Source organism: Grampus griseus (assembly GCF_964374135.1).
Source record: "Grampus griseus genome assembly, chromosome: 21".
Lineage (NCBI taxonomy): Eukaryota > Metazoa > Chordata > Mammalia > Artiodactyla > Delphinidae > Grampus > Grampus griseus.
Genome location: NC_139015.1, coordinates 32154551 through 32295415, shown reverse-complemented (window position 1 = coordinate 32295415; position 140865 = coordinate 32154551). Strand labels below are relative to the sequence as shown.

At 53.8% G+C, this 140865-nt stretch overlaps 2 protein-coding genes across 11 annotated transcripts; both read left to right on the top strand.

Moving 5' to 3' along the window:
- Window positions 1-26940: 26940 nt before the first annotated feature.
- Window positions 26941-125714, top strand: ANK1 (ankyrin 1). 10 transcript variants are annotated; one of them, XM_082680170.1, is made up of 44 exons: window positions 26941-27071; window positions 32748-32849; window positions 52418-52516; window positions 56427-56525; window positions 57069-57167; window positions 58182-58367; window positions 59419-59517; window positions 60022-60120; window positions 60396-60494; window positions 62719-62916; window positions 64328-64426; window positions 64861-64959; window positions 65486-65584; window positions 66998-67195; window positions 67738-67836; window positions 68613-68711; window positions 72542-72739; window positions 75128-75226; window positions 77024-77122; window positions 77342-77440; window positions 78427-78519; window positions 78989-79061; window positions 79811-79834; window positions 80686-80782; window positions 81985-82063; window positions 83424-83521; window positions 83603-83827; window positions 84788-84942; window positions 85254-85465; window positions 85962-86166; window positions 86454-86550; window positions 86761-86992; window positions 89260-89385; window positions 89512-89631; window positions 90653-90731; window positions 90993-91067; window positions 92927-93058; window positions 94339-94485; window positions 108066-108624; window positions 111575-111833; window positions 115984-116067; window positions 117012-117077; window positions 117383-117520; window positions 123379-125714. In XM_082680170.1, exons 1-43 carry the CDS (start codon window positions 27033-27035, stop codon window positions 117482-117484), a joined length of 5646 nt encoding a protein of 1881 aa, XP_082536296.1. In that variant the 5' UTR covers window positions 26941-27032; the 3' UTR covers window positions 117485-117520; window positions 123379-125714. The 10 variants fall into 10 exon arrangements, 9 of the variants coding, with proteins under 9 accessions (XP_082536296.1, XP_082536293.1, XP_082536298.1 ...); XM_082680167.1 differs by having other exon boundaries at window positions 117012-117152; XR_014298394.1 differs by lacking the exons at window positions 117383-117520; window positions 123379-125714 and having other exon boundaries at window positions 108066-108462; window positions 108552-108624; window positions 117012-117051.
- Window positions 125715-128239: 2525 nt separating this feature from the next.
- Window positions 128240-132337, top strand: NKX6-3 (NK6 homeobox 3; the record flags this gene model as incomplete). The annotated part of the gene is made up of 3 exons (XM_082680554.1): window positions 128240-128621; window positions 130424-130593; window positions 132116-132337. The coding sequence occupies 3 exons, from the start codon at window positions 128240-128242 to the stop codon at window positions 132335-132337; spliced, it is 774 nt and encodes a 257-aa protein (XP_082536680.1).
- Between the last annotated feature and the right edge of the window lie 8528 nt (window positions 132338-140865).

Below are 140865 nucleotides of genomic sequence, written 5' to 3'. Positions count from 1 at the left end.
TGTGCCACAACTACCGAGCCTGCGCTCTAGAGCTCGCGAGCCACAACTACTGAGCCCGTGCACCTAGAGCCCGTGCTCTGCAACAAGAGAAGCCACCGCAGTGAGAAGCCCACACATGACAATGAAGAGTAGCCCCTGCTCACTGCAACTAGAGAAAAGCCCTCACGCAGCAATAAAGACCCAATGCAGCCATAAATAAATAAATATTTTAAAAAATAAAATGACAGATGCCAAGGCCCTGTGGCAGGCATGACTGGAGCAAGAGGAAGGTGGAGTAAGAGGCAGTGGGGTTACAGCGGTGGCAGAAGGGAAGGATGGGGTAGAGGCAGGGGCAGTGGTACAGAATGCGTGAGGCCTCGTGCACCATCAGAAGGACATTACTTCTACCCTGAGCAAGATAAGAGATGTTAGACAGTCTTGGGATTAGACAGATGGTGTGATCCAACTTATCCCTTGACCCATAACCTTCTGACGCCTTTGAAACCAAACTCCGAGGGACGGAGTTATCTCTGACCTCTCGTGCAATTGTTCTCAGCCTTTCTTTTTCCTCTGGGATGCACAAGGCTGACTGCTGACATAGTTGTGGATGATCGATTTCAAGGCCACCCCCCGGGTATTGATAACCCCCTCTCCCTTACACTTTGCGATTTAATGAGAAAATAAATAGTGCCACAGATGCTCTTTACTTAAAAACTTGCCATGGGTAAAATTAAAAAGGAAACAGAAGCCACTATAAAATCACAATTCACACGCAGTACAGCAAGTTGCCATTCCTGCTGCTGGTCCTTCGTTGTTTTCTCTGGACCTCCGTGTGGATGGAGCAGACTGAGGTTCTGGAGCTCTGGCTGCCCAGAAGGCTTACTGGGTAAGCGTGAGGAAGCAGAGTTGCCAGAGGGGGAAGCTTGAATTTGCTCTAAGTTTTGAAAAGTAGTAATGGTCTACTTCTTATAGAAGGCCTTGCTCCCCGGGATCCATTCTTCTTCTTCTTTTTTTTAATAAATTAAGTTATTGATTTATTTTTGGCTGCATTGGGTCTTTGTTGCTGCACGCAGGCTTCTCATTGCGGTGGCTCTCTTGTTGCAGAGCACGGGCTCTAGGCGTGGGCTTCAGTAGTTGTGGCTCGCTGGCTTCACTAGTTGTGGCGCACGGGCTTAGTTGCTCCACGGCATGTGGGATCTTCCCAGACCAGGGATCGAACCCGTGTCTCCTGCATTGGCAGGTGGATTCTTAACCACTGCGCCACCAGGGAAACCCCCGGGATCCGTTCTTTCCACACAACCAAGGTGATTCTGTAGCGAGCCCATCCCACCCTGTCACTGCCCTGCTGCGAATCTTCTATGGCTTCACCTTGTTCTTAGGATGGAGTCCAAACTCCTTCCTGGGACCCCTCCCGCCCTGCCTGCCCATCTTTGCCCTCCCTGCTTCCTACTCTGTGTTTCCAGACCTGTCAGCTCCTCCAAACTTGGAAACTGTTCTGTTGCATCTGTAAACTTCACACGTGGGGTCTTGTGCTTGCTTTGTTCACTGTTGTTTCCTCGGCACACAGCACAGTGCCCAGCACAGAGCAGGTGCTCATGAAATACCGTTGCATGTGTGAATGAACAAAAAGTTACTTGCAAAAAGCACCTCACGACTGATTGCTGCTCACTAGTTTGGTCACAAACCTGCAGTCCGAGCTCTAGTGGTTTGTGTGTGTGACTTTTTAGATACTCTGCTCTTGAGACTTTTTTTTTCAACCCACAAGATAGTTTCTCCTTCCTCTGAAGCCTCCTTGTGTTTTATTGGAACCTCCCTTGAGGCACTTGTCATTTTCCACGTCTTTCATTTATTTACACGGGTATCATCTCCCACAGGCCAGGGCGGCAGGAGGAGGGAACAGCCCAGCTGACTCATGTCTGAGTCACTTTATGTTCCCCGGCACCAACCCAGGTCTTGAACGTGGGGCTGAAAAAAAACATATTTGTTCAATGAAGTCGTTTAAAACCAATGAATGAGCCTGAACTCTTGCTTCTCCTTCACTTACCCACACTGTGAGCCCTGACTGAGTGTTAGGAATATATCGGGGCGTTTATTTGGAAAATCAATCTCCTGCAGACCCCATGCAGAAGCCGCAGTCACAGCCCGGTGCCCAGCTGGCCATACAGCCTGGTTTCTCTGAGATGCCCGGCGTGGATGGAGGTCCACGTGAGTTGGCCCAGGGCAGGCTCGAAGTTTGTCATCATTTCCCGACAGGCAGTGACAACCAATTAGAGCTCCAGTGAGAAACTGAATTGTTTTCTCCCTTGCCTCCCACTCACCTCTGACCACCACCATCCCTCTGCGGCTTGCTCTCCGAGTCCAGGCTGATTTATCTCCTGAATTTACTGTCACGGCCCGGGAAGGAAGGCGCATTCAGGGAGGAAGCGGCCCCACGGCTCATGGGCCTGAGCGGCCTGCTGCTGAAATCTGTCAGCCGGCAAGGGAAGGCGGCGGGATGCAGGCTGCCTGGATGGCTCGACGGGAAACTCGCTTATGGAGAGATGAGCGAAAACAAAACAAGCAAACAACCCCCTGCCCCCAGCCCTTCTCTCCTGCCCAGGGGCGGTGGCTGGAACTCGGTTCCGTCCTAAGGAAACTGCAGGCACCAGAGTTGCCAGGATACAGAGCGCGCAGCGGGAAGCCTGTCTTGGCCCCCTCCCCAAGAGCGTATTGGTCAGAATGCCGCTCTGCCTTTCCAGGACGGATGGATTGTGAAGCCGCATAATTTGTAAGGAAGAGCTCCTGGTTTCAGTTCCCTTTGGAAAACTCATGCCTATAAAAGCTGAAAAGAAGCTGGCTTTGGTCCAGCCATTGATGGAAGGGGATGATGATTTGCAAACATCAGAACAAATCCCAGTTGCTCTGAAAACCCATTCTGGGCTCCACTCCCTTTTCCACTGTGGCAACCTCCCCGGTGGGCTGGGTCATGGTGTGTACCTGTGGTTTTCTTTTTCTCTAAAGGAAGGGAATGGCTCGGGGCGGGGGGTGTCATCTGTATGTCACCCCCCGGGGCTGGCTGACATGTCTGTCTAAGTGCTGTGATTTAAAGGTACCGTTTGGGGCTTCCCTGGTGACGCAGTGGTTGAGAGTCCGCCTGCCGATGCAGGGGACACGGGTTTGTGCTCCGGTCCGGGAAGATCCCACATGCCGCGGAGCGGCTGGGCCCGTGAGCCATGGCCGCTGAGCCTGCGCGTCCGGAGGCTGTGCTCCGCACCGGGAGAGGCCACAACACCCGCGTACCGCAAAAAATAAATAAATAAAAATAAAGGTAGCCTTCAGCTGTGAAGCCCGAAGTTCCACCATTAGAAAGCGTCCCGTAGGTTCTTAAAGGGATTTTCGTCTCTGAAAGTCTTCTGTTCATTGCATACACTTACGTCTTTCCAATAGGATCTCGAGCAAGGACCTAACTCTTATCTTGTGGGATTAGCCGAGGATTAGGCAAAAGCGGGGAGTGGGATTTAGGGCAGGTTCCTGGAATGGGACGGAGAGGGATGAGGGGAGGATAGAGGGGCTAAAGGGAGGAAAAGTTCACCCCTCGCTTAGGACAGTGCCTGGGCCCATGGCTCCTTCCTAGGTACTCACACGTCCTAGGATGTGGGTTCCAGGAGGTCTGGGTTCCTGTCACAGTGTGGAGTTTGATAAATGATGTTGGACTGAAAGTGGAAGTAGGGACCAGTGGTGGAGTTACGTGGAGTTTGAATCCCCTCCTCATGCACATGCCATCCAGGTGGCTGTGCTGTCAGCCCAGGAGTCGGCTGGGCTTCTCAGCCCCGGTGCCCAGGGTTTTCTCTCTTGCCCTCCACTAGACTTTCAAACGCTGTGCGGAATCATGTAGTTTTGCATTATTACATTAATCTACGTAGAGTAATGTAGCACTTGCTTTGCATACTTCATCTGAATGTGATCTTGAGACCACCCCATGAGGTGGGTATTATTATCCCCACTTTCCAGATGAGGAAGCAGAGGCTGAGCGGTCCTCTGTGTCCCACAGCCAGGTTCCCGGCTCTTGTCTGTTTCCTAACACCCTATAGACGATGCTCATGGGTGCGAACCTTCCTCATCTCACGTACTGGCCATGCTGAAATCATTATTTTATGTGCCCGTCTCCCCACTGGTCTGCACCCCAATGCCCAAGCTGTGCGGGGCAAGGGGTCTCACACGAGCATCACTAAAGGCTGACGTTGTGACCGCCGTGGTCCAGCCTCTGAACTCTGCCGCCTGATCACCTGGGTTAGAATTCCTGCTCTGCCACTTTCTAGGTGGCGCCCTGAACTAGTTCACTTCAGATGTCTCCTTGACAGATTGGATGCCTCTCAGATAAATAGCAGTCAGAACATGGCTCATCTGATTACGGCTCAATGGAAGAAGAAAAAGACAGAGATAAGAAAAAGGAAAAACAAGATGGCCAGAAATGGCTGCTATGACCCTCCCACTAACACCCCAACCCTCCCCCACCTTGCGCCCAGAAGGCGCTGCTAATTTATCACACGCGCTTTCCCGCGAGCCTCGTAGCGGCTCCAGAATCCTCAGCACAGCACCCCAGGCGGCTGCTACCAACCGGATGGGCGTTGACACAGGCAACGAGACCCGTTTTCTGTTCCGGTGTTGCTCAACCAGCAATTTGGTGAAAAAACCAAATTGTTTATATACCCAAATTGCTATAAACCCTCCCCGTACCTCTATATTCTCCTCTGTAAACTGGAGACAACGGTGGTTGTCCTGGAGTTGTACATGAGATCGGAGGCTGGCGTACCAGGAAATGTTGGTTATTACGATTTTGGGGGAATCACACGTTCGGCTCTGGACTCCTAACTTCCAACATGCCAAGATCTTTGGGAATTAAAAAAAAAAATAAATCTTTCTACCTTCAGTGTATCTTCAATTCAGGTCAACAGAGTCTGCTGAGTAGGAAACAAGATTAAAAAATCCTCAAGAAGTGGTAAGTGAGCCATTACTGGGGGACTGGGATGAGGCAGAATTAGGTCCGCTTGTCGGGAGAACAAGGGAGTCGATCAGGGAAGCGCCGCAGAGGAAGAGGACTTTGCACGGGCCTGGCAGAACCAGTAGAACTTCACAGAGGTTGGGAAGGCGCGGGCATCGGAGGAAGCATGGGCATGAGCGTGGCCAGGGCAGGAGGCCGGTGCTCAGGGATGGGCAGGTGGTGGACCGTGGTACCGGATGAGGATGCAGAGGATGCTGGAGGCTGGAGTGTGCATGTTTCTGAGCGGCAGCTTCAGACTCTGGACTTTCTTCTACAGCTGCTGGGGAGTCAGCAAAGGGCTTTGGGTAGGACAGTGTCACGACTGGAACGCTGGCTCTGGCCAGGAGAGGAAGAGGGGCCATCAGAGTGGTGGGGAGTGGAAACCAGTTAGGAAAATGTCGCCCTCTCCGGGAGAGACTGGATGAGGTCCTAATTAAGAGGATGACGGACGGCTGACATTATTGAGGGTACCAGCCACCACGCTGTGCGAGTCACACACCTCAGCTCATGCAGTGCTCACAGCAGTCCCACCAGGAATCACTACCCGCATTACCGACGAGGAAACCGGGTCTTGCTGCAGCCGGGAAGGGCGAGGAAATAAGGTTGCTGTCTGGGGCATCATAAGGGTGCCCCTGTGGTCTGGGATCCAATCCTCAGCTTGCAGTCTCAGCAACTTGATTTGGAGGCACAACCAGAGGACAAGCAGCTTTGGGAAGTGACTTAATGCTAATTCAACCCACAGGAGTCTGGTGTGGGCACTGGCTCACCAACTTCACAAGGAGAAGGATGGCTTTTCTGGTCCTCTGGTGTCCTGCTGTCTTGTGTTCTCTGGTCAGTGCGTTCGTCCCTTTAAGAGAATCTAGATGGCCAGTCAGTTATAGCAGTGTCTGGTGAGCGCGCAGTCAGAGGAACGGGGCGAAATCATCTTGAACACGTCATCGAGACCGTGGTGAGGCCTGATGATCTTCTCTTGCCCCACAGCCGAGAGCATCACACTCGTTACACGTTGTGAAACAACACTGCAGTAGCAAATGGGTCTCGTGGCCTGTGTCAACGCCGATCCGGTTGGTAGCAGCCGCCTGGGGTGCTGTGCTGAGGATTCTGGAGCCGCTATGAGGCTCGTGGGGAAGCGCGTGTGATAAATTAGCAGCGTCTTCCGGGGCACCAGGTGGGGGAGGGCTGGGGTGTTGATAGCAGCCATTTCTGGCCATCGCTGTTTTTTTCTTCCCTCTGCTTTTCTTCTTTGTTTGAGGCGTATTCAGGTGAGCCATGTTCTGACTGCTATTTATTTGAGAGACATCCAATCTGTCAAGCAGACGTCTGAAGCGAACCAGTGCTGTGCATTGGGTTTGATTTTGCTGGTTAACTCTCAGAGGGTGAGATTATAGCACATGTCTTTCCTGGCTGCCACTGTCAGGTTCAGGGGTTAAATTCAGGTCAGAGAGCCAGGAAGTGGCAGGGTCCACGCGCAGACCCCAGTCTGTGGGAACATGGAGCCCCCTGCCCCCCGGCACTGAAGTGATGGCAGTGGAGGCTGCCTCATCGCCACACGTGTGTGAGTTGCCACGCACATCCCTGTTAGAATGGAGCTTTCCAGCCCAACTTCCCCAACCAAAGTTTTAATAGAATCACCAACAAATCAGGACTGTTGGCCTCTGGGCCGGGCCTGTCTCCACCCCCATCTCTCTGTGCCCATCCAAATGCCACCCTCCTCTGGGCCGGAGAGGGTCCCACGGTCCCCCCTCGCCAGCTCCCATGACCCTGCCGCCCTCCTGTCCTCCCCAGGCTGTGTCCTCATCTAGCAGGCAATGCACCTCTGCACTGGGATGGCTCTGGACCAAATAAATAAATATTTACGATGTGAAAAAAGTGAATAACCATTGAACACCACCTCTGACCTCTGTGTGTGTGTGTGTGTGTGTGTGTGTGTGTGTGTGTGTGTGGAGTTTGTTGCACTGAATGACAAGTCAGTGGCGCGTGTTCCACCGCTGCCTTTGTTCTTCTCCTTATGGACCCCTCCCTCGTTGAAACAGCCTTTAAGGAGAATTGCAGCCTTTCTCAGATTTGGTTAAAAAACATTTGCAGATGGAGTGGTGAACTGACAAGCTGGGAGGTTTGGGTTTTCAGTCGCCATCTAAACTCTCTTCCTGTAGTGTTTTGAAAAATCACTTCATTTTGAAAGTGCTTGTTTCTCCATCTGAAAACATGCACTTGGTACCGAGGACCATGAAGGAGTTTCGTGTCAGGCACTGAGTTCATGTTAGTAGGTTGTCCTGCACGTCTCGGGCACACAGCAATGCTCAGAGAGATGCTCTGGGATTAGGATCCCTGTCCGTGCCCTTTCTCCGTACCCCATTCATCACCAAAGTGGCCACTGGGAACTTTGTCCCCAGCTGTTGAATAAATGGGATATATTTGGAGTGTGTAGTGCATAGAGCAGCCTTAAGGTTTCTGTTTTTTTTTAATTGAAGTATAGTTGATTTACGATCAATTGTACAGCAAAGTGATTCAGTTCTACATGTAATATATACACTCTTTTTTATATTCTTTTCCACTATGATTATTTACAGTATACTGAATATTGTTCCCTGTGCTATACAGTAGGACCTTGTTGTTTATCCACTCTCTATGAAATAGCTTACATCTGCTCACCCCAACCTCCCACTCCATCCCTCCCCCAAACCCCTCCCCCATGGCAACCACCAGTCTGTTCTCTATGTCCGTGAGTCTGTTTCTGTTTTGGAGATGGGTTCATTTGTGTCATATTTTAGAGTCCACATATAAGTGATATCATATGGTATTTGTCTTTCTCTTGCTGACTTACTTCACTTAGTATGATAATCTTTAGGTCCCTCCATGTTGCTGTAAATGGCATGATTTCATTCTTTTTTATGGCTGAGTAATATTCCATTGTATATATGTACCACATCTTCTTTATCCATTCATCAATGTCAATGGACATTTAGGTTGTTTCCATGTCTTCAGCCTCAAGTTGTTGATTGAAAGTCAACAAAGGCTTTGTTTGTTGGTGTCTAATTTTGTTTGCGTAACAATGCAGGTGTGCCCTGCTTAGAGAAATTGCTGATGGCTGAGCTGGGGAGTCTGTCTCTGGGGTCCCCCATGATCTAGTGGGTCTCCTCTTGAGGCAGCTGTGCCTGGGCCCAGGGTGGCATGCAGAGCTGCCTGAAGACTCCCTTCCATCATGCCTTTCCCACATGGAGACCTTGCTCTGAAATTTCCTCCTTCCCTCATCCCCAGCAGGCCTTGCCCTCGCTCCTGTTCCTTCAGAGTCTTATTCTGGATCATTTCCCAAGCTGGTGAGTGATTACTGAGCTCCTGAGATGGGGAAAGTCCTGGGGAGCTGCAGACATTAAGCCTGGGGTGGCCACTCTTAAAGCACTTGCAGGAGCTTCCCTGGTGGTGCAGTGGTTAAGAATCTGCCTGCCAATGCAAGGGACACTGGTTCGAACTCTGGTACGGGAAGATCTCACATGCCACGGAGCAACTAAGCCCGTGCACCACAACTACTGAGCCAGAGCTCTAGAGCCCGCAAGCCACAACTACTGAGCCCACGTGCCACAACTACTGAAGGCTGCACACCTAGAGCCCGTGCTCTGCAACAAGAGAAGCCTGCACACTGCAACGGAAGAGTAGCCCCCGCTTGCCGCAACTACAGGAAGCCTGTGCACAGCAGCGAAGACCTGATGCAGCCAAAAATAAATAAATTTATTTAAAAAAAAAAAAAAAAAAAGCACTTGCAGCCGGGAAGGGGAGAGGAGGCGGGTACAGAAACCACAAGATTCTAAAGAAGGAAGGAACCTGCCACGAGGGATAAAAGGCTTTGGAAATTCAGAAGAGAGAGAATCCTTCGAGCAGAGCAAATCAAGGGAAGTTCCACAGAGATAGTACAAGTTGGCTGTAAGGGACAGGTTTGGTGCAGACAGTCGAGGGTGGAGGGAGAGGAGAGCATGGAAGGGTGTCCCAAGGGAGGGAACAGAGTGTGTGGACAGCCCTGAGTGGTCAGCTCATCTTCAGTCGGTTCGGGGCAGGACAGGAACGGAGGTATGAGGTCAGGTTGGAAGCTTAGCTGGAAAGGGGACCAGGAAGGGCCTGGGGATGACCTACAGGCTCTATTCTCAGGATACACAGGATCCCAGCCACGGCTCTGTGAGGTCATTGCGTGTGACGCTGAGGACACAGAGGCACAGAGAGATGAATCTGCCCACGGCTGCAACAGCAAGTATGCAGTGGGAGTAGGATAAGTGGCCAGGAAAGCTGGCCCCAGGGCCTGGCTTCTGAGCCAGTACCTTATTCTGCTTTCATGCGAGCTGCCGAAGCAGAAGGCTCAAAAGGAGAGGCAGGGGCTGGGGACGGCTGGCATCCATCTTGCCGGGTCCTGTGGTGGCATTTCATGGGGAGCTGTCGAGCCCATTGGCTGAGTGCTTGACTCCAGGGTGCCAGTGTGTGGCTCTGTGGCGGGATCCTGCAGGCCTGGCTTTTGGACCCTTCGCATCACCCCCTCTACTCACTCCTTTAGCCCAGGCTTATTGGGCCCCCTGTGCTCTATAAACCAAAGCAGGACCACCTCAGTAAGCGGGTGCCCATCTGAACTCAAAAACCAGGTGTGTGGCAGGATGTTTACCTAATTTGCAAAAGCCTCGCTGTGGGACTTCTTTAAGTAGCTAGCTCCCAAGTGCATAGGAAAATTATAATATATAAAAACTTCCATGGAAGGCAAAAAAAAAAAGGAAATAAAAAGCTTTAACTGAATAGACTCGGATATATTGTACATGCTGAAAGTACCTAAAAATGTTTCCAATTTTCTCCTTACCTTTCATACTTGTCAGTGAATTTAATGACAAACACCAATCACCTAAAAAAAGTATCCATGTGGTAGCACTGAATCGTTTCACAGGTCTTACTGAAGAACTGAAGATGTAATCCCGTTCACGTGTCCCAGACAGGAGAATTATGGAATTGATTAATTACATCCCCAAGGGATGTTCTGCCTTAGGAAGGAATCCACTAAATATAGTTTGCTATTGCAGTTCTTGTTTTTATGTTATTAGTTCATGGGGGCCGAGGAGACGGGGGTCAAGCGGGGAGGCTAGGGCGACAGAGCAATGAAGTGTTATAAGGCTTAACTAGCTGGACATCAGTCAGAGTGAAATGACCAGCCTTTCCTCACGTGGGCGAAAATAAATAGAGTCAAATGCCATGGGGGAACATGGGCTTAAACACCCCTGATCAGGGTTCCCCAAGAAGACTCAGAGCCTTAATATGCTCCATTGTTTTTGAATCTCTAAGGATAAAGTTTGCATTTCCCACGCTTACCTGGCCAGCGCACCCTTGGGGTGCAGTGGGTGACATTGCACAAGACTGGTGTTCCTGGGAACACACTTTGGGAAATGGAGTCTCAGTTTCCATGGAGAGGATGGTGTTCAGATTTTCATTTCAGGGCAGACATCGATCGCTGGAGTACATATGTAGGGTCCAAATTTTGAATGGGAAAGAACTTTCCAACGGTTAGAACTCTCCAAAGAGGGAAGGATTTGATCAGAGGCCTGTCGAGAAGGTCAGGAAGAGGAGCTAGGTGGACCGGGGGGAGGACTTAGATGACCTTAGATGACCTTGGAAATGATAGCCCTGAATGACGTGATGATAAGATACATGACTCAGCCCGGAAGCAGGGTTCGGTTAACAAACACTCCATGTGCTGCGTTCACTTCCGTGCACAGTTACTTTGTTAGGGGGTTGACTTATCTAAACGTCCTCTAATTTCTTTCTCCTGCTGGGTCTGTGGGGCCTTGATACTTGCGTGGCTGGTTTAACAGCTCTCTGCGGAAATGAGAAAATCATTCAATCAGGGGAAATGGATTTGGGATGAGCAAAGGAGCTTTTTCCAGTGTGGGTATTTTAGGAATGCCTCTACCATTTAGTATATACGGCACTTAAAAATCTTGGGACGTTCTGATTAGCTGGTGTCTAATGATCAAGTCGATGAAATCCTTGAAATTTTATAAGCTGAATAGGATGGAATTCTTTCATCTAATTTGGGATCCAGAGTTACATTTTTTTTTTTTTTTTTTTTTTTTTTTTTTTGCGGTACGCGGGCCTCTCACTGTTGTGGCCTCTCCCGCTGCGGAGCACAGGCTCCGGACGCACAGGCCCAGCGGCCATGGCCCACGGGCCCAGCCGCTCCGTGGCATGTGGGATCTTCCCAGACCAGGGCACGAACCCGAGTCCCCTGCGTCGGCAGGCGGGCTCTCAACCACTGCGCCACCAGGGAAGTCCCAGGGTTACATCTTATTTACTTAGATTTGCATAGGTCATTAGAGATAGAGAGGTCCTAGTTCCAAACATGTAAGATGAAATAAAAATTAATTTATGTGATGTGCTATCTTTTGATTCAGATAAAATGCTCAGATTTTGATTCACTAAGGATCCAAGAGATGCCCCCTGAGATCTTCTCAGCAGGCAGCACCTTTCCCCCATTGGCGTTAGGAAGTACCTGGGGGGTGGGAGGGCGGTACGGATATTTAGGGACAGACCTGCAGGACGCAGAAGTGACTCACTCGGTATGCCACTCCCGCTGGGAAATAAGGTCTCATGTCGCGGAGGTGGAGACAGAGCGGAATGGTTGGGTGACTTGCTTGCCGGCAAACAGATCCAGGGAGACATGCAGGGGTGATATTAGGAAGCCTGAAGGATGGCAGCTTTTTGCTCTCCCAGTTTGAAATACCCACCAGGGAACGCCAGGCACATCCTCATCAACACCGATGTGCGTTTCTACAACATACTCTATTTTTTCTGGCTCTGTATTTGGGCTTGAGAGTGTGCATGTTCAGTTTAACAGCCCTGCAGGAAATATTCCTCCTTCCATCAGGCAGCCTCAGAGCAGGGGTAGACTCTCCCGGAACTGGGGTGGGCTGGGGGGTGACTTCCTGTCGGGGATGAGGGCGTGGCAGGCACATCCCTGTGCCGGAGGGCTCCTGGCGCCCTGAGGCTGGTGCCAGGTACAAGAAGCTGGTATCTGGCATATGAAGGGTCTACCGTCTCCAAACCAAGGACTCAGCATATGCTGGCTGAGCTCCTGTTTTGTACCAATGATTTACATCCTTGGGTTGCTTAGCTCCATTCCCCATTTGGCCAGAGCTGTCTCTGACTGCTCTGTCCTTGGCCTTCATTTAGGGGGGCCTCCCCAGCTGCTCATGCAGGTGAGCTGGGAACAGCCATGGGCCCCCAGCCCCCGCTCAATCTGCTCCTTACTCCCAGCACTTGCTCTCACCTGCCAAGCCCTGGACTCTGGGATGGGACCTGAACTTGGCCCTGTGGGCCTTGGGGACCTTGTGCCTCCCCTCCCCTGCTCCCCTCTCCTGAGCACACTCCCACCCAGGAATGGCAGGGAGAAGGGGTGTGGCCATCCAGGGGTGTGGAAGGTACTGGACCAGAGGACGGATGACTTGGTTTCTGGTCCTACTTCCACCGCGACCTGTGACCTGGAGCCCATCCCTTCATCTTTCCAGACCCAGAGTTGAAGGGTTGTTCCCGGGTCCCAAGATCTGTGCCTTTCCATCTGCACCCAGAGCGTGCGACTCCGAATTTGCTTTTTGATTTCCACTCTGGTTGAGATTAGGAACGACTGCAGGCTGACTCCTCTGCAGAAGGCAAGAGCGGTGTGTGTGGTGGAAGTAAAAAGAGGGCGGGGAGGGAAGGTGGCGAGAGCAGAGCCTGAGCACCAGGGTCAGGGAACCTGGGAAGGTGGTCTTGCTGGGATCCCTGGGGTGTGGCCCCCAAGCAGAAGGCAGGCGGCACCCCTGCTGGGAGGGGATGCTTCCTGTGGTACCCGGCCTGAAGGGGATCTCTCGGATCACACAAAAATTAGGGGGATTCCAAAGCAATTAGGGAAGCACCCCTAATTGTTTGTGGACGATCCAAAGATTGCTGACCGTCTAGGAAAACTGCAGAGGGCAGGGAAGGTGGAGGTGCCGACGAGGCTCGGGGCGAGGGGCACACATGAACCTCACTCCCCTCACAACTTCCAATGACTTTCTTCTCCTCTCTCGAGCCTCCCAAACGGAGTCCCCCCAGTTAAAACATAAAAGGATGACTTTTTTTTTTTTTCCCCCAGAGAGGGAGACTTCCCACCAATGTAGAAGCACAGGGCAGAGACGTTTCTCCTGAGCATCGCTGGTTAGGGATTCCACCCGTTTTCTAGTGTCTCTTGAGCACTGCTGGTTAGGGATTCCACCCGTTTTCTAGTGTCTCTTGAGCACTGCTGGTTAGGGATTCCACCCGTTTTCTAGTGAGGCATGGTGAGACGTTAAATGCCGAAAACACTCCGCCCTACACGTGGTGTGGCCTCCTCCCCAGCCCACCTGCCTTTACCCGCTTCCAGTAACCTCTCTAGTAAAACTGCAACACATCCACCCACAGAAAAGACGGTGAACCCAGTAGGCCACTGCCCTCCTTGGCACCCTCCCCCACCCAGCCCCCAGCCCCGGAGCCTAACGCCCTCTGACCCACTGCTTGTCTCCACGTCTGAGGTTGCCCCGACAGTGACGGTCCACACGCACTCACACACAGTCACACACACACGCGCACGTGCACGCGTGCATACACATGCACACAGATGCACACCCATTCCCTGGGCAAGGATTGGAGCCACTGCGGCCTTGGAGTCTAGGAAAACCACCCCCTGTGGCCCGAGAAGCTTCAATCACGTGGGTGGGAAGAATCTAGTAACACAGAGGAGTCTGCTCCCCCCCTCCTGCCGCCGGCGTGGGGTGTTGGGATGTAGGAGGATGTGTCATCCCATCCCGGGGAGGAGAAGAAGCTGGATGCTTTCACAATGAGTCACGCAGGTTAACTCAACAAACTCCTACAGACACTTGAAAAATGTTCATGCTATTTATGGACTCAGAGTCCAAGAGGAAATCATGGAAAGATACTGGTTCAAAATGAAGAGGAGGTGAACTTGGGCCTCCGAGCTGGTCTGATTAGCCGGCTGCGTTCCAGGTGAGGTCCCGGGAAGACCCAGGAAGGTCTGTGACTGCAGCCTCCCTGATGGGCTCTGGGACAGAGTTGGCACTTAGCAAATGAGAGGTGATCACTAGAGCAAGTGCCTGCAATCTGCATGGCCATAGAACACACCAAGCTGCCCTTAGAGAGCAGAGACCTTCCCAGGCTTTCTCTCCTCTCTTTCCCAGCCAGACCTGCCATCTCTTGTTTATTGCTTTCTCCAAGTTCCCCAGGGTTTCTATGCTTCTAGTCTCATCATCCCCTAGAGCACAATGCTTACAGCAGTGGGCTTGGCTCCAGATTGCAGAGTTCAAATCCTGACTCTACCCCATATGTGCTGTGTGACTTTGGGCAAGTTTCTTAACCTCTCTGTGCCCCCGTTTTCCGCTCAGAAAATAAGGACAATTAGAGCATCTACCTTCCGATGTTGCTGTGAGGATTGAATGAGTTCACACTTGTAAAATGCTTAGAACAGTGCCTAGCATGCAGTAAGCACCCCCAAAATGTTACTTCTTTTTCTTTCTTTTGGTTTCTCTACCAGTACCTCTTCTGGTCTCATGGGCATCAAAAGACGCATAGGATCTGTGGGTGTAGGGGAGGGCATTCCAGACCCGGCAAGAGGTGTATCCTGTGATGGGAGAGGGGTGGGGCGGGCGTTAGAGCGTTTCTTGACTGCATCAAGCTTACCTCTCACGGACTTTGCATTTCCAGACACACAGTGTCCATCCCTGCCTGCAGTCAGACCTCTGCTCCAGGGTCACCGCCTCAGAGAGGCCATGTGTGTCTAGGGCTGCATCCCACATGGCTCTCCATCCCTTTCCTTGCTTGGCAATTATCACTTCCCCATAGGAGACGTGTACCTGTGTCTTACTTACGGCCCTAACCACTTCCCTTCTCCCATCAGAAGGCAAGCTCTGTGAGAGCAGGTTTTCTCTCTGTCTGTGGAAATGCTGGGTCCTCAACAGTCCCAACACCTAACAGGCACACAAATATTTTTTAAGGAAAGAATTGAATCTAACAACTATCATCTCATCTTCCTCTTTGCATAACCATCTTTGTGAGGAATGGAAACTCCCTTCAACCTCATGATGGCAGACATTTCAAACTTTAAAGGCTGTACTATCGTTAGAAATAAATTATTCTTGTACGTAATTTTCACACCATTTCCTAGAGTAGGCGTATTTATTTTGTTGACTAACATACATATTTTTAATTGACAAGTGTTTGTTTCTGGATCCCCGCCTTCTGTTGGAAGAATGCATTCCCTTTATCTTCTAGAACCAAACACCTGGAACACAGGGGACTCCAAATAAGCATTGAAATTGATCCCGGTGACTCCCTAAAAACTGGCAGCCCTTAAGGCTTGGTTCAAATCTCACTGCTCAATAAAAGATTTCCTCCGAGCGCCATATTCCCCTCCGATCTCAACCTTTCCTTTGAATTCCTGGAACTTCTTGTTCGAAACTCTCATTTCCTTTTTTTAAAGAATTTTACTGGAGGCTAGTTGATTTACAATGTTGTGTTAGTTTCAGATGTACAGCAAAGTGATTCAGTTATACATGTACATATATCTACGCTTTTTCAGATTCTTTTCTCATATAGGCTGTTATCACAACATATTGAGTAGAGTTCCCTGTGCTATACAGTAGGTCCTTGTTGGTTATCTATTTTATATATAGTAGTGTGTATATGTTAACCTCAAGCTCCTGATTTATCCCTCCCCCTGACCTTTCCCCTTTGGTAACCATAAGTTTGTTTTAGATATCTGTTAAGTCTGTTTCTGTAAGTTCATTTGTATCATTTTAAAAATTAGATTCCACATATGAGTGAAATCATATGATATTTGTCTTTCTTTGTCTGACTTATTTCACTTAGTATGATAATCTCTAGGTCCATCCATGTTGCTACAAATGGCATTATTTCCTTCTTTTTTAAGGCTGAGTAATATTCCATTGTACATATGTACCTCATCTTCTTTACCCATTCCTCTGTCGATGGACATTCTCATTTCCTCCTTTTTTATTAATTAATTAATTAATTTTTATTTTTGGCTGCACTGGGTCTTCGCTGCTGTGTGCGGGCTTTCTCTAGTTGCAGCGAGAGGGGGCTACTCTTCGTTGCGGTGCACAGACTTCTCATTGCGGTGGCTTCTTATGTTGCAGAGCACGGTCTCTGGGCGCGTGGGCTTCAGTAGTTGCGGTATGCGGGCTCAGTAATTGTGGCACACGGGCTTAGTTTCTCTGTGGCACGTGGGATCTTCCCGGACCAGGGCTTGAACCCCTGTCCCCTGCATTGGCAGGTGGATTCTTAACCACTGAACCACCAGGGAAGTCCCTCATTTCCTTTTAATCATACACTCAAGAGATCATACACTCATCTCTTGAGCTATTGTGTTACTGAATCTTTAGCCCATTTATTGTTCTATGTATTTTCCATATAACTACATCTTTCACCTCTACTAGTTTGCAATCTTCCCAAGGCTAGGAACCACAGAATATGCTTATACGTTCTCGGATTGCGCGTGGCAATTCGGCAGTTTGACTGGAAGGGTAAATGAATGAGGAGAAGCAGACTTATCAGTACCACTAAGTCCCGCAGTGCCGATAATTGACCTCCGCTACCGCCACCCTAAAAGCGCTTGTGGAACTAAAGGTCGATGCGGATATTGACAATGACTTTCCCCTGGAAATGTTGATTGGCCTCTAGGTATCTGATTTCAGAAATCCTGGAAATGTCTTTCTCTGAAGGCTAAGGACTAGCTCAGTCATTACAGAAACAATAATGGTTGTATTAGTGATAATTGATTCACTGCCCGTTTCTCACTTTCTTTCTCTAATACTTATCCTTCCTTTATTTAGGAGTTCAAAGTCAGGGTGCTAAGAAAAGTCTTGTTGAAAGGTAGCTCATGGAAGTGGTTGTCAAGCGTGATTTTAGAGTAAAAATGAGGTCTTCATAAAGTCATAACATTTTGGAGATGGAAAGAACATCAATACATCTATAACATTTTATTTCTTTCAAAAGATATGAAGCCAAGATTTCAGAGAGGGAACATCTAGTCATGCTTCATCATTGTCTAGATTTGAAATGTCCAAATGAGAAACATACCTCAGGATTCACCTGTGGTAGGTGGGGTTTTCTGCAGATGAAGCAGGACGTAGAGAAATGTAGATCAGGCTGATGACTTATAGCTTATTTCCTCACCTTTTTTCATTTAAATAATTATAAAAGGGGTGATAAATATACTGCATGAAAAGATATTCGAAAGAGAAGCCAGCCAGAATTCACGAGAGGATTAACTAGAAAGATAATGGTCTCTATTCAATTATTAAGAACACTATGATGAGCCTGTGTGAGATACTACGTGTGGCATCTGCCCTGTTGCCTTGGTCGTAAAGAGAAAATAGGACCAAGAATTAGAAGGCAGATGCCAAGGTGCTTTTCTGTGGTAGCCACTAAGTACCCTGCTGAAAGGAGCTTAAGAGCATCTCGAAGGAATGCTTGCCTTCCTGTCCTCGAGCCTGCCTTCCTGTCGTCAAGTTGTGAAAAATGGCAAACTTCAGGGGGCTGTAGGTAGGCTGGGTGGTAGCTTAATTGGGTTTGGTTGCCTTGAAATGTCTTCGCTCCGGGAAGAGAGAGGAAACCTCTTCAGTCAGCAGTTGGCCACCTGGGTCCACCCTTGACCATTGAGGCCCGAATGAAAGGGGAGAGAAGTTGGTTCCACTGCAGAGGGTCCCTAAGGGTTCCACTGCCTCGGGGCTGAGCACCCATGGCAGCTGGGCAGGCTTAGCTCCTGCTTCTTGAACCTTCCCTCGCCCGGTTCAGAAGGGGTTGGTATTGAAGTCACGGTTATGATTCTAGAGAACTCAACTGGGGTAGCCTGGGATTAAGGTCAACCTTATAGTTTCAAGACTCTCCATTTTCCCAACCCTCTGGGAAGGACAGTTTCAACCATCTCTAATTAAACCTTTAATATAACAAAAGAGAAACAGACACAGATACAGAGAACAATCTAGTGGTTACCAGTAGGGGTAGGGAATTAAGAGACACAAACTACTATGTATAAAATAAATACAAGGATATATTGTACAGCACAGGGAAACATGGCTAAATGTCATAATAACTCTCAATGGAGTGTAATCTATAAAAATATTCAATCACTACATTATACACCTGAAACTAATATAATACAGTAAATCAACTATATTTCAGTTAAAAACAAAACAAAACAAATAACACTTTAGGGCCTGGGTTCATAGAAACAGTGGTCTAACATTTCTGCATTGAACATGCCTTGGAGCAGTGGCTGGGGTCTTTTCTGACCAGAGAGAATGGCCAAATTAATAGAGAGGCCCTCGTTGCACTCAAATTTCCAAGGCTGAGCAATTCTTTCTGGAGAACATTGAACTTCACGTTTCTCACATACCCTAAAAATACCTTAGGCTCATGGAATCAAGCAAAAGCCAGGGCAACCACCTTCACTCTGCTCCACACAGCACCCCAAGCATCCTAGGACTCTCTGGTGACTTTGGGTAAATTATTTAATGTCTTTGTGCCTTCACTCTTTCTTCTGTAAAATGGGGACAATAAGCTACCTCATAGGGTGGTTGTTGAGGATTAAAGGTGTTAAGACATCTAAATTGCTTAGAATGGTGCCTGGCTTGTACATTTCAGCTATTATTATTTTCAAATCGTTTCCTTCTTCTGCCCTTTCATCTGTATTGCATTGTCACTACAGTAAAGTATTATGGGCCACAGGGCATGGAAGGGGTCACCCAGCATCATCTTCCCAGGCCCCAGTTCCTAGTGGATGTCCCAAGGCCACCTCTGCCAATCTGGGAAAGCCTTGCTACACAGGCTGGACAAACTTGGGGCCCCTCTGGAACTCTTCAGGAAAGTCTCCAGGTGGCTGGCAGTGGGCCACCACCCATCCTGGCTCTGTCCCTTTAGGGAGAACTGTTCAAATAAAGGATCTACTGGGTGGCCATGCAGGGCTGTCTGAATGGACACTTGAGCATCCTTCAGAAACTCTGGAACCATGGGTTTCATTGCCAATACGCAAGCCCACTGGGCAATCTGAAAGAAAAAAAGGGGTTTCCATCTTAGCATGTGCAAGTGAGAGGTGAGTGTAGTTGTGCATTTTCTCCAGTTATCACACTCTTCTCCCCATGCCAGCAGGCTACAGGGGCAGGTTCCGTGAGGTGTGGAAGCACTGGGCGGGCATAGTTCAGTCAACGGGACCATCCCGGCAGCGCATAGCGTCTCACACACGTTTTCCAAAATGTGTGTAATTTCCGCCCCGTGTCTGGGCTCCGTAATCAGCAGTGAGGCAACATGTTCTGAAGCGTCAGTTCTGAACGTAGCCAGCGCCTCACACTGTGGGGAAAGCGAAGCATGATGGTCCGACGTGGACCAGTGCACCTGACGACGGGGGATGCTCTTGGCAGGATACTGATGCCTCTCATGAAAGCTCACCACCTTCCCAGCCTCCGCAGAGAGGTATGAACTCCTGCAGACCTGTCTGCCCCGTTGTCCCGGGAGTGAGGAGACGGAGCTGCTCTGTGGGGCCTGGGCTGGCAGCTCATGGAGGCTGTGGGTGAGAGCTGGGAGGTGCGGGCTGCGGTCTGGGATCCTTGCCTGCAGCCCAGTCCACCTAGGATCGTAACCTCCCCACCTAGGAAACGACAGTGGTTCCAAGGCTATATCCGCAGGGACCATCATGGCTTATGGGGAAATGAACAGTCTGTCAAACAGCCCTGGACATCTGATCTTTTTTTCACTGATGTGACAGTTACAAATCGGAATCAATCAGTTCAGATTGCAATTTGGCTAACGTTTACTGAGCCTCTGGTGTGTGGCCAGGATCGTGCTAACACTCGTTTTGACCCGGCCTGGCTGCAGCTCCCATTCAGTTGAGACACTTACTGAGAGTGGCTTCTGTGCTGGGCATGGGGAGTCTGAGATGCACAGGAGAAGACGCCTCATCGCATCCTAACTGCCCTGTCTGGCGGTCCCGGGTGGTCCCAGAACTGCTCAGCAGAAGCAGGTTCTTGTTCTCAGGGCAGTTTGTGCCTTAGGAATTCCAGGTCTACTTCTTATCCAAAAAGAGGAATGGATACTGAAGCTGAAACCTGTTAGTGTACATAAAACATTGTGTTCCCTTCATCTGGTTATTTGATGAGAAACTGAAGTTTGGTGCCTGTTGGCTTCTCACTATTGGGAGAATAATCCCGTGCCCTGCAGACTCGCCCCTCGAGCCCCCTTCCCACCCTTCTCTTCAGCACAGGGACGAGATTTCCAGGGCGGGGGGTGGGCACAGAGACCCCTGCAGAGGTCAGGCTTTGCTTGCATCGGCAAACTTGACTGTGGGCGTGCAGTGCTGGGGGGCGGGCGGAATGTGCGGGTTTCTGTTCCTGATTTGAAAATCAAAAGAGAGATGACAGACACATAAAAAGGCATGTTGATTTTTCACAGGGCGGGGGGTATATTTTTAAAATCTCAATACTGAAACATAGTGCCAGCGAGTAGCTCAAGCGTTCATGGTCAAGAGTCAAATTCCACAAGGTCACGTCCAAGAGGGGCCTGCAACTAAAGAGGTCCTTTCGATGGACCGTCAGTATCTGTCTGGTCCCAGGGCTAAGGGGAAGCCCTGTGTGTACGTGAGCAGAAAATCCGAGATCCAGCTGCACTCTCCCCGTCTCCCCGTTGTGATCTCGGGTTTAACGCTGGCCCTCCGTGGAATCCATGTAGCACCTTCTCATAGGTTTAAAAATAGATTTCGGGCCTGCGAACCCTCTTAAGAGGAACACGACAGAGCCCAGTGCCAGCACCGTGGCACCCGATACCCGGCTGCGATCACTTCCCTAAATAGGCGCCGCTCTCGGGATCCTTGCGCCAGCTGAACTGGCGCGGAGCTCACCACACAGCGTTAAACGGAGAAACAAGCCAGGCTCTCTTCCCTCGCCTCTCTCTCCTCTCTCACTACCAAAGGTCTGGAGGAGTCACACCGGATTTCTTGGTTCATTCAACACGCCAGCTGGAGCATCTATCCTGTGAAGTTCCTTCCTAATTAACTGCGGAGGGGGTTAGGGCAGGAGGGTGCCATAGGGCACACACGACGAAAGACATTTCCCCGGCCCCGCCCGGCGATGCTCTAGGTGGTTCGCAGACTCCCCGGGTGGTTAACCGCTGCCCCAGGTGGTGATAAGCCAGCCAGCCTTTCTGTGGAAAGGGCGGGGCTCCTGGCGCGCGCCCTTATCGGCCTCGTACAGAGACTCGGGGGGCCGGGGCAACTCCCTGAGCGCGCGCGGGGCGACGCAGATAGAATGGCGGGGGGCAAAGCGAGCCTTGTCAGCAGGGGAGGAGCTGTGGCCCCGGGCTGGGCTCGGGAGCAAGGCTTCAGCTGTACACGCACCCTGAGAATTGGTTCTCCACTGCAGAGACAATGGAAATTGAAAATGATGCAGTGAAAGAAAGCCCAAGAGGTCCAGTGGCTCCAGCAGCGTGCTGGGGGTGCCTGGGGGCCTGCATCCCGCCGTGAGTGTTCCGACCTTGCAGAAGCGGTGACGGGGCCCTAATTTTCCAGCGTAGAAGCAAAATCAGTCACACCCCCTACCTCGGAGCGGGAGGCGGGAGTTAACCTTTGACCCAAGCTTTGGTGAAGGAAGGGAGGGGCGGAGGACAAAAGAGCATCCCTGTCGTTTACTGAGGACCTACTACGCGCCCGCAGTGGTGCTGGGCATTTTTACATAATCCTCACAATACCTGGGGGTGGGGGACAGGAGAAGGTTATTTTCATGTCACTGATGAGGAAGCCCATGCTCAGAAAAGTTACTTCCCTTTATCAGAAGTTACACAGCTCGACTGTTGGCGGCCCGCTAATTGTGAGTATTTTAAGGATGCCCGGAAAAGCAAATGATGACGTTGCAATTCAGTGAGGCCCAAGTCTGACTTGATTGCAGAGGATTAAAATGAGAGAAGCAGGAGGCCCTCTGCCCTCCAGTGACCTGCAGGGGGAGAGAAGTGGTCACTGCTCGGGGCATGAGGTGCCAGGTGGCCCGTCTCTGGAATCCCGGGTCTGCCCTGAATCTCAGCTTTGACGTCGCTGTAGAGAGGAGCCAGCCTGCGTGCAGGCTGGCTGCCGCCTGAAGCTCTGTTCCCCCAAAGCATCCTGGGGTTCATCTGAGAGCCCCGCACACCTGGGATCCTTTGCTTCAGGCTTTTGAGCAAGAAGCATCATCCTCCCAGTTTCTGGAAGAGCCAGAAATTCACGGGGGAGTTCGTGGCAGGGGGGCCCCGGAGCCGTGCCAGGCTCCCACTCCATCCGGGGGTTCTGCATGCTGCATCCCTTTCTTCTCCCCACACTGTCTCCTCCTGATGTAGCTGATATAGCCTGGAGGAAAGAACTCCACGGCCATAGCCTCCAGCACCTCATTACGCTTGTCTGTGAGGAACTGCAGAGACAGCTGGTAAAATATTTAGCACGATGGAAAAAAACTGCACACGCCATGAACCTGGAAGATAGAACAAGGGGTCCTTACCAAGCACCCCTCGTCTTTTTCTTTAGCCCATCAATTCCTTTCTGGTCCTTTGCCTTGGTTGTTTGCTTTGGTTTCAGTGATTCTCACAGGCAATCTCCCGGGTACACTAAATACCTGTAATAAAAGTGCAGCCCTAAGGTACGAAAAAAATTAGGAAACAGGCAAGGAGCAGTTGTCGAAGGGTATGGGAGTGATGGAGGGTTGAGGAGGGACAGTCAATTAATGGTAAAAAAAAAAAATAAGGGCTTATCTTTCTGAATCCCTAGAGCCCAAAGAAACCCTTCCAAGTCATCTAGTTTATCCTGCGCTTCTCTACACCATATCAAATGATGAGTTACGTTTCTCTGCTACCCCGAAGATCCCCAGCAAAAATTCAGCTCTTTCTGAATAATGAGTTCTGTTAAGTCACATCCCTTACCACTGGAAAAAATTCTTTCTTTCTGATCTAAACCTTCTCCACATCAATGTAACCCCATGATTTACAGTTTCCTTATGACCTGAGGAAATGTTCATACAGCAGTCAGCACCACTGCCCAGGTCTGTGCTAGTCACATAGGGGAGCAGGTGGGAAAAGTGAAGCAGAGGGACTGGGAATACAGGACACGTGAACCAAGCTGCCTCTACCTGTAGGAAGCTTATAATTGAATCATGGTGGTTATGGCACCTGGAAAGGGGTACCATAGAAGTAGTCCCAATCTGAGACCCAGACTCTAGTGCTGGAGGGGTTTACATCTTAAGGGCTATCTCCTTGAGCCTTCTCTTCTTTAATGTCGATCTCCCCAGGTCCTTTAACCTCAGGCCTTACTGGGTAACGTGCCTGAAGTTGTTTCCTTCTTCTCCTCTTGGGCTTTGTCCGACTCTGCGTATCTAAGTTGCAAAACCTCAACCCTACTGAGTTCACAGCCAGAGTCAAGAATTCTTGGCAGTCCTTGCGGAGCAACTGAGCCCTTGCACCACAACTAGTGAGCCTGCACTATAGAGCCTGCGAGCCACAACTACTGAGCCCACGTGTCACAACTACTGAAGCCCGCTTGCCTAGAGCTCGTGCTCCGCAACAAGAGAAACCACTGCAATGAGAAGCCCGCGCACCGCAACGAAGAGTAGCCCCCACTCGCCGCAACTAGAGAAAACCCGCGCGCAGCAACCAAGACCCAATGCGGCCAAAAAAAAACAAACGGAATTTTTGGCAGTCCTGAGTACTCAAGTCCTCTGATAATACCTCAGTCCCTCTCCCATTCTCTCAGCAGTACCATGGGTTGTATTCAGCTTCTGGTCCACTATGACTAGTTCATCCTTTTTCTTTGTGATTGTATATAAGCCATAGCAATTATGGTATAAAGAACCCGGGGCTTAGGAGTTATACTACCTGGGTATCAGAATTGGGCTGGGAATTTTTGCTATTTAACTTTGAACATTTCCCTTTACGTGTAAGATCTCAGTTCATCTCACCTTTAAAATAGATGTGCTGTCTAGAAAGAACCCTCAAAATTCAGTAATCAGAAAACAAACAACCCAATTTAAAAATCGGCAAAAGATTTGAACAGATACATCACCAAAGAAGTTATGTGGATGGCAAGTCGGCCCCTGAAAAGATGTTCAGCCTCATTAGTTATGAGGCACTGCAAATCAAAACGACAATGAAATACTCCTACACATCTATTAGAATGTCTAAATTAAGGCTAACTGTACCAAGTGCTGGCAAGGGTAGGGACCAACGGGAGGGGCTACAAAGGGGCAGAAGGAAACTTTTGGAGGTGATTTTGGAGGTACATTGTCTTGATTGTAGAGATGTTTATATATATATATATATATATATATATATAAACTTACTAAATGGTACATTTTAAATATGCAGTTTACAGTGTGTTGGTTACACTTCAACACGGCTGTTAAAAATGGTCTATTTTTCAGTCCATCGTGTGAGTCAATTGAATTAGTGCTTTTGAAACTGTTATATTGTTCATATTGTTCATCTGCCATTTGAGTAGGGCATTTCTCTCTCTCTAAATATTAATGTTGGAACAGTGCTTTGGAATCCCTTGAGATCCTGCACTGGGCTATGATCAGGGCCGTTCCAGTAACCATAATTTATTAATTGAAGCTCTCTATGTGGAGGCTTTTAGCAAATCTGAGAAGCAGTTTTAAGAAGCACAGAGCAAGAGACCTGGAGGGTGACCCGTGTCTTTAAAATGTGTGCATTTTTGTGCTCGGAGAAGGGGCCGTGGTGACTCCCCCAGCCAGACACCTGCCTTTGGTACAGGGGTGTGGCGTTTTCCACCTTGCAGAGGTTGCCTGTCCTCTGATGGTGTTGAGGGTCTCAGGCCTGGAAAATTCTGATGCCGCTGTCTTCAAATTCCAGTGTTTTCATCCACATGGGAGAGGTTAGTTGCATTATACACTTCAGATCACTCTTTTTCGGCAACATCCTGTCCTTCTCTCTTGATCTTTATTTATTCCATTTATTTGGGACGTTCCCCTAATTGTCGAATGGATTTGAAGAGCACCTTACTTTTTTTCTTTTACTTGAAGTAGAGATAGTTTATAATATTATATTAGTTTTTAGTTTCAGGTGTACAGCATAGTGATTTAATATTTTTATAGATTATACTCCATTTAAAGTTATTATAAAATATCGGCTATATTCCCTGTGCTGTACATTACAACCTCATATCTTATTTATATTATACCCAGTAGTTTGTACCTCTTAATTCCCTTCCCCTATCTTGCCCTTCCCTCACCCCTCTCCCCACTGGTAAGCACTAGTTTTCTGTATCTGTAAATCTATTTCTGTTCTGTTAATATTCATTTGTTTTACGGTTCCGTTTCCACATATAAGTGAAAAAGCATAGTGTTTGTCCTTCTCTGTCTGACTCAGTTTCACTAAACATAATACCCTCCAGGTCCATCCATGTTGTTGCCAATGGTAAAATTTCATTCTTTTTCATGGCTGAGTAATATTCCATTGTATCTATGTACCACATCTTCTGTATCCATTCCTCTGTTGATGGACACTTAGGTTGCTTCCACGTCTTGGCTATTGTAAATAGTGCTGCTATGAACACTGAGGTGCATGCAAATTGGTGTTTTTGTTTTTTTGGATAAACAGCCAGGAGTGAAATTGCTGGATCATATGGTAGTCCTATTTTTAGTTTTCTGAGGAACCTCCATACTGTTTTCCACAGTGGCTCCACCAATTTACAAGAGCACCTTACCGTGGAAAACACTCCGTTTTTTCTAACCTCAGGGTATCCCGCGCGTTGTCCCCTCCTGGCACTGGGCACACTTGCGCTGGGGATCTTGTCAGTGTTGCTAATGGAAGGGCTTTGGGTCAGCTGGCCCCTCTGTTTACTGGTAGTAACCTTGGTCCTGACCTTAACCTCCCTGGGCTCAGCTTCTCCATCCACACAACTACAATAGCATCTTCTACCTCAAGAGGCGCCTGCGACGGTTAAATGAGGTAACGCAATATGTCCTTCACCTAATAGGTACTCAGTGGGTTAATTCTTCCCAAACACACAGCTGTCCGGTGCCCCCCATGCTTCGGGGCAGGAGGGGTGGGAAAAGAGCATTTGGTGCCGTGTCTAAACTGCTATTTGAAGAGAGCATGAAGCTGGGCTCATGATACAGAACATCCAGGTTGGGACAAGCAGTATCGCCAGCGGCTGTGACAATCTCTGTCACTGCTTCTGCTGGCCATTGCTCATCACTCAGCGTAATCCCTGGTGTCACCGCCCCCCCCCCCCAACACACACATGCTCTTGACATCTGTCCCCGAAATGACCACACGAAAAGGTGAGGGTGGTCCCGGAGCAGAATCTGGGAGCTTCCTCCGGCCTTGGGTGACATTCCCTAAAACAGCGTCAGACTGGGGGGATGAGGGAGACGTAGTAACAGATCCGCGTCTCAGCTTCACTCCGCCTCGCGGCTCCCGGCAGCAGCTGGAAGAGGCTGATGAGCTGGCATCTCAGGACACGCTGCAAGAGCTGGAAACATGCAGATCGGTGATGGGGCATAAATAGCCTCTGCTGAGCTCGTCCTGGCCGTCTCCGCCGGCCCCGGGGCCCACTCACCCGGGCGGTCGGGGAGACAAGAGGCAGGGCGGGAGCGCCATGCAGCGTGGAGCTCCTCACCTCGCCTGGACGTGTGCGCCTCCCGCCTGCCGCCGCAGAACGCGGCCCTCCACGCGCCCGCGCCGCGGGGCTCGGCCGCAGGGGCCTCGTCTCCGGAGATCGCTCCGCGTTACCTTTCGCGTCAGACGCGAGGATGAGGAGGAAATGAAGAGGCCCCACTAGCGGCTGGCGGGCGGGCGGGCGCCAGGGTACGCGCGCCGGAGCCCAGCCGAGCCGAGGCGAGCGGCGGGCGCCTGTATTTTTAGCCTGATGCCGCTTAACTTGCTGGCGCTCCGCGCGCAGCCGAGCAGATAACGGGGGAGGGGAGCCGGCCGCGGCCTCGGATTTCCGCGCCGGCGCCGGACGATGGCAGCGCGACCGCGCAGGTCGGGTCCAGACGCCGCGGTGAGTGCCAGGCCGGCCCGCGCCGGGCGGGGTCCCTGCCGCCGCGCCCCCTGCCGCGGGCTCGTCGGGCGCCGGCCACCAACTTTCCCGGCGCGGGCGCGGGCGAGGACGCGCGCCAGCCGCCCTACTGTTGCCTCACGTCCGCGGGCGCCGAGGCTTCTAGCGGGATCCAGAGGAAAATTCCTCTGGCCTGGAGGCCGCCGCCGCGGAGGAGCTGGTGCCGGGAGGCGGCCGGACCCGTGGCCGGGCGGCCGGGCGGGCGCGCGGAGGTGCCTGGAGGACAGTCCCGCGGGGCTGACTCTGCGGTGCGGGGCGACCGGCCGCCCCTCGCGGGGACCAACTCGGACCTGCGGGGATGCCCCGGCCTTGGCCTTGGCCGGAGAAGGGCCGCCTCGGGCGCCCGCGGCACGCCTGAGCCCTAGACCTTAGAAACACGAGCGCCCAGAGGTCCAGAGTCAGCGGGAAATGAATGGGGGTGAGAGGGAGCCGGGGGACCCCCCGGCGAGCTGTGCACCGTCCCCATTTTATTAATGGAATTGAGGTCTGGGAACTTGTGCGAGGCACAGCATCAAGTGGCGGAGCGGGGCTTCACGCCAGGTCTGTCCAACGTCAGGGTCCACTGTGGCTTTTCTCACATCCTGCATCACCCAGCCTCCCAGCATGAGGCTGGAAGAGCGCAGGAACGGACGGGGTTTTCCCCAAGGCCTTGTACTTGTGCGGAGAGGTCATAAGAGGACCTGGGAGTCTGGCTTACGCATCTCGTTTCCTCAGTGACACCTTTAATAGCACAACTTTCTGGAAAGAAAAATGAAAGAAACCTTATGAAAGCGCACACTGGGGCCCAGGGTTCACTTCTGTTTCTCTGTCGTCAGTAGCCTAATGCAGGGGCCACACAGGTGTGTGCGGGCGGGCACTGCCTGTTCTTTCTTGGAGGCCCGGCCTGGGCTCCAAGGAGCACCCGGGCGCTGAGTATGAAGACACTCTCAGATGTGAAGGGCACCTCCCATATACAGGCCAAACGCCGCCTGCTGTACTTGGTCTTCCGGATGTGCTGCAGCCCCTCAGGAAAAGGTCCAGAACCTCTACTGGGAGTTCTGACAGTGACTCTGCCTTTTGCCCAAGCAAGACCCTTTGGGAAGGAGATACTGTCTTATCACTGTTTACAGAAATTAATGAGAGCTCAGTTTCCATTCATCTTTTGAGATGAGATTTTGCACTGGGAGACCTTGAAAAAGTCAGTCATGATTTGTTCTGGGAAAACTGAGGCCATCTCAAGCCCCAGAGAAGGCGTGAGGAGGCCCTGGGTTCTCCCACCTGGTCTAAACCTAGACTCCACCTGGCTCCGGTGTTTCGGCAGCCTCCCCTGCCCCTGGGTGCAGACTTGCTGACATTTAGCTCCCTGCTTCCGGCGCTCCCTCCCCGGACACTGGAGTCCCCTCTGCTACTTATCTATTGCTATATTCGTATCTGCCCCACTCAGGAAGTGCAAGTTTAATAATAGTCGGGCATCTCAGGTAACCAAGGGTTCACCTCCCTTTTCTGACGAGCAGCCCTGATGAGAACTTGAGTCCCAAGAGGAATTCCATTCCCTTCCTTTCCCCTCTGCTTCCTTCCTCCTGAAGCGAGGGCTGAAGTGGGCACAGCCTCTGAGTGCTGAGAGGCGGAAGGCTCTCTCCGGCCAGAGCTGAACTGGAGTGGAATCTCTGGGCACTAGAACATGGCTAGTGAGGAAGCACTACTTAGATTCCTGCCCAGCCAGGATTCGCTGTGTGACCTCGGACAAGATGCTTAACGTCTCTGTGACCCATTTACCTCATCTGTGAAGAGGAGACAATGAAAGTACCTGCCTCTGCGGATTATTGGGAGGAGCCAGTGAAGTCGTTGGTGCAGAGGGCTTAACACACAGGAAGGGCTTTATAAAGGTGACTTGTTTCATTGTGAAAAGAAGTTCGGGGACATCACGTGGGTTAATCTGTAGGGATGTGGGCGGGGTATGCAATGAGATGTGTGCGACCCCCTCCTCCCCTCAGTGCCGGCAGTTTCCTCAAGGGGAAAATTAGGTTAAAATAAAGCTCAAGATGAGGAAGGGGCAAAGGCGCAAGTGGGCAGCCTTGGTGTGGGTGCTCAGAGGGGTGACAGCTCTCGGTGGTGGTACAGGGTTCAGGGCCATCGTGGACTGATTTTTCTGGACGCAACGAGCGGCTTTCTTTAGCTCCTCTGGTCTCTCCACACAGAGAGGCCTCTCTGAGGCTGCCCTGCAGGGACGGGGCGCTCAGGGAGGGCCGGGGACTCTGGTCCAATTTATCCTAGCGCTGAGATAGTCTGGTTCGTATTTTGTCATTATTGTTGTTTTTCTGGTTGGTATTTACTCAGGTAAATATTCTGAATGGAGCATATTGGATTCTTTTGACTCTCTTTCTGCCCTACTGGGTTACAGGCTGTTCCTAGACGCACCAGGAAACGGCACCTAGGACAGGTCATTAAGTTGCAGGAAACTGAGTTAGAGATTCAGCAGAACAAGATGGCAAGAGTGGGTCTCATATTCCAAAGAGGGCCATTTGCTCTGCAGCTGAAGTATTCTCTGGCACCCAGGAGGTGCCCACTGCATGCCTGTGGAATAGATCACTTTCTAACTCTATCACTTTGCTTGTCAAGTCACGAGGGCAGAGACCTATATTCAGGATTTTTACTCTCTCTCTTTGCCCTAGCAGGATTCTGGACTTGAAACAGGACCTCAGGAAATAAGTTGTAGAATTAAAACTGGGGGGTACACAGTGGAATGACACCATTATTACCTATAATCCACCTGTAAGATACCCTGAGGATCCTACCTGGGTCCTGACGACTCTATGCCCAGAGAAGACTGAAAAGAAAATGAAAAAGCCTTAGCAATTGAACTTCACCTCTAACTATCTAGGTGACCTTAGCCGGTCACTTTATTTTTACCATCAGTTTTATCATCAGGGAAGGGAAGGCCTGGGACTGGATGATTCCTTCCTAGAGGCCTGTCTTGGCCTCAACGCAGCAGGTCAGGGTCAGAGCCGGGACCTGCCAGGGACCCTTTCTCTGCCATAGATTCACTGTTTAATTGGGAAAGGCATGGGGGCCCTCCCAGCCCCTACACCTGTCATGGGTTTCCGGTCACCCTCAGGTTTGAAATCGCTGAGAATGCACCTCGGGGTCAAGGGCAGTAGGCAGGTTTTGGCTTGATTCAGGGAGTCCTGGGCTGAATCCCTGCGTGTTAACTAACACAGAACTTGGGCGTGTTATTAACCTCTCCAGACCTCAGTTTTGTCACCTCTAAAATGGACATAATAATTACACCTGCCTCACGGGTTGTGATCAGGATTGAAAGATAGAACTGATTGATATTAGTATTATAATTTCATGGTTCAATTAGACACAACAGAAACTATTGAGCCTTCTTCACCTCATCCAGATTGGGCTTCCCCAGCCCTCCGTGTATCTGCTTGTCTGTCTGTCATAAATATTCTCCTTTGCTTCCTAGATTCAATGCTTTGAATAGTGACAGTGTCCTTAGTTGGTGTTACCTCTATTTGTATCCACCATGCTTAGGTTTTCATCCCACATCCTATGATTGTGGTTTGGACAAGTGGGAGATGTGTCTCTCTCTAATACTCTCATTTTGGGGAAATAATGTACTATATTTTTTTCCAGACAGCTGAGTCCAGACAGGCTTTCTGAACCAGCAGGCACAGACAGACATTTTCAGAGGGACTGAACCTTGAGCCTGATTTTTCTGGGAATCCAGCTCATGAGGAACCAACAGATTAATCCTCGCCTGAGGTGGCAGGGACGGGGGCACGGGGCAGCCCTCCGGTGTGAAGATCTGTAAAGCTGGAGAATCTTTCCTGCCCTGGATTAACTGTTTAATTGGTGAAGGTGTGCAGGCCTGCTTTGGTTTCATTGTAGGACGCTGAGATTGTCGGCTGTAGACTTTGAATCTAACATGTTTAGGGACCGTCATCCCTGTGACTGCTCTAACAGGGTACCACAAACCTGGTGGCTTAAAACGGGAGAAGTATCTTCTCTCACAGTCCGGAGGCCAGAGGTCTGAGTCAGGGTGTTAGCAGAGCCACGCTCCCTCCGGAGGCTCCAGGGCAGACTGCTCTTGACCGCTTCTAGCTTCTAGCTTCTGCTGCTTGCCAGCTTCCTTGGCTCGTGGCCGCTTCACTCCGACCTCTCGTGTGTGTGTGTGTATGTGTGTGTGTGTGTGTGTGCGCGTGTGTGTGTGTGTGTGTGTGTGACTGTGTTCTTCTGTCTTTTGTAAGGACACTTACCACTGGATTTAGGGCCAACCTAGGTAATCTAGGACAATCTCATCTCAAGACCCATAACATAATTACATCTGCGAAGACGCTTTTTGCAAGTAAGGTCACATTCAGAGGCTCCAGGGGTTAGGGTGCAGGCGTATCTTGGGGGGCCACGGTTCAGCCCACTACAGCACGTTCTTGGAGGAGGGGAGCTTGGAAGGAGACAGAGCACCCCTGGATGGATCTTCTGGAGGAACGGCATAAGCCCCCCAACCCCAACCTCCCCCCACTTCACACGTGGCTTGTCACCTGACAGTTCTCACCTGTTAAACTCACCCAGAGTGCACACCGTGTGCGAGCACCGTGCTCCGCGCTTGTGCTGATGTAATAATTATAGTCATGTATAATATTTCCTCTCAGCTTCACAGCCAGGCCTTGTCCCCCTCCCTCCCTGGCTTACAGATAAGAACACAGGAGCAGAGGTACCTGCAGACTGTAGGGCCCCCCTAGACGCAGGGGAGCTGCTCGGAGCCCCTGCAGTTGTCTTCCATTCCCCCAGCTCTCATTCATCTCTAATACAAACCAATGTCCTGGGCAGGGTCTGGATGTGCCTGTAGGTGTCTGAGCCTCAGCATACAGACCCCAAGTGCTTTACTGTCATTCAGGAAAACTGGCGAGGGGCACCTGCCGGCTCAGGTGGCAGAGCCAGACCGCCTGCTGTGCCTCTTCCCTGCTGTGTGAACCTGCACAAGTCACTTGGGCTCTCTGGGCCTCCGTTCCCTCATCTGTAAAATAGGGACGGCAATAGTACTTACCTCTTGGGGATATTTTAAATGACGAAATGCATCTCTGTGTGTGTGTGTTGATACGTATTATATGCCAAGTGCCGATAATGGTTCTGGGCACGTAGTAAGGGCTACGCGCTGTTTACTTAAAAACAAAACCACAGAATAGCACCGAAGAGCTTGCGTGTGGTGCCTGTGGTCCCTCCAGCTGTGACTCAGTGGGTGGGGCCGGGCAGTGCGCTTTGGGCTCCTCAGGAGGAGGGCGGAGCCCGTGGAGGCATCGAGGCAGTGAGACGCCAGGCCTGCTGAGCGGTCACTGGTGGAATGGGAACCCTCTCGAAGGCCGGCCCCTCCCGGGTCCTAGCCAAGATCGCTTGCTCATAAAAACACCAACAGGAAGGGAGGCTGAGCTCTAAAGGCTGCCCCGCACGTGGGTGGAGAGCGGTCTGTCCAGGGGCTCCAGGCCCGTACGCGCCTGGGGACCATGGTGGGCACCTGAACAGGAGGGTGTGCTGGCTGCCGCCGTGACCTTGGCCCTTTTTCACAGCTCTGGGCTTGAATGGATCGTGAGATCTGTGTCACACAGACCCACTCACAGCTTCTCTTTCTCCTCACAGGCCGATGCTGCTACCAGCTTTCTGAGGGCAGCAAGATCAGGTAACTTGGACAAAGCTTTGGACCACCTGCGGAATGGGGTAGACATTAACACCTGTAATCAGGTAAGTGAGATGCAGGGTGCAGGCAGGCATGTGGTCTCTGAAGAGCGGCTCTTGCCTGGTGCCCTTTCCTGAAGGCTTGAATCTGCCTCTGTTCACCTTTTCCCAGTGGCCTCAAACATCCCTCGGGGCTCCCGCCCTGCTGAAGGCCCTAACCTTCAGCAGGGCGGGAGTTTGTGGCCCTGCAGCGGCCCAGGGCCCCATAGAGAAGCGCTGGTGCCCGAACAGTGTGGGCTGCACCCGGCTCCATCCCCTGCGGCCTCTCCCCTTAGAAGTCTCTGGCTGGTCCCTGCTCAGTCTTAAAATTTGTGGCCTTTGAAAGTGGGCTGGAGGAAGGGCCTTTGAAGGATGCTGTGTCAGTGGTGACATTCATCTCCTTTGTCCACCAGCGGGCTTTGTGGGTGTGCTGCTGGGCTGAGAAGGAAACAGTGCTGAGGACTTGCTCTGTCCTATGCTGACAGAGACTGAGAACTAGTGCGGCTGAAAGGGCTTCTCTGGATGTTTCTGGTGCTGAGTGACAGGGCTTGGTTTGGAGAGGGGGAGGGGACTGAAAGTGTGCGGGATGGATCGGAAGACAGAGAGTCAGGTTTGGGGCCAGAAATCTAGGCACTGACTGAATAGAGAGCATCTTACTCCCAAGGAGGAGGACAGGGGTGTGGCTAGGGCCGTGGATGGATGACTTTTGTTGTGTTTGTTTGTTTCTGCCAGTTGTTCACGTACACAGCTGATTCCGTTTCTGATTGAGAAGAAAGTTACCAATTGTGACTTCTTAAAAAATCATCTTAACCATTAAAAAAATTGTTCTTAATTGTGGTGAAAAGCACATAACATAGAATCGACCATCTTAAGCGTTTGTAAGTGTACAGTTCAGTGGCCTTAAGTACATCCATGGATGTCACCACACTCCATCCCCAGGGCTCTTTTCATCTCATAAAACTGAGACTCTGCACCCATTAAACAGCAGCTCGCCCTTCCCTCCTCTCCAGCCCCTGGAGACCACCAACCTCCTGTCTGCCTCTAGGAATCTGATTGCTCCAGGTACCTCACGCATAACAGTGGACTCATGCAGTGTATGTCTTTTGTAACTGGCTTATTTCACGGAGCACGGTGTCCTCAGGGTCCATCCGTGTTGTGCTGGACTGGATGACCTTTACAAGCCAGCAGGGGAAATACCAGGAATGCAGCTTAACTTTTCCGCTGGCGGCGTGCCTCTGGCCCCGGCCCCTCAGCCTCACTTTCCTGGCCCTCATCCTACTTAAGGTGTACAATACCCTGTGCCAAGACTCCTTTTGGATCCAGTTGGTCTTCTGTGGTCTAAATCCACAGCTGGAAGATCAGAGAGGATGGGGCGGGGGTGGTGGTGTGATGGGGAACAAGTAGGTGTGTGATACGAAGGAGCAGCCATGGCCGTGAACTTCAGAGGGGAGACAGGCGTGTGGACAGACTTGGGGGTGCAAACTAGATGAGGAGAAGCAAAGCCCCCTTCTGTCATCCCTCCACCCAAATATCCCAGCCTGCGCGCGTCCACAGGCCTGAGGACATTCGAGGTGATTCTAAGTAAACGTACAGCCCTAAAGGTCGCCTTTGGAGAGGTTGACACTCTGGACCCGTTGCTTTCATGGGGAGAGACAGTAGGAGCGAAGTCTGGGGGCCACGGGAGTGTCCTGAGGTCAGAGGGCTCAGGAGAGGGGCTGTGTGAGTTGTCCTTGCGGTGTCGCCAACCACCCCCCAGCCCCGTGGGGACACCCGCGGATGCATCTCTGGGCGGCAGGGATGCGAGTTCTGGCTTCCTTTGTTCAGGCCCAGAAACCCAGCTGAGTGTCCACAGCGCGCCCACTTGAGACGCACCAGCCCCTCAGAGGCCTTCCAAGGGTTAAGACGCCAGCTCTCAAAGGAGCCACTTAGCAGAAGTGGGGGCAACTGCATGTCCCTAAGCGCTGAGCCAGAGCTGATTTTCCGTGTGAAATTGGAAGATTCTGATGACACCGGGAGGGGCTCGGTCCTGATCGGGCTGCTGGTGGTGAGGCCCCGGCGTGTGGGTGGCCTGTCCCTCTGCCGTTGCTCCTCTAAGGCACCTCCTCGGTTCATCTCAGGCTCCACGAGCATGAGGCAATATTTGCACTTCATGGACACGCTTTACGATGGGCTTAGCGCCAGAGGAAACTGCTAACTGCTGCAGGCGAGGAAATGATGTGGGGGGCGGGTGTGCGAAAGGAGGGCTCCCCGTGGTGCACAGCCCCTCCTACTGGTTTAGCCCCGCGGCTCCTTCACGCCCTCCCCCAGATCTGGGCCCCGCTGCTCTTTGTCTTGTGCTGCCGCAGGGGCAGAGCTGCAGACCCGCCCAGGAGTGCCAGCATCGCTGGAACCTCCTTCTGTTGTTGACGGGTGATTCGGCTTTTGCTCTGAGTGGAGTGTGTTGGGCGGGGGAGGGGGGAGAGGACTGAACGGTGGGGCGCAGCGGGGCCAGAACTTGAACCTCGGTGAACCTCAGCACACCATCCAGGCAACGCCCTTGCCCTGTGATGCGCACAGACCCGTCCTCCTTATGGGATGAGAGCTTCTTCTTTTTAAAGCGCGCGTTCACTGTTTTGAGAAGATAAAAACAGGCTCTTGTCCTGGGGTCGTGGCTCGAGAATTTGCTTTTGCTTGACTCTTTGGAGCCAGTGGACCATGATAGCAGTAATATGGCAAATGCTGATGCTTATATAAGCAACACGCTTTCAAAGAGTGTGTCTCGTGGAAAGAATGGGAATTGTTTGCCATCCTCAGAAATAATAACGCTAAGCAGTGTGAAAAGAGGCTTATTTAAGAGACATCTGAATATTCAGGGCAGCTTTCTTATTGCATAGATTATGTCTACTGATTTTGATCACCATGATTATAGTTATAGAAAAGAACAAGTCCACACGCAAGGACACATGTCTACATGTGCCTACGCCAGTATCTTTCCATGAATACCCGCGTCTTTCATTGATCCAAGCATTTTTCCGCCTTCAGACCCGGGTAGCCAGTGTCTCCCTGGATACCTCCTCACGTGTAGAGCTGGGCTTTAGGAAATTAGTGGTTAAAAGAAGAAAAAAGCCATCATCCTCATCGTCTCTGAACTATAGTCTACTGGCTGTGAGAGCCGTTAAATCAAATAATCACGCAAATGGGTCTGCAGACCAAACTATGTTAGGAGCCATGAGGAAAGGCAGGGGGTGTTAGGAGAATGTGTAAGAAAGATGTGGGGGGGAAAAAAAAAAAAAAGAAAGATGTGGGGTAGGGCTGGAGGTCAGAGAAGACTCCTAGAACAGGAGATACTGAGCTGAGGGGTGAGATGGGGTTAATGAGGGAGGGGAGGGAAGAACATTCCAGAGGCAGAGAAAAGCCTGGAGAGTTTAGTGGCAGCCAGAACGGCTGCAGGCGGAGAGAACAGGGACCCGATGAGGCCGGAGAGGTGACCTCAGGGCTGTGCTGGACCCGAGAGGCAGGGGCAATGGTCAACAGCGGCCAACAACTGGATCAGCGTGCCCCAGGGCCCGAGCCCTGTGTGTGTGCATCACGAGTGTGGGCACGTGTGCGCCACCGTTTCCTGCCGAGCCCCACGTTGACCCTCTGGTTGCCGAGTGAGGAGAAGGGTCTTGGGGAGGGACAAGAACGGCAGGAGTGGGGGACTGACCGAGAAGGATGGAGGGATTTCAGCCTTTGCACGCCGGCACAGCTGCATCCGTGTGTCCTGGTAGAGCATCTGGTTAAGGATTCTGCTCTTTATCCTAAGAGCCGAGGGGAGCGACCACAGATTCAAGCACAGGAGTGACAAGGCCGCAGGTGGCCACTGTGAGCACGACAGGTGGACGGGCCCACAGGTGGATACAGGGAAGCCAGTTATAACAGCGGTCCCCAACCTTTTTGGCACCAGGGACCGGTTTCGTGGAAGACAGTTTTTCCACGGATGGCGGTTCAGGTGGTAATGCGAGCGACAGGGAGCGTATGTGCAACCAGTAGTGCTCCGCGCCCGGGGGTGGGGGACCCCTGGGTTATAAGATGACAGCAGTAGTGCAGGAGAGACACGTCGGGGGCCTGGGTCAGGGTCGTGGCCATGGGGATGGGTGAGTTGGAAGGGGCTGGGAGAGGGGAAGGAGGCTTCCAGGGACCCTGCTGAAGGGTGTCTGGTTTGTGCGGGCCGTGGAGGCTGGCACTGCTCACGGACAGAAGAAGCGGGAGCAGCCTCGGTGTGTGCAGGGCTGGGCGGGCATCCTCTTAGGGAGTCTTTGAGGAATCCAGTGAAATATGCAGTAAGCAATTGCTGTATTTGAGCCTGGGACTCAGATAAGAGGTCCAACCCAGAGAGATATTTGGAAGCCACTCAGCACTCATGGAAGCGGGCGTCGGCGCATGGGAACAGGGCCGAGAGGTGTGTTGAATCTAATCCCCCAGTGTCGTCGTGGGGCTCATTTCACACGTATTTATTAAACACCTTGTTTGTGCCAGGTATCAGGCACTGAGCAAGATAGGCAAAAGAGACAAAGTCTGTGCCCTCGCGACATTTATCGCTGGTGAAGGAGACAGAGAGTTAGCAAGAAAAGGAACATACATAACATCAGCTAATGAGACATCCCATGAAGGAGGGAGGGAAAGGGGCCTCATCTAGAGGGTAGTTAAGGCAGACCTCTCTAAGGGGATGATTTAAAAAGAAGTAAGGGAGAACCATGTGCTTTCTGGAGGTGAGTGTTCCTGGAGGAGGGGATGTGCTAAGGTCCTGGGGCAGGGGTGAGCTTGGTTTGTTTGGGGAAGAACAAGAACAGTGTGGCTGCAGTGGAAGGATGGAAGGGAGGCATGGTAGGCGGGGAGGTGGGAGAAATTGCCGGCACGGAATCTTGAAGGGCTTTCGGGCCTCGGTGAGGATTTGGATTTTGCTTCAAGGGTGATGGGACGCCTCTGGAAGGTACTCCATCTAACTTAGGTATTTAAGAGATCGCCCTGGCTGCTGTGTGGAGAATCGACTTGGGGCACAGGGACAGAAGCGGGGAGACTTGGGGGGGAAGCTGAGGCAGGGGACCAGGCAGAATCCCGAGGGGGCTCTGAATAAGGGGGGAGAAGGTTGGGAGCGAAGCCCAGGGACTTGCCCCCGCCAGGCTCACAGGGTTGTCACCCTGACTGTGGTGGTCTCAGCACACACGGCACAGGGCATCTAGGGGCCAGGGGCCCTGACTCAGCCTGGGACCGTGTCATTCTCGCACATGGCGGTGGGCTGGTTGGGTCATGTCTCAGCTCGAAAGCCATTGTGAAGACACAGTTGTCCCCAGGGCCTGAAGCAATGTCCGCTGTCGTCACCCCGATCCCCTCACAGCTCAGCCGTGTCCGACCGTAGAGCATAGCAGAGTCGTCTTATCTGTCGTAGTAGATGCTAAGCGACCTGTGGCGAAGCCCATGGCTGCCTCTGCCCCTCAACACCCAGCACACGACGTGTCATATGGTCGATACTGGCTTGAATAAATGGCTCCGTAATTAGACACACACTAACAGCAGCCTCGTGTGTCCAATTTCCAGAATTATTGCTAGATTACTTACATCAAATTAAAATATTTTATTATGGCGGCCATAGCAAGAAAAAAACATACTTTCTGGGATGCACTCATCGACCTTACGTGCTTAGCAGTTAGCCCAATAAAAAGAGAACGAGGGGCCCGCAAGTCAAGAGCCTCTGTTCTCCCGAATTCCTAGAATTGCCCGATCTACATGGGGCTCCACTGGGAACGGCCAGCTCTAACTCCAGGGGCGAAAAGCCTCACTACTTTAGGTTTCTGCTGTTCTTATGACGCTCACAAACCCTGGCTCATTGGCCTTCCTGATAGGAATAAAGGAAATTTCACTCCTACAGGAGAAGCCTTGTCTGCAGTGCTGGCATAAGGCAAAGAGTTAGAAGAAGGGTTTTCTGGAGCATCCCAGGCAGCCTCCATCCCCTTAGCCTGTCTTATTCTTCTCCATGGTACTTACTGTTGCCTGACTTGCTATGCGTCTGTGTCTTACTGTCTGTCTTCCCTGCTACAGTGGAGGCACCTCGAAGGGAGAGGACTTTGCTTTATTCAGCACTCCTTGTCAGGATTCTGCCTTGCACGTAGTAGGTGCTCATAAAATCAGTCAGTAGCTCTCCAGTCTGCTGTAACCACTAATGATGAAGCCTTATTTATTTGACGCTTAGCCCATGTAGGAACTCCATCTAAGCACTGCCACTTTTTCTTTTTGAGTTTTAAAAATTTATTTATAAGTTTTTATTGAAATATAGTTGATTTACAATGTTGTGTTTGTTTCAGGTGTACAGCAAAGTGATTTAGTTATACATATATATATTCTTTTTTTACACTCTCTCCCATGATAGTTTATTATAAGATATTGAGTATAGTTCCCTGTGCTATACAGTAGGTCCTTGGTGGTTAGCTCTTTTGTATACAGTAGTGTGTATATTTTAATCCCAAACTCCTAATTTATCCCTCCCTCCCTTCTACTTTGGTAACCATAAGTTTGTCTTCTATATCTGTGAGCCTATTTCTATTTTGTAAGTGAGTTCATTTGTATCTTTTTTTTTTTTTAGATTCCACATATAAGTGATATCATATGGTATTTGTCTTTCTCTGTCTGGCTTACTTCACTTAGTATGAGAATCTCTAGGTCCATCCACGTCGTCGTAAGCAGTGCCACTTCTAAGAGCAGCGTGAAATAGTCCCTCTTAGGATAATGACTCTCCTGCATGATGGTGCTTCTGGCACCAGCCACACTCATCAAATACATGGCAGTGTTTGCTGCCGTATCCAGAAGCTCGACCATCTGAGCAATCACAAAAACATAAACAATTTCCGACACAGCCCACGAGAGCATGTGAAACCATGCTAGTTCCATTGATGTTCCCTAAATTTCCACATGTGCCTTCCACATGCACCCAGCATTGCTGGGTACTTGTTTATCTTGAAGGTGAAGGGTTTTCAGCATTTCAAATAAATGGTGCACCTGAACAAGAGCTACAGAATAATCTCTTCTACAGCAGCCAAATGCCAAGTCTTTTGATCAGGATTTGTGATAATTGCTACCTTTCCAAATTATAGTCTTAGAACTTAGAGGAGATCTTGGCATTCAACTCTGTGTCACTTTATAGCTCAGAGAGCTGAGGTCTAGAGGTTACTTCTGAATATCTTCTGAGCTTTATAACTTTGGATTTGGAGAGATGGGCTGGCAAAGACCCCCTGAAGTTTCTCTGCTCGTTCAGGTACTCAACAAACATGTATGTTTACATTTTTCTTTTAATTCATTTTTTTCCTTTTTCAAAATGCATTTTATTTTCTTGAAGCAGAGTTGGTTTACAATGTTCTGTTAATTTCTGCCGTCCAGCCAAGTGACTCAGTTATACACATATATATATTCTTTTTCAGATTCGTTTCCATTCTGGTTCATCACAGGATATTGAATAGAGTTCCCTGTGCTACACAGCAGGACCTTGTTGCTTACCTGTTCTCTATACCATAGTTCTATAAACATGTATTGAGCACTTAGAACACCCCCAGGACCTTGGGAAACACTAAATTCAACCATGCCCTGCTCTCAAAGAACTTGGAGGCCAGTGAAGAAGTCCAGCTTGTAAACAGAGGGTTACAGATCCAGCGCCATCCAGAATGAGGCTGTCCTCGTTCACTTATTCATCACTCAACACATTTCTTGAGCTGCTCTACTAAGCCACGTGCGAGCCACTCACAGTGAGTGCTCCGCTATCACTTCTAGTCTGGGGGTGGTGGCTGCGGTGAGTCAGAGAAAGCCCTGGAAGGAAGAGTGGGAGTTTGCCAGGGAAATTGGGAACGGGAAACTGCAGCGGGAAGGAGCAGACTGTGCAGAGGCAGGGGTGGCCAAGGGCACAGGCAGTGGGGATGTTGGTGAGCTTGGGGTACATGAAATGTAAGAGGGGAGGATGGGGTGACCAGGCTAAGGAGGGTGCATCTGGATCAGGGCCAGTATGGAGGCTGTTAGTCTTCTCTGGCATCATCTTTTTTTTTTTTTTTCGGCCACACTGCTCAGCACGCGGGATCTTCGTTCCCCGACCAGGGATCGAACCCAGGCCCCCCTGCAGTGGAAGTGTGGAGTCTTAACCACTGGACCACCAGGGAAGTCCCCGCTGGCATCATCTTTTGCTTAGGAACTGCTGACAGGTGTAGAGATCATGTTCAACTACACTGTTCCCTAATTCTACCTGCACCCCCCAACTCACACAGAAAGCCTCTCGATACGTGGTATACCATACGATCACATGGTAACGTTAAGGCTTCTGGAAATGTGCTGTTTGTCGCAGCTCTGGAATAGTGAAGAAGCAAGGGGAAGGGTGTGTGATTGCAGCCCCCCCATGTGGGAGAGTGGTGGTCTGGGGTGTGCAGGTGTACAAGGGGAACACTAGACGCCCCAGAGCCTGGTTCCAGGGACTCTTCTGGAGCTCCGGTTCCTGCTAGAAAAGGTACTAGTGAAAAAGACAGAACCTGAAAACCTCCTTCCCCTGAATTATTTTAAATAGGTAGATGCCTTCTGCATCGTGGCAGAAATGAGCTACTTGGTGTTCCTCTTGCTAGTTACAGTGGCTAATTTATAGTTGGAAAGGAAGTTGATTGCCTGACATGAATCAGAGTGACCCACGGTGTTTTAAGAATCACAGATTTCAGTTCTCTGGTGTCTCTGCTTTCCCAAGCCCTTCCAGGCATGGCTGCTTGGAAGGCTCACATCACCCCTGTGGAGTGGATAGAGCAGGTGCTTGATAAGTGAGGTCGGTGAAGAGGCAAAGAGTCTTCCTGAGCTGGAGCCGGGGCCTCCCAACCCCTAGCCTGGCCTCTGTGCACCGAACCCCGCGGACAGGCTGACTGGTTTTGTTTTCATTTCCCTTCCCTCTTGGTGAAGGGAGAGTTAACTGACTGCTTCAGGTGTATAAAAATGTCCACTTGGGGACATCGCTGGGATCCGAGGGACTAGAAAGGGTGATAGCATCGTCAGGAAGGATCTGGAACATATTACAAGGAAAGCACACCCTCCAAAGTCCACTTTATGGTTTGATTGCTGTGAATTTACAACGTGAAGACTAGATGTGGCATTCTTAGTCTCGAGAGACTAAGAAGAAAGATAGCTCTGTGTGTGTGTCAGGTTGCATGTGTGTGAATTCAGTTCCGTCAACCCTTAGGGAACACACGGTGTGTGCCAGGCCCGTTTTTGTCATTTGTGACAACCATGTCCCTGAGTGTGTTTTGAGATTTTTCATTTAACAGCAAAACGAATGCAGGGTAGTTGTTGAAAAATTCACACTTTACAGAAATACAGAAAGTCAGTCTTCTGTTAGTCTCCCCTTCTGCTCCCAACCCCCCCAAATTACTGTGAACAGTTTGGCAGGAGTCTTGTCGTATGTGTTTCTGCATCTCTATGTGCAAAAACACATATGTTTTTTATTTATTGCAGTAAAATTGCTTTACAATGTTGTTAGTTTCTGCTGTACAGTGAAGCGACTCAGCTATATGTATACCTATATCCCCTCCCTCTTGGACCTCTCTCCCATCCCCCATCCCACCCATCTAGGTCATCACAGAGCACCGAGCTGAGCTCCCTGCGCTATACAGCAGGTTCCGACTAGCTATCTGTTTTACATATGGTAGTGTATTTATGTCAAACCTCATCTCCCAATTCGTCCCACCCTCCCCTATTTTAGTTGTCTTCTGAGAGTGCGTACACAATTCTGGAATTATGGAATTAAGAGAAGCAGGCCTGTCATTTTGAAGATTCACAGGCTGAGGCCTGGCAGGTGAAGTGACATGTCTAGACATCAGGAGGACAGTTTAGAGGCCCTCGTCCCGTGTCCGACGTTCTTGCCTGTAAACCCCACTGCCCTGCTTCTGAAGAGCTGGTTCTTTTTATCCTGTTAAAGGAATGCTGAGATCTCGGACGTGGGTTCTCTTTCTAGTCCACAGGAGATATTCTTAGCTGCTGAGCTGAATTTTAGAGTCCCGTTAGTCCCGTTGTCTCATTAACCTGAGCTCACACTTTCCTCTGTGTCCCCAAGGGCCTCCAGCCCCTGCGGCCGCTGAGCTGCTGAGTACAAGGAAGCTGCCCAGGTGTGTATGGAGAGGAGAGGGAAGGGGACCAGGTCGAGGCATCTCCTCCCGGAGCTCCCAAAGAGGTGTGGGTTTCTGGCTTTTTCTTTCTTTTCTTTTTTTCTTAAGATAATGAAAGCACTCAAGTGTTTTTCTCCTTGTGAATATCCAGTAACCTCTAAATCATAAGCGCTGCCTGGGTAAGGAGGTAAACTTCGATTGTAATAGGGCAGAGCAGGGGCACGTGCAGAGCTGGTCCTGTGCCTTCCCCTCTGACTGTACGCCTTCCTCTCCGTTTCTGAGCTGCTTCTACCTTCCCCGGCCCTGGACCGGAGACAGGATGGCAAAGGAGACGAGGGCTGATTTCCCGCCAGGGTGACAGCAATCGCTTCAGCTCTTTCTGGCTTCCGATGTGTTAGACCCAGGGTCATATATTTTTAGCAGACCTTTCCCACCAAGCGGTCTCCAGGGAGCCACGTGATAGCCGGGTCAGAAGGAGGCTGCGGTGAGGTGTGTGGGGGCCCTGCCCTGCCCTCCTGTCCGCTGGTTCCCATGCGGGGCTTCGGCTGCTCTCCGGGGTTTCCAGCCTAGAACGGGCTTCTCAACTCCGGTAAAGGTCGCCCCTCGCGGGGCCTGTAAAATAGGAGGGATGTGCATGCTCAGCCTCTCACTCTGGCTTTGATCCTTACACGCGCGGGAACCGCAACGGGCTGCCCATCCTCTCCCACCAGAGCCAGAGCCCAGAGTAACGCAGAGCTCTGCGTCCGCTTCTCTGACAACCTCTTCTACCCCTCCCACTCGGCTCCTTCCTACCCCCCACTTTCTTTTTTAAAATTGTAACATTTCAAACCTATAGAAAATTTGCAAGAACTGTACAAAGAATCCCCACATCTCCCTCACCCAGATTCTCTGCGACCTTTCCTCTCTATTGATCTGTAATATGTACTACAGATGATGGAGTTCCCCATCACCCCTAAACAGCCGGTGCGTACCACCCAGTAGTCAGGACACAGAGTCTCTCCAAGAAGCCCCTCTGGGATCACTTGTCATGTCTTATCGGCCTCCTTCCACCTGGAATGCTTCCTCAGCCTTGGCCTGTTTCTACTCTTTTTGACCGTCTTCCGTTCTGTAGTTTGCACCTGAGCTGCGTCTGCTGACGTTTCCTGGTGACCAGGCAGAGGCAGGGCATTCCTAGCAGGATCCCATAGAAATCATGCTCCCTTTCCACTCCAAGGATGTTAGCCTTGATCACCTGCTGAAGTTGGTGTCTGCCAAGTTTTTCTACTGTGAAATCATCCATTTTTCCCTCTGTAGTTGATCAGTATTTTCTTGGGGAGGAATATTCCAATATAATGCCAATATCCTGTCCCTCATCAAACTCCCAGCCACCATTCCTGGCACATACACGGATGACCTCTGCCTGCATCACTACCACTATGGTGTTTCCAAGGAGTGATTCTCCATCTCCATCATTTCTTCTACGTTTATTAGCTGGCATTCCACTGAAGGACAAGCTTTCCCTTCTCCCTCATTGATTTGTTTTTTATTCATTATTTACTTATAATGAGTCTCTTCAGACTCATGGGTTCCTGTTTTATTTGATGCGTTGTAATCTGATACTCTCATGCCTTATTTTGATGTTCAGATCTAAACCAGGCCACTGGGAGCCCTTTCAATAAGCGGGCTTCTGTGTGATGTGACGTGTTTGCATCATTCTTGATTTCCTTACTTTCTGGCATAAGTTATCCCAGTGGCATTTTGTACTTGCCCTGCCCCAGCCCTGGATCAGCCACTTTTCCAAGGCCCCCTGTTTCCTTTCAGTGGAGGCTGGTACGTAGACACCAAAATCTGATCACTCGGTGTGCCCACTGCTACTGCTAGTCATGTGTGTACACACATCTGTACCTATTTCTACATCTATCTGTGTATGTGTATTTTTAAAAACCCATGGGATCAAGCCAGTACTTGTAATCCTGGTCCAAGACCTCAGGGTTCTTCCCAGCCTTTCCTCTTTCCAGGTTTTAAATCCCTTCAGACAGTGAGAAATCTGACTTCCACGGATTCGCATCATCCTTAACATGTTTGTTTATTCACTCGATGTGCCAACCTCCCAAGCACTCCAGAGCGGCCCTCCCCTCCCTCTCAGATGCCTCTGCAGGGCACCCCTCCAGTTCACTGTCCTGCTTCCTCAGATGCCAGCATCTTCCAGCTGGGAGGTGAGGGACGGGAACAAGAAGAGAAGGGAAGATGGGAAAACCCCTGTTCCCTTTTGATTTCATTTCTGTTTGGGCTGAAAATTTAATGCAGGCAATTTGAGGAGAGGACCCAAGATTTATATTGTTGTAGCAGTTTCTTTGCCAGCAGCTTCATTCATGCCCTCATGTCATTGAGCCCAGAGTGACAGTCGCTCCGTCTTTCCTTTCCCGTCACCTTTGTTGCTCGTCTTTCCCTCTGTCTTTGGTTTCCATGGTCTCTGCCTTTCCTTCTTCCCTCCCTCTTTCTCTCTTTCTCATCAATTTCAGGATTTGGAGTCGGGATGGCAACCATTTCAGTCCTTTTCTCTCTCCATAGCCCTGTTTAGATTTTTATTTCCTACTCTGTTTCAGGGCTGCAGACCTGGAAATATGTAATGTCAGTGATCGTGCCCCACAGATAGGAACCAATAATAGAGCAAAGCTAGAGGTCACGAATGTACAGGCGGGTTGTTACTCGGGGAATTAAGCTTCTGTAACGTAGAGTATAATACTCATCTTCCCTGGACAGATATAACAAGCTACTAGAGGATCCGGACTGGATGGGAAAGTAGCGTATAAAATATAAGAACTAGGTGCGTGATCCTCTGTGTATACATCCTTGTCCTTTATGGGCGAGACCTTCACTCCTGGCTGACTGCCTGGGTAAAGTGGGTGTGGCCTGAAGGCAAGTTACCTAGAAACTCCTCCCCCACTGCGTCTTGTTCCCCTCTAGGGCCCTCAGCTTCTTGGCCTTCTCTGCCGCTGCTGCTCTGGCTTATTCTTCCAGGACTCCACTCCTTTCCTTCCCCATCGAAGCCTCCCCTGCCCAAGGCTCCATAGCCTCTGATAATAGGGCAGCCAATTAATCTGCTAAGCGGAGCCAATAACAGGGTAGTAGGTGCTTATGAATAAAAAGGCCATGCTTCCCAGCTGCTACAGGAGCACACACTGCTTAGCTCAAAGAAAGGGTGTAGGGGCTGGAATCATGAGGTTCAGGGGCTGTGGGGTGGCAGGGGCAGGTGGGCAGGAGGGTCCTCCGGACACAGCCTGAGGCTGCTCCAGGGCCACCTGTGTGTGTGTGCGTGAAATCACCGGGTGTGAGAAAAGGAGTGGAACGGGGCGTGTCCACACGAGAACGCCAGCAGCAGCCTCGGAGGTGTTCTTGGAGTTTTCAAAGAGGCAGAGGATCTCCGGACACCAAGGCCTCTCGGTTTGAAATCGTCCTCTGCTCTGGACAGGATGAGAGTTTAATCTCCTGTGACACGTCTACTGGATTTGTGCATTGAGAAATCAATTAGTGTAATTGGGGCAATCGGAGACGTGAAACAGAGGGATCATTTACTGAGAACAAATGTCTGGAATTGTCTATTTTACCAGTGGAATTTCTCACAGTTGGTACAAGAAAATACTCCAAATTAAATCATTCAGGCTGAATGAGACTTTAGTTTTCTTCTTCTTCTTCTTAAAAATGTTAAAAGAAACACGGCCTGGCTGAGCTCTCCTCCCCTCCCATCAGACAGATTGCTCCTCAGAAGGATCCTCTAGACTGACATTTTACCTGAAAAAAACAGAGCAAAGGCAGAAGAAACTCCAGGTGTGCATGTTTGGCATGAACATTTTTGCCCAAAAGATCCTAAAATGGTTGTCTGCCGTGTTAAGACCATGTGGGACGAGATCATATGGGACCAGGTGGCCTCAGGGGCTCAGGATAGGGAGTTTCTAGGATGTAAAAAGCTTCGAAGAGCATTGCTCCCACCCTAACAGAGAGAGAAAAGCTTGGATAATCTACAGAATGACAGCTTTCCCTGAGCCCATCAGAGGGCTGAGGCCACAAGGCAATGGACGTTTAGCTGAATTCCAGAAAGCGCTGAGCCCTCCGGGGAGAGGGCCACCATTTCAGCTTTGGCAGAAGCAGGAGAGAAAAGCAGTTACCATGCAAGTGAAGTCGTCACAGACTCCCGCAGGCCGGTGTGGCTTGAGTGTGTCTGGAGCCCCAGGCCTCCACCAGGTGCTCCTGAGAAATAGTGGGGTAAATCAGGAGGCCAGAGGACACCCATGGGCAGCACAGGAGAGCAGGTGGTGCCTGTGGCTGTGGGGTTGGGGCGTGGCCCCAGACTCTTCCCTTGTGTGAGGCCAAAACAGACCCTCTCCCCTTCAGACCTCAGGCAAAATCCCTTCTCCAGAGGGGGAGTAGTGGCAAACTCCCTCTGCCCCTGGGGAGGGTAGGAAACCTTCCAGCCCCAGGACAGGCAGAGACACAGTGCTGCTTCAGGAAAGGGGGAGGCACACCCCCTGTACTCCCAGGGAGGGCAGGAAGCCATTTGGGACAAATAACTAACTGCCTTATACCAATAAAAAGCAGAGGTCTGCTGCCACTGGGGGAGGAGCAAGGGAATCTCACTCAGCACCAAGTATACAGACAAGGCAGGTTTTGCTACTGCAGAGAAGAGGGGAAAATGATGAAGAAAAAAATCCCACCTTTGAGGCCCAGGAGCAAAGCCTGCCTAGGACTGAAGCTGGAGCAGGACAAAAGAGAAGCTCTGCTCCTACCTTGAAACAAGGAAGAGCACAGGACTGCTGGCAGGGGGCAAGAGCGTGGAGAAAGACCCCAGCTGAGGCACAGGCAACATAAGGATGGCTGGAAGCTGAGCGGCAATCAGGATCACAGAACAACCCTCTGGCACCTTAGCTCCTACTCTGAGCTCCGGGTGACAGCAGCCTACCTCTGGAATAATCTGAAGGCTGTGTGCACCCGTGGTAACAGCAAAACCCAGGCGCAGGTCAGCTCCTGACTAGATTGACTCAGCCCCCATCCCCAGCCCTGTGCTAACAGCTTCACAGAAGCAGAGGCATGTCCATTTCCAGGCACAAATTATTTCAGCCTCTACTGCTCTTCTATATATAGTGTCTGGCATTCAATTAAAAATTACAATACACACAGTAAGAAAAAAACAACAACAAAGAATTGTCAATAGACAAAGCAATCAACAGAACCAGACGTAGAGATGACCTGGATTTTGGAACTATCAGATGGACTTTGAAATAACTATGCTTAATATGTTAAAGGATCTAGTAGGAAAAGTGGACACTGTTCATGGACAGATAGGGGATTTCAGCAGAGAGATGGCAACTGTAAGAAAGAGCCCAATGAAATGCTAGAAATTTTTAAAAACTTTCATGGCAATGAGGAATTTCTTCAACAGGCTCCAGAGTAGACTGGACACAGCTGAGGAAAGAATCAAAGAACTTGAAGACATGTCGGTAGAAATGATCAAAATTGAAACAAAAAATAGAAAAAGCGTGATGAAAGAAAAACAGAAAAGAGCAGTCAAGGGCTGTGGAACAAAATCAGTTAGTCTACCATGCGCGTAACTGGAGACGCAGAAGCAGGTGTCTTCGGGAAGAAGAATTTGGGAAGCTGGCATTTTCCTGAGAAAAGCGTGTGGTTAAAAAAAAATGCCCACAAGCAGCTGCTGCTTTGCTCCCTAGCTTCTAATTTAGCTGAAGAAGTTCCTCTAATATCCCTCCACCTCCTTCTTGTTTATCTTCTACACCCAGTTATTTGGGGGAGGAAATATGTGATCTCTCCCCATAATCCCCCTCAGTATTCTGTCTGCCCTTCAGCGTGGAGTGGAGTGGCTGTCAGGTTAGCAGGACTAGCTGCAAAGGTGCCAGGAAGATTCAGCGGCCTGCCTTTTACTCTTAGCCATAACTTAAACTTGATTTGACTCAAACACACCACACGGATCCTGATTTTAAAGAGGTGGTAGATTGCAGTTCGTCTCTGTCCATAGTTTTAGTTGAGAACGAGTAGCTCCCAGAATTTGCACCCCTCCCCCCTTCAGATCTGAGCAATAACAAGTCTGCTTAAAGAAAAAGAAAGTATGAAATGTAGTATTTATCCATGAAACGCTCTTTTGAAATACTGGAAGTGGTCTCCTGCCTAGACTAGTTATGCCTCTAATAAGACAGTTGTACAAGCTCCTTTGGGTACATATGCCCTAAACTTGCTTTCAGGCTTTCAGTGACTTCAGCTGCTGGATGTGGCCATCCATCCATCTGCTGAGGCCAGTTGCTGGAGAAAACTCGCTGCAGTGGTTCTGGATGTTTGTACGGTCCTGGAATCCAGATGCTTCATGGAAGAAAGAGGAGGGCCCTTGATGAGAAGGGCCGGGAGCATAGTTTCTAAAACCTGAGCTCATGGGTTTCGAATTTAAACTCAGACATGTTTAAACTCACGTTGCCATTGTTCACGGACTTGCACCCCTGGCTGTGTGCAGACTGCCCCGAAAAGCCCTCTGCGAAGCTTTCCTGACCCCTTAAGCAAGCAGCTCCTTTCTCCTCTGTGCTACTATCAGTCTTCTACCTGCATTTTGGGCGTTTTTCACGTGATTTTGCATTTATTATATGCATCTCCTTTCTGTCTTAAACTGAGTTCTTTGAGGGTCAGGGTTTGTGCTTCAGGCATCCCTAGCGTAGGGCCAGGCACAGAACAGCTTCTCAGTAAACGTTTGCTGAAGCGGATTTAGTGCCTGCTCGGCGTGAGGTAACCGTAGTTGGGACAAGAGTTTGTCATAGCCGTGCCCCTGTGTGATTTTGTTCTGCACTAGATTCCTGGGTCTTCTTGCCCACCCGTCATAGCTGCGCCACATGGGCTTCTTCTGTGGCCCTGGTGAGGGAGTTGGATTCAGATCATCACAGTAATGGACTTGGAAGTAACTTAGTGTGACTATGTTGGACACAAATCAAAGATAAAGTAAGAAAAATAAAGTCATAAAGAAGAAAGAGATCTTTGAACCAGGATCCGAGGTGGAGGCTGAGTAAAACTATTAGAGACACAGATCTATGGATATTTAGACGGTCCCTTGCCTTCTGCCAGAGTTCAGCTTTGGGAGGGGGTATGTGACCCAGGGAGGGAAGCAGAGGGGCTTCCTAGGGACCAGGGCAGCGAGTAAAATCCTGGGGACCACCTACAGCGGTCGTGACCAGTCCCACACGGATGGTTATGGTGACGGAGCAGTCCCTCTAAGCTGCCTGGTAATCACAAAGGGAACCTGTGCTTTCATCAGCTGATGAAAAGAAACATACCATTTCCTCGGGTTAAAAAAAGCCCCAAACTCTTTCTTCCTGGGGCATCCAGGTTGGTTCTATATGTGACTGTGACCTAGAAAGGCTGTGTGACCTGAACCAATCATTTGACTTCTCTGGGCCTTGGTTTCCTCAGCATTCAGGGATCTCCAATAACCCTTTGGACGCCAGCATCCTCTGGGCAGACTGTGTGTCTAGAATCCCTGTGGATTGAGATCCTGACTCTGGCTCCAAAGAGCAGGGACAGCCACCCCTGGGGTGTTAGCAGCAAACATTAGTGTTTTCCTTGTAGACTGGCCACTTCCCCAGCTTTGAGGCATTCAGGACCAACGACTGCTCCTGGAAAGTGACTGCACCCCCCTGGGAGCGCTGAAAGCCCCGCGGTCAGCACACGCACGCTCGAAGCCCCAGCCGAGTCCCCTGCAGTGAGCAGACTGTGACGCCCACAGTGGTATGCCCACCCCGGATTCCCACATGACCACAGGGTGCCTGCGCTCAGCGCCCAGAACCTTCCAGACAAGGCGCTGCTGAGTGTGAAGAGGGGATTGCAGATGGCAGCGCTGGGGAAGGAGGGGCTCCCTCCGGTGCAGACCCTTCCCCGGGGTACAGTCAGGACGCAAAGCTGGAGAGAGTGGCTCCAGGCCCCCCGAGCGGGTCGCCTGACAAAGGCTTTTCTGCAAGTTTGTATTTTGCAGAATGATTTGAGGGGAACTGGCTTCAGCCCCGAGCTCCTCCCCTCCCTCAGATTCCTGCAGTCACAGACCTGCTGTCTTGCCTTCAACCACTTTCTCCCTTTCTGTTATCAGAACAGGCTCTGACCTCGCCTTTATCTGATAAACTCATTCACACTGGGGTGTGGATTACTCACACCGCTTTGGACCCTACATTTTCACGGTGTCCAAAGTCTGCAAGAGGAAGAAATCTAACGGAGATTTTCAGGCATTGGCGAGAGGAAATATTGCAGCGGGCTCTCCCATCCCCTCCACATACACCCACCCTGGCAAGGCTGGCTGTGCTGACGGGCGAAGATTTGGCCAGCTGTACTCTGTGGGTTTGGGGCGCAGGGCGGGTCCGATCTAAATAGGAAGTAGGTAAAGTTCCCTTCAAGCCTACTCTGGGCTGTTCTCTGACACCCAAGGCACCAGTTATATTTGCCCCGTCCAAGGCCCCTGACGTAAAGAGGGTCTTATACGTGTTCCATTCTCCCATCATGAGGCACTGCTGTCAGGTTAGCGGGACTAGCTGCAAAGGTTACAGCGTTACAGCAGTAATCACTCAGTACTTTCCAGTGCAGGTTTTAGCAAAGCAATAGGGCTAATCTGTTAATGGGTTAATGCACTAGAACTCGCAGGCAGAATATTTGTGTTTTAATTGGAATCTCCTGAAAATGATGCCCTGATACAAAGGGAGAGTGGGAGTTTCAGGACCCCATGGTGGGGATGCAGAGATATTGGGTGAGCCAGGGACCCCTCCATTCACACCATCAGGAACCAACCCCTCCATCTTGGTGATGAGGGTCTTTCTTATCAGCCAGAGCCCACGGTGGCCCTGGGCTCCCCCCGAAAGGGGACGTGGGAGAACAGAGTTGACCAGCAGAGGAGACAGGAAGGAGGAGATGGGAAGAGGGGAGATTGCTGGTGGAGAGGGAGGGGGGTGGAGATCACTGACTGATGAAAATCATTCTCTGTGCGGAGCCGAGATCTACTTCTCCATTGGAACTGAAAGCTAGTTCCATCGTGTAGTCAGTTATTTGTGTTCTGAGTAGCTCTCTTTGAAGGCGGCTTTTGCCAGAAAGTTTCAAGACATCTAAGTGCAAGGGTCAGAAGGGTCTGAAGCAGGAGGGGACCAGTGAGCTTGCGCTGGCCGCTTTCTTTAGAGCCCGGGCGGCTGGAACTTTAACTACCCAGTGAGAGTTCTGCTTTCGTGGACTTGATGGTTGGCCCTGGAAAATGTTTGCTTGGTTTTTTTCCCCTAAAATTTAACTGTCAGACAAGCTTTGGTCACAGGCTGGCTCTGCCCTGAGCCTATGTCGACACCACTCGGGGTCTCCCCTTCGGGCCCTTTGCACGGCCCCTCGCGGTCAGGGACCTCGGTCCAACCGCCTGGACCAGCAGGACGCACGGACCCTCTGACCCCGCCGTCCCTGCCTCTCTGCTCTTCACAGAATGGGCTGAACGGCTTGCATCTGGCCTCTAAAGAAGGCCACGTGAAGATGGTGGTCGAACTTCTGCACAAAGAGATCATCCTGGAAACGACAACCAAGGTACGTCTCTTGGTGGCAGGGGGTGGGGGGCGGGGCGGGAGGTTTCCATCAAAATTCACATATCGTACCAAACCCTAAAGACACAGAAACCAGCCCTTCATGACAGAGACCCAAGCCTGATTCTGAACTCCTCTCATCCTTCCAGTCACTTCCTAGCCCTGTGAGCCCCTGAAGTCACCTGAAAAACCCAGGACCCCATTTCCACAAGGATTCAGGAGGCCTTTATCCTCATCACTCGACTGTAAATCTAAAAATAAAACCCTTTGCCCAATGGCTTCATGCTTTCCCAAGCTAAGAGGTCCACAGGCAGGTGCCTTGGGTCCAAATCCTCGCTGAGATGTTTCATACTCTGTGACCTGAAGCAAGTCACTCAGCCAGTGAGAAGCCTCAGTTTACTCATCTTTAAAATGGAGATTATAATATGTAGTTGCAGGATTGGTATGAAAATCAAATGTGGTAGTGAATATATAATGCCTATATAGGAAGAAATCAATAAATATTGGTGACTATGTCGTTCATGAGGGCTGTGGAAGAGCCCACACCCTTCTCATTCATCCTTCTCCAACCCTGAGTCTTCCTTGGTCAGCCCCAAACCCATTTCCTCTCCTTACTGGGTCCCTTGAACAGTGAACAGTGTTCTGTTTACTCCAAGCATTTGTGTGATGTCACACCTCTCACAGCAGGACGGTTCTCCCCAAAGCAGTAGATTATAAACACCAGTGACTTAAGTCCAGAAACTGCAGTCATGAAATTGATGCACCTACATGTTGCAAAATCAGTTTCATTTCTTATGCATCTTATTTGTTTACTAAGCAACAAGCAGCCAGCATTTAAAAACAAACAAAATGAAACCAAAAGAATCACCTCTGTTTAACGTGTCAAGTACTGTTTCCTCTTCTCCCCCTTCCTTTGTTACATCCCATGGTTTTCTTCCTGGGCTGGTCCCTGCAGCCTCTTATTTTCTGTTTGCTGTTTATTCAGCGTGGTCTCACGCACAGCCCCGATTTCAGTTCCACGCAGTTACCACCTCGTGAGCAGAGAACCAGAAGAACAACAGGTAGAGAACAGATATAATTTATGGTTATGAAGTGAACTTCCAAAATATTATGAAGGTAGACTCACCTCTCGAGGGAAAATTCTGTAATTTTCATGTCATTTCCCAAAGGTGAAAAGATCTCACGGATGAAATAGACTGATTTGCTCTTTCTGAACGTGTACAGAGCATTTTTTTTCTAACCCCGTGACAAATACCAATTGTTTCCACCCGGCTTCTTCTGCGGATGAAAGGGACGTGGTTATTTCTCATCCGATGCTGTCAGCTGCCTGGCCGCAAGCATGGTACCATCTGACGGGCTGTGGTGGCCAGAGTGGCTGTCCTCCCCCTGGCATCCCCACAAGAGCTGCAGAAACACTACGCTTCAGCACGCTTACTCTCTCCGAATTTCCCCCTTGGATCGGTATTCTGCAAGCGAACGCTTGGTGTGTCTCTGTATTTATAGAAATTGTATAAGCCAACGTGGTTTCTGAGGGCCCAACAGAGGGAGGAAAAAAAGGGTGAAGCTGAAACCGTGGGCAAAGCAAGAGCCACAACAGATTGGGGAATTGTAACGGGTCTCGCAAGCAGGAGCGAGATTAAAAAAGACAAGACTAAAAAGCCAAAACCAATATAGGTTCCTAAACTGTGCTTAGAAAATTTAAAAGCGTGAAACAAATGCATTCTTTGCCTCCCCCTGCACCCCCCTCCCCAGCCCGGGCACTCACTCAGCACCCACTGCAGCCACCCTCCCTGCCGTGAGCTCTGGGACTCCCTGGAAATGGAGAAATTGGGTCTTTGTGGATCCAAATATAGCTAAGTACTTTTTCCTGCTTCTTTGAGGGCACGTTCCTTCATGCTGCGGGAGGAGCAGAAAAAAACCATCTCCCTGTGACTCCGGACCTGAGGCTGGGGGTCTCCTTGAGCCTTGCGGCGCGTGCATGTGTGTGTGGAGGGGGGCATACATTCCTCACCAGGGCTGCTCTCAGCCCAGGTTCTGAAGACGTCACGGGCTGAGTCCCACGGCCAGGCCTCCACATCTCTCCCTGGCCAGCTTCCCTCCACGTGGGTTTGTATGGGGCGAGTCCTGTCGTCGTGGGATTTCAGGCAGGAAGGGGCAGACGGAAGGAAATGTTTGAAATTCCCTTCTCGAGCTGGCCCAGTGCCTGACACACACGTGCTCAGCGTGTGGTGAGTGGATGGATGGACACGGCATGCCTCCTTCTAGGTGGGGAGGCGTGGAGGTCTGAGTCCTGATTCCTAGAGAAGGTTCTGGTGCCAGCAGCCCTGCTCCACTTGGTACAGCGAGTGAGTTGGACCCAGGTGCCAAGGTGTCTAAGTGGAGGCTCTTCGGACTTCGAAGGAGAAAAGATTACTTAGCATCTTTATGCTCATTTCTGACACTTATTCTCTGATGGATATTTGAGGAACAACCCTTCTGCTTATCAAGTGGGACTTAAGGAGAAATCAGAAAGACACATTTGGGAGGTAACGAGAGGACCCTCCTGCTTGAAACAGGCCACGCTTTAGAGACAGAAACATGAGCCCTGGGGCACCGGGTGGCCCTGTGATGCTCAGACCCCCTGGGGGAGGCGCTTGGCTCCCAGTGGCCGGTGGCCCCAGCGCACAGACTAGATTTGAAGTCCCTGTTTGGTGGGTTTCCTGAGTTGGATTGGCAAGTGTTCATGTAGTTTAGTTAAAAACTATATGCCGTCTGAATTAGAAAATGTGAGGTCGTGTGAGATCTGTGCGCCTTAAGTAGCAGAGGGACAGATGGGTCCAGCTGTGGTCCCTGTTTGATGGACGTTGTCAGGTGGGCCTGCCCCGCCTGCCCCTCCCGGAGCAGGGATGCCCGTGGGATCACGTCGGGGAGAGGGACTTGGGAGGGAGGCAGGAAGGAGCCTGGCAGGGAGGCGCATCCTGGAAACGGAAGCCACCTGCCGGACCTGAGCCCGCCCATCCAGGAAGTGCTGTTAAATGCCCAGGATGGATCCAAACAAGAAACCTCACACGTCCCCCCACTACCACCACCTTCAGAGCCTGCCTGGTGTCTTAGTCTCTGTTACCAGTTCTCAGATTCTGAAAAGTTTACCTTAAAACAGCTGTGAATTTCATTCGCTTCTAATGTTTCTTCTCTCCGGCCTTCCTCTCCTCTCCGACTTGGTGAACCCTGACTCACTGTATTTTACTTATTCATATTCTTCCTTGTGTTTTCCTCTGCCAGGTTCTATTCTGTTTATTTTTCCGCACTTGGTTTTATATTTTTCTTTTCTTCTACGTACATTATACAGTTCCTTTTACTAACCCTCCCCCCAACTCCTTTACCTTTCTGCCCTTCCCGCTTCTATATGATGCTTGACTGCCCCTCACCCCGTGCCCCCTTTGGTCCAGCCTTTGGCCGGTGCGTGTTGCTGTAATGGCGCGAGGGAGCTGGGCCCGCGGGATCTGTGGCCTCCTTTTCCCTGGAGCTCGGGGCCTCCGCCCCGTCCTGCAGGGCCACAGCCCGGGAGGAGCCGGACGTCCAGGGAGTCAGCTGGCCTGGCAGCTCTTCCGCAGGTGTCCCGGGGAATCCTGACTGCCCGTCGGCCGGTGTCGGGACGCCGAGCCCAAGAGCAGCAGATCCGTGCTGAGAAGTTGGTGTTCTTGTTCTGGGGCATTCTTTTTTCAGGAGAACGGGAAGAACTTCCCTCCCTGGGTTTCCAGGGCTGTTCATGATGTCTGATGGGTCAGGCACACACGTGTGTGGGGTCCACCCCTTGGGGCCATAAAGGAAGCCCGCTGCCTCCCCGCAGACGACACCCTTATCCCACACCTGTGACAGCCCTGTACCTGTGATGGGCCCCTGGGAACCTCCTGTCTTCCCTCCCCGTGTCTCAGAAGGGGAACACGGCGCTGCACATCGCCGCCCTGGCGGGTCAGGACCAGGTGGTGCGGGAGCTCGTCAACTATGGCGCCAACGTCAACGCCCAGTCACAGGTGATGCTCAGGGCCCCGGGCGGTGGGGCTGCCCGTACCCTTCACCCGGGTGGACACGCTGTGTGGCGGAGTCCAAATGTATTCAAATGTCCGCAAGCACCTTCTTGCTTTTTCCTGCTTCACGGTGGACGTTCTAAGCACGATGGGGTGGGTCATCGTGGACCCCGTCTCTGTTCCTTTAGCTGAATGATGTATTTAGTTGTGGCTCATCTGTGCATGGGGGGACGTGAGGGGGGATGAGGAAAGGAGTGAAATTAGCGGGGGGTGGGTGTGCGGAAGAGGCTGACCATTCTGGGAGGGGCAGGAGCAGACTTCTGGAGAGGATCGCCCCCACCTGGTGGCCTTCTGAAGTAACCCCGCTCCGCCACTGCAGAGTGTCCGTGTGTTTTTATAGCTGGAGACGCAGGTGGGGATGTTGCCACAAGGGCTGGGTGGAAACAGGTTGCAGGGAGAGCTGTCTGCGAGTCTGGAGGATCCTGCATTGGTTTTAGCGTCTGTCACTAACGTGGGTGAATGCCAATGGCTTTTTCTCTTGGCCTACAGAAAGGCTTTACACCCCTGTACATGGCAGCACAAGAGAATCACTTGGAGGTGGTTAAGTTTTTGCTGGAAAACGGAGCTAATCAGAATGTAGCCACAGAAGTAAGTACCTTGGGGACGCGGCCTCACGGCTGAATGTCTCTTGGGGGGAGGACACGGTCCCAGGGGAGTGTGTTCCTGGGACATGGCTTGGGATGCATTCTCTGCCATGATCAATGTCCTGGGTGCTGTTGGACCCTGCAAGGGGGCAAGAGACAAAGTTATGGCCGTTGAGGGATGCCCAGACATGTGCCAGAGAAGTGACAGCAGGGGTGAGCCTGTCATTCCCACTGTGACAAACACTGGAGGCCGGGCTGGGGTGGGAGGCGTGCGCGCACGTGTGTGTGTGTGTGTGTGTGTGTGTGTGTGTGTGTGTGTGTGTGTGCGCATGCGCGCGCACGTGTGGGTGACAGGTCTGCCTAGGACCTTAATGAGAAAGGCTCTTGCCGGGAACCCACGTACACTCTTGGACAAGTCACTCGACCCTGAGTTTTGTCACTGGTGAAATGATGAAATCGGACTAGATGGAACCAAAGCTTCTCTTCACTCTTAGCATCAGATGACATCTACTTTGCCAGTTCAGGGGGCCCTGTGCCCCTAGCACACACCGAGGAGATTAATAACAGTAGCTCACAACTGAAACCTCGGTGCCTGGTGTGGTTTCCAGCGTTTGGTAGGCGTTCAATAATACTTGTGAGATGAATGAAGGAATGTTGGTCGGCCATCAGTTCACGGCACTGTCCTGACACCGGGTGATGGGGTGAGAGGGAGGCAAAGAGACAGGGCAGTAAAACTCTCAACAACGCTCCGACTAGGAGCACGTCCTAAAGGAAGAGTTAAATACGCGCCAAAGGGAAATTCCTGGAGGTGCCGTGAGACGGCAAGGCACGAAAGCAGGGCCAGGAGCGGCATCAGGGAGGAGGTGGCATCTCAGCCGAGCTCGCAGGCTGTGGAGGAGGGAGGTCTTCTCGGGCACAGGGCAAGAGCCCTGAGCTTGAAAGCGCGTGTCCTGCCCTGAGGACCGAGTGGTCAGGACGGTCAGAGCCAACGGTCTCTCCTCTCCCCCTCCCCGGTCAGGACGGCTTCACCCCTCTGGCCGTGGCCCTGCAGCAGGGCCACGAGAACGTGGTGGCGCACCTCATCAACTACGGGACGAAGGGGAAGGTGCGCCTGCCGGCCCTGCACATCGCGGCCCGCAACGATGACACGCGGACGGCCGCGGTGCTGCTGCAGAACGACCCCAACCCCGACGTGCTTTCCAAGGTGAGGCGGCCGGCGGGGCCGGGATCATGCCGGGGCCCGGACCCGGGGCCCTCGGGGTCTCCACCGATTCCGGCAGTTACCTGGAACCAGCCAGACCACAGAAGCTCCAGCGTGCACCCCAAGCACCCGCCCCGCTGCGCCCGCCGTTCCACCAGCCAGCTGAGAGCCACAGGGGACGCCCCCCTTTAAACCCCCGGGCAATGCTGAAGGACGTGTGCTCGCTGTGGCTCCAAGTCACCCAGAACAGCGTCCAGGCGGGGCAGGAGGGGCCTCTGGCCAGAGGAGGACTTTGCAGTCCATCCCCCCCACCCAGGTGGTGTTCTAGAAGTTTATTCCAGCTCTTTTCCCAGCTTCCCCCCGGTTGGAGGGAGGGAGGGAAGGGTTCCCACATGGAGATGGGACCGGAGAGGGGCCTCCCAGGGGCCTGGACAGCCCGCCATCTGCACACGCTGTCTGATGTTTTCACTACCTGTAAGTTTAGACTTAACGTCTAAACTTAATGTCTCCCTCCCGCTGCGAATGCACTTGCACTGAGTCAGTCACACAGGCCCCTGCCCCATGGTCACGGGGTTCCGCCAGGAAAGCTGCTGCCTGGATTGTTAGGCGTGGTCGGGGGTTAGGAACAGAAGGATGACAAGGGACCCACCGAGGGTCAAAGGGCCACCCAGCTGGCCACCCAGGGGCCACCGCACCCCTATGGGGGCTGGAACCGTCCCGAGGATTAAGGTCGTGGACCCCATAACACTTCTCACTCATTCATTAAAATCTCTTCAGAAGTAACCGTTCAGAGGAACGGGCCCTGCCTGCAGGGTGGGAGGTGACCCTGGTCCATGGTTTGTCCATGTGAACCACGGAGACTGGGTGTCCCCAGAGGTAGCACCTCACTTTTGGATGTAATTGCCGTGGGACATCTCTTGACCCCTTCCTTCTGAATCTGCCTGCTGTGTGAGGTCCTCTGGTCCTGCCGGCTTTTCAGAATCCCAGGCTGATTCTGAGGTAGAGATGACAGTATGTGGCTTGTGACGCCTTGTCCCCCTCTGTTGTGTGCCAGACGGGATTCACCCCCCTCCACATTGCAGCTCATTACGAGAACCTCAACGTGGCCCAGCTGCTCCTCAACCGGGGAGCCAGTGTCAACTTCACGCCCCAGGTGAGGCCCTTTGGTGAGGCCGCCCATGCATGCGGGGACTGGGCGTCTAGAACCCAGTGCCCGCCTCTTGCGGCACCAAGGACATCCCCGCACTGCAGACGTGCCTGCGGGTGAAGCAGCCCTGGGTGGGTTTCTAAGAAATTGCAGCCTGTGCACTGCAGACGTGCCTGCGGGTGAAGCAGCCCTGGGTGGGTTTCTAAGAAATTGCAGCCTGTGCACTGCAGACGTGCCTGCGGGTGAAGCAGCCCTGGGTGGGTTTCTAAGAAACTGCAGCCTGTGTTTTTGATTCTGGGGGACCTGGGCTCAGCCAGCTTGCTGTGATGAACCAAGAGGCTGGCGTGTCCTTAGAGGCTTTGAAATCTGTCTTAGGCGAGAAGAGTCCTGACAGTGGGCCCCGATGGCCGCTTGCCTTGGGCTGGGGCAGGGCCACAGGGGAGCAGGGCGCAGGGCAGCTGCCTCGCAGACAAGGACACACGCCCTGACCAGCCCCTCCCTCCCTTCCAGAACGGCATCACGCCGCTGCACGTTGCTTCCCGCAGGGGGAACGTGATCATGGTGCGGCTTCTGCTGGACCGCGGGGCCCAGATAGAAACAAGGACCAAGGTGGGTGCCAGCCAGCTGCCCGGCAAGGCCAGGGGAGCGAGTGCTGCCTTCCAGGGCTCTACCCAGGTAGTGGGCTCCCCGTGACCAGCTAGGGAAGGGCGTCCAGCCTCTAGAACAGCCCACAGGGGCAGCTGGAGACCAGACTGCTCCATCGGGCTGGTCCTTAAGGAAGCCTTCTCGTGCCTCTCCGGCTGGAATGATGCCACAGGTGCCTTCTCTCCAGCGACCTCTGATGGGTGCCTCTGGGGCTTTCTCTTTTTGACTGTCTTTTAAAGGATGAATTGACACCTCTCCACTGTGCAGCTCGGAATGGGCACCTGCGAATCTCAGAGATCCTGCTGGACCACGGGGCGCCCATCCAAGCCAAAACCAAGGTGCGAGCTTCCTTTCTGCAAGGAGCATCTCTTAGGCGGGGCTCCAGCTCAGGCCGACCCGGGTCGAATCCCATTTCTAAGAAACAGAGATGCTAATTCTACTAACTCAGCAGTGTGTGTGACGTTGACCCTGATGTCTGTCACACAGGAGGCACTCGGCTCTAATTATTATCTAGATCAAGGTTGGCACCTTTCTCTCTAAAGGGCCAGAGAGTAAATATTTTTAGGCTTTGCAGGCCCTGGTCAATGTCACAACAATTCAAATCTACCACTGTAGTGGGGAAGCAGCCGTGGATAACGTGCAAACTAGCAGCCCTGTTCTAGTAAAACTTTCTTGCCAAGCACAGGCAGCAGGCTGGATTTGTCCCATGGGCTGTCATGTGTCTGTACAGCTCGAGATCAGGCCTCATCTCTTTTACCCTGGCTCCAGAAAAGACAGGAACTAAGCACTCGGGGAGTCTTCAGGGCCTGGGCCGGACTGGATGATGTTGAAAAGAAAACAAAATGGTTCTTCTCGAGGTCCTTTCGGGGCCAGAGCAAAAGCCCAGCCCTCAGTTCTAACATGAGGTCTTGAGTCTTACTGGGGCCGAAGCTGTCAGACTACCTGATGTTGCCTGCACCACCTTCAGGCCCACTGCCTCGTTCTTGGGGTGAATTTAGAAGGTGGTCAGAGCAGAGCAAGGCAGAAACCAGACCCACCCATGGCCACTCCCGAGGTTTTCTGTGCGCAGCTCCCTGTCATAAGATCCTACACCATCAGAGCAGTTTATTCCCTGACCGAGGGTTATGTGAGTGTTCAGTGGAGCTCGCTGAAATCTGGGTCATGTTCACGGCCCAGGCTGTCGTGTGTGTGTGTGTGTGTGTGTGTGAGTGTGTGTGTACATTTCCCCTTTTTATAAGGACAGCAGTCATATTGGATTAAGGTCTACACCAGTGACCTCATCTTAACTAACTACATCTGCAATGATCCTGTTTCCAAATGAGGCCACATCACGAGGTCCTGGGCTTTAGGACGTCAACATGTGAATTTGAGGGACACAGTTCAATTCAGTCACTAACAATAGCTGTCACGCCGCTTGATTGTGTTCCTCTCTCGCTGAAAATCCTGCTTTCAGTTGTCTCTTGCTAAAACCTAACGTCCCAGTTTCCTCGCTCGGGGGCTTTCATGGTGCAGCTCCTGCCTGCCCCTGGAGTCCAGCTCTATGCCCTTGGCCTCCCGCGTGCTTACCTGCATGGAGCTCCCTGGGTCCCAGGGCGGCTGCCTCTGTGGCACTGCACACGCCATTCCCTTCTCGGGGATGCTCTTCCTGTGTCGTCTTCCTGGCAAGGTCCTAGCTCAGGGATCACCTCCCTGGCAAGCCTTCTCTCCGCATGTCCCCCCGACCCCATCATGACTCCACACTCCCCTGCTCCTCTGTGCTTTATCAGGCCTTCCTGATGTCACCACACGGAGTGGCAACAATGTATCTCTTTTCCCATCTTTAACCTACTAGTCTGCCAGCTTCCTTGGCCTGGAATTCTGTCTGTTCTGTTTCCCCAGAGCTTATCCCATACCTGATGCACTTTAATCACTTAATATTTGCTGAATTTATGTCTGAATGAATGAGTGAGTGAGTCTTCTCTGTCTTTAATTGTTTGAAATAAATTGCTATTTAAGAAACAGTGAGGATCCTTAACAGTTTTTTAAAGTGATGTGCACTTGTCAAGGACAAAGAACGGAGGGTTTTAGATCCAAATTCCATTTTAGCATCATGCATTCATTCAAGACCACACTGATTAAGGACCACTGTGTGTGTTACATGCATGTGTGGGGCGTGTAAGAGATACCAGGCACAGTCACTGATCTTAAGAAGCTTCTAAGGAAGGAGAGAAGATACATACACCTGAAAAGTTAATTATGAAAACAATTCGGCAAGTATATAAGTACGGTCCGAGTGAGGGGTACAGATGAGAAAAACCCACAGGAATCAAAGGTGGCCAGGGGAGGCCTCGTGGAAGACGTGGGCCTGGCTAGAGCGGGCCTGGAGGATTTGGTGGGGTGAGAAGAAGGAGGTTTGCAATCAGAGGCCAGCAGGAACGCGGAGGCCGGAATGAACCAGGCTCACCCGGGAGCCACATGGAAGCCCTGTGTAGGGAGGAGGTGGGAAGTGAGGTTGGAATCATTGCCTGCCTTGAATTTCCATGTTCATTTCCTATGCAACTGGTTGTTTTCCCTCTTCACCAGAATGGCTTGTCCCCAATCCACATGGCGGCTCAGGGAGACCACCTTGACTGTGTCCGACTCCTATTGCAATACAATGCAGAGATAGACGACATCACACTGGACCACCTGACCCCGCTCCACGTGGCTGCCCACTGCGGCCACCACAGGGTGGCCAAGGTCCTGTTGGATAAAGGGGCCAAACCAAACTCCAGAGCCCTGGTGAGTAGGAGGCTATCGGAAAAGGAGCCAGAGGGGCTAGGGCCAGAGCTGCATGGCTGAGCCCCCCAGGGAGGTACCCACTGGTGCCTGGAGCTGCCCTGGAGATTCAGGGCGGGGACAGTGTCGGGGGGCGGGGCACTGAGGCCCACGGGGCGTGGCAGCGCACAGGTGGATGTGACCTTACTCCCTGCCGCATCCCACACATAATGACCGAGCCCCCGTAACAGGCTGAGGTCTGGGTGGGTTTGGGCCCAGGACACCTGACTCACAAGCAGTGTGTGCGGTAGGTATGCGGGATGTCACTCCCGTCCGTGCCCAGAGCTGAGGGTTGGTGATTTCTAGCGACTGCCTGGCTTTTTGACCTGCTTTGGGGGCGAGTGAAATGGGCTCAGCTAAGCATCCTTCCTCTGCAGAGGGGCTCACAGTGGTCATGGTGCTTGAGCAGAGGTGAGTTCAGGCCTAAAGCAAATTCCCTCCTGGGACTGTGGTTCCTTTCGCTCGCCCCAGGCCGGGGGCTCCCGGGGAAGTTGCTGGCGGGGCCGGAGCGCTGCACGGAGCCTGCCCACACCCGCCATCTCCCCTCTGCCCATTCCCAGAGGAGGAGAATTTAGAAGGCCGGACAGCCTCCAGGCCGCCAGGATGGCTCGTTCATTCATTTATTCATTCATTTGTTCAGAAAGCTTTCACCGAGCAGTCCCCACTTGCGGGGCACTGTCTGGGGTAGTCGGGGTTTCTCAACCTCAGCACTACTGACATTTGGGGCCGATGTTCTTTGTTGTGGCGAGACTGACCCGTGAATAGATGTTTAGCAGCATCCCTGGCCTCCGCCCGCCAGGCGCTGATAGCACTCCTCCCCTCCTTGTGACAATCAAAAACGTCTCCAGACATTGCCAAGTGTCCCCGGGGCGGGGGCTGGGTGGTGAGACAAAATCCCCTCCCCTCACATTGAGAACCACTGCCCTAGGGGTTAAAGCACTGAAAAAACAAGCAGACGGGCAAAACCCAGCGAACAGAAATCCCTGCCCTGGTGGAGTTTACATCCTAGCGTATCATGTTCGAGCAGGGCTGAGGTTCAGAAATCCATTTGACTAGAAACGCACGGCGGTTTCAGGGAACGTGCTGGGCTTCACAGCAGTTCTCTTTATTGTAAATTTCCCCTTAAGGAAACTTTAAACGGCAGGCTCTTTCAGTGCGTCCAAAAATGTGACGAAATTTGGAAAAAGGGTTTACAGACAACATACCCAGGACCTCGCCTGGTGCACAGTGAGAGCCACCCGCCCCTTCCGTGATTCACAGTGATTGACGTTTAGGCTGGGCAGGGGCTCCCTTTCCATCAGCAGGGTGGTCTGGGTGTTCCTTGGGCTTGAGTGCGAGCCCCTGCTTGCCTGTCTCCCTTTGTGTGGGGCTGCAGAATGGCTTTACCCCCTTACACATCGCCTGCAAGAAGAACCATATCCGCGTCATGGAGCTGCTGCTGAAGACGGGGGCCTCCATTGATGCTGTCACTGAGGTAGGAGAAACTCCGCAGACGAGTGGACGGTCTCCGCGGGCCTTCTTCCAATAGCCATCTTGAGAGTTGTTCTTTGTGGCTGCGTGTGTGTGTGTGTGTGTGTGTGTGTGTGTGTTGTGTGTGTGTGTATGCTAGTCTAGAACTCTCAGGAATACATCAGGGTCGCTAAGACCGGGAGCTGGTGTCAGATCTCAGGGAGCTGTCCAAGGTCAGCTGCAAAATGTTTTGAGTTGTACATGTGGGTGGAATCACCCTGCAGTGTTTTTTTCCCCCTCCGGCCATTTTCCTAGAAGCAGACCCATTTCATAGAACTCCCTTTCCTTGGAAGACTCTTCTGGAGCCCCTAGAGGCAGGAAAGCTTAAGCTCCATCTGGCTATGTGTCTGGAGGAGTGGGCAAGTCTCCCCCGTCTCACTCCTGTCTGGTCTGTTCCAGTCTGGCCTGACACCTCTCCACGTGGCCTCCTTCATGGGGCACCTGCCCATCGTGAAGAGCCTGCTGCAGCGGGAAGCATCGCCCAACGTCTCCAATGTGGTGAGTCCGTGGGGAGAGCAGGCCCTTCCTGTGGACGGAGGGCTCAGAGGCGAGCGTTTGCCAGCGATCCCAAGCTCTCCTCTCGAGGACAGAGGTAGAATTCTCAGAATAGCAGGCGCTTCGGACTTGGGGAGATGACTGTACGTACTGACGCTTTCTCAGTTAAATGTGTCACCCATGTGTAAGTCTTGGGAGTTTTATTTTGGACGATCATTTGGGAATTTCTGTGAGTGGTATCTGGGAATGCCTGTATGTTTTTAAACATTCCTTAGCTCTGGGGTTTACCTTTAAGTGTATCTCACACACACACACACACACACACACACACACGCACACGCACACACACACACACACACACACTCCAGGCATCAGCAGACTAAAGGCTGAAGTTGCTTTTTGCTGGGGCATCTCCACCTCTTGGAGGAATGTCCACCGAGCTACTCCAGGCTGGCACTGCGGAGCCCTGTGTGTGCCCTTTTGCAAACCCAGCAGGTGTTAACACTTCCATAATTTTGTTATTTTACAGAAAGTGGAGACCCCGCTACACATGGCAGCCAGAGCAGGACACACAGAAGTGGCCAAATATTTGCTCCAGAACAAAGCCAAAGTCAATGCCAAGGCCAAGGTGGGTTCTGGAGGTGGGAGGGATCCCAGACGGAAGCAATTCAAGCGCGGGAGGAGCAATCCTCCCTGATCGGAGACCAGGCTGCAGGGCTCGTGGCACCGAGATTCCTTGTCACACCTGCTGGGTTGCAGCACACGCTCTGGTTCTGCTTTGCAAGGGTTCTGAGAAGCCCAGAGATGTGTTGGCATCAACAAAAGGCCAAGAAACAGTACTGCGGGGGGCGGGAGGGGGGGCGGGGCGGGCTGAAAGGTTGCGTGGTGGTTACAGTCACAGTATCAGAAGAGAAGCAACTTTTTGAAGAAAGCGTTGCCGGTGAAAATCAAGATGCCCTCGCGATGTAAAAGGCATCTCTGAGGTACTGAGTGATGCCGAGTTTGCAATCTGGCTTTGGCCAGGATCAGGCTTTCCTACCGCACAGACCACAGAGCCTCTGTTTAGTGTCAGGACTGTGGTTTGGGTTTGAGCCACAAACCCAAGGGAGGGAGGCCCCTAGCTGGGCCCAGTAACACAGAGACCCTGCCCACTGACCCCCTCAGCTTCCGGAGGAAACTGGAAAGGGGGGGGGCGGGAGCTGGGATGAAAAGTCATCTTTCCCCAGGTCTGACCCTCCCATTGCCCCTGGCGTAGAGAAAACCAGAGTAGCCTTCAGACAGAAAGACAAGTGGATGCTTAGACAGGACTCGGGAGACAGTACAGTTCACCTTGTTTGATTGCCCTTCACTTTAGTGTGGACAGATAAAGTGTTTTTTGCAATAAAGTGTTTTTTGCAGATAAAGTGTTTTTTACAATTTGAAGTTTTGTGGCAACCCCGGGTTGTCAGGTGGATAGCATTTTTCTAGCAGTAAAGTATTTTTTAATTAAGGTAAGTGTATTTTTTAGACATAATCCTATTGCACACATAATGGAGTGTAATAGTGTGTAAATAACTTTTATATGCACGGGGAAACCAAAAAAATTCATGTGACTCGCTTTACTCTGTTACCCAATTTATTGCAGTGGTCTGGAACTGAGCCCACAATGTCTCCAAGGTCTGCCCGTAAGAGCAACCACAATGTATAGTGTGTGCCAAACGTGGTGTGAAACATCCTATGCACGCCGTCTGCTTGACCCTAACCGTAGCCCTATGAGGTCAATACCATTATTCCCATTTTACAGATGGGAAGGCTGAGCCTTGGGGCAATTAAGTAGGAATAACAACTAACTTGAAAGGTTGTTATAAGGATTAAATAATATAGAACATATCATATAGAACATAACTCAGAGATTTGAACCTCAGCTCTTCCTCTTACTAGCTGTGTAGCCTTGAGAAAGTCACTTAACCTCTCTGGGCCTCACCTGCCTTCTTTATAAAATGAAGAGTTGGGTTAGGTAACCTTAGTGTTCCCTGTTCTTTGTTTTTGCTTTGGGTTCCAGGATGACCAGACCCCACTTCACTGTGCAGCTCGCATTGGCCACACAAACATGGTGAAGCTCCTGCTAGAAAACGACGCCAACCCCAACCTGGCCACCACTGCCGGGCACACCCCCCTGCACATCGCGGCCCGAGAGGGCCACGTGGAAACGGCCCTGGCCCTTCTGGAAAAGGGGGCGTCCCAGGCGTGCATGACCAAGGTACAGCATTCCTCCTCCCGTTCTCCAGAGCGGCAGGCTGGTCCCAGCTGGTCCTGGGGCAGGGGAGGGCGTTCCCATCTGGTCCTCCGTATTGCCTTGACTGTGCTGAGGGCTGCTGGAAGGAATGGACCCACAGGACTGGCCGCCACCTGTGAGCTGGGTGTGTCCCGTCCTTCCCCAGGAAGGTGAACTGTCGTTTCTCATCCAGCCACCAGCCTTCGTCTGTTTATCATGGAATGGCTCAGGATCTGCTCTGGCCAGACCAGACAGGCTCTGGGATGCGAGAAGGCTGGCGGCCCAGGCCCTGCCCGCAACTAGCTGGCTGTCAAATAACAGCACCAGTGGTTTTGACTCCGTCACGAGAGGGGCAGGTGGCAGCCCCCTGGGCTCTGGGAGTCTCAGCGGGATCACACCTTCTGCGCCCTTTATTCTACTGGTGTCTCCACGCCAGTCGGGGTGGGACACCTCCTTTGCCGTGGGCCCTTTCTCCAGGGAGGATGGCGGGCCTCCCCACGGTTCCGACGGCCTGTGTTTCTCCTCAGAAAGGATTTACCCCTCTCCACGTGGCAGCCAAGTACGGGAAGGTGCGCGTGGCACAGCTGCTACTGGAGCATGACGCGCACCCAGACGCCGCCGGGAAGGTGAGCTTGACCTTCCCTCCTGCCAGGGTGGACCCGGGGCAGAGGGGCAGCTGCACCTGGGTGGTCATCTCTGCCTGAGCCGACTGTGTCCCCCTTGCGCATGGGCAGCCGTCCAGGAAGAATGGCCTCTGGGGAGACAGATCTTTCTGACAGAGGCCTTGCCCTTCTACAAAGACCCGGTGGCCCCTCTGAGCGAGGATGCTGCACTGCCCCATCAGCCCCTAGGACCCCCAGGAATGGAGGTGACCCCCAGGACTGAGGCGGTGACCCCAGGACTGAGGCGGTGACCCCCCAGAATGAGGAGGTGGCCCCAGGACTGAGGAGGTGACCCCAGGACTGAGGCGGTGATCCCAGGACTGAGGAGGTGACCCCCCAGGACTGAGGCAGTGACCCCAGGAATGAGGCAGTGACCCCAGGACTGAGGCGGTGACCCCAGGAATGAGGTGGTGACCCCAGGACTGAGGAGGTGACCCCAGGACTGAGGCGGTGACCCCAGGACTGAGGACGTGGCCCCCCAGGACTGAGGAGGTGACCCCCCAGGAATGAGGCAGTGACCCCAGGACTGAGGAGGTGACCCCAGGAATGCAGAGGTGGCCCAGGTCCAGCTGGTGTGTCCTTTAGTGACTTCAGCTCCAGACTGGCTCTGAAATGGTGTCAAGCAGATTTCCTGTGTAACAGAAGTGATACGGATCCCCACGTGGTGCTGCCTGGAGCCACAGGCATGGCCAGTGGGATGTCCCCTGAGCGAAGGCTGTCCCCTGTCCATCTCCCCGCAGAATGGCCTGACGCCCCTGCATGTCGCCGTGCACCACAACCACCTGGACATTGTCAAACTGCTGCTTCCCCGGGGCAGCTCCCCGCACAGCCTGGCCTGGGTAAGCCTCCTGCCCCACCCCGCCCCCACCCGGGACAGCAGGCGGCCGCCACCCCTCAGGGAGGGCTGTGCAGAAGCAGCCCGATTACCTGCAGGGCGATGGCTGCTGACTGGGAACCGGAGCGGGCCGGGAAGTGGGGAGCACTTCTCAGCCACAGGTCACCTCGCAGATGTGGAGCTCGTTTTACACAACTAATGTGTACCCCAAACTGGTGTCAGAGGTCAGCATGTACAGCGTGCTCGTGGATTCCGGGACCAGGGCCACAGCTGGAGAATATTCAGGGCTGGGGGTGAACTCACCAGAACCTTGGAGCGAGGAACCTGTTTTGAATGCGGAGTCTCCCCCCACATCTGTTTCTCTCTGGAGTTCCGGCTCTGAGATGGTGCCGTTTCTGTACACACGTTACACGTTGAGGTGTGGCCGGCGTGCACCCTCACCCCAGCCCCTGAGATGCTCAGAGCCATGGGTGGTGCATCGCCCCTGAGGGACCCGGAGTGTAGAGAGTGGATGGGGCTTATGTAAGAGTGGACTGAGAAGGCGCTGTATGAGGTACAGGGATAAAGCTGGGCACGAGGATCATTTTGGGGGGACAGGCCGTCTCCTGTGGGGTGAGAAGGTGTGCAGGGTCTGTGAGGGGAGGGGGGCCGAGGGGGCTGGTGGCCACGCAGATGAGGGGCGACGAGAGGGGGCAGGGCTCGGGTGCAAAGGACATCGCGGTCCCTGAGCGCGCCACAGTGCTCAGCCCTGTGGCAGGAGGGAGCCATGGGTGGGTCAGGGTGATTCCAGCCGACGCCTGCTGACTTCCGTGGGGACACAGGGCAAGGCAGGGCGGGGCTTCAGTTCCCCTCTCAGAACGGCTGCTCATCTGGATTCTACAGCCTCCCGTTCCTGCAGACACAGCATCTCCCAGACACCCCTTCTCCCTGGGCTCCGGTCCCGCGCTGTTGTAGCAGAGCCCACATCACTGTGTAGACAGCGTGCAGCCCTGCTGGGACATGACTTACTCCTGCTTCTAAAAATAAAACGCTGGACTCGCACCGCTCCTTATATAAAAGACATCAGAACCAGGCTCATGGTATTTAAAGGGAGCTTTATCCAAGCACAAACCCTGCACAGATGGGTTTTGTTTCCATGGCAAAAAATAGTTTCCAAAGCAGTCTGGCAATTTTGTAGAATCTCACATGCAAGTCTCTCTGCACCCAAACCAAACCCACCCCTTTCTAATTTTGATGCTAATGTTGTTTTAACGTTTGGGCAGAGCTCTCTCCAGTGTGCGCATTCCTTTGGACGAGCTCGTTTCCTTGCGGAAGAGGAGCCTTTTACTGGCTCACACCGTTCCTGAATCTTCCCCCCACCACCACCCCGACGCTCCTGCCTCCCTGCCCCTCGTCCTTGTCACCTACAGAAGGTCATTCATTCCCTGTAGTCCCAGCTTGGAGAAAGCTCACAGGGGTTGGTCCCTGATCTGAGACTGACGGTTGTTCTTGTATCTTGGTTTTAACTGCTGGTCACCTGGCAGCCTGACCTGGACGGGATGCCGTTCTTCCAGTGCGGACATCCTCCATTGCCCAAGTGGCCTGGACTCCTGATAATGCTAACGTGAATAAGTACTCAAGTTCCTGTCCTTTGTTCAGTAAAAGAGGCCCTAATAATCCTTGCTTCCATGCAGGGAATGGAAGGCAGGCTGCAGTCGGCACCCTAGGTGAGCAGCGGCCTCACCCCATTTCATCCTGACTTGGGAGCTTGTTACGAATGCAAAATCTGGGGCCCCCCCGTCAGAATCTGCACTTTACCAAGATCCCAAGTGATTTCACACACATTCAAGTTTGAGAAGCACAGCTCCAGCTAAAAGACCTGGGCTCTGGAGTCGGAAGATTCTCTGACACTCAGAGAGAAGGATCTCCATTTGGGGATGCCTCCAAATCCCAGGCCTGATCCACTGAACCACACCGCTTTTCTTTGCTCCCTTTTGATACAGTACAAAACTCATTTTGTTTAATTAATTTTATTACAGTCAAAATGCCGATCTTGTCAGGGGAACACAACCTGCAAAGAATTTAATGTTTTCTCATAACATAATCAAATTTAAAAGGAGGAACAGTAGGATGAATCATCTTACATAATTACTCAGAGAGAATGATTTTTATTATTCAATTTATTCTTTGGGTAGATGACAACTTTCCTTTCCCCAAAATCTACTTTGCAGACAGACGGGTCTCACCGTGTCCCCCAGTGCTTTAAACTGGGATTTTACTGTATTGGTCGGCCCCTTTTTTTCTGTTTCTTTTCCCTGATCAGTGGATCCTGGCAGAATCAGAAATGTTGGTTTCCACAATAAGACAGTGGCTGGCAAAGGAGATTCAGTTCTGTGGGATGGCCAGAAGGATGCTGGCCGTGGCAGGAGACCATATGCCTTATGCCATCTGCTCTGGGACTGGGTGGGCATATGCTTGGAAGCTCCTGGGTCCGGCACAGGGGTCCTCAGGCCTGGCATCCCCCTTAGCCCTGAATGCTTTGTGGCCGACAACATCAGCCTTACCCATATGCTTGTTGGAAATGCAGAGTCCAGGGCCTCCCTATACCGTCTGAGTCAGAATCTGCATTTTACGGAGATTCCAAGTGGAATCTTGCTCCAGTTGAAAGAACCTGGAATCTGGAGTCACAAGACCAGACTTGGGTTCTCTGTTGTTTCACTTACTATGTGACACTAGAAAAGGCGTCTAACCTCTCCGAGAACTGGCTTCTTTATCCAGAAAGCAGGGTAGTAATAAAAATGCCTGTCTTACTTGCTGTACGTGGGTTGCAGTGAAGCTCAAAAAGGATAATGTAGGTGGAAGTGGTTTCCAACAGTGATAATCAAAGTAGGCTGCCTGCAGTGGGGTATGGAGTTTGCTCCCAGGCACTGCTTCCTTCATTGAGAAAGTCTTCCTCCCAAGACAAAGGGGAAAGGAAAGCCAGCTGAATAGAGAGTGCACAGTGACGTAGCTGATTTACTGTGGGACCGATCTCCTCATCTCATAACGGACTTAACAGATTTGTGAACCAGGGCACTGCAAAACCATACAAAGGTTTTATTAATTTTATATCTCAATTTTGGAAAGCACCTTCACATATATTATCATATTTGATCCATTCAACAACTTTAAGAACAAGGTAGATGTTACTGTCCTCTTACAATGGCTTAAAAAATACGAAAGGAAGTCTAGTTGACCATCTTGCCCCTAGTCACATGGCCGGTTAAAGTGGACCAAGGACTGACTCCACAGCCCCAGGTCCCTTGCCGGGGACATGTACTCTTAACGCCACCTGCCTGAAGCCACCAGGCCCAGGGGGAGCTTTTGGCCCAACATCACGAGGAGAGAAGGGCTCTGTTCCTTTTCCTCTATGAACTGGCTTTGGGGGGCATGTTTCTCACTGTAGGAAAGAGGGCATGGATTTCCATTTTACTTGTGTGCCTAGCTTGCTGGGTGTTCTATAGGCCTGCTGCCTGGTTGAATCCTAGCATCTGTTTGGGACAGAGCACCTTGTGCACAGAAGATAGATGGAGAGAACGGGCAGGGCATTTGCTGGCTCTGGGAACCAGAGAAGAACCACAGAACCACAGAAGATAGATGGAGAGAACGGGTAGGGCATTTGCTGGCTCTGGGAGCCTCTCCAAACCAAATGGACTTGGTTGGTTGGTTTGTTTACTGAAATGGCCCTCCCAGGTGACACCAGCCCGGAACCAGGCCTCCTGGCCCCTCCTCAGAGGATCTAAAACATAAGGCATGTGCTAAGCTTGTCAACTCAGCACTCCTGTAACCAGGCTCCGGTGGTCCCTTCTATTTCAGAACGGCTACACCCCTCTGCACATCGCTGCCAAGCAGAACCAGATGGAGGTGGCCCGCAACCTGCTGCAGTACGGGGGCTCGGCGAACGCAGAGTCCGTGCAAGGCGTGACACCCCTCCACCTGGCGGCCCAGGAGGGTCACGCGGACATGGTGGCTCTCCTGCTCTCCAAACAGGCCAACGGCAACCTGGGCAACAAGGTAAACACGCGTCTGCAAATATCCCTACAGACTCAATCACATTGGGGGGTCAGCTGACGACACACTGCATCTCAGGATCAAGCACCTGCTGTGTGCCCCGGTTCTGAATCAGGTGATGTGCACGTACACGTGCACGCGCGCGTGTGTGTGTGTGTGTGTGTGCGTGTTCTTCGTTGCAGTGTGTGGGCTTCTCTCTAGTTGTGGCGCATGGGCTCAGTAGTTGCAGCTCGCGGGCTTTAGTTGCCCCGTGACATGTGGGATCTTAGATCCCCGACCAGGGATCAAACCCGCGTCCCCTGCACTGGAAGGTGGATTCCTAACCACTGGACCACCAGGGAAGTCCCCCTGTGTAGGTTTTATCTCAGTTTTGTAAATGAATAAACAAGTTCAGAAAGGTTGCTTATTCCAAGATTGCAGGACCCCAAGCCTACCTGATGCCAAAGCTTTGGCTGGTCCTTTCTAAAGAGGTTGACTCAAGAATCTACAAAAAGATCACTACTGAAATCCATTGCATGCTTTCCCAAGTATAGGCCAGTGTCTACATTCAGGAATGTACTAAGTAAGCTGGGACTAAATATTCTTTTTCTGTGAGGAAGATATTGTTTTCAGTGCCAATCTGTCCCTTCAATGGAGTCTCAGTCCAGGGACTGTTGACGTGTGAGCAGGAAACCCTCTATGTGGTGTACCTGGCACGTGGGAGGATGGGCGTGGGAGCCGTTTCCCAGGGGACACCCTCATGGTTTTCATCAGCTTCTCAAAAGAACGCATGACCCAAGAAAGACTGAGTCACTTCTTTTGTTAAACACCAATTTTATTGAAATATAATTCACGTACCATAAAATTAGCTCTTTTGAACTGTACTATTCGGTGGGTTTTTTGGTATATTTGCAGAATTGGACAAACACCACCACTGTCTAACTGTAGAACTTTTCCATCACCCCCAAAGGAAGCCTCAGACCCATTAGCAGCCACGTCCCATTTCCCTCAAACCCCCGTCCCCTGGCAACTAATCTCCTCTCTGTCACTATGAATTTGCCTGTTCTGGACATTTCGTACAAGTGGAATCATACGATATGAAGAGTCACTTCTTTAGACGACAGATGAACATAATACAGTTTCAGAAAGGCAAGCGTTTTGAGGGTAACTTAAGATTTCTTAAAAGCGTGTGGATCCATTGGCTCTATCGGGACGGCTTTGGACAGGTGACCCCAGGAGGGAACTGTTAGGGCAGGACCATTGTGTTGGACAGGACTCTTGGTTTCTTGCTGGTACCATTTAAATGAGCCAGGAGGAGAGGGGGGTGCCCTGCCCTGAGACATCCCCACTCATCCACATCCACACTCACCAGTCAGGTTACCGCGTTATCCCAAGGATCAGGCAGGGCACCCGGACGCTTGTGACCGACCCAGGACCTGTTCTTATGTGGGCAGCCCCACCTGCCTGCGCAGGCTTCAGCTAGGCAGGCGCACCACTGGGCCTCCCATCAGCCTGGGGGAAGCGCAGACGGCAGGGGAGGGCGAGTGGAGTCTCTGGAGAGGGGGCAGGCCCTGCCCACTGGCGCCGATGACAGAGGAGCTGCAGCCCTGTTTGCCCCACGGTTAGGAAGGCGTGTCGAGCGGGCTCCGGGGGAGGGAAGCCTTTCCTGGCATTTTTGCGTGAATGCGCACGTGTCAGTCAAGGTCGCTGGAGCATCACCATCCTCGTGAGAAAGCTGTGATGAAAACTCCAGGAATCTGGGGGTTTCGGTCCCAGCAGGATCCTCCACCCTGTTTACTGGCTGGGATGTGCTGATCACAGGCTGCATTTAAATGTCCCGTCGTGGTTTACAATGCATTTTCGTCTGTTTTCTCAAGTGAGCCTTCCTTTGCCCTTGAGATTCGTCAGTTATAATCCCGATTTTCTCGATAAGCAAACCAAGGCTTTGAAGCTCATCTCGAGTCATGGAAATAGGAAATGTTACCACTGGAAAGGATCATAAAGTTCATCTAGTTCAGAATTCAGCAAACTACGGCCTGGGGTCCAAATCCAGCTCACCACTTGTTTGTACAAATAAAGTTTTATTGGAAGCCAGTCATGCCCATTCATTTACGTGTTGGCATAGCTGCTTTCTCACTATAACTGGCGGAGCTGGGTAGTTGCAAGAGAGACACAAGCCTAAAATATTGACCATCTGGCCCTTAACAGAAACTGTTGCTGACCTCTGATTCAGTCTAACCACCTCATATTTTAGTTAAGGATGGGGGGGGCGGGGCTAGAAGAGCTTGTCTAAGGTCAAACAACTGGTTGGAGCGTGCAAAGCCAAGTTCGACTCCCAAACCTCAGTGCTCTTTCAGTGTCGCCTGGAATTCTTTCCTGGCTCCAAGCTGATGAACTGCTTTTCCTTTCCAGAGTGGACTCACTCCCCTTCATCTGGTCGCACAAGAAGGTCACGTTCCAGTGGCAGACGTGCTGATCAAACATGGTGTCACGGTGGACGCCGCCACCCGGGTAAGGCCAGCAGCCGGCACTCTGTCCACAGGGACTCCCCTTTCCCCCTGCACCCACAGGCCTACCCACTCTGGCCTCCATCACTGGTCCATCTGAGGATATTGGATACCCCGAGGACCCAGTGGCCCATTCCTGTCTGCCACTTCCTAGGGGCGGCAGTGGAGTTTGAGGACCCCAGGCCAATGGGCTCGCTTTCCAGTGGGGAGTCTAAAAAGTTGGCTAGACCTTTGATCCTCTGTAGTGAAAGGACGTTTAATCATGATTCCAAGCCCTGTCTTACATGAGCAAGGTATCAACATGTCAGGATGCACTGGAAAATTCCGCCCCTTCTACTCCGGCATTTGGCTAAAAGCAGGTCAGCATTCTTTGAGCCTCTGTGTGTGCAGGGAGCTCTGGGGGTGGGGGTTGGGTGGAGGATGACCCAGTGCCCAGCACACAGTGCAATGAGCCTCAAGGCATCTGCAGATGACATAAGAGTCAGGAAGGGACAGCCGGTGTGATATGCGGTGCAAGGGGGCTTCTCGTGAACCCACGGAGCACAGAGGGAGGAGAGGGTGTTTCCATTTGGTGGAAGGAAGAGGCTTCCTGGAAGAAGTGACATTTTGTTCTTTTTCACCAAAAGGCAACTGTATTCAAAGGAAGGGACAAAGTGACGCCCCTGTAGCCCCAGCCCCTTCCAGCGTTCCTCCGGCACATCGGGCAGCAGTGTGACATTGAAGCCTCCCTGAGAAAAATCCAGAGACATATTTTATCCCCAGCTGCCTATAGCTTCAAAAGGAACCTGCTTTAAACCAAAGAATGTTCTGGATCTTTGAGGCTTCTTTTGTGGGCCTGGTTTCGTCTTTTGGGGTCCTGTCCTGAGAGATCTTATGTTGTGGGTTAGAACTTGGGGGTCCCAAAGCCATCCCATCACTCCAGATCCAGCCTGCAGGGTTTGGGTCCAGATCACCTCTGGGACCGGGCTCCCCAGGGACACTGAGGAGCCCAGAGAGCCTTGGCTTGTTGGCGTTTGGAGGGAGCATTAAAATATTCCGCAGAATGGCTTTCTTGACAATTACCTCCTCTGCAGACAAAACTCAAATGAACAAATGCCCAAAGCCACCGATTTCTAGCCATGGCCAGTTCCTATAAATTCCATTATGGTACAACTCTGTAACCTAGACAGCCTTCTGGGGGGTTTTTCAGTGGGATTTCAGCTTTCTAGTGGAAATAAGTGTGCAAGGCAGGTCTTGTCTGGGTCGGCAGTGATCTCTGCACTGCTGTCTGTGCTCATCTGAGTCTGCTGCTCTCCCAGGGTCTGCTGGCGGTTCCCTCCTTCTGGGGTTGACCCCTTTTGGCTTCTGTAACACGGGCCTCTCCTGGCTTTCCTCCCTCCTCTTTGCTGCTCCCTCCCCATCCTCTTTTCTGACCTCCCTGTAAGTACTGCCTCAGTCCATGGGCCCCACTTTTTCTCTCCACACTTATCCTGGGGGATGTCTCTCACCTCCAAGACTTTCAACTCCCCTCGGGTGCCTCCTTGCCTTGCCCTCTTCCCCGGGCTCAGTGTCGGTTTCCAGTCACCTACTTAACCTCTCCACTTGGGTCTCTCCTAGTCATCTCACACTGCACTTGACTGACACCGAGCCCTGTCCCTCCCAGGCCCGTGGTGCCCCACTGCTGACCTTGCCAAGGGCCTCCTCGTCCATCCTCTCTTTCAGTCACCACTGTCGTGAGACTTTCGTTCCCGTCCAGCTCAGAACGGCTCGTGGTGTCCCCCGAAGCCTTGCTGGTCACCCCGTCTCCTCTCTTGCTTTCCAGATGGGTTATACTCCACTCCACGTGGCGAGCCATTATGGGAATATCAGGCTGGTGAAGTTCCTGCTACAGCACCAGGCGGACGTCAATGCCAAGACGAAGGTACTGGGTTGCCTGAGAGCAGTGCCAAGTTCAGATGCAGCCAGGGTCACTCCGGGCGCACTTGGGGCCCCACCACAACTTTCAGCTTTGACGCTGGAGGAGGAAATGGGGAAAACGCCTTTCTACGTTGCACACAGAAGACGCACACGCTCTGTGGCAGGTGGGCAGTGCTTTCTCTCGTAGCTAGCTCACCCTGCCAAATGTCTGCCTGCTTTACAGCTCGGATACAGTCCCCTGCACCAGGCAGCTCAACAAGGCCATACAGACATTGTGACACTGCTTCTCAAAAATGGTGCTTCCCCAAACGAGGTCAGCTCGGTAAGTACCCGCCCGGTTCCTGATTTCAGAGACCTGCTCTCACGGGCGGCCCCATGCGCTATCCCTTCACCAGGGAAACTCGGGTCATCCTCCTGTGTGTCTGGGGCCTGGACGGGCTCCCCAGGGCGTGGGCTGTTGGGATTAGTTCCTCCTTCTGGAAGACAGAAGGTTATCCTGGTAGCACTGTTTCCCCTCCCCCCTTTTTATGTTTTTTAAAATATTGTCAAAACCCTTTCTGAAATCCGTGGGAGTGAACAAAGCCAAATGTCTTGAGTGGTGTGTGAGGTTTGGGGGCCTCGGTGTCTTCAGCCACGTCCGTGGTCACTGTTCAGGGTGAACTTCCTGCCCTGGATAACGCAACTGTCAGCTTTACTAGGTTGTCGCCGCGGCCGCTTCCAGCTCAGCAAGCGTGCAGGCCTTTGTGGGTGCGGTTGCTGAAACCGTGTAACTGTGGATGGGGCTGAATCGGAGCGGGGCACCCCCTGGGACCAGAGAACTTAGAAGAAAAGAAAGCCTCAGTATCCGTTTAGTGTCACTTAGCTCTGCCTTTTAAAACCAGAGTAGAAATAGGCTCCTCCCCTGTTTCTGGTGACTCGTGATTTCTGATTGGCCTGAGAAGAGTTCACTGAAGTATGTGGATTACTCTAACTATTTGAATGCTCAGTAACTGACACCCAAAGAACCGGCCTTGGGAGCCATGGGCAGTACTGCCCGGTGCCCTCCTATTCCTACAACTGCATCTGGTGCCCCCCTGACCCTGACCTTCCCTCTGGCTCTCCTCTTGACCACCCTTGACTTTGGTGGTAAGAGCTCCCCTGCTCCCATTCAAGGCTGGCGCACTGTGGCCTCCTCTCGCCCTGCAGCGTCGTTGTGGGCGTCGGCGACACACATCTGGGCCCACGCGTGTGCAGGGGTCTTGCTCTGGGTATGAACGACTGGGGCGTGAGCTCGGTCTGACCTCGCCCTCCCTCCGCTGTTCTCCCCAGAATGGAACCACACCTCTGGCCATAGCCAAGCGCTTGGGCTACATTTCTGTAACAGACGTGCTCAAGGTTGTCACCGATGAAACCAGTGTCGCGGTACGTCTGCTCCTCCCCTGCACCCCTATCCCGGACACACACAGCCTGGCCGCAGGGCGCCCCTTGGGGTACCCCGGGAAAGGGAGCCTAGGTGTCCTAGGATTCCCGCGGGAAGCTCAGAGCCAAAAGAACTGGGGACGGGGCGCGGGGGGCGGGGCTCCTCCTTCATCAGGCGGGTCTTTACTGCCACCTAGCGGCCGGAGGAGTAGGGGCCGCCACCAGACCGGAGCGGGTAGCCCTGGATGGGACTGGGGGCAGGTACCAGGCGCCGGGAAGCTGGGGTTCCGTTCATCCCTCTGCGGTTCCTGCCAGACCCCAGAGACCCTCTTAGCTGTCATTTTCTTCATTTGGGACAAACATCCTTTGCCGTCTCCTTCCTGTCTCCACACTCATAACCAGGTAACTGCTGAATGGGTGAAAGGGCCCACTGCTGTGTTTGGGTTGAAGTCTTTGCTTTTTCTCCTTTTAGTTGGTCAGCGACAAGCACCGGATGAGCTTCCCCGAGACGGTGGATGAGATCCTGGACGTCTCTGAAGATGAAGGTACAGGCTGGGATCAACACCGCGTCCGGGTCAAGTCAGGCTGAAAGGGGTGCTCGGGGCTCTGAACACTCCGGTGGGGGGGGGCCCTGCTGTCGCCCCGGGGCACCTCACAGCATGCCCACCTCTGCCGACCTAGTCAGAGCTGGACAGAACCACGCTCTAAAGATGCTGTCCGTTATCCAAAAGACCCCTTTAATGTGATTTTAGAAGAAGGAAATCTACATCGCAGGGATTAAAATATAAAATCCCACAAAGTTTCCCAAATACATGTGTGTCTGCCTATATCATACAAGGACTGTGATTCAACTCAGTCAACTCTCAGAGCTGTAAGGAGCTGTCATAAAATTCCACTTGGTGTGTTCCTTGTGCTTTGAACAAAGCTTGTTTCATTTAAAATCTGGAAGAATTGCTTTTCATAAGCTGCTCTTCTAACCACCCTCTGGGTCGACAGTCAGTCATTATGAAATGACTGTAGTTTCAACTTCTGTGGCCACGGGTACTTATGGCACTTTTCCTGCCCCAGGCAAGCCTGTCTTCCCACTGAACTTGGAAGAGAAAGATCGTGATAAAAAAGGGTGGGGCTGGATCAGATTTCTCTCTGGCCCCTTGCATATCAGTAACCCAGGGGTCATGTAGTTTTGTCAGCTAGGCGATGAAAGCTCTCCTGTATCCCCTTTGATGATATGCCTCTTAATTTAACTGACTTCAATCCTATCCATCCTTAAACTTGGCTCTTCTTTGCTTTCCAGGAACTGCTCATATAACTATAATGGGTATGAAACACTTTCTGTTCCCTGTGGTCCATTCTCACAAGTGCATTTCACTCTAAGCAATCCAAGATCTCACTAATCCATCCCTGGTTTTCATAACAATCAGAGCTTGACTAAAACAGGAAATTTCCATCGTAAGATCCGTGCCCTGGCGGGCGGCTCCAACCTGTCCATGTCTGTGTCTGTGCCCATGCCACTGTGTCTGTGATCATAACTGCATGAGCTGCTGTGATTCCATCCTGTCGGCTCCAGATCACAACGCCAGGACACACACTGCTGAGGGGCAGTAAAGGACCCTGCAAGGTCCAGGGCTCCAACTCCAGTTCAAGGAGGCGAGAGAAACAAAGAGGCAGTCTGGTTTGCAGACAGACTTTGAACCTCCTGGTGATGCGCTTAGGAAATAATGAGGGTTCAGCCGCCATGGTTATTAAAGTTCCTAGAGCCTCTCAAAATGGATGGGTTTGGTTCCACAGTTGTTTATTCTTCTGTTGCGTGTGGTGTGGAAAAGAACAGAAGCACCTCTTTCTTTGGTGTCAGTGCACACGCCACAAGGGCTGTTTTGAAGTGGAACTTGTCAGGCAGAAAAAGTTCTTTTTTTTGATGGGACTGTTTTCTTCTCCAAAGCCTGGTGCAGACTAAGATATCAGGGGCTGGCTGCCCCGCTCCAGGTACCAGGGCTGGAGGAACAGGGTCAGGGCTGGTTGAAGACGTTGCTATGGTCCTCCTGGAGCATCTGAGACCTTCCCCCACTCCTCGGGGTGAGCGTTGAGAAGAGCAGCAGATTCCCTCTTTTCTTTTGAAAAAGAAAGAGGGAATCTCCGTCCTGTCACTCACTTAAACTTGTGCGGTTTCAGGGGAAGAACTTGTTGGCTTCAAGGCTGAGAAGCAGGATACCAGGGATATAGATGAAGAGAAAGAGCTGCTGGATTTTGTGCCGAAGCTGGACCAAGTGTAAGTAATGCTCACGCCGAGGCAGGTCAAGGTCCACCCCGGGGACTGAGTAGGAAGATTCCAGAGCTGGAAGGTTCCAGGAAGGCCGAGCCCGGACGGAGCGCTGGTCCAGCACCTTAGGATAAGCTAGCCCTGCACCAGGGGTGCCAGGCAGGCGCAGAGGTCTCTCCTACCGCAAGCCACCCTCTCGGGGGTCCCTGCCCCCCACTGTTCCTTCTCTCCTCGCTCAGTCTCCATACCCCTCCCCCTCTCACACACTCAGCTTCTCACCAGAAAAAATCCACCAAGGGAGATTGCCATTAGAAACCATTGCCAAAAAAGGGCGGGGGGGAGTGTCATCATGGGATTATATGAAATCGTGTGTGAAACTTTTGAAAATTGCAAAGCACTACAGAATTTTTAAAAGCTTTCATTCAATTAAAAGAATTTAAATAATAAAAAAAAGAAAGGAACTTTTGCCAAGCTGGCCTCAGAGGCTGGCCACGTCCCTCCATTGGCCTGTCCATTAGGGAAGACCCACGGAGGGTTTGTGTCTGCCTGTGTTTCTCATTCCTCCCTGAGATGCTGTGAGCTATTGCGACGTGGGTGCATCGCCACACCCGGGGACTTTGTGAATGAATCTAAAAGTGACAACTTTCTAGAAACACTGAGCCCTCGGTATTTTCTGAAAAGACAGGCGTGTGCCGGCTTGGTCCCAGGGCTTATACAAAATAGGGCAATGGACCAAGGAGAAGGAAAACTATGATTAGTATTTACTGAACTTCGTTTAGAAAGAAACTTGAGACTCGGACCCTGACCACGGAGAACCTACAGATATATTGGTAGAATCAAAACACACACCCAGTGGACAGATCGTGACGCAGAATAAGATGTAATGGCCAGGGCGAGGGTTCCCTCACCAAGGGGTCGAAGGCTGCAGAACAGGGGTGGTGCATGCAGGAAGACTTCCTGGAGGAGGCAGGTCCTTCACTCAGCCAGGACAGTCAGGCTCTGGGGACAGGCATGGGGGCAGAGGGAGGAGGCTGGTCAGTGTGTGAAGGCCAGGATGCACCACATGTGCCAGTGGGATTCAGGTGGTGGCGAGCGGTCGGATCGGATAGGTGATCCTGGGGCTACAGAAGTGTTTCACTAAGGCCTTCCGTGGAAGAGGGGGGCTACTCATAAGGATCATCCCTTGATGTCCCAACGTTCTCGGCACACAGGGTGGAATCCCCAGCCATCCCTCGGATTCCTTGCGTCACACCTGAGACAGTCCTGATCAGATCTGAAGAGCCAGAGCAGGTAAGAAGCATCCTTTCTCTTACTTCCCCTTGGCAGGGAGCAGGTCCCCTGGACAGTGATTGTTTTGAGACGACCTGCAGGACAATAGGAACTCATAGCTGAGAGCTGGCAGCGTTTACCAAGCCCCGCAGGTCCCAGATTCCACGTGTTCTTGGTAGCCCTTGTGCTGTCAGTGCTCTTATCCTAGCTGTTGATGATCTGGGTCTCCGAGAGCCGAAGGGCGTGTGGGACACCCTCACGCTGGTCTCAGTGGGGCTGAGAACTGACTCCAGAAGTTTTGGCTCCAAAGCCCATGTTCTCGGGGCCACAGCCCCTGAGCACACGCCTTATGCACCTGTTGGGGCCAAGGGTCCCGGCGCCAGAGAGGGAGCCTGAGGCTGCATTTGCACTCTGTGAAGCTGCGGGCGGCTCTGGAACTCTGAGCGTTTTTTCTTTCACGTCCATAAAAAAAGGGGACAGTTTCTGCCTCACCTTCCTCAAGGGATTACCGGGAGCTTAAAATACCAATACAGATGGAAAGAGGACGTCAAGGAGAGCTGTTCCCGGCGTGGGCTGTTACTCATTACAATACCCTATTTTGTGGCTTCCCTGGATGCCACCTGAATTTGTCTCCAAGATCGGTGGGATGGTTTAAAACAATGTAATTCCTCTTGGTTTAATTTTAGGCCATTTGGCACTTTGTCACCTGGGCAAAGGGGTTTTCTAGGGTAAAAAGAAAGCAGTGTGGTATTTGAAGGTTGGGACTGGCCACCCTGAGGCCCGATCACCGAGCCGGGCTTGTCCGTTTTCCAGCTGAGGCTGGTCTCTTCCCCTGCCACTGAAGGCACGCGCATCCCCTCGACCCGAAAGTGGAGCCAGAGGGAGGCGGCTGTGACGCCGTCCAATCCGCCGTTCCACCCTCGGGCACATCATAGTGGTGTGACGTTGGTGTCACACCCCGGGTGACATTTGGGAGACCCGGTCAAACGTGGCCCTGGGGCTGCAGTGGCACGTTCCCCGGGGGCCGCCGAAGACGACAGTGAGAAGGTCCGAGCGGACCCGGGTCTTGCTGTTCCCTGGCCAACCGTGCCCTGAGTCCTTGCCTAAGTCATGAACCCGAGGCATGAACCTGGGTCTCCTGGCGTCCCGCTGTGCCCCGTCTGGGGTGGGAGGATGTGGGAGGAGACGGTGCAGCTGGGGAGGGGCTCAGAGTGCAGGGAGGGTGACTACCGCAGGGCCCAGCTGTGTGGTGGGAGCCCTTCCAGATCAGCGCCTCCTACGCTGGGCCCCTTGGTTCACGGCTGAGCCTCCCCGACCTTGGCCGAGACCATCAGCCGTGGCCCGGGGGTGACAGGACAGCTGGCCTTTGTCCCCTCTGCAGGCGTCTAAGGAGTATGATGAAGACTCGCTGATCCCCAGCAGCCCGGCCACAGAGACCTCAGACAACATCAGCCCGGTGGCCAGCCCTGTGCACACAGGGTGAGTGGCCTGGGAGGGGCTGGCAGCTCTGGCCCTGCTCGCCCACCCAGGAGAAGCCAACACGGACCCGCTGTGCCCTAGGTTCCTGGTGAGCTTCATGGTGGACGCCCGCGGGGGCTCCATGCGGGGCAGCAGGCACAATGGCCTGAGGGTGGTGGTCCCGCCCCGGACGTGCGCAGCACCCACTCGCATCACCTGCCGCCTGGTGAAGCCCCAGAAGCTGCCCACGCCGCCCCCGCTGGCCGAGGAGGAGGGCCTGGCCAGCAGGGTCATCGCCCTGGGCCCCACGGGAGTCCAGTTCCTGAGGTGAGAGGTCACTCCCATGCCCCCGACCTGTCCCTGCTGCGCTGCGACCACGCAGCCCCAGCCCAGCCCGGGCAGAGGGGAGGCGAGCCTGCAGCCCGCACCTGTGTTCTCTGTGTCCTGACCGGTCAGAGCCAGGGGTCCATGTGTTCCTTCCACGGCCTGTTCTAGGTACACGTAGGAGTCTGTTCCCCAGGGGGAGCTTAACGCCCTCAGCGCCTGTGTGACACTAGAGGGGGGGATGAAGATGGCCACTTTCGGGGCCCCCAGGGTTTGATTATTTAAGCTCTGAAACGGTCTTCCTAGAAGGCGGCCCTGCAGCATGGCCCCCAAGGACAGGACTGATGGTTTCAGAGGCTCCCTCCTCACCTTTCCCGCAGCAGAAGGGCTTCTCCTTGGAGCTCTGCATCCCTCAGGCGCCACGGGCTCTGTGTTGGAACGGGTCTTGCCCAGGAGGCCCTGCCCTCCCATCTCCATCCACGGCCTGTCCCCGCTGCCAAGCTTTCATCCACCGATTGTAAAGCAGCTGTGAAACGCTTTCACGTTGACTTCCCCTTCACATGTAGTCCTCAAAGCCGTCCTGCCAAGGAAATGTCCTTTCACACACTGACACGGGAGGAAGCTGAGGCTCAGAGGGGTTGGGTCGCCCGTCTAGGACGTCAGGCGGGCCCTCGGGCTCAGGTCCAGGGGCAGCTTTATTCTGCTGAGCCTCGGCCGTGTGGCCATGGCAGGAGAGCCCCCTGTGAACTGAGGTTGGGGCCTGGTGGGTAGCTAGAGGGTCCGGGGGTGGGGGTTCTCTGGGACCTGAGGCGGGTCTGTCCGACTGTGAGGACCAGGCTGCAGACGGGACAGCCTCTTTCCAGGCAGGACCCGGCTACTCTTCCCTACTGAGCCCATGGCTGCCGCCCACACGGCACGCACACCTGCGTCCGGACCCCTCTCCACTGTCCCCTGTCCCCCCAGCCCTGTCATCGTGGAGGTCCCCCACTTTGCCTCCCAAGGCCGTGGGGACCGCGAGCTCGTGGTGCTGCGGAGTGAAAACGGCTCCGTGTGGAAGGAACACAAGAACCGCTACGGAGAAAGCTACCTGGATCAGATCCTCAATGGGATGGACGAAGGTGCGCGAGCCCCAGGGATCCGGAGCACGGCCCTCCTCCTGGAGGACGGGGTTTGGGGTTGCACTTTGGGGTGGGCTGTCGGGGTCTCCCGGAGTGTGGGACCCCCTGAGAGGCTAGACGTGGCCCAGCTCCGGCGCCCGGGCCCCTGCAGCCTGGTGTCCTGTGCAGGACCCCCTGGGCCAGGACCTTTCTCCTTCCAGGTGGCCCAGCCTCCTGCCCCTGCCGGGGCCTGGGGAGGGGGCGCCAGAGTGGGGATCAGGGGCCCTGGGAAGCCACCATGGTGATGGGCGGGCACGGGCCTGTGGTTGCAGAGCTGGGGAGCCTGGAGGAGCTGGAGAAGAAGAGGGTCTGCCGCATCGTTACCACCGACTTCCCCTTGTACTTCGTGATTATGTCAAGGCTCTACCAGGACTACGACACCATCGGCCCCGAGGGGGGCTCCCTGAAAAGCACGCTCGTCCCCCTGGTGCAGGCCACCTTCCCAGAAAATGCTGTCACCAAGAAAGTGAAGCTGGCCCTGCAGGTGACACAGCCTCTCCTTACCTGCTGGGGCCCCATCACCTGGACCGGGTTCAGGGATGGAAGGCGTCAGGGCGCTCAGAGATGACCCTCCTCCCCAGGACATCTCCACCCGTTGGTCTAGCGCCTGAAAAGTCCCATTAGAGCCCTGACCTTGAAGCTCAGAAGAAAGTTGTGTGGGTGAGATAGGGCAGACGCCCTGGTAACTTGCAGAAAACCCCAGATAACGTGTTAAACCACAGGCTTAGCGTGAGGGGAAGCCACTTGGCTTCCTGGAGAGGTGCCTGAAGCAGAGCAAGGCCCCCGGGAGTGGGGAGCAGCAAGGAGATGGGGACGGGGGCTCAGAGAGGAGAGCCGGGCTGGCCGTCAGCAGGAGCGGGACCCGCCCCCCGCCCCCTACCCCGGGAGCCTTCGCACCTGCCTGGACAGCCGCTCTCTTCCTCCGTCCATGAGCCCCTCTGCTGCTCCGGGGCTGAGTGTGCCCCCTCGGCACTTCACAGGCCCAGCCCGTACCCGATGAGCTGGTCACCAAACTCCTGGGCAACCAGGCCACGTTCAGCCCCATTGTCACCGTGGAGCCGAGGCGCCGCAAGTTCCACCGCCCCATCGGGCTTCGCGTCCCACTGCCGCCCTCCTGGACGGATAACCCTCGGGACAGCGGGGAGGGAGACACCACCAGCCTGCGGCTGCTCTGCAGCGTCATTGGTGAGCGGTGCCCCCGCCCCGCCCCGCCTTCTGGGCAGCAGCTCCTTCCACGACACCTGGGGAGACGGGAGGACACAGAGCTAGGGAGTGATGGGCTCCTCGGAGGGACGAGCAGCTGCGTCCGCGTAGAGCTGCCTTGTCCCCGAAGAGCCCTCTGACCCCGGAGGAGGGCTGCTGCGAGGGGAGGGGCGGAGGGGTAGGTGTGCTCTCGGGGCCACGGCCGGGTGTGCACGTCCCGCGTTGGCTTCTGGAGACGGTCCCCCAAGCCCTTTCTGCTGCTGTCACAGGAGGGACAGACCAGGCCCAGTGGGAAGACATCACGGGGACCACCAAGCTCATGTACGCCAACGAGTGCGCCACCTTCACCACCAACGTCTCTGCCAGGTGACACCCCGCCTGCCCGGCGCCATGGGTCCCCGGGCCCCGCGTGAGGGGGCAGCGCTGTCCCCATGGGTGGCCATGCTTAGGCCGTCACCTGCCCACCCCACCACCGGGGCTGTCAGAGAGGCCACCGCCCGGCTTACAGGCCATTGGATGGGGGAGACGCTCCCCCTCAGGCACTTAGGGACAGGCTCACGGCTGCCCTCTTTTCAGGTTCTGGCTGTCGGACTGCCCTCGGACGGCTGAAGCTGTGAACTTCGCCGCCCTCCTGTACAAGGAGCTCACCGCGGTGCCCTACATGGCCAAGTTTGTCATTTTCGCCAAGATGCACGACCCCCGAGAAGGGCGACTGCGCTGCTACTGCATGACGACAGATGACAGGGTGGACAAGACGCTGGAGCAGCACGAGAACTTCGTGGAGGTGGCCCGGAGCAGGGACATAGAGGTAGGGCCTGGCCCCCCTGGGCTCCCGCCTTGTGGCCCGGAGCAGGGACACAGAGGTAGGGCCTGGCCCCCCTGGGCTCCTGTCTCGTGGCCCGGAGCAGGGACACAGAGGTAGGGGCCTGGCCCCCCTGGGCTCCCGTCTTGTGGCCCAGAGCAGGGACACAGAGGTAGGGGCCTGGCCCCCCTGGGCTCCTGTCTCGTGGCCCGGAGCAGGGACACAGAGGTAGGGCCTGGCCCCCCTGGGCTCCCGTCTTGTGGCGCGGAGCAGGGACACAGAGGTAGGGCCTGGCCCCCCTGGGCTCCTGTCTCGTGGCCCGGAGCAGGGACATAGAGGTAGGGCCTGGCCCCCCTGGGCTCCCGTCTCGTGGCCCGGAGCAGGGACACAGAGGTAGGGCCTGGCCCCCCTGGGCTCCCGTCTTGTGGCGCGGAGCAGGGACACAGAGGTAGGGCCTGGCCCCCCTGGGCTCCTGTCTCGTGGCCCGGAGCAGGGACATAGAGGTAGGGCCTGGCCCCCCTGGGCTCCCGTCTCGTGGCCCGGAGCAGGGACACAGAGGTAGGGCCTGGCCCCCCTGGGCTCCCGTCTTGTGGCCCGGAGCAGGGACACAGAGGTAGGGGCCTGGCCCCCCTGGGCTCCCGTCTTGTGGCCCGGAGCAGGGACATAGAGGTAGGGCCTGGCCCCCCTGGGCTCCTGTCTCGTGGCCCGGAGCAGGGACACAGAGGTAGGGCCTGGCCCCCCTGGGCTCCCGTCTCGTGGCCCGGAGCAGGGACATAGAGGTAGGGCCTGGCCCCCCTGGGCTCCCGCCTTGTGGCGCGGAGCAGGGACACAGAGGTAGGGCCTGGCCCCCCTGGGCTCCCGTCTCGTGGCCCGGAGCAGGGACATAGAGGTAGGGCCTGGCCCCCCTGGGCTCCCGTCTCGTGGCCCGGAGCAGGGACATAGAGGTAGGGCCTGGCCCCCCTGGGCTCCTGCCTCGTGGCCCGGAGCAGGGACACAGAGGTAGGGGCCTGGGCCCCCTGGGCTCCCGCCTCGAGGGCAGCCGGCGCCTTTGGGACCCAGGGCTATCAGGAGGGCGGCCTCTGTAGAGGGGCTCCTGAGCCATGTCCCTTTAAGAAGCATCAGCGGGAAGCTTCCCCAGAGCCGAGGGACACCATGTGGGTCAAGGAGAGAGCAGGCTGTCAGCCCAGTGATTTGTGGTGCTAGGAGCTGACATTTATTAAAGTTCTTACACCCCAGGTACTTTTAAAAGTGCTTGAGTGGGACTTCCCTGGCCATCCCCTGGTTAAGACTCCGCACTTCCACTGCAGGGGTCACGGGTTCAATCCCTGGTCAGGGAACTAAGATCCTGCGTGCCGCACCGTGTGGCCCCAAAGCAAAAAGTGCTTGAGTGGCGTCATCTCCCCTGATTCTCATAACTGTGTGTCCTTTTGTTATCCCCCGTTTACAGATGAGGAAACCGAGACTGAGGGAGGTTAAGCAACTTGCCCAAGGTCACACAGCTAAGTAAATGGCAGAGAAAGGATTTGTCCCAGGAGTCTGACCACAGAGCCCACTTTCCCTGCCACGCCAGGGGTTTTGCAGCACCCAGATGAGGAAGCAGGGGAGGGGCTGGGCAGATGGGGGAGCAGTAAAGAACGGGGACTAGGTTTGAACCTGTTACCCATCCCAGGGTCCTCACTCAGGTTAAGATGTGTGACAAAGCAGGACCTTTCTGAAGATCTGGCCTCAGAGGCTGTGCTGAGCCTTCTGGGGGCTCGGAGGGCCCGGAAGAAGGACCACAGGGCTGGGACCTGCCTCTAATGCTGTTTTGGGCACTAACCAGTCTCCTTGGGCCTCAGTTTCCTCCACTGTCAAATGGGTTCACGATAACGTCTCAGTTGAAAGCATTATATACACAGTAGGGACCATTATATCATGGGTGAGATTAAACCACAACGTGGTCCTCCTGGCACTCGTATAAAGTAAACATGGTTGGATGGTGTTAAAAGAGATCAATGTGTTTCGGAAGCCATATTGTGATTTCCTGGTGGAATTCTAGAGTATTCTGACAGCAACGCTGACCAACCATGCAGGGACACATGAAGAGTCCTGCTTACTATAAACTCCTCTGAAGGAAGGAAGCATCCACCATAACCTTTCCGAAACAGCCAGTGGGGCCTCCCAGAGCACGGCCCCTGGGGGGTCGTGGGGAAGCAGAGACGGGAGCGGACAGGCGGGCCCGGGCATCTGGGCATTGCTCCTGACCAGCTGCGTTTGCTTTCCCTTTCCTGCAGGTTTTGGAAGGAATGCCCCTCTTCGCAGAGCTCTCCGGGAACCTGGTGCCCATCAAGAAGGCCGCGCAGCAGCGGAGTTTCCTCTTCCAGTCTTTCCGGGAGAGCCGGTTGGCCATTCCTGTCAAGGTGCGGCCTCCTCTCGCCCACCCCTCGCCCGGGTCTAGAAGTCCGGGAGGTGGAGAGCTCTGAGCCAGCTGGGCTGGTGGCCAGTGGGGCGGCCCCTGACTCTCCCTTTTGTGTGACCGAGTCTAGGTGAGGGACAGCAGTCGAGATCCAGCAGGGTCCTTGTCATTCCTGCGCAAGGCGATGAAGTACGAGGACACGCAGCACATCCTCTGCCACCTAAACATCACCATGCCACCCTGCACCAAGGTGAGCGCCCTGCCGGGACTGTCAGCCGAACCGGTGGAGAAAGGCCCTGGGCTCTCCCCCGACACGGGCTGTGGCCCAGCCCTTCCCGCAAAGCTCGGGAACAAACGTCAGTGTGTGAGGGCGACGCGCGTGTTCACACCGAGGCCCCGAGCTCCCCAGGACGCCCCTTCCAGGACGTTGGAAGGCGAGGCCTGACAACCGGGTGGCCGGTGGCTCAAGGTGTCCCAGCCACGTCAGGGCTCTTTTGGAGCCTCTTTTTCCTCTACTTACTTGTCTTGCCCAGGCCCTCAGAGAAGGGAAGCCTGGTGTCTCAGCCCTGCGCTCGCCCAGGGCTCTGAGCTCAGCAGAGGTGTGGGCACCAAGCGTCACTGGTGCCTGGGAGCAGCTGAGTCTCCGCTGCGCTGGAGGGAGGGTCTCTCTTGCTGGTGTCGTCCTGTCATTTTCATCATCAGCCTTTCATGCCGAACTAGACAAACAAGGTCACATCCAGATATCTGAGGCTCGTTTTCTCCTTTCTGTCTGAGGACTAGGGAGAACCGACTTCCCTTTCACAGGCGGGTTTCCCACAGCCTTGAACAAGCATCCCGGTGCTTTGCCACAGCGTGCGAAGGCTTGGGCATCAAAAACCGGTCTTTTGAGCAGAAAGGAATCCAAAAAGAAAAACTTTTTTAAAAATTCAAACTCCAGCTCCACCCACTTACTGGCTGAGTTACCTTGGGCGGGTTAGTCTGCCCTCTGGGTCTCAGTTTCCTCCTCCCCGGTGAGATGGGAGGAATGATGGTACCTACCTCATAGGGAGTTGTGTCCATCAAGCAGGGCCTGGCACGTGATGAGGGCCGTGTGAGCTTATCCTTAATGATAATAATAATAAAGTACGTTAAGACTCCCTCTCGCCCCCCCTCTGCCCACACTTCTACCCTGTGTGTCGAGGCTCCAGGCAGTGCAGCTGCCCATCGCCTGCCAGGCCAGGCGTCCTCCCCGCCTGCACCCACAGCGCTCTTTCCTGGTCTCTCTCTGGCAGGGCAGTGGAGCCGATGACCGGAGGAGGACCCTGACGCCACTGGCCCTGAGATACAGCATCCTCAGCGAGTCCACATTGGGTACCAACCTCTCTGTGACTCTCTGTGCTCACTCCCTTCCCGGGGGCGGTGAGGGAGGCAGCGTCCCCTCACCCCGACGGGAGCTCCGAGCTGACACCATTGGCTCAGCCCTTGGCTGGGGTCTCCACTGACCCTCGCAGGCCCAGCCAGCAATCGGGTGGACATGGAGCGGGCCCCGAGCCCCTCTGAGGTCCCTCGCCCACGCCTGTCGGCTCTGTGTCCCGCCAAGGCTACTAAATGGAACGCGATGCTTCCCCCCAGGTGTCCTCAGCGGCGCAGACCGGGCTGACATGAAGATGGCTATTATATCAGAGCACCTGGGCCTCAGCTGGGCCGGTGAGTGGGGCAATTGGGGCAGAAGAGCACTTTGCCTGTCTACACCTACCTCTGCACCTCCTCTCCGCTAAAGGGCAGCTGGTGAAGGCGTTTCTAAACCTCTTCCCTCCACCGGTGTGCCCCTGATCTGGGATTGTCGCCATGGTTTACCAACAGAGGGGGGCTCCCTCCCTCCCCCACTTCTATCTGGTTTTCCTTTTTAGAAACTCAACTGCAGACGTTACAGGAGACCTTAGCATGGATCCAGGCTGCCCATTTTACAGATGGGGAGGCTGAGACCTAGCTAACTGGGGGGACTTCAGTTGTGCAGTGAGTTAGTGACAGAGCCCTGCAAAGCCAGCAAACCGAGAACACACACAAGCAAACAAAAAACGCGCGTCCCGCCTGCCTGCCACCGCCCCGGCCCCGCACATGCGCGTCCCGCCTGCCTGCCCACCGCCCCGGCCCCGTACATGCGCGTCCCGCCTGCCTGCCCACCGCCCCGGCCCTGTACATGCGCGTCCCGCCTGCCTGCCACCGCCCCGGCCCCGTACATGCGCGTCCCGCCTGCCTGCCCACTGCCCCGGCCCCGTACATGCGCGTCCCGCCTGCCTGCCACCGCCCCGGCCCCGCACACGCCGCCGGCCCCACAGGCTGGCGTGGCTGAGGGAAGGGAGGGAAGAAGATCAAGTCAGGACGTTTTTCATTTGTCATCTCTGGCCGTGGCTGAAGTCATACACGAGCCCCGTCCACCATGAGGGGAGACCTGACTCAGCTGAGGCGGTGACAGCTCAGGCTGCGTCCTACTCAGTCGCAGGCCCTGTGACTTAATCCCCACTTTCCTGTGAGATTTTGGATGAACAGGCCCCCTTCACTCAGCCACCTGCAGAGAGGGCTTCAGACAAGCTCGGAAACCTTAGCAGTAACTTCCTGGAAGGCGGCGTGGCGGAGCTCACAGTAGAAGTTGAGACTGCTCCTCCTTTAAGCCCGAAAAGCACATCTGCTGCTGCTTCTTGGTTTTGTGTGTGTTTGTGTGTGTGGCTTGTATGTGGTGTGTGTGAGAGATGTGGTATGTGTGGTGTGTATGTGTGTGGCTTGTGTGTTGTGTGTGGGTGTGCATATGTGATGCATGTGGTGTGTGTGAGTGTGTGTATGTGTGGTGTGTGTGTGGTGTGTGTGAGTGTGTGTATGTGTGGTGTGTGTGAGTGTGTGTGTGGTGTGTGTGTGTGAGTGTGTGTATGTGTGTGTGTGGGGGGGGTGTGGAGGGGGTACATACATATGCTGATTCTCACCATCAGTTTCCCCTCTGGTCTTCCTCATCCTTGAAATGAGACTCCGATGCTGTTCTCTCATCTAAAGCACCTGAGAGAAATAACAATAAAAATCACGGGAGGGGAAGAGCTAGCATTCTGTATTGCCTTGCATTTAGATGGGAAATTGTATTTTCATTTTAAATGTGAATAACGCCTTTCCGGGAAGAAACGTAAACACAGTAATGCATTTCCATTATAACTGCTTCTCCCGGGAAAGGCAGTGGCATGCAGCGCAGACCACAGCACCGAGGGAGTCAGTGGGTCCGTCCCTCTCCCGCTGTGGCCCCAGCCTGTCCTGTGACCTTGGATAAGTGGCTCAGTCTCATTCATTCAATACCTATTTACTCTCCTGGGCACATGCCTCCTCCTGGCTCGTTCCCGGGGGATACAACAGTGTAAGTGTCAGCATTTCACCAGGTATTCCTTGGGAAGAAGGAATACCGAATCCAGAGGGAGACTGCTCTTTATCTCCTGGTCCCTGCCGGGCGCCCCACTCCACGCGCGGGCTCGGGGGCCGGGGCTGGGCTCTGGCTGGGCTCACACCCGGTCTTGGTTCTTTGTGCGCAGAGCTGGCCCGCGAGCTGCAGTTCAGCGTGGATGACATCAACAGGATCCGCGTGGAGAACCCCAACTCCTTGCTGGAGCAGAGCGTGGCCTTGTTGAACCTCTGGGTCATCCGTGAAGGCCAAGATGCAAAGAGTCAGTACCGATGGGCTGGGGAGCCTTCTCTCCCCAAAGCCTGTGCCAGGACCTCTTCTCACCAAGTAGTTCTCCCTCCAAATTCCCTGGGTGGTGTTGGCCTTTGGAACCAATCTCTTCTGCACACTCTGTCTCACACATACATACACGCACAGTCACGCACACATGCACCCCTCAGGATCCCTGGTCTTCTGGGCAAGGCTGCCGGGAGGGGATTTTGGAGAATCTTGGCCGTGATCTCTTCCCATCCTCAGAATGAGTTCACAGCGCACCAGGACCCCTAGAAGACAGACAGCATCTGTGTAGGGTGTGTGCCTTCCGGTTGAATTTCTCAAACAAATGAGGATTGTCCCCTCGGGACAGAGCCCAGTGAGGAGTCACCCCTTGGATGGAGTTCTTCTTCCAGGATTTTCTCCAACGGGGGAGGGAAGATTTGTCTCACTCTTTTCAGCCCCTCCTCCACCCCATTCCCGCATACAAAGCGCTAAGAGGAAATTGAGTGTTTACGTTTGCATGGCAAATCAGCTGGCAAGGACCAAGGATTTCCAGAAGACAGAATCCAATCATTCTCACTCATCTTCTTGTAGTATTCCTCTTAGTTTACAAAAAAACACTTCCCATGCCTTGAAATTCGCCGCTGTTAGGGTCTGGAAAAGATCGGTTAAAGGATAACAAAACACAGGTCTACCTCACTTTACGGCGCTTCGCAGATACTGTGTTTTTTTCCCAATCAAATTCAGCAGGTCTGTTCCAACAGCATTTGCTCACTTCGTGTCTGTCACATTTGGGTAATTCTCTCAGTATTTCAAAACTTCTCATTATGATTGCGTTTGTTACGCTGATCTGTTATCAGTGATCCTTATGTGACTATTAAGACTCACTGAAGGCTCAGAGGACAGTTAGCGTTTTTTAGCCATAAAATATTTTAAAGGTATGGTAGATGCCTTGTCTTTCTAGACAGAATGCTACTGCACACTTAATAGACTAGAGTGTAGTGTAAGCATAACTTTTATATGCACTGGGAAAACAACAACATTCGTGTTCTCGCTTTACCGCGATTTTGGCTTTATTGCGTGGGCCGGACGGGAACCGCAGTGTCCCCAGATCTGCCGTCTTCTCCAAAGAGGTAGTTTGCTTTGACTTCGACAAAAGCGGGGGCCTGCAATCCCCCTCCTCGCAGTCTTCCCCCCACCCCACCAGAGTTCAGAGCCGGGCGTCCCGCGCGCCCTGCGATGGGTAGCGGTCCCCCCAGCGCCCTCCTTCCTCCCCTCTGCCCGCAGTGGAGAACCTGTACGCGGCCCTGCGGCACATCGACCGCGGCGAGATCGTGAACATGCTGGAGGGCTCGGGCAGGCAGGGCCGCAACCTGAAGCCCGACCGCCGGCCCACGGACCGGGACTACTCGTCGTCCCCCTCCCAGATGAATGGTGAGTGTCTCCTGGACGAAGGGGCCGAGCCGCCGCCTCCTGACCCTCCCTGGAACCTTCTCTCCCGGTGACCGGAGGTCAGTCTCTCTCTGGACGGGCGGTGGTGAACGCAGAGGTGGTGGGGGGCGCCCGGGGCCCGGGCAGGACGGGAGGAGCCGAGGCCCCGCTCAACGCCCCGCGTGCCGCACGCCCCCCAGCTCTGCGCATGCGCGCACCCATCGACCCAGTCGGTGGGGAGACGCAAGGGCGCTAGGTTCTGGCGCAGGTCCCATGGGGACCAGCCAGGGGGCGTCCTGAAGCCCTATTGCCGCCCCTTCTCTGAGACTAAGCGGGATCTTTTCTTCAGCCCGGTCTCTGCTTTTCTCTCCCTTTTTTCTCGCCCCGTCTCTTTCCCCTGACTCGTTTTGATGTGGTTCGTTATGCCAAGAAGCCCCCATGTGACCGGGCCCCGGGGGGTCCTGACCTTTGCCCCCAGCACCCACCCCTGCGGCCTTTGAGGACACCTTCCTTTTAGCAGGGGAAGCGGCCAAGTGAGGAGCAGGGCCGGGACCCCCACTGCCCCTCCATCTCTGTCGCTGACCAGGGGTGCAGAAGCAGGGCGGAGGCCCTACCCTGCAGTGGGAGCCGGGAGGCTGGCTTCTATCCCCTTTCCGCCTGACTCCACTGCTGAGTCATCAGCCTCTTCTCTAAAATCAGCAAGTTGGATTAGAGACCTGAGGCTCCTCACAGGCCTTGAAAAGCAATATGGTTCTGTGAACCGGCTTCCATGAGGCCGGCACATGCCCCATCCCGCAGCTGCGTCGCTGTCCTCCCCCAGCTCCTAGGTCACCAGCCTTCCCGGCCACGCGCACGTGCGCGCGCTGTGTGGGCCCCTGTGGCGGGGGTCTTGTGAGTGGAAGGTGGGGACAGGGGCCCTGTCCAGGGGGATGCTGTGCCCCTGACACTGGTGACTCTCCCACATCCTGTGTCTCCTGAAACATGCCATCCAGGGCCCCTGGGCACAGGGCTCATCTGTTGACTGCGTGCTGTGGCCTTTCTCTTCTGCCTCTGACCTCACCTGGCCTGCAAGTCCGCTCTCTCCCCCACTGCCTGTCTCCACTGTCTCACCTGGGCCAGGTGTTCAGGGGCCCTCAGCCTCCACTGATGCATGTCACCAAGGGCCCCCGCCCTGATGCTGGGGCGCCCTCGCTGCCTGCTGGGACCTGTGTGCCCTCAGGGCTGTTCCCACGGAGGAGGCTTGCCCCTCAGACCCAGCGTTGAGGGCTCCCAGGCTGGCCCTCTCCCCGCTCTTGGGGGACTAGGCGGACACAGCAGGGACTGCTAAGTGACCAACTCCCTTTCACTAGGAGTGAGGGAAGGGGGCTGATTGCTGCAAACTGGGAGAAGTCAAGTGACAGAACACTTCTCCCTTTTTTACGTGATAACCGGTGACTTGGTTGGGTTTCTTAACATCCCCAGAGCTGTTTCAATCAAGTCAACTCAAGTTTTGGGGGTTTTGTCCCCCAGTTCTACGGACACCAGGCCCATAAAATGACATGAGTATAAACAAGGCAGTTACAACAATCAAAAATCTGTCAAGAGGATAGAGCCCATGTCAAGTGTTCTTATCACAATAAAAAAACTGTTCAAAAGGGCAGTTACGGACCCAGGCGTTTATGAATGTCTCCGCTGGCCTCAGGATTCCAGTTGGGCCTGGAGACTCTCATCTAACGCCTGAGCAGAGTCCGACCCCCCGTGGGCCTGGGTCCTGTGCTCCGTGACCGTGGAAAGGCTGTGCAGTTGGTCAGCTCACTTGGCAAATATTTTCTGAACACCTGCCACATGCCAGGGGCTGTTCTAAGCGGGGCAGATAAGTCAGTTCTCAAACAGACAAAAAGAAAGAAAGAAAGAAAGAAAAGTCCCAAACTCTGCCTTCATGGAGCTTACCTTTTGTGTAGAGAGGCAAACAAAAATATAATATGTTAAGTGAATTGTATAATGCACTAGCAAGTAGATGCTGGGAAAAAACAGACTCAAGCAAGGGGGATCAGAGTGCTGGGCTTGGGGAAGTAAATAGTGGGGTGGGAGTGGGTAGCATCTGAACAAAGGCTGGAGGGAGAGGAGGGAGAGAGCACCATACAAGCGTCCCGGGCAGTGGCCCTGAGCGGGCGTGCCTGGTGCATCCGCAGAACAGTGAGGGGCCAGAGGGGAGGAAGAAAGGGCAGGGGCAGCAGGAGGGCGGCTCTTCCAGGCCTTCCTGAGGACACTGGTTTTGCTGGGAGAGTGATGGAGAGCCGCTGGAGTTTTGGAGCAGAGGGGTCACAAGGTCTAACAAGTTTACAAGGGATCCTCCCCTGCTTTGGTTGCAGACGTCACACTCTGAATGCTTCTGTGCTTCCTGGCTGCTCTGTCGCCTGTCAGCCCTTCTGAACCCCCTCGTCCAGCAGGTGTCCCGGCAAACGCAGGCCGTGTGCCCTGTGTGCACGCTCCCCCAGGCCGGAGCAGACGCTCAGAAGCAGACGCCCGCTTGGTCCATCCTGCCTTTCTGGGCACCAGAGCTGGCTTCTGTGTATTTTTCCTGCCTTCTTTGCAGTCCCAGGAAGACCATCCCACATGTGGGTGCCCTTCTGGCCCGGAGAGAAGGAGCAGGAGGGATCAGAGGTGGAAGGACAGGGGGACAGCAGCCTCCTGCGCTTCCTCTGGCTTTCTGTCCTGGGCCGGCCCAGGCCTCTGCGCCGATGGCCACGGCGGCACCTTGCCTCCTCTGTGCTTTACCTCGTTCTCTGCTCGTCTCAGCCTCCCTGTGGGCACTCGAGGCAGTGACTGGTTGCTCTGTGGTGTCAGGAAGATAGGAACCTGAGGTCTCTTGTCCTTCCTTCCTGGCTCTTCTTGCTGTGTTTGCCTGGACTGGCCAGAGCAGAAGGGGCTTTAAGTCAAAAAGCAAGTTTGCTTCTCTTGCACAGGAGGGAACTACCCCAGGCCCTTGGAATAAACATGAAAAAAAATTGCCCGTGGAGCGAAAAAAAAGCATGTTCCTAAAAATAAAACAGATTTCTCATGTAAAAGGAAAAAATGGACATCTCACATCCTGTTTGGTCAACTCCATTTGGTGTGATGAGTTGGACACAATGTCTACTTAGAAATACAGTATGTCTCATTTCTACGGACTCTTAGTGAACACAGCTAGTGAAGTGCGGCTCCTGCCTGAGTTAGGGTTGTCTGTCCACCCTTGTCTGGTTTGCTGCTGACATCAAACTAGTGGGGGCAGCGTTAGGCCTAGGTTAACAGAGACCCAGTGTGACAGCCCAGATGAGGGGAGGCTGGGGGGCGGGCCACTGCTGGACGGCTCTGCTCCAAAGCTGTGTGTTTGGTTGCCTGTTACCTGATTTCCCCAAAAGGCAACCCCAGAGAGGAGAGCTCTAGACTGAGGGATGGGCTGGTGACCCAGGTATGGCAGGGCCACGTGAGACTGCCAGAGAGACAGGCACTTCTGGAGCTCAACCCAGGGGACTCAGCAAACCTTCCTGTGCTGTGGTCCACCCCAGACCGTGTGAGACGGCCCTCGCTGAGCATGGCCCCTATGAGCAGTAATCCCCACTCCACTGAGTATGGACACCTACAGCCCCAGATCCACGCTTCGGGGGTGAGAGTGGGGTCAGCGGGGTCTTCTGGAGACTGAGAGGGAGCAGGGGGCGTAGCCCCTAAACACTGCGACCAGGGGAGGGCCTCCAGGACAAAACACAAGGCAGAAAGAAGTCCTGGGGGAGGGTTGCACAAGTTCCCTTCATGGACACATTTTTGCTTGGGTGAAATTCCATTCACATGAACCCCAGGAAGTTTCAAGGTGGAAAAGTCACCAAGAATGAGCCTCGGGTGTTCTGTGACCAGCAGAGTTACCCTCTCCCAGCCTTTATGAAGTCTTACTGAGATTCCCAGGAGTGAACATGTTTATCCGGCCGTATCTGAGGGACTGTCTGTGATGCATCCACTTCTGGCCAAGATGAGGCAACAGGGACTGAATATACGCTCCTGCTTGAAAGCAAAAAATGGACAAATTATATGAAACAACGGTTTTCGAGACATTGGACATCAGGCAGCAAAGGACAGTGATCTATGAGACATGGAAAATAAATGAGGTGAACCCTACAGTTGCCTAGATCACTGCCTCGAAAGAGTTTCTAAGTCATGGCAGAAGGAAGAGAAATCCAAGAAGACTCCCTGGTTCAGGAGAAGTCGCTGGGAGTCCAAGGAGACCAGGGCAGCTAGAGTTCCCTAGAGAGACAGCTGCACACAGAGAGAGCTCTGGAGACCTCCAGAAGGTTCCCCGCAAGTTTTGGTTGAATATTCATCATCTGTTCCCAATAGGCAGACTGATCGTTCACAGACACTGCATAGGGAGCACAGAATGGTCCTGTCTCGGAAATGGAGAGTGATTAGCCCTAGGTTGGTCAATGCTCCTACCTAATAAACCTTGAAAGCAAAACTCAAAAGGATCAAACTGTTTCCAAGGAACTCAACTACATAACAGAGCAAAGTTCAAGAATTGTTATAGGGATACAAAAATACCCAGCACCCAACTAGATAAAAGTCACAACATCCAATTAAAGATTACCAGACATACATACAAAGAGGCAGGGAAACACAACCCATAATAAGGAGAAAAGTCAATCAACTGAAACTGACGCAGATATTAGAATTAGCAGACAAGAATGGTAAAGCAGTTAATAACTATTTCAGATGTTTAAAAAGTGAAGTAGAGACTTGGAAGATTTTTTTTTTTTGACTGTGTTGGGTCTTCATTGCTGCGCATGGGCTTTCTCTAGTTGCAGCGAGCGGGGGCTACTCTTTGTTGCGGTGCGCAGGCTTCTCATTGTGGTGGCTTCTCTTGTTGTGGAGCACGGGGTCTAGGCTCGCGGGCTTCAGTAGTTGTGACACATGGGCTCAGTAGTTGTGGCTCACGGGCTCTAGAGCGCAGGCTCTGTAGTTGTGGCGCATGGGCTTAGTTGCTCCGTGGCATGTGGGATCTTCCCAGACCAGGGCTCGAACCCGTGTCCCCTGCATTGGCAGGCGGATTCTTAACCACCGTGCCACCAGGGAAGCCCTGGAAGATATTTGTTAAAGACCCAAACCAATCTCCTAGAGATGAAACTATAAGGTATAGGATGAATGAAGTACACTGAATGGGATTAGACATTACAGAAGAAGGGAACTTGGCAACATAGCAATAGAAACTCCAAAATGAAACACAGGAAGAAAAAAAAAAAAGCATCAGTGAGCTGTGGGGAAATCAAGTGGCCTAATATTTGTGAAATTAGAGTTTCCAGCAGAGAAGGGGGCTGAAAATGTATTTGAAGAATTAATGGTCCAGAATTTTACAATTTGACAAAAACCGTAAATACACATATCCAAGAAGTTCAGTTAACTGCATGAAACATGGAAGCTACTATGCCAAGGCACATTTTAAACAAATTGGTCAGAACCTGTGACAGAGAAAGGTTAAAAGTAGCCAGAGGAAAAAAGCAAGACCTGTTATATACAAGGGGATAAAGATAAGGGTTACATAAGATTTCTCATAGGAACAATGGATGTAAGACAGTGGAACAATATCTTTAAAGTAGAACACATCTTGAAAGAAACACATCTCTAAAGTGATGTAGACTTCTATATCCAGCAAAATGACTTCCAAAAACGAAGGCAAATACAGACTTTTCCATACGCACAAAACCTGAAAATTCATCACCAGGAGGTGACTGCTACAAGAAAAGTTTAAAAACAAAATCCTTGAGGCCGAAGAGAAACGACAGCAACAGAAATACAGCTCTACGCGAAGGAATGAACTGCCAAAATGCTCACCATAAGAACAAATACATAATTTTCTCGTTATTTAAATCTCTTTAAAAGATAACTGTTTAAACAAAAATAACAATATAATGTTGGATTTCTAGCATGTGTAAAAGTAAAATATATTACCACAATGGTACAAAAGTCAAAAAATTTGAGAGAGAAATATGGAAGTATATTATTGTAAGGTTCTTATACTATATGCCAAGCGTTATATGACATCACTTAAAAGTAGACTGTGATAGGGCTTCCCTGGTGGCGCAGTGGTTGGGAGTCCGCCTGCCAATGCAGGGGACACCGGTTCGTGCTCCGGTCCGGGAGGATCCCACATGCTGCGGAGCGGCTGTGCCCGTGAGCCATGGCCGCTGAGCCTGCGCGTCCAGAGCCTGTGCTCCGCAACGGGAGAGGCCGCAGCAGTGAGAGGCCCGCGTACCACAAAAAAAAAAAAAAAAAAAAGTAGACTGTGATAGTTTAAGGATGTATACTAAAAGTCCTAAAGTAACTACTAAAATCATCAAAGAATTATAGCTAATAAGCAATCAAAATAGATAAAGTGGAAAATTTCAATTAATCCAAAAGAGGAAAAAGAGAACAGATGGGACAAAAGTAGAAATTAGCAAATGAGAGGTTTAAACCTAACCATATTAATAATCTCATTAAATGTAAATGACCTAAGTAACCCACATTAAAAGGCAGAGATAGGGACTTCCCTGGTGGCACAGTGGTTAAGAATCCTCCTGCCAATGCAGGGGACACGGGTTCGATCTGTGGTCTGGGAGGATCCCACATGCCACGGAGCAACTGAGCCCATGAACCACAACTACTGAGCCCACGTGCCACAACTACTGAAGCCCGTGCACCTAGAGCCCACGCTCCGCAGCAAGAGAAGCCACCGCGATGAGAAGCCCGCGCAAAGCAACGAAGAGTAGCCCCCACTCACTGCAACTAGAGAAAGCCTGCGCACAGCAACAAAGACTCAAATGCAGCCAAAATTAATTAATTAATTAATTAAAGAAAAAAAGGCAGAGATAGACTGGATATAAAGGTAAATTTCAAATATATACTGCCTATAAGTAATGCCTTTCAAATATAAAAACACAAATTCCTTAAAAGTAAAAAGATGAGTAAATATAAACTGTGCTAACACTAATCAAAAGAAAACTGAAGTGGCTATATTAATATCAGACAAGTAGATTTCAGAACAAATAATATTACCAGGGATAAAGACAATAATTTCATAATAATAAGTAGTTCATCTAGAGGGCATCACAATCTTTAAATGTTTATGTACCAGTAATATAGCTATAAATACATGAAACAAAAACAGAAAAGCACAATGAGAAATAGACAAAACCACAGCTACAGTGGGAGACTTCAATACTCCATCTTGATAATTGATAGAGCAAGTAGAAAAATGAGTAACCATATAGAAGATTTGACAACACTGTCCTTCGTCTTGACCTAATTGACATTAGGAATTGGAAAATGTAGAACATTCCACCCAATAACAACAGAATACACATTCTTTTCAATTGCCCCTAGAACAAACCAATATAGACCGTGTTATAGACTATAAAGTAAGTCTCAATAAATATGAAAGAATTCAAGTCATTCACTGACCACAGTGAAATTAAATTACAAGTCAATAACTGAAAGCTACATGAGAAATCTCAAACATATGGAAACTAAATCATACACTTCTAAATAACCCATGGGTCAAAGAAGAGAGCAAAAGGGAAATTAGTATTTTGAATCAAGATATCAAAATGTATGGTATGCCAGTAAAGCAGTATTAGGGAGAAATTCATAGCACTAAATGTCCACATTAAAAAAGAGAAAAGTTCTCAAGTCAGTGACCTCCGCTTTATAATATCTTAAGATATTTGAAAAAGAAGAGCAAATTAAACCCAAAGTAAACAGAAGGGAGATAATAAAGATCAGAGCGGAAATCAATGAAGTTGAAAACAGAAAACACTAGGGAAAATCCATAAAACCAAAGGCTGGTTCTTTGAAATGATCAATAAATTGATAAGAATCCAGCCAGACTGAGAGAGGCAACATCACTAAAGACTGAAGAAAACTATAATTCGAAGAGATACATGCACCCCAATGTTCACTGCAGCACTATTCACAATAGCCAGGACATGGAAGCAACCTAAGTGTCCATCGACAGACGAATGGATAAGGAAGATGTGGTACATATATACAGTGGAATATTACTCAGCCATAAAAAATGAAATAATGCCATTTGCAGCAACATGGATGGACCTAGAGATTATCATACAAAGTGAAGTGAGTCAGAAAGAGAAAGACAGGGGGCTTCTTTGGTGGCACATTGGTTAAGAATCCGCCTGCTAATGCAGAGGACACGCGTTCGAGCCCTGGTCCGGGAAGATCCCACACGCCGTGGAGCAACGAAGCCCATGCACCACAACTACTGAGCCTGTGCTCTAGAGCCCGTGAGCCACAACTACTGAGCCTGCACGCCACAACTACTGAAGCCCACGCACCTAGAGCCCGTGCTCTGCAACAAGAGAAGCCACTGCAATGAGAAGCCCGCGCACGGCAACGGAGAGTAGCTCCCGCTCACCGCAACTAGAGAAAGCCCGCACATAGCAACGAAGACCCAATGCAGCCAATAAATAAATAAATAAATTTATTTAAAAAAAGAGAAAGACAAATACCATATGATACAACTTATACGTGGAATCTAATATGACACAAATGAACGTATCTATGAAACAGAAACAGATTCACAGACATAGAGAACAGACTTGTGGTTGCCAAGGGGGAGGGAGGGTGGGGGAAGGGTGGATGGGAGGCTGGGATTAGTAGATGCAAACTATTATGTATAGAATGGATAAACAACAAGGTCCTACTGTATAGCACAGGGAACTATATTCAATATCCTGTGATAAACCATGATAGAAAAAAACTATGAAAAAGAATGTATATTTATGTATAACTGAATCGCTTTGCTGTACAGTAGAAATTAACACAACATTGTAAATCAACTATACTTCAATAAAATAAATTTAAAAAAAAAAACAATATTCCCACCAAGAAAACTCCAAGCCTAGAGGACTTAAGTGGTGAATGCTACCAGACATTTAAGGAAGAAATAACTCGTTAAGAAAATTGTAAAGGACATAATGCTTCCCAACTCATTCTATGAGGCCAGCATTACATTTTTGGTGAAAAAAAAAAAGCCATTACAGGAAAACTACAGACCAATATCCTTCATGAACATTCATGCAAAAATCTCTAAACTAAATTTTAGCAAATCAAATCCAACACTATATAAAAGTGCATCATGACCAAGTGGGGTTTATCCAAGGAATGCAAAATGGTTGAATATTCTAAAATAAATCAGTATCTGGTTCTGCATGTAAGGAGCTTGGATGTCACCACTCCATGCTAACAACAAGTAAAAAGCTACACGGTTTGAAAAATCAGTAACTCTTCTAGGGTCTGTAAGAGAAGTGAGGACTTAGGGCAAATCGCTGTCCCCCAAATTGGAGAGTCTGATAGCAGAGCCCTAAAAGGGCACCTACAAAAAACCTGAAGCTAGCATTACACTTAATGGTGAAAGACCGAGTGCTTTCCCTCTAAGTGCAGTAACAAGCCAATGATGTCTGCTCCCCTGGCTTCTGTTCAACCTTGTCCTAAAGGTGCTGCCGGTACAATAAGGCAAGTAAGAGAAATAAAAGGCAGCCAGATTGGAGAGGAAGAAGTAAACTGTCTTTGTTCACAGACAACATGATATATATAAAAATCCAATGGAATCTAAAAAATGAGTTTGGTAAGGTTGCAGGATACAATTTCAGTATATTAAAAAAATCAATTGAATTCTATATACTAGGAATGAACAAGTGGAAATTGAAATTGAAAAAAGAATACCCTTTAAGATAGCACTGAAAAAAATTGAAACACTTGGAGCTGAATCTGATAAAAGATGTGAAAGACACACATTGAAAACTACAAAACGTTGCCCAGAGAAATTTTAAAAGACCTAAATAAATGTAGAGATACACCGGTGTTCATGGGTCAGAAGACTCGATACTTTGTCAGTTCTCCCTGAAACAATCTATATATTTGATGCACCCCAGTCAAAATCCCAGTAGGCTTTTCTGTGGAAAGTGACAAAGTGTTTCTAAAATTCATATGGAAAAGACCTAGAACATCCAAAACAGCTTTGAAAAAGAACAAATTTGGAGAACTTACACTGACTTCAAAATTTATTACAAAGCTACAGTGATCAATACGGTGTGGTATTGCCATAAAGACAGATAAGTCAATGGAACACAATAGAATCCAAAAATAATAAAACCACATATAGGAAAAACTGATCTTCAGCAAAGGTGCAAAGGCAATTCAGTGGATAATCTTTACAATATGTGTGCTGGAACACTTGGATATTCATATGCAGAAATGAACTGGGATTCACACCTTACATCACATACAAAAATTACCACAAAATGGATCATAGATTAAATGTAAAACCTGTGACTATAAAAATTCTTGGTTAAACATAAGAGAAAACCTTAGAGATCTTGGATAAGGCAAATATTTCTTAGGTGCAACACCAGAAGTACAATCCATAAAAGAACAAATGGAAGTTGGACTTCATCAAAATTTAAAACTTCTGCACTTTAAAATGCACTGTTTAAAAAAATGAAGAAGAAAAAGAAGCTACTGATTGGGAGAAAGTATTGGCTAATAATCATCTGATATAGGACTTGTATCCACAATACATAAAGAACTCTCAAAACTCAATAATAAGAAAACAACCCAAGTTTTAGAGTGAGCAAAAGACTTGAACTTAACCCAGAAGATAGACAAATAGCAAATAAGAACACAAAAAGATGCTCAGCATCATTAGTCATCAGAGAAATACAAATTAAAACTATAAGTAGATACGCTACACATCTATAAGAAGAGCTAGAACAAAAAACGAAAAAAACGAAAAACATACCAAGTGTTGAGGATGTGGAGGAACTGGGAGCCCATGCGCTGCTCGTGGGGACGTAAATGGGACAATCACTTTGGAAAAACTTTGGTTGTTTCTTAAAAAGTTAAACATATACCTACAGTGTGATCTAGACATTCAGCAATAACAATGGATGAATTATCAATACATGCAACAACATGGATGAAATTAGGCTGAGTGAAAAAAAACAGACAAAAACGATTCCACACTGTATAGTTCCATTTATATACAATTCTGGCAAATGCAGCTCCTGTATAGTGACAATGCAGATTAGTGGTTACCTGGGAGTCGGGTGGCAGAATGAAGGAGTGCAAAGGATCCTGAGGAAACCTCTCAGGGATGATGAATGGCCCTTCTCTTCACGGTGGTGATGGTTTCATGGGTGTTTCCCTGTATCAGAAATGATCAGATTATCTACTTTAAATATGTGGATTTATTGTATGCCAACTATACCTCCTTGAAGCTATCTTTAAAATATATTAATGGCAAAATCTAGTGAAAGGACCACTCTCACTGTGTTCCTTAAGTTGCTCAATCTCTAGTTCCCTAATCTATAAAGTAGGAATGATGTTGTCGTGACAATTAAAAATAACATGTTGGATATATTTCATATGAAAGAGAGCTCAATTAGTAATGGTAATAATAGAATAATGCTTTCAAGAAGAAAAAAAATTATGTGATTCTTAAATGCTCTGCTCGCAGATATCTGGAGAGATTTCTGTAGAGGGTTGGAAGGCCATTTGCCCTGGTTTCCCAGTTAGGTCACAGTTTCACGTGCAGTGACTTGGTGTCACTGTCGTGGGAAGATCTGACCCACCCATTTCCCCCACCACCCTCCTCTCTTTGTCCCTCCTAGTTTGGCCAGAGCTGGAGGGGTCCCTTGGTCCCTGTCACTGCACAGCCCTACCCCCAGCCAGCCCCCCCGCCATGGTCTGTTTCTCGTTCTCCTAATTTTGGAATCTGGAACCACGTAGACTTGTAGAGATCAGTCAGGAGGAAAACTCTCCGGAAAGATTACAAGGCAGAATGAATGTCAAGCACGTGGCCTGGTTGCCGGCACCTTGAACACCTGTAATCGTTGGCAATTTCGGTTTCACTGCATATGGGCTAGGTCATCGGTTCTGGCTCCTGTGTCCCCCTCACATCTGAAAGCTCTGCAGTGGGACAGCATAGACAGGTTCCCTGTTCTTGGAGTTGACAGTCATGCGAACCAGGACAGGCTCAAAGATGGGGGAATCCAAGGTGAGCTGGAGTCGTTGGGAGAACGTTGTGAAAGAAAGAGGACAAAGAGAACCTGTCGTGTGTGTGTGTGTGTGTGTCTGTGTGTGTTTATAATCCCCAACCCTTTAGCATGTATGGTGCCTGGCGTGGAAGCAGACCTCAATTCATATTTTCTGGTTGAAGAAGTGAGTGAAGGAGGACAGATGAGTTCTATCAGAAGCAGAGAAGCTGGAGGACAGGAGCTGAGGCTCAGTTGGGAGTGACGAGGGCCCGTCTGGCCAGGAGAGAGGTTAAGCCAGATGCAGGGGTAGGGAGCGGTGAGGGTTGAATGGCAGGATGAAGATTGCAGACACTGGGTTAGGGGCCTCTCGGGACGTGGCAGGAAGGTCCCTGGAGACCCTGCAGGGGCAGCCCCACCCATGCCCAGGGTCCCCTTCGGCTCTGCTGGATCTTCAGAGGTTGTGAGCACACACCTGCTCCCGGGTCCCCAGACAGGCTGGGCCAAGTGGAGAATCTTGCCTTCTAGGCCCCCCTCAGACTGGCACCTGCTCCGAAGGGGAGGCAGAGGCCCTCTTCCCCTGCTGCAGGGACCGCCCCCCTCCCCAAGCTGGAGGAGAGCAGAGGCCCCACCCAAGGGAACCCCGTCCAGGACACGCACACTGATCCCACACTTAAACCTGCTGCCCCCTCAGCATCCTGGTCTGCACACCAGACCCAACCGGGAGACGATCACCGACTCGTGTCCGAGCCCGTCCCCAGGGAACAGGCTTGGGAACAGGCTTTGCTGACCACAGGGCTGCACGGTAGGGGCCTGGGCCCGCCGGCTCCCTTCCCCTGGGTCACAGCTGACCTGGCGGGATCGGCAGGCAGAGTTCTGAGGAAACAGCATTGTGCCCGGGACCTCGTGCGCCCTGAGGACACGCCCTCGTGCCACTTTGGCTCATTCACAGTTCTGGGAACACATACACTGCTTGCGGCTAAGCGACTTCATCCCAAACCGAGCGGTTTCCCGTTTGACCGCTGCACCGAGGTCTGTGGATACTCGGTGTGCTCGCCAGCCCCGCCAGGGCTCGGTCAGCGACCCTGGCTCTGGGGCTGCCCCCTCCCTTGGAGGTGCATTCCTAACAGAGCCCCCAAGGGCTGTGCCCAAGGGACGCTGGTGCAAAGAGACAGCAGCCCTGCCTTCCGCGCGGCCACTGAGCAGTGGGGCTTTCACCTGATTGCGGACGGCTCGAGCCCCAGCCTCTGGATCAAGACGTCTTGATCCCCGCTCTGGACTGGAAGAGAAAGCATTCCAACCTCTTCTCTTTGCGTCCAGCTAAGGAGCCCCCTCCCCGCCCTCACCCCTGGCTGCCCCCTCTTCCTCAGCCCCCAGAGCCTTGTTCTCTTGCCCGGGTGCCTGGGCAGAAGCCACAAGGCTTGGGGAGGCCCGCACCGCCGGAATGCGCATGCGCCTCAGTGGCCGTGCCTGTGCGCGCGTGACCGGCACGTGAGCGCGCGTGATGGAAGGTCACAGCTGGAGCATGTCGCCCTCTGTCTGCCCATCCAGGTTACTCCTCGCTGCAGGACGAGCTGCTGTCCCCCGCCTCCCTGCACTACGCGCTCCCCTCTCCGCTGCGCGCAGACCAGTACTGGAACGAGGTGGCCGTCCTAGACGCCATCCCCTTGGCGGGCACGGAGCATGACGCCATGCTGGAGATGTCTGACATGCAGGTGTGGTCCGCGGGCCTCACGCCCTCGTTGGTCACTGCTGAGGACTCCTCTCTGGAGTGCAGCAAGGCCGAGGACTCGGACGCCACCGGCCACGAGTGGAAGCTGGAGGGGGCGTTCTCCGAGGGACCCCAGGGCCCCATGCTGGGCTCTCTGGACCTCGTGGAGGACGACACAGTGGATTCAGATGCCGCAAATGGCCTTATCGATTTGCTTGACCAGGAGGAAGGTCAGAGGTCAGAAGAGAAGCTGCCAGGTCATGAGAGGCAGGAGGACTCGACAGGTGCAGGGCAGGGCTCAGGGAATGAAGTGTCTCTTGTTTCAGGCCAGCAGAGGGTACAAGCCCACATCACAGAATCCCACACCGTGAGTCGGGTGATGGACTCCAGCCAGGACAGGTAAGGGCTGGGCCGCCGTGCGGGATGCCTTTCACCGTCCTGGGCTTCTGGCAGCGAGTACGGAGGGAACTCGGGCGCCGCTGTCCCCCGATGCTGTGTTCTAAACACACTGGCGCAAATAAGTTCAGTAAGGCGCCAGCTCGCCTCTGAAGCCGCCCAGCCCGCGCTCAGGCCTCTGTCTTGTGAGAGTGGAGCTGTGTCTGCAAAGGCCAGTCCCTCCCCCAGAACCACCCCCCACCCCACCCCCCTCGCCAGCCCCATCTTTTGGCCAGCAGGAGAGAGGCTGAGGGTGTTGGGAGAAGGGAGAGCATCCCTGGGAGAGAGATTGTAAGGCTGGGAGAAGCCACGTCCCTGAAGTACAGCTGAGCTGGGTGCTCTGGGCCCCCGTCGCTGTTGTGTGTTGATTGCTGAAATCAAACCGTATTTGGAAACCTAGAAGCACCAGGGCCCAGGGAAGCTATGTGTGCAGTCACACAGCCTGCGTGTGACAGAGCTGATAAGGCTGCCCTTTCTACTTACACCCTTTTGAAGGAGTGAGGCCAGCGGGCTTATCAGGGGCAGGACAGAGCTTCAGCTGTTGAAGATGGTTATTCTCCTGGGTAGCTCCTTACCACCCTTCCTGCGATGAGAAGGCCTGTGATGACAGGTCCAGCAGCAGGATGCCCGTTGGCAGTGCAGGCAGATGGCCTGATGCCCCTCTGAGACACAGAGTCCCCAGGCCACGTGCATGCAGTGGACATCCGCCACACTCCAGCACTGGGCTGAGAGCAGAGTGGGGCTTGGAGCGAGAGAGACAGACAGTGACAGGTATCGCCTTGGCCTCCGGGGCTGGCACAGGAAGGGAGGGGCAAAGGCCCTTTCCTCTGTGTCGCTTTGCTGCCTGAATTTTCCTAAAGCAAGGAGATAGTTCCTGTGCTCCCAGAAGGCTGTGGCCACCCAGGGAGCTCAGATCCATCCAGGCCGTGGGAAATCTATTCTCCTTTCCTCTTCCCACCCGCATCCTCCTCCCAGAAGCCCGGGCAGACGGCCCTTCCCCAGGCTCCACTCGGTGTGGCCCGCATCCCCCAGCAGGAGGGAAAACGAAGTTGCTTAGGAGACAAGACAGCAAGGATTCATTTAGTGTCCCAAACGAATCCTTCGACGCTTCGGGAAAATCGGGCACACTGAGCCGCGAGGATTCAAGTGAAATCCCACCTTCCAACCGCTGGCGATGGCCGTTCACTCAACAAGCACTGATTGGATGTTCCCGTGTGCCGCCCACTGCACCACTGTGACAGCAGGGTCCCTAGACAGGGACCAGAGGCCTGGGGGCCGGGCCTCAGAACGTTACAGGATGGCTCTGTGACCTGGGTCAGCTATCCCATGGGGACAGATGAATTTCATTCACTCACTCAACAGTGTGTATTGGATGCCTACTGTGCGCCAGGCCCCTGTGTGAAGTGCCTCGGAGCACGGCTGTGGCATTGAGCAAAGCAGATAGTCTCTACGTGCAAGACGTTTATGTTCTAGTGGGGAGACTGACGATATAAACAGATAAAGTAAATGGAATTAAAAGTAATTAAAAGAGAGATGCTAATTAATGCTAAGTGCTAAACAGAAGAATAAAGCAGGGAAGGGGGTGGTTGAAATCATGGACGGGGCGGGCAGGGACACCTGAGAGTGACTCGCGGGAAAGACATAAAGGAATTCAGGTGATGAACGACGTGAACGCCTGAGCGGAGCCAGCAGAAGGCCCAGCCAGGGCAGAGGCCTCGGAGCAGCATGCGGCCCGCACAGTCGAGGGGCAGCGAGAAGGTGCCTGTGCCTAGAGCAGGGTGATCACGGGAGGTGAGGTCAGGGAAGTGATGGGGCCGGACATGTCAGGCCTCGGGGTTCTGGAGAGACTGGCATTTCCTGGGTGGGATGGAGAACCATTGGAGGGTTTTGAGCAGAGGAGCGAGGTGATCTGGCCACGGCCGGCCACAGCCAAGGGTAGAGGCAGGAAGATGAGCTGGAAGCAGGAGTCGATGGTGACATGGACCGAGATGGTGGCTGTTTGGTGGCCAGGAGTGGTCGTGTTCAGGGTGTGTTTTTGAAAGTTGAACCAAAAGGGTTTCCTGGCAAATAAGATATAGAGTGTGAGAGAAAGAAGGACGTCCAAGACGACACGGGTGTCCTTGGCCTGACACCTGGAGGGACGAGGTTGCCATCTACTGCAGTGGGAGGATGGCTGGAACATGTCCGGGGAGAAGACCCTAAGTGTGAACTTGGCTGGGCTGCCCATGCGATGCCCATCAGAAACCCCAAGGACAGACGTCAAGGAGGCAGTTGGACACGCACACCTGCAGTTCAAGGAAGAGATGCTGGGGACCCACATCTGGGGTTAAGGCCACGGGTTGAATGAGCTTGCGGAGCACGTGGGTGTAGACAGAGAAGAACTGAGTCTGGGGCCTTCCAGGGTCAGAAGCCAGGGAAATTAGGAGGATCCCGCAAAGGATGCTGAGAAGGAACGGCCAGAGAGGGAGGGAAAAACAGGCACATGTGTCCCGGAGGCTGTGGAAGAGCCTGCGTCAAGGGGGAGGGGTGATCATTTTGCCAGCTGAGCCCAGGCGTGAGGACCGTGCGGTGGGAGTGACCTGACGGGCTGGAGGGTGGTGGGTGGGATGACGGGTGTGGGGACCCCGATGACGGGACCGTGAGCCACGTGCCTCGGGAGCCCAGAGCGTGGAGCCATCCATTCACAGGGTGGGGCCCAGCGCCACCGGTGTCCGTGGGCCTCTCCACCAGGACAGCAAGGATGGCCCACGCGGGCCTCTGGACAGGGCAGTCGCTGTGCGATAGCTCATGCTCTCCCGACCTCCAGTGGGCGGTACAGGATCCGTCCTGGATGGGCCAGGGCTCTGGAGGGGGAGGGTCTCTGAGAGCGGAGACTGGGGGTGACTGGTGTCCTCGGTCTCTTCCTGGGCCCCAGACTGCAGGACTGGGATGCGGAAGGCTCCATCGTCTCCTATCTGCAAGAGGCCACACAAGGCTCCTGGGGGGAGGAGACCCTGCAAGGCCCACACTCGTTCCAGAGAACCGTCAGCAGGTCTTGGGAGCACGAAGAGGTCCTGGGCTCTGCACCGGAGCGCGCACACACGGAGCAGCCCGAGGCCGGCAGGGACCGGAGACCACAGGGCCCCAGCGAGTGGATGCAGGAGGCTGTCAGCACCTTCTCCCACCACGTACAGGTGAGAGCCCGCGGGGAGCCGCCACTGATGCTCCAGCCAGAGGGCCAGGCCTGGGGCAGCTGCTCACTTGCTCAGGCCCCTAGCCGGGCGTGTTTTCCAGCTTTAAAAATCGTGGCAGTGGCTTATCTTTTTCTCTTTCCACGTGTCTGCCTCCTTGATCCCTGAGAGGGAGGGGAGAGGCTCACCTTGATGAGACTTCCAGGCACCTCCCCTCCACTGCCCTCCAGATGCCCAGGGTCATAGGGTCAGAGGTTGGCTTTGCAGGGCCGTTGCCAAAGCCGTAGTTTTTTGTTTTTTGGTTTTTTTTCTGCGGTACGCGGGCCTCTCACTGTTGTGGCCCCTCCCGTTGCGGAGCACAGGCTCCGGACGCACAGGCTCAGCGGCCATGGCTCACGGGCCCAGCCGCTCCGCGGCATGTGGGATCTTCCCAGACCGGGGCACGAACCCGCATCCCCTGCATCGGCAGGCGGACTCTCAACCACTGCGCCACCAGGGAAGCCCCAAAGCCCTAGTTTTGTTTGCTTTCTTTTTCCGTCGTGGTTTAGGAAGAAGGGCTTAGCACCAGAGACCTGGAGGCCAGGCTAACTCGGGTCCCACCGTGTCTGTAGGGGCGAGGACCAGCCACTGTCCCGCCCCGGGTGCCCTTGTGTAAACGAGGTAGAGAAAGGATTGTCGCCAGGGTTCACTGGGGACTCCTTGCCCGTGCGGGTGGGCTCCCTGGGTGGAACAGGCTGGGACCGAGGGCGCGATCCCGGCACAGGCTCCAGCTGCCTGCACCCTCCGCCCTCCTGGCCTCCCTTCAGTCCTCCCTACTTATTTATTTTATTTATTTGCTTTTATCTTCACTCCCCATTCCCATAGACATCATTTTAATGTGGTTTTGGAAACAGTTTTATTACGAAAGATTGCAAATAGATACCAAACCAGACAGAACAGTCTGTCACCTTTGCGCGCACGCAGTGCCCAGGCGCTGCCACTGCCTGCTGGCGGCCCTCTGGTTTCATCACCCCACCCTCACCCCCGAGGGGTCCCCCCACGTTATCTTGACGTTAATCCCAGACATCTTACGAACGTGTCTTTTTAATTCGTGCGTTTTTATAAAGTTCGCGTCGCTGCTCTGTGCACGTGTGGTTTTAACGCGTACGTAACAATGTGCTCCGCCCTCCCTGGCTTCTTCTCTTCGGTCAGCATCGGTTCCTCACCCTCCCTCCCCTCCACTGCCCTCTCCTCCCCTCCCCTCGCTCCTGTCCAAGCCCGAGCCTCGAAGGCACCTCTGAGGACCCCAGGACCAGGCGGGCTCCACGATGACCTGGGCTGCTGGCTGCCACGCGCTGCCAGGAATTAAACAGGGTGGTACTTAGAAGGCGTCCCTGCCGAGTCCGCACCACCGACGGCTGGGCGGCTGCACCCATTTTTTAACCCCAGGTCACCCCGTGCGTTCTTGGCCGAGGGGCTGTTCCACGGGACCCTCTGCTGCCTCTCCCGGTAGTGAGCGCTTGTCCCATAGCACAGATGGCCCCGCTCCGGGTCTGTGCCCCCGCCCCCCGCCCGGAGTCCCGGGGAAGGAGCGTCTCTGCGGTTGGCTTTGGTGAGGGGAGGCCTGGAGAGGAAGCAGGACCACCCCAGGGGACCGCGAGAGAAACCCTCTAGGTCATTTGGCCCAACTGCCTCATTTACATATGGGGAAACTGAGGCCCAGGAGAGTCTGGGACCTCCTGACCCCCAGTCCCAGTGAGCCAGCACCTCCCTGCCTAAGGCGGATGGGAGGGTAGGTGAGCTGTTTCCTAATCACCTGCCAGGGCTCCAGGGATGATAACGAGCCCTGTTTACGGTGACGGTTTGCAGAGCACCTGTATGCTAGGATTTCCAGTGAGTCTCAAAAAACACGGGGTCGGGGAGTGGGGTATAACTGGGGGCCTGAACCTGCAAGGCAGCCAGTCCCTCTCTGCGGCCCCGGCGGGCAGCATCTGACCTTGAACTCCTAGGCTGGGCTCAGACCCAGGGCTCTCGTGCCCCCTTGCACGTGTGGCTTCTGTGTCCCAGGTGCTCTCTTGTGGAGATGAGGCAGGATTGTGCCGGGGTCGGAGCTGGAAATCTGACCCTCATTTCCTTACTCTTTCACGTAGCAAGTTATCAATCTCTCTGTGCCTCTGTTTCCTTTGTGTGAGATGGGAAAATCAGAGACGCGATGGGGGGTGCTGCAGGCGTAACCGTTAGTGTGTGAAACGCACACAGAGCCCCTCCTGGGCAACGGGCTGCGTGGGGTGTTTGCTGTCACCACCCCTAGCGGTGGGCTCACAAACCGTGCGACCCCCCGGCACTCTCAGAACGGGAAGAGAGCTCCTGAACCCGCCCCTGTTTGACCGCCGAGGAAACCGAGCCCCAGAGAAGGCGCCCCGCTTCCCTGAGCCCCTCAGCGGGAAGCCGCAGGGTCAGTGTGCCGGGTCCAGTTCCTGGTTCTTTCTGCCACGCCGGCTGCAGGCCAGAGAGGAACGGCCTGATCCCAGGAGGGGAATTCCTTTCAGCCGCAGCTGCTGGGCTGCATTAGGGAGTCAGCTCTGCAAAGCTGAGTTTAATGCGCATGGTTCCTGCCCTGGTGTTGACAGCCCAGCCTGGGAAGAGCCTTTAAGGACAGGCCTTAAATAGACACACCAGTGACACGCTCGCATTTGGGGTTGCTGTGCCGTGTAAGCAGGGACCGAGGCCAGAGGGGCTGATGGAGTTGCACGGGCTCCCAGGCCCCTCCCTGGACGCCTGCACTCCCAGAGCTGGGCCTGAGCAAATCACTCACCAGGGGCTATTTTTGAAACAAACCCTGCACCCTCCAGGGTGTTAGCCGGCCCCATCCCATGAGCGAGCGGGGTGACATCATTCTGATCATGGCAGTAGCAGCCCAGGGACACACACAAGTAGCCACGTTCTGGAGACATCTTATTTTCCCAAGTCCGAATGGGACAGTTTTCCTGGGCAGAGCTGCCTCTAGCTGTCACGGGGCCACCGGCTCTCAGGGCTGGTGTCGCACAAGGTGACTTTAACACGTGCCTCCAGCGCCCAGGACATGCACACCTGCCTGCTTCCTTCTAGCCCTGCCGGACAGCCCGGCAGCTGGCTTGGGAGCTAAAATTACTGGAGCCTGACGTCACCCGGGCCGAGGGCAGAGCTGGGCGCTGAGAGGGCACTCTGGCGGCAGTTCCACTAGGGGCCCTGCCGCCTCCCTCGCGTGGAGAAAATGGAGGGTGTCCCAGGGGGCCTCCAGAGTCCCAGAGGAGAATGAGAGGCTGGCCCCCCGCCTGGTGGCCCCCTGGCTGCGCAGGCCCCGGAGGGCCAGACTGGTGAGGAGGTGACGATGTGGACCTTCATCACCCAGCTGCTGGTCACCCTGGTGCTGCTGGGCTTCTTTCTGGTCAGCTGCCAGAACGTGATGCACATCGTCCGGGGCTCCCTGTGCTTTGTGCTGAAGCACATCCACCAGGAGCTGGACAAGGAGCTGGGGGAGAGCGAGGGCCTGAGCGACGACGAGGAGACCATCTCCACCAGGGTGGTCCGGCGCCGGGTCCTCCTGAAGGTAACCCAGGCGGGGGCAGCGCCGGGATGTGCGGGACGCTGGTGAGGACGCCTGCTGGAAGAGGCCGGGCGGGCCTCGGGTGGAACGTGCAGGGCCGCAGCTGGGCGGCACTCCCTGCCCGGCCCACCCCCGACTCCCCGGCGCGGCAGAGGAAGCTCGGCTCTGGGACTTAGGAAGCCGGCCCCCTCCTGCTTCTGTCCCCAGCCAGCCCAGTGAGGCAGCAAGTCACCCTCTGGGCAAAGGCGTCTGGGGCAGGGGGTTCTTTCCTGTCAAGTGCCGTTGGAGTAGAAATCGGGGGCCTCCCTCCGTCTCCGTAAATCCCGCATAATCGCCCCTGTTTTGCCCACCCCCGCTGCCGGGGCAGCGCTCCTGGGAGCCCAGGGCTCCCTCCTGTCCTGGGCCCAGGACCCCCCGGGGTGCCCCTCATGCAGAGCCTGGTTTGGCGGCCGAGTTGCAGTTTCCTGCCAGGATGGGGACTTGTGGGACTGTGGCTACTGCTGGCGCCACTTTATTTCTTCATCCTCTGTCCTTATTCCCAAATTCCCGCTTATCAATCTTGAGTTTTCTCCCTTTCTCTAATTCCAGGGGGATGAGCTTCAGAATATTCCAGGGGAGCAGGTGACAGAGGAGCATTTCACGGATGAGCAGGGCAACGTCGTCACCAAGAAGGTGGGTGCAGAGTCCCCCTGAGCTGGGCAGAGGCAGGCAGGCTAGAAGCTTACAAAGGTGGTGGACTCACCCCCAGCTTCTTGCTGCTGCCCTAGCAGAGGGGTAGGCACCTGCCACAGTCCAGATGTGACATTCCTTACAGCCGCCTTGCCTGATTCAGCCTGAATTCAGCTCCTCCGACTGGGTTCCAGAATGACCGGGCCCCGTGGAACCCCCCAAACCTAGTCCTGTGATGCCTGGCCCTGAAAACAGCTGTATGACAGCAGTATGGGGGTCCCTGTGGGCCTCCTGAGATAAAAGGACGTGGGAATGCATGGGGTTGGCAGTAGGTTTACACCAGGAGACGTGATTCTGCCTAACGGGTGCTGGGCACGGTGCTAGGTGTGGGCAGAAGGCAGACCTGTGTTGCTCCGGGGCTCATGCTAGGTCAGAGCAGGACCCCGTCTTCCCTCCTGCACGGGGAGCTTCATGCTCGTGTGTGTTCTCACCTCCCACTGCTTGCACGCGGTAGGTGCAGAGCAGACTGTCGTTGGAATATCTGGATGCGTGAATAGGGAACAGGTGGATCCCAGGGACAGGAACGCCCTGCCCTTCGGGGGCTCCCAGTCCTAAGGGGAAGACGGAGGGCGTAAACTTCCAGCACACCAGGAGGCAGGATGGACCGCCCTGGGCTAGAGATAGAAGTCAGGGGGGGCGGTGGTGAGACCCCGATCATCCATGAGCCTCAGTAAGAACCCCCCGCAAATTCCAGCCCCTCTGAGGCTGCCCAGTGCGAATTCCCCACCCGATGGGGGCGAGAGGCCGTCCCCGATCTTGACCGCTCAGGGAAGGGCACCTGGGGACAAAGGCTGCTTCTAACCCCCCAGCTCATTCCGGGACCTGCTCTTTTCGAGCTCTGTCTGGCCGGCTTCCCCAGCCCCTTCTGCCCTCCCTCTCTTCTGCAGATCATTCGCAAAGTTGTTCTCCACGTCGATCCATCCGGAGCCGATGACACCCAGGAGCCCGAGGAGGTGATTTCTGGGGGGCCCCTGGAGGACCCTAGTGAGATGGAGGCCGGTGTTGATTACTTTATGACTCACGCCAAGGTACTGCCTGAGCTGCAGCCTCCCAGGCCCTCGCTCTTCCGAGGGGCCGGCCCGTGACTCCTGCTGCCCTCTGCGCCAGCCCCCTTGGGGCTCACCTCTCACCTCTCTGCTCCCCCTCGAGCCTCCTGCCCCTGGTGGCACTGTTCCCACCACCTCCGTAGGGCGCCTGTGTTCTCTTGCCGTCTCTGTGTGTGATCTGTCCTGCCTTGTGTCTGCAATGCTGTCTCCAGGTGGAGCTGAGAGGGTACAGTAGCCTGCAGCCGGACCTGATAGAGGGCAGGAAGGGGGCTCAGATAGTGAAGCGGGCCAGCCTCAAAAGGGGGAAACAGTGATCTCGAGCCCCTCCCTGTGGAATGGCCTCTTTGGAGGTAATGCCGTCGTTCTCCGTCTTCTCTGCATGGCCTGGTCCCCCGCGACGCCCCGCTGAGAGGCTGCGGACTTGCGCACCCCTACCCCGCTCCTCCTGGAACTCCCTCCCCTCCCAGCCCCTCCCGCTGCCCAGCATGACGCAGGAGGACCAGGCACCGCTGTGGGCTCCAAGCACAGACTCCCACCTGCTAACGGTGCCTCTGAGCTCCATTGCCTCCGAGAGAAAACAGCAGCACCTGCTGACCTGTTCCTCGGCAAGCGCAAAAATACAGATTTGAAAAAGTGCTTCCATGAGTGCGAAGCACTCGGTACATCTCAGTAGGAACGTTACCCTGGAAGCCCAGCAAGGGGGTCTGGAGGAGGAGGGGCGGGGCCCTGGAGGGTGCAGCGGGGTCTACTAGGCTGTGCTGTTTCAGTGCACGTGGCCAGGAAGAGCTGGACAGGGAGAGGCCTGGAACCCAGCTGTGCCTTGAACCTTGAACCCAAGGCTCCCATCCTCCTTGGTATTTCCTGAAGCATGTTGCGCCCTTGCTTTCTAGGAAGAGGCAAAGTTAACAGGAGGCTGTGGGAGCACTGCCGGCTGGGGGGCGGGGGCGTGATGTGCAGTGAGGGAGGGAGGGAGGCCGAGAAGACGCGGCGAAAGCTCTCCAGCGGACTGAGCAGTGCTGGGGGCTTCGGGGCCAGCTCGGACCTCCGTCCTCCCTGAGGGGTCCTGTACTGAGCTGCCCCGAGGCCCTTCGCTGTGCCCAGCTCGGGCCAGCTCAGTACCGGGCGCGTCGGGGTGGGAGTCGGCCGGAAGCAGGAAGCACGTGGCCCCAGCTCCCGCTGGCACCGGGTTATTGTCACCTACACCCCCAGGGCCCGGCTCCGGGCCCACGGCCAGCAGCCTCCCCTTCCGCATTCGGCAAAAAGCAGGGCCACCGCCTCCCGAGCCCCCAGAAGTGCTGACTCCGGGCTTCCCTCAGCACTTGGGCAAAAGAAAAAGGTCTGGCCTATCCAGTTATAGGATAAAATTAGACCTGACTTCTCAGCAGCTTAAGGAGGTCACAGTGTTAACCCCCGCACTGCCAGGGGTCCGCCGGGCTGCTGGTTTAGGACGTCAGCTGTGATCAGTCCTAGAAATAGTCCAAAGGTGCAAGTAATTCGAAAAACCAGAGAGTGGAAGGAAAAGTACACTCTTGGGCCTTATTTTCCTTAGGGCAGAGACTGAAGCTTTCAATCCCAGCTTCTGTTTGGCTCAGGTTTTGCTGTTGTTCCTGAACAGGAGAGAGGCAGCCCAGAAGCCAGGCGAGGGGAAGGGAGGAACCCAGACATTTTTCAAAAAATGTTTCTGTAGGTGCAAAGTGGCTGAACCCCCCACCCCAGGGCGTGGGTGTTAGGGGACGCGGAGCAGAGCAGCCAGGCCGTAGCACAGGGCCAGGGCCTCTGCCAGGAAGAGGCCAGGGGAGCGTGCAGTGGGGACTGTGGTGCGGAAGCCAGCGTGCGGGAGGGACAGCCCAGGGGACAGCCTGCCGTGCTCTACCCTCTGAACAAGACAAAGACCGCTGAGGGCTCTCTGGTCCTCCAGACGCACCGCCTGCTACTCGCAAGCGTGCATGGCCCCCAGCATTGATGGATTCCAAATGACTGCAAACTTGCAAATTCGCCTAATAGCTACAGTTTATTGTACCCCCAAACGTAGCGCTCCCAGCACTTCCCCCCCGTGGCCTTTCAGGGACGCGCGCACAGTGAAGCACTGAATGCCCTGCGTGCCTGTTCCCAGCTGAGGTCAAACAAGGAGGCCTTCTCTCTGTCCCCGTTTCAGCTCACACTCTGAACAATTGCCCTTTTTGCGGTCTATTCAGTGTCATGGGGTTTTTTTTTTGCATTTTTATGCTGTTTGTTGGTGATTTCGCTGTTTGAAATGGCCCTGCTGTCTTGTGTTCCTAAGAGCGGCAGGGCCGTGATGGGCCATGCGTGGGAAGTCGTGTTTAGAGGAGCCTCGTTCAGGCACGAGTTATAGCTCTGTCGGACGTGAGTTCAGTGTTCATAAAGCAACAGTATACAGTTGACCCTTGAACAACTCGGGGGTTGGGGCGCCAACCCCCAGGCAGTTGAAAATCCCAGCACCCCTCTCTCTGCCTCAAAAGTAAAGGAATTGATGAATGACTCACCCCCAGGGCGGGAAGCTGAAACAGCGCGGCTAGAATCCTGGGCTCAAACTCTAGTTCTTTTATTTCTATGTGTTGTGATCTGTAATCCAATACAAACTTGTCCCCACACTTAGTTCATTTAAAGGTCTGTAAAATGAAAATGCAGACACTGTATTTATTGGAGAAAAACAATGCAGAAGGGGACCCGTGCAATTCAAACCCACATTGTTCAAGGGTCAATTGTACATGAAATACGTTGTCTTTAAAGAGAGACACACAAGGTTGTGTGTTCATTGGTTGACAAAACCGTTGTGACCAGAGGCTGGCAGGAACCCTGCACTGTACTTTCCTCGGGAGCAGTGGTCCCAGTGTTGGCTATTCAGGGCTCCTGGCGACTTGAGAGAACATGCCTCCTGCGAACACGGGGAATTGCCTGTTTCAGAGAGAGTGAAAGTGGGTTGGGGCCCAGGGTCCAGGCCTGGCTCCTCCAGTTCCCAGGTTACCTTACATGTTGTTTCACTCCCGAAGCTTCCCTCTCCTCGAGGGAGGATGAAATGAGTCCCTCTGTGTGTCACACTGGTGTAAAAAGGCTTAAAAATAACCAGGGTAACTGTGAGGATGGCTGAGAGGGGTAAGAACAGTGTGTTCTGGCGCTCAACCAGTTGCAGGTCTTCCTTGTAGCGTGACCCGGGGCGGGTCAGCTGACCTCTCCCAAGCCTCAGGCGCCCCAGCTGTGAAATGGCAGTAACGCCGATATTCCCTTTGTACGGCGATCGATGATGGGTTTCTCTTCGTGAGCGGACTTTCTGAATTGTCCTGTCCTAATCCACCAATTCTCAAAGTGCCTTCCGCATCCCAGTCACCTGAGAGTCTGGTTAGGATGCAGACTCCTGGCCCCTGACCCGCACCTACTGCATGACAGTTCTGGAACTCGGGATTTGGCCGTAAGCTCGGGTGATTTTGATGCCCATTGAAGAGTGGGTTACTAGGACCAATTCTGGTTTTCCTTCCCAAACCTCCCGGAGGTGCCGTGGCACAGCTGTAGAATTTACACCTGAAGGGTGAGCAGAGATGAGTGATGGTGACAGTGTTCAAAGCCGTGGAACGCCCCAATCCTAGGCGCCTGTTCTGATTCCCCTGCAATCACGCCCAACCTCGGGAAGGATTTTGCAGGAGGCCCGGCGTGGGCGTGAGGGGTGCTTTCTGGTGGTACTTAAGCAGTTAGAAAATAGCTGTGGAGTCAAGCCTGATGGGGTGCAGCAGACAGTAGCAGCTGTGCCCAAGTACGTGGGTCCAAGAACCAGGGTGTCGGCGCTGCCAGAGGACAGCGGAGAGCAGGCAGCCTGTGTCCTCGGGTTAGAGGCACCTGGCCGGGCGCTGGTGGTACCACCCATGCGACGGCTGTTGTTGTTTTGTTTCCCTTTTTAAGAGACACTTTCCATTTAGGCACTGTGGTTGCAAGACCTGTGTTGGCTCTGACTGACTAGAGTGTGTTAGTAAATTTGAAAACTCGCCTATTAGTAATCTCAATAGGAGAGGGCAAGGAGGCCAGGGGTCGTGTTTTACTTTGCTCTTTTAAGCGACAGTCCACCCTCACTCGCCAGCCCCGGCAGGTGTATCAGAGTCTGGGGCTGCAGGAGAGAGGAGAGAGGCGAGAGCTGCAGACGCTGGCGGGGGAGGGGCAGGTGGCACAGCACAGAGAGATGACACGAGGAAAAAAGCCCGACCGGCACAGCCACTAGAAGTGGCAGGAGGCTATTTTCTAAGCGTTTATAGGGTGAGACCGGGTCCGGGGGTACCCAGGGCAGTGGCAGAGTACTGGACGCAGCTGCAGATCGCGGCTCTATTAGAGACTAATAGAGACGCACTGTATTCCCACCCCTGCTGCTGCCGGGGGGCTCCCGCCGGGCTCGTCCCTGCTCCTCCTGGAGCCTCAGCTCACCCAGAGATGGGAAGAACGGTTACGCTAGAATGATCTCTCAGCCTTGAACTTTCTCCTCTGCTCTGTGTCCGGGCAGAAGAGTGGGAGGGAGATGGTAGCCTGTCTTCCCCAGGCTCAAGCTTTCATAACATCTCCTATGTGGCGTGCTTAGCGCTGGGGTAGGCGCTGTGGGACTGGTAGGAAGGGTAAGGGCTTTGCTCTTGCCCTCAGAGTGTTTATACTCTAGCCGGGGAAGTAAGCAGACAAGAGAGAGGACAGACAGGACAGGGCATTTCTGGAGCCCAAGCACGGCAGCATCCAGTACCGCTCAGTACCCTGAGCGCTTCCTAGGTCGTTAGCTCTCCAGCATCACGACAATCAAACGAGGTACGTCCTGCTCCTGCCCTCGTCTTACGGCAGAGGAAACTGAGGCCCAGAGAGTGTAAGTAACTTGACCGAGGCCGCACAGCAGGAACTTGGCAGAGACAGGATATGAACGCCGGCAGACCGGCTTCAGAGTTCATACTCTTAACCGCACTCTGAGGTTACTCTGCACGCAAGGCAGCAGCAGGAGAGGACAGAGAAGGGGAGGCTGAAGGCTTCAGGAAGGCCTGTGGAGGAGAGGTCTGAAGGGTGGTGGGCAGAACCTCAGCCAAGTGGAGACTGGATGGTGTCCTGGACGGGGGAGCCGAGGACAAAGGCGGGCGTGCGGGCTTTGGACTTGGAGGAGGGGCTTGGCTGGCGGTGATGGGACGGTCCCCTCCCGGGCAACCGCTTGCTCAAGCCACGGCAGTAGGAGGCCTGGCCTTTTGCTCTGGGGAGGAGCTTAGCCCCACCCTCCATCCCTGGGGAACCACTCAGGGTTGAGTTCCCCTTGATCACCTCCAGCTTCCTCCCCAGCCCTGGCATTTGTAGCACCCACGACGAGCTCCCTGTCCGGGGACACAGCTGTGCCTCAAGTGACTTCCCACCCCACCCAGGAGATTGTCAGCTCCTCTTAACGTTAAGTCCCTGCAGACAGAACCCTGGGTGGCTGGGCTTGGAGATGGGGTTGTCCCCCCATCTCCCCCAGGCTGGAAGAGCAGGCCCCACGGGGTGGCAGGAGCCCCGTGTCGCTGTGATTCCCAGGCTGCAGCGTTGAACTTCACTCTGGCAAAGCTGCTGTCTTCCAGCCTAACATACGTAGTCCCCTGGGGAGAAGCCATCTGGTTTTCAAAGATCTCTTTGCCCCAATAGAGGTTGTCCATCCAAAGGGCACGGGGAGAGGAGCCTGAGGCCCCGACAGTAAGGGTTGTGCACCAGAGCCGAAGAGGCGCTAAGGTCCCTTGAGGCCGTGAGCTCCCGAGGCCATGTCTGCTCCATCCCCGGGTCCCCAGGCTGGCACACAGGAGACATCAATGCATGTTGGCTGAACCAAACCGAACAAGCCAGGGTGCTGCCACCGCCTAGCCTGGCCCTTGCTGGGCTTGAGCACACGGCCCCTCTCCTAGGTGCTGGGTACACGGGGACGTCTCCCCAGGTGACCGCGCGGGCACAGAGTACCCCACAGGAGGGTCTCCCGGGGAGCTCATCGATGGGCACGGAGCTAGTGGCAGCCTCTGCGTCGGGCAGTGCGATAAGGATGGCTGGTGTTTCAGGAAGGTCCGGGCCAAGCTCAGTGCCTTTCAGCTCCTGCCTGGCTTGGGGAGGCTGCTTTTCCTGACTCACCCCTGCCTGAGCCGCCAGCACAAAACTCTGCATAGTGGGTTTTGGCTGGGAGTTGCGCCTCTAAATTCTAAGTGACTCCTCTCTGTGTGTCCCTCAGGATCACACCTCGACACCCAACCCTTGAACTCCACACACTCTGCCACGCACCCGAGAGCTGGACCGAGGCCCCGGAAGCCGCGCACACGTCCCTGGAGGCTTACGGCATGACCTCTGTAAGGGACGTCCTTTAGTCACCTGTTCGCATGAACGACCGACTGTAGACGCATGACCTACAGTCCTCTATCCTGCCTCTGGCGACGGTGGATCTCTTTCAGGAGTCTGGACGGAAGCAGCAAGAGGGGGGAGAGAGAGAGGGGGACGTAAAACAAGCGCAGGAGAGCACGGAACGCAGCAGCAAACAAGGGCTCTTTTGTGGCTGGGATGAGATATTTTTTTAAATCATTTCAATTTCGACTTGTTACAGGGTACTTTCTTTTCAACCTCATCTGTAAGAAATCCATGTGAGCTTCCTGGAAAGGAAAAAAAAAAAAGAAAACTAGACATGAAATCAGTTCCACACCTTAATCCCTTACCCTCATCCACCAGCCTTCCCCACACCTCCACGCTCCACGTGTGACCAGCCCTGCCGCTGCCCCGTGGACCGAACCTTCCAGAACTCTCTACATGGCATCAGGACACACGCACGCATACACACACACAAACACACACACACCCCTCTCCCCTCTGCTCAGTATACACACAGATTTTACTGTGACATCCGAAGTTGTATAGACTCTCCTGTGGATAAACTGGAAATTTTTTATGTTGTCGCTCTCTCTCTCTCTGCCAGTTTCAGTATTAATCATCTTCCAATGGAAAATCATTACCTTCAGAGTGCATTCGGGGTTCCTCGTGTTAGGGACTTAAGACTCTGAGGCGAGGACCCCCAGGCTTAGCTGTAGGGCTCCGAGGGAGCCAGTGCCCATCCGAAAGGGTCTTCACTCTCAGCTGGGGGAAGGCCGGTGGCTGTCCCAGGATTGCACCAGCATGTTCAATAGAGAAGAGGTTTTCTATATCTTCAAGCACTTATATCATAGTCCGTGTTCAAAGTGTCAACTGTACAGTAATCAGCCTTGTGTATATGAAAAACAATAAATACTATGCAAACCAATAGAAACACTTTAGCAGTATGTACAAAGCACTAACAGCTCAGCTCCTGAGGACTTCTCCAGGCTGTGGGAGGAGTACAGCCTGTCTCTCAGTGAAAGAGGAAGGAAGGGAGTAGGCCTAGGGAATGCACCTGCCCGTTCTCAGGTCAGCCGCCGCCCCGAGGTCTCCCAGAGCGAACTTGGTGCTGTAAGTCCAGGCAGCCGCGGGATGCGGGGCCTGGGCTGGGCAGCCTCAGTGCCCCCATCTGACCAACACCCCACCCTGAACCCCCTGGAGAGGCAGCGCAGGGGGAGAAACGGCTGACCACCAGGAGGCCCCAGCCTGGAAGGAGACCTTCCTGGGCCAGGGCCCCGTCAGGGCAGGACGGAGACGGCGGCTGGCTGTTCCTCGCCTCGGTGCCATCGGGGAAGAGCCTTAAGTTACACCAGAGCCCCCGGCAGAGGGAGGCCCGAATCAGCACAACGCGCCTGCCCCGCGCGGCACCCTCCGGGCCAGGAGGGAGACTGCAGGCTCTTCTCGTCCGCCCGAGGGCCACTGTGTGTGGATGTCCGGTCACCTTCCTCCCTGCCTCTCTGCCGAGATGTCCTCAGAACACATCCGAACCTTCCAAGTAGCACAGAAGCTCCCTCGATGTCAGAGCCCCCCAACCCCCGAGGCCCCGGCTGGCCCCGGCGCACAAGTGTTCTGGTGGGTCCGGGCGGGGCTGGCCGGGCTCCCCGAGGGGCGGGCGGGGAGTGGGAGCTTGAGCGCGCGCGTCGGTCCGCGAGCTCCAGACCCAACCCCCGCGGGGGCCGCGCGCAGAGCATCCCCGCCGGCCGGTCCCTCCGCCCCGCCGCGGCCGGCCGGACTCAGTGAAGGCCGAGGAAGACAGGCGCAGGGCCGCCTCCCGCCGCGATCTGCCGCCGCCGACCCAGTAGCTCCTGTAGAGCCGCGGCCCCGGCCCCGGTTGCGCTTTGGCTCGTCGCTCTGTCTGGCTTGGCTGCTTGGCCCGCCGGCCCCGTGCCTCGGCGGCATGCTGCGTTCGCTGCTAGTAGGAGCTGTAGGGGAGAGGTTTGGGGTCGCCACATAATGCCTAGAGAATGCTGCAGTCTGCACCTTAGACGCTGTTTAGAAGTTTTGGAATCACCTTGATTTTTTAAATTGTTATGAAAATGATTCTTTTCTTGACTCCCACACGCTCTGTTCTTGGGAGGGACTTCCCACCGCACACCCCACCCCACTCTGATGTATAGACCATTCTCCCTACACCAGCTGAACAAATGTCAAAATTAATAAAGAACTCGACTCATGGCACAGGCCTCCATCTCTCCTTCCCGGCGCATCTTTGGGGAGTGTGGAGGGGGGGCGCTGGGGGAGTCTGGGGGTGATCAGTCTGCAGGGAGGCGCCCACCTTCTCTGGAAACCTGGACAGCCCCTTAATCAGGACCACCCACTCTAGGAGAGGCACTCCCCAGCCCGCAGATGGTAGAGCAGATTTCTGTCCTACCTGAGGACCATGTGATGGGGCAAGTCCAAGATGTTGGGAGGGGGGCGCACCACAAGCACCAGGGTACGTGGCTGAGCCCACAGTGGGCATACACTAAGGGGGACCCTCCCCCACAGTGCTCCCTGTGAAGGCATCTGGCCACTGCAGGCAATGCCATTCAGAGTTCAAGAACTTCCAAGAAAATCGCCCTGTTCCCAACTAGCTCCTAACACTTCATGCAAGGCTGGTCACCAAGCTGGCCTCAGTTTCCTCATCTGTCAAATGGGGGAAGGGATTAAGCGATTGCAAAAGTCTCTTCAGTTTGTCATCCTGGGAGTCCTGAACACAAATGCCTTTGTTAAGCTTGGCGATAAATAAGAATAAAATTATTTACTGCAGGTTTTCCTCCTCACGAGTTCCCATCATTGGTGGGGGGTCGGGGGTGGCCAAGCACAGTCACAGGGTCCTAGGAGCTCTCCCCGCCCTCACTCTGATTGTGAAGCTTCTCTCTCAGCATCAGAAAAGACATCCAGGCCAAGGGACCAGCCATGGCTGTGCACTGGCCTCGCCCAGAGGGTTTTGTAAAGCACAGGTTCAGGATCACAAATGCCTAGGTGATTCCTGCAGCAACACTGGGAACTGGAGCTGTTTCCCAAATGGTTGTGATGGGCAGCTTCGGAGCGCAGCCAATTCAGACCGATAAGAAATTTCCTCGTTTTTAATCCAAACTTCCAGAAAAACAAGGTCCACAGCCTTGTTGGGGTCTTTCTTGTGTTAACCTACATCATCTACGCTACAGGGTCATGGCCAATTCCAGCCCGAGCAGATAACAGCAGCATGGGGAGAGCCGGCTCTCTGTGAGAGGGGAGCCTCCCCTCAGCCTGGGTGACCATGGGCTGGTCAGAAGCGGCTTTGGGACTGCCAGGCAGAGGAGGGACAGAAGTCCATCTGTCAGGCAGCCACTGTTTCTCCTGTCATTTTGCATGTCCGGACCAGCGACGTGCTGATTGCCATTTTAAAAAAACTGCAGGAAAGGGTGCTGTTCCATGCAGAAATGACCCAAGTTATTTACTGCATTTTCCCTGTTGGTAAAACAGGAGAGAGACCCCAGTAGAGCCTTGTATGTTGTAAAAATTCATTAGGAAAAGAAAGTCATATGGGTGCTCGGCGATTCAACCTAGTCTCATCCGTCAAATATTTACTGAACACCAACCTAGAGCCCGGCACAGGCGCCGCCACTGAATCAGCAGCCATCTCAGCCATCAGAGGTTTCCATCCCAGGTGCCCAGCCAGGCAGAACATGACAGAGGCACAAATGAGTCCTCAGAGGAGGAGAAAGGGAGGACAGAGGGATCAGGGAAGGCTGCCCAGAGGCAGAGGCAGAGCCAGGAAGCACCCGCAGCCAGCACTCCCAGAGATGCCCCGCTCCCACCCCCTGCCCCAGGCTGCCGGGCAGGTTCCCACCCCCAGGCTCTCAGGTCCCAAAGTCCAGCCTCCCCACTTACCCGGCCCAGCACGGAGGAGGGAAGCGAAGCATCGTGTCCAGACTGCACACTCCCCCAGAGGCTTGGGCATGTGCACAGAAAGGGGCCTGGACACCTCAGAACAGCATCCCCTGAGCCCGCAGGGGGGGCCCCCCGGAGCGCTTTTTCCTAGATGCTCACTTGGGGGACCAGGAGCTGGTGGACCCTCTGAGAATGAACATAGGTTCCAGAGCACTCTCTCTTTTCTTTCTCCCCTTCTCTCTCCCCACACCCCCCATCTCTCTCTTTCTCTCTCTCTCTCTCTCTCTCTCTGGCGCGCGCGCGTGTGCGCGCACACACACACACACACACACACACACACACACACACACATGCTGGCTGATTTTACAGTCAATCTTTCAAAGTGCAATTTGTCTAGGAAAAGCCAATGTGAGGCCCGTGAGGGTTTCCACCAATGGCGACGCGGCTGGAGCAGCTCAGCCAGTCTCGGGTCTGTATTCTAATGGGCCCCATCTTTATCAGGGAAATGTTGCTTCTCTGAACTTGAAACTTCTCATGGAGGATCCCTAGACTCTGAGGCAGAGAAGGGGCCTGAGCTGAGGCGGGGGGAGCCGCCTCTCCCCAGGCCGGGCAGGGACAGAGGGCTCGCACCTGCCCTGGGAGCACCTGACTTCCCGCGGCTGACGTGGTCGCGGCCCCGGGCAAGGGCTGGGCTGGGCTGGATGCCTGGGTGGGAGGGCGGCCTGGGGCTCGGGCAGCTTTGACCCTCCGGAGCTGCCATGGGATTCTGGGCCGGAGCTCGGGGGCTCTAGGGGTCTGGATTTGGGCTTCCCACCTCCCCTTGGCCCTTTGGCGGGGCCATGGAGTCCAACCTGCAGGGCCCGTTCCTGCTGAACAACGCGCCGCTGGCTCAGTTCTCGGAGGTGAAGGCTCCTGTGTGCCAGTACTCTGTGCAGAACTCCTTCTACAAGCTCAGCCCCCAGGGGCTGGGCCCCCAGCTGCCCGCCGGGACCCCGCACGGGATCACGGACATCCTCAGCAGGCCTGTGGCCGCGCCGAACAGCAGCCTCCTCTCCGGCTACCCCCACGTGGCCGGCTTCGGTGGGCTCGGCTCCCAGGGGGTCTACTACGGTCCCCAGGTGGGGAATTTCTCCAAGGCGGGGAACGAGTACCCCACCCGGACCCGGAACTGCTGGGCGGACATGGGCCAGGACTGGCGAGGTGGGCGGCCGTGCGGCAACAGTGAGTACGGGGAGGGGGGGTGACGGGGGACGGGAACGGATGCTCACAGGGGTCCTCGGCCTCCATCCGACAGCCTGGGGCAGACCCCAGGGTCCGGCCCTCCACCTGGTGCAGCACAGGCTTCTCCCCTCCCCCTCCCACCCCGGCTTCTCTCGGATGGGCGTCTTGACCCCCGCCCTCACTCCTCACCAGCTGCCCTCCTGGGGTAGCCGGGGTCCCAGGAGACCACACGGCTCACCCCCACCCTGTGTACGGTCCTGCTCACCTTCCATCTCCCGCCCAGAGCCCATGTCACCACTTCGTCCAAGCAGGCAAGTGCCGTCCCCAGCGAGAATCTGCCACTGCATCACCTTCCCAGAGCCCCCCGCGTGCGCCGGCAGCACTCAGGGACACAGAATGTACCCTGAGCCCATCTCGGTCCTGCTGCCATCAAGGGGGCCTGCTTCCCTCCTCGGGGTTTATGTCAACAACAGCACCCATACCACCCAGCCTCCACAAACAGCTGCTGAGTCCAGCCCCACTGGACCCTCGCTGTCGGGGGGCCTCACCCACCCATCCCCAAACCATGGTTTTCAGAGAGTTGGTCCGGGGCCCCCAGGATGCCAGTCAGACCTGGAGGAGGTGGCAGGTCGTGCACAGGCAGGGGAGCGTCACCCGGGAGGCAGGGGGAGTGACAGTGGCTGCAGGAGCCACCCCTGGGCCCGGATCAGGCAGGGGCAGAGGGGCCCTCCACTTCCGTCCCACCTGGGGGCTCCTCCACTGGCACAGGGGCTTGGGGCGGCCCAGGAGAGCCCAAACCACACCTGCCTTCCGCCCACTATGCTGCTCGGGACCCTCACACCCCTCGTCAGCCTGAAACACGGCGAGCCCCACAGGGGGCCGAGACCTCATCTCTTGGAAGCTATTCTATAACCTGGTTTGTGGGTGCTTTAGGCCTTGAGCTGTCCCTGTCTCTCACTTCCATGTCCCCCTACCCACACGCACCCCGTTTCCACACCCCTGCTCTTCAACCCCGCATGCACGTATACACATAGGGAAGTATCTGAGTCAGTGGCTGGATTAACACAAGGCGGGGGGACTGAGGGTGACAGCCTCTCAGGAGGCCTCATCTCCTTTCTGTGCCTCGGCTTCCTCACCTGTAAAGTGAGGACATGGGGTGTGAGGGTCGGCTGCACTGCACAAGGCCCTGCACGTGGGCATTCTGCTTCCCCTGGTCCCTATCCGCCCCCCGCCCCCACGCCGAGCTCCCGAGAGGCTGCCCTGGCCGGGCAGGGGTCAGTTCTTGAGGCTCCGTGTCCGGACCCTCCATGGGGTTGAAGCCACATGACTCCCAGGCCTGGTGGCAGGGGAGAGCAGTAACTTGGAGCTTAGGGTTCTAGCTTCCCAAAAACCTGGAAAATGGGATCTCAAGAGCAAGGAAGTGTGGGAACTCCCAGGCCCCTGGGGCCCTGACGGTGTGTGGAAGGTGCTAAGTCCGTTTCTCGGTGACCTGAAGGAACATCCCTGAGACCCAGACTCCTACCGCCCCTCGGGCTGTGGCTGCATCACTGCGTAGTGAGGGCATTGCACAAGGAGACCCAGTTCCAAGCATCCTCTGGCCCTAATCAGCTGAAACCTGGGGCAGGCGCCCTCGGGGTCCCCGCCCACCCAGACATGGCGGAGGTGTGCTGCTTGGGTGAGAGGTGCCACCGCGCCCCTGCAACCTCAGCGGCTTCTCCGTACGGGCGCTCACCCTGTGGGAGAGGCGGGGCAGGGCTGGCACCCCCAACCCCGCGAACCGCACACTTCCTTCCTCCCACCAGCCCCGGACCCCCTGAGCGACAGCATTCACAAGAAGAAGCACACCCGGCCCACCTTCACGGGGCACCAGATCTTTGCCCTGGAGAAGACCTTCGAGCAGACCAAGTACTTGGCGGGTCCCGAGAGGGCGCGGCTGGCATACTCGCTGGGGATGACCGAGTCGCAGGTCAAGGTGAGTGTGTGAGGGACAAGAAGGTGTCTGCCTGGCAGCGAGGAGCCCCACTCTCTTGGCAACCGCAGCTCAGTGGGAGGCCGTCCTGGTGTTTGGGCACCGCCTGCCCACCTAGCCCTGAAGACGGTAATAATGACCCTAACGCCAAATGGCTGTCATCTCCTGAGCCCTGTTCTGAGAGCCTTATGTGTAGCAGCCCAGTTAAACCTCACAGCAACCTGGCGGGTGGGCCTTATTACCCATCTTACAGGTGAAGAAACAATCTCAGCTGAGCCTTTTGCCCCAGGTCACCGGCTGGTAAGTGAGTACCCTGGATTAGAGGGCTCTAACCTCATGCCTTCCCCTCCTCTGCACGTCGAGGCTAGAAGTTTCAAGAGCTGATGGCAGCCTCCGGGCCGGATCAGAGCTGGCTTCAGGCTTGTTCCGTTAGCCAGGCAAACGAGCCCACCTTGGTTCACCAAACTCGAAAGTGAAGATAACTGCCCCCCACGCCTGCCCATGAAGTCTGAGCCTCTTTGCTCAGCTCGGGGCAAGGCTGCCTCTCACACTGCACACCTCGGGCCTGAGCTCGGTGGGTAAGGCAGCTTCTGTCCCCTCAGGCTCCCGGGGGGACCCCTGGCAACCCTGAGGCTCACTGTTCCCTGAGGGGCTCTGGCGGGGGGCACCAAAGAAGCAAGCTCTGGGCTATGCTGTAACTGCCCGGCACTGTGACAAGGCGACGGGCTTGAGGGGAGAAGGAAGCACAGGGGCAGCCGGGGACCCTGGCCTGGGCTCCCTCAGGGCGCTGCATCTCCAGCCGGCCAACCCCCAGGCAGCTCCCTCCAGCCAACGTTAACTCCCAAGGAGAGGAAGCGCCGAGTCTAAGAGGAAGGCCTTTCCGTACCACTCCGCTTCTTTGGGTCCTTTCTGCACGCTTCTGTCTCCAGTAATGAGCACGTGTTATTTTTATATTTGGGGGGCAATGATTCATGAAGCTCAGTGAAGGTCTGTGAGGTTAAAAGCACGTCAGCCCCTTCCACCCAAGTACTCAGATGGCAAAGGAGAGGCAGATTCACCGCAGGGAGGCTTGGAGCTAAGACGAAAGGGCTGCTGCACTCACATTTATTTTTATTTTATTGCCCCCCTCAGAAAAAAAAAGTAGTGTGACTATGACAGCCTAGTCCATTGCTGAACCATTTATTTTACGATCAAGATGAGGCTGGGGGGGGGGGGGGGCTTCCCTGGTGGCGCAGTGGTTGAGAGTCCACCTGCCGATGCAGGCGACACGGGTTCGTGCCCCGGTCCGGGAGGATCCCTCATGCCGCAGAGCGGCTGGGCCCGTGAGCCATGGCCGCTGAGCCTGCGCGTCCGGAGCCTGTGCTCCGCAACGGGAGAGGCCACAGCAGTGAGAGGCCCGCGTGCCGCACACACACACACAAAGATGAGGCTAGGGGGATACTTGCCACCGAGTGGAGCCGCCCTCCCCAAAGGGGCCCTGTGCACGCTGCATGCCAGCGTGTCCTCAGGGCCCTTCTCCTTCCAGGTGTGGTTCCAGAACCGGAGGACCAAGTGGCGGAAGAAGAGTGCCCTGGAACCCTCGTCCTCCACGCCCCGGGCCTCGGGAGGGGACCGCGCGGCCTCGGAGAATGACGACGACGAGTACAACAAGCCGCTGGACCCCGACTCAGACGACGAGAAGATCCGGCTGCTGCTCCGCAAGCACCGCGCCGCCTTCTCGGTGCTCAGCCTGGGCGCGCACAGCTGACCCCGCCGGCCTCCGCGTCCCCGCGGTTCCCAAAAGGCTAACGGGGGCTGCGGGGGAGGAGTGGGGAGGGGGGAGGATGGAGGGGGAGAAGCAGGAGACGGAGGGGAAGGGGGGGGGAGGGGGCCAGTCTCCTAAGGGAGGAGGGGGCAAAGAGGGAGACGTGAACTTGTCCTGAGACCGGGCACACCTTCCGCCGTCCTGCACCTCTGTGGGCCCAGGCCTGGCCCTGCCAGCTCTGCAGATTCTAAGTACACAGGTAGATGAAAAGCGATCAGGCTCTGCGGCCAGGACACTGGCTGTGGGGTCCCAGACACGCCACCGTGGCAGTTGTGGGGGTGGGGGAGCCTTCCCCCAGGGAAACCGTTGGCTCCGGCAAGGGTCTCCCTGTGGGCTGACTGCAGAAGAAGAGCTGGCATGTCCAGGGACCCTCCTCGGACCCTGGCACAGGAAGGATCCCACTTGAGGGGCCAGAGCCCAAAACCTAATCCAGGCGGGAGGAAACCCACCCCAGGGAGGGGAAATGGGTCCCAGCAAAGAAGGAATACCCCTGACACCCAACTCAAGGATCGTGCCCTTGGGAGGAGCTGTCCTCCTGTGATCCCTTCTCCACTCTGCCCTCAGAGGGGATCCCCCAACCCAGGACGGGAAGAGATTAGAAGCGCCCACTGGGGTAAGAGGCAGAGAGAAGGTGGGAAACGCCGGCACCCATGCTGCACCCCAGAGCCTCCCACCTGGGCTCCCCGCGGTGCCCGCCAGTGCACGGACAGGACCCCCAGAGAGAAGGGAGCATCCCGCCGGGGAGGGACTCGGGGCAGGAAGGGACCTCAGAAGCCCCTGTTCCTCCAATGGGGTACCCCTGCAGGAGAGGAGAGGACCTGGTGGGAGGGGCTCGCATGGAACCCACAACCCTCCCTTCCCGGGAGCACCCTGCAGCCTGGCCTTGGAGCTGGTGCTGCGGAGGGCGCTGCCCAGCAGGTGGGAAGGACGGGGGCTGCAGCAGGCGGGGTGGGTGAGGCCCTAGAGGAATGCAGCACAAAAGGCACCAAGCAGTCGCCCATCTTCACTGGCTTTCAACAAATAAAGGGTAAAAATAAAAGTCCCAGAATCCTCCCCATGGCTCATGTGTTTCCGAAAAACTGTCTGTGGGGTCCCAGGCGAGCCAGCTGCCGGGGGGCCCCTCCAGAGGGCAGCGTCTCTGTCCCCGGGGGACAGGGCTCTGGGAATCAGGAAACCTGCAGGTGTGGGTAAGTCTCGGTGGTATGCGCCAGGCAGCGCCATAGTACAGAAGCCCGAGAGGCGTTCAGCAGGGTCCTTGACCTGTAGGAGCTCATGGCCTCATGGGGGAAATTATCTGTGGGGAATTCGGTACCGTAAGGAAAAGATCCCGGGGCAGAGAATAGCAGCAATGACAACGACTGAACACCTACTAACTCTTCCCACGTGGAAGGCCCGAAGATGTCACATGACCCCACCGGAAACCCGGGAGGAGGGCTTGTCCCTCTTGCATGGATGAGAAAACACAGGCCCAGAAGGTACCTACACCAAGTTCCAGAAGTGGGATGAGGCCACCTGAGCTGACGCCCAGGCCCTCACGTCTACCGCGAGGGGCGGCGCCTTTTGCAGGCCTCTCCTGTAAAACCAGAGGCTGGAATGAGATGTGCTTTCAGGACCTTCCAGCTGTAACCGTCTATGACAGCTCCAGGTGGCCTCCGAGCTGTGAGAAGCCTGCCCCCTTTGCTGTCCCAGCAAGTCCTTCTGTGGTCCCTTGGGCCCCAAAGGGTGGGAGAATGGGCTGGTGCAGTCAGCCTGGAGCGGGAAGGAGGGTGGGAGGGAGACCCCAGCTCGGGGCCTCTTGGAAACAGCGGCACCAAGGCTTCATCATAACCCTGCTGGACCCGGAGGATGGAGGGCCATAACAAGAAGACATAGGATGCTTCTGAGCTGTGATCCTCATTCCACAATGAGGCCCACACTCGGTCTCTCTCCACGTAAGGTGGGAAGGAAATAAGGACGCACCTGCCTGTGTGCTCCTGGCCACAAGCTGACACGGGGGTCCTGAGCTGCAGCAGGCCGGACGGCCACCTGGGAGGACCCAAGGACCTTCCGGGTACAGCCACAGAGACGAAAAACTCTGTGAGCCAGACGGGGCCCAGGATTTCCTGAGCACGTTGAGGAGAGTCTGCTGGCCAGAGAAGGCTTTCAACATAATGCAGGTGCAAAGTCATGAGGCAGGCGTGGGGAGAAGCCAGGGACAAGAAAACTGGGCTCGTATGCCTTCTTCGTAAGTGTATTACAATCCTAACACTCTATTATAGCTATAATTCTTGCATGTCTGAGTCACATTGTCTGGGGTCAGTATTATAGCAAGTGAAGGGAAAATTTTTTCTGCCGAGGAAACATTTGCTGAGCTAAACAAAACTTCCTCCAATGTCCAAGTTCTGGGACACCTGCCACTGGAACCTCTGAGTCAAGGCCTCCAGCCTTCCTGGAGTCCCCCTACCTCACCCCTGCTCCCAAGTATGGGGCCAAGCGAGGAAGAGGCACTGCTCAGGCCTCATCTAGGGACCAGATTCCCAGTTTGAAGGAGGAGAAGAGCCACAGGTGAATGGCCCAGATGCCCGAGGGTAATTTGGATAAATTTTGCCCTCTGTGGATGCGAGCACACTCGTGTTTGTGTGGCTGGGAGGAACTCAGGACTATTTCACTTCATCCATCATAAAGAAATCATAAGTCACAGCACCCCCCTTCTCCTTCTCCATTCCTGGTCACAAAGGGCCTTCTTGTATGTGCTGAGTTAAAGAAAACTACACGACCTTAAGAATATTCATGCTTCTGGCAACTTCCCTCTGACCACAGGAGAAACTTTTCTCCTGTGGGATGAATAAAGAGAAAGACGCTCAGCCCTAGGCTCCTGAGAGCGACCGAGTCCTGCCCTGCCAGCAGCCCAGGAGGCTCCCAATGCAGGCAAGACTCTGCCCCGTCCACAGCCCTCCCGCTTGCGGCTTCCAGTGTAGGAAAGACCTGACGTGTCCCGAGCAGGGCGGGGCTGAAGCTAGGGATGACAGTGTCTTAGCAGGTTCCGAATGGCCATATCCCGATGGCAACAATCAAAGAAAAGAATGGGGACTGAAATCTCACTGCTGGCAATCCCTCCTCCTTCTCAGCCACCCCCAGGATTTGAGCCCAGATACCAGCCAGCCCGAGTCTTTGCCTGAGCATGGCAGAGGGGATTGGGTTCAGTTAGAGCTGTGCTCAAACACTGGCGCCACCACTCTCTGTGTCACTGGGCAAGTGACTTAACCTCTGAGCCTCAGTTTACTCATCTGTAAGATAGGAGTAATTATACATACCTCTCACGGTCTCTGTAAGATCAGAGCTCACGAGCATGCGTGGCATATACAGACACCCAACAGTATCTGCTGTGTTATTTCAAGAGGGCTGTGGAGGCCGACAGGCCCGAGTCTGGGTCCCCATGTCACCAAGTAGTCGCTGGGTCACCGTGACCAAGTTAGGTAACCTCTTGAAATCAGTCTCCTCATCTGTAAAGTGAAGCTGATATGGTTATCAGCAAGACCCAGCAGAAGATGCACTGAAGTCACCTGCAAGGTGTAAAAGGGGGCGGGCATTCCCATAGCGGCGTGCTCACACCCTCTCCTTCCTTCCGCCAGGAAGCGGCAGAGCCAGTCCTAAGCGGGTCTTCTTCACAGTGGGACAGGCAGGTTCAAAGTCACAGCTACCCATTCCTATAAGTACTCAAGCCCCGGCAGGTCAGCTGCTATCGGGAGGTTATGGAAGGCCTCGTGTGTGACCAGATTCATTTACCTGCCAAAAGCCTGAGGTTCTGGACTCTGGGCCACGGAGTCAAGTCAGATGCTGAGGGTTGAATTCAGTTTGCAGACGTGTTTCTTTGGGGGGGCAGAACAGTGCATTTACAGAAACTTTAGCTGGTCTGTAGGCCGAGCAAGCCTGGTGCCGTGAGTGACCCTCACGATTTCCTGGCACATCCCCGGCCTGGTCCCCACAGGGTCCATCCCCTGTCTGATCCCTGAAGGCATGTGGGTCTATACGTCCTGCTCTGAAGCCTCGATACCCTAAGACATGGTCCATGGACGAGCAGCAGCAGCCTCCCCGGGGCACTTGTTAGAAATGCAGACTCGCAGGTCCCATCTCAACCCTCCCGAATCCGAATCTGCGTTTGTAGCCAGATCCCCAGGTGGTTTGTAGGCGCGAGAAGATGGACGGCGGGCATGACTGTGTGAGTGTGTATGGACGACCCTCCTTTTCTCAGAGCACAGAGCCTGGCCCAAATTAGGTGCTCAACAAAAAACTGTTAGATACATAGAGATGCACTGACCTAAGTTGGGCTTTCTATCCCATCACCAAATGCCCACGGGGACCTGTGCTTCTGAAATCCCCCTTTCTCCTTTGTCAGCCACTGCTAAGAGTCGCCACCCTGCATCTCGGCTCTGGGCCTCTCTGAGCCTCGTCCCGCACCTGAGGTGGCCGTGGCCTTGCCTGGGAGGGCTGCGTGTGCCTTGTAGCACCTGTAGCAGCTGCTTTCTTGTCCCCAGAATGATCTCTCCTTTTGCTCACAGTCAGGTTCCAACTGTGTTTTACGTGGTTTCAAATGCTATGAATCTATGTACCCAAGGTCAAAACTCCTTGTCTTTCCATTCTAAGGCCAGGGCTGTGTCAGCTGCCAGGTGTATGAGGACCTGCAAGTTACAGAGGACACAAGCGGACTAGATGAGGGCCCCTCATCAAAGGCTCCCTGCTCAAGGGCACTGCAGCGCACACAAGCGGACTAGATGAGGGCCCCTCATCAAAGGCTCCCTGCTCAAGGGCACTGCAGTGCACGGTTACAGTGAACACCGTTCTTCTCGGTATGGTTTCTGATGCTTTATAATTGATGGCCAGTGTCCCTGGATGGAGCAGACACGCCACAGCCAGAGAAAATATTCATTTAGGCAGTCTCCTAAGCTCGCCTGACGCTAGGCCTTGTCAGACATACAGATACCCAGGGCCTTTCCGGGATATTCTGGGCGGGTGTGGCCCTGGAATGTGCCTGGTTAGCAAGTGCCCCAGGACTTGGCAGTGGACAAATTTGGCAAATGGTGATCTTAGAAGCCCAATTTGACTTAAATTCACGTTGGCTCTCCCTGAGTTGTTCTGTGACCCACGCTGAATTCTACAACTTTTCCTTCCTGCCCAGGAGACAAAGACCCACATAGCCAGGGAAGGCAGCAGGGGTGCAAGAAAAGGTGCAAAGGGTCTGGGTCTTCTTCCTCAGGAAGGACAGAGAGATGGCAGGACCCTTCTGGTTTCCTGCTGCCACTGGCATCAGTCCTGTGCCTGTGATACTATGGAAAGATCTGATACACTCAAACCTCCAAGGGCTCTTGGGAGAGACCCTGCCCTAACTAAGGAATTTGCTAACCCGCTGCCTCTATGTTCTGGAAGAGAAAGCAGCGTTGGCCTTGCAGTTCCAGCGCTGCTTTGGCCGGGGCACCACATGCCACGGTGGAAACAGCCAGGGCAGAGGGCTCTGCAGCCCAGCTGCGGGAAAACTGTAGAGTACTGTGCAATGCCCAGTAAACGGCAGCTTCCCCGAGGAAAAGGGCACAGCGCGCTTCTGTGGTTTGGGCTCCCCGGGTGTGGACCCCTGCGGCCTCTGATAAGGCCACCCTGGAGAACAACCTACCTGCCATTTTTTTGATTGATCTTGTGTGGGCAGGCCGACCCACCCCCATCTCCGGGCACGGATGATTGACACCACTCTAAGCCAATCAGTGAATGCCACCTCCCCAGTCACGTGATGGATTGGTCCAGGGATGGGCCCGCGGCTCAGTCCCGACCAATGAGCGAAGGACCAGGTTGCTCTGGGGAGTGCCCGCTTCCCTCTCTACCTGGAGCACCAAGTGGCCTGGCCATTGGCCTGCCCGGGAAGGGGCCAGCCCGGTGGAAAGAGGATCTGAGAGCGGGACTGAACTGGTGACAGTGTTTCAGCCAAGCCTAGCCTTTTCAGGAGACAAGACACACCCTTTTGTCTTCAGTCTGGTTGAGCTGGGTTTCTATAATTTACAGCTCAAAGAACACTATTGGAGTAAAAAAATGTTTCTTTTACCCCTGTTGTTTGCTTATAGGCTGGCCCTGCCAGGGAGCCTGTAGGGACATGGGGACAGATGGCCAAAGGGGAGCTGCCCTGGGTTCGGGTTTCCCTGCCTTCCTTCCTTGACAGCTGTCCCCGCACTTCCCCTCTTTACTCCCCAGCTCTCCTCTCTCGGCTCTGGCCCCCGGTAATGGACCATCCTTCGTGACAGGAAGGGACTGGGTTAAACCTCCCATCCCCAGCTTTTATTCTTCCAAGCCGTGATCAGATTCCTGATGAGAGCAGCGCCTAGCCCTGGTGGGGAGCCACACTTATGTTGCGGCCGGTGGGTGGCGGCATGTCTGCCGGCTCAGGCTGCCTGGGAGGAGATGGGTGGTCTGTCCGCCCCACCCCCAAGGCTGAGGAAATCCTCCAGAGACCCTAAGAGTCCAGGATTTGGAGTAGCAGCCGCCTCCCACCCCCTGCCGTGCCACCCCCTGCTGTGCCACCCCCTGCAGCCTCCTCTATCATCTGTCTTGTGCTGCTCTGCTGAGAAGAGTCGAGCTGCAGGCCCCTTCTTGCCATGTTTGAGCTGTGCCGAGTCTACGAGTAACAGAACAGAAGCTGCTCAGATCCAGTCTTGTTACCAGTCACTTGCAGGCCCAGGAGCCTTCTGCCCTAAGGGCTCAGAGCATCCTCGGTGGTCCTGATGCTTCTCTCCCAGAAGCCCCACCTTAGATGCCCTGACCTGGCCCCTCCAATACTCTGTCACTCTTCAGAGCAATGAACCAGAGGCTGACCCGACCTTTGACGACAGCTTTGGGGGCAGGTGGGGCGAGGACCCAGTTTGCACAGGTGGGAAGAGAGCTTCAGAGGACAGGGGGGGCAGGCTGGGCGGGCTAACCTCAAGCAGAACCCCCTGGGGCAGGACACATTCTTTTTTTTTTTTAATGTTTTGATATGTGGAAATTTTTTTTTTTACTTTTATTTATTTTTTGGCTGCATTGGGTCTTCATTGCTGCACACGAGCTTTCTCTAGTTGCGGCGAGCGGGGGCTACTCTTCGTTGTGGTGCACGGGCTTCTCATTGCGGTGGCTTCTCTTGTTGCAAAGCACGGGCTGTAGGTGCGTGGGTTTCAGTAGTTGTGGCACATGGGCTCACTAGTTGCGGCACACGGGCTCTAGAGCGCAGGCTCAGTAGTTGTGGCGCGCGGGTTTAGCTGCTCCGCGGCATGTGGGATCTTCCCAGACCAGGGATTGAACCCGTGTCCCCTGCGTTAGCAGGCGGATTCTTAACCACTGCGTCACCAGGGAAGTCCCCAGGACACATTCTTAAACCAACAGTTGTCTCGTCCTACTCGTTCCAGGGGGAAGGCGGTGATGTTGGCAGTGGTGGAGAGGCTGGTTGCCCCCCACGTAGAGCAGCTTGCCGGCCTCTTTCCCACAGCCAACCCAGAAGGCTCTCATTCAGGGCCCTTCATTAGGCCTCTCTTAGTGGGCAAACACACATCATTAATCTTGGTAAAGTGAGTGAAAGCACATTCACCTGTCCAAGCAGGAGAATTAATGTTGTGTCAATAGGAAATTCGTGTTTACCTCTGGCCTTTATGTCTTCCCTTTGCTATGAACACCCCAGGGTGGGGTGCGGGACCGCCCAGATGAGGGACTGTGGTTAGAAGAGAAAAACAAAACCTCACAGCCCAGGTGCTGGCCGCAGACAAGGGGGTGGTAACAGCAGTGCATCGGGGCAGAGCCTCTCTCCCTGCACCGTGGGCCTAGGGACACATGCTCCCTACCCCGTGGGGACACAGTGGCTGCCAGAGACACCTTTTTCTTTTTCTTCCCAGCACACAAGGCTATGATCTCTCACACCAGCACGGGCTGAATGGGGCCACTGTTTACTGAGCACCTACTAAGTGCCCGGCACTGTGTGTGGTGACTGACCCATAGTTCCCAAGAATCCTCCAAAGCAGGTATGCTGCCTTTTCCTCAGATAAAGAAGATACTGCAAGCTGTACAGCAGAAATTAGCACAACATTGTAAATCAACTATACTTCAATTAAATAAATAAATAAAATTTTAAAAAGGGAGGTACTGCCGTGCAGAAAAATGCAATAGGTTAGCCTCGAGGCCACACACGGAGAGCAGGTGGGTTTGAACCCAGGTCCGACTCCAAAGCCAGCATTTCCCCAGTAAGCCTCACACAGGCACTTTCACTGCAGGCGGGATCAAGTACAACGCGTGAGGATAAGTGTAAAGACGGGAAGACTCCAGAAGGCCCTTCTGGGTCGTTCTCCACCGCCCCGCCCCAGGAATGGCTCACTGAGGGAGGGGCAGGGAGCAGCCGGGCTGGGCCACTGACTTGAGTGTGAGGGTGTGTGTGTGCCTGTGTGCCCCAGGAAAAGAACCCAAACCGGCCGATAAGATCCCTCCTTTCCAGA

Coding starts and splice junctions, on each gene's coding strand:
- ANK1 (XM_082680167.1), top strand. CDS start 27,033: ATGGCAGCGCGACCGCGCAGGTCGGGTCCAGACGCCGCG. Junction 82,064..83,423: donor GATCTGAAGAGCCAGAGCAG/GTAAGAAGCATC, acceptor TCCCCTCTGCAG/GCGTCTAAGGAGTATGATGA. Junction 85,466..85,961: donor AAGTGAAGCTGGCCCTGCAG/GTGACACAGCCT, acceptor GGCACTTCACAG/GCCCAGCCCGTACCCGATGA.